The sequence below is a fragment of the Camellia sinensis genome, chromosome 2 (genome assembly GCF_055761805.1).
Source record: "Camellia sinensis isolate YWXY chromosome 2, ASM5576180v1, whole genome shotgun sequence".
NCBI classification, from domain to species: Eukaryota; Viridiplantae; Streptophyta; class Magnoliopsida; order Ericales; family Theaceae; genus Camellia; species Camellia sinensis.
In genome coordinates, this window is record NC_138962.1 from 108162501 (window position 1) to 108306679 (window position 144179).

General features: G+C 35.8%; 4 protein-coding genes, 3 non-coding genes and 1 pseudogene across 11 annotated transcripts; 5 read left to right on the plus strand and 3 right to left on the minus strand.

Moving 5' to 3' along the window:
• Positions 1-6895: 6895 nt before the first annotated feature.
• Positions 6896-13219, minus strand: LOC145820271 (aldehyde oxidase GLOX pseudogene; annotated as a pseudogene). 3 transcript variants are annotated; one of them, XR_014361517.1, is made up of 3 exons: positions 12899-13219; positions 11192-11321; positions 6896-10191 (listed from the first exon to the last, which is right to left on the minus strand). The product of XR_014361517.1 is annotated as an aldehyde oxidase GLOX pseudogene, transcript variant X1 (transcript). The 3 variants fall into 3 exon arrangements; XR_014361518.1 differs by having other exon boundaries at positions 11192-12701; positions 12899-13180; XR_014361519.1 differs by having other exon boundaries at positions 11263-11321; positions 12899-13179.
• Positions 13220-29784: 16565 nt separating this feature from the next.
• LOC145820756 (U1 spliceosomal RNA) lies at positions 29785-29944 on the plus strand. The gene has a single exon (XR_014362824.1). It is a non-coding gene; the product is annotated as a U1 spliceosomal RNA (small nuclear RNA).
• A 940-nt stretch (positions 29945-30884) lies between these two features.
• LOC114261928 (U1 spliceosomal RNA) lies at positions 30885-31045 on the plus strand. The gene has a single exon (XR_003629174.2). It is a non-coding gene; the product is annotated as a U1 spliceosomal RNA (small nuclear RNA).
• A 4849-nt stretch (positions 31046-35894) lies between these two features.
• On the plus strand, positions 35895-36056 carry LOC114312810 (U1 spliceosomal RNA). The gene has a single exon (XR_003646958.2). It is a non-coding gene; the product is annotated as a U1 spliceosomal RNA (small nuclear RNA).
• Positions 36057-37116: 1060 nt separating this feature from the next.
• Positions 37117-47096, minus strand: LOC114312771 (cysteine synthase-like). The gene is made up of 11 exons (XM_082915411.1): positions 47013-47096; positions 43065-43126; positions 42850-42959; positions 42666-42723; positions 42297-42560; positions 42057-42194; positions 41878-41929; positions 38531-38610; positions 37855-37914; positions 37613-37693; positions 37117-37424 (listed from the first exon to the last, which is right to left on the minus strand). The coding sequence occupies exons 1-11, from the start codon at positions 47059-47061 to the stop codon at positions 37320-37322; spliced, it is 1059 nt and encodes a 352-aa protein (XP_082771537.1). The 5' UTR covers positions 47062-47096; the 3' UTR covers positions 37117-37319.
• Positions 47097-59641: 12545 nt separating this feature from the next.
• On the plus strand, positions 59642-85199 carry XRN4 (exoribonuclease 4). Of its 2 annotated transcripts, none has more exons than XM_082915412.1 (22): positions 59642-60125; positions 66255-66357; positions 66428-66507; positions 66584-66775; positions 66940-67059; positions 67225-67287; positions 67385-67534; positions 67645-67809; positions 67988-68065; positions 69756-69842; positions 72424-72504; positions 77751-77846; positions 79823-79893; positions 80336-80464; positions 80559-80635; positions 80739-80779; positions 80924-80998; positions 81953-82104; positions 82197-82301; positions 82456-82531; positions 82889-82971; positions 84022-85199. In XM_082915412.1, the coding sequence occupies exons 1-22, from the start codon at positions 59919-59921 to the stop codon at positions 84635-84637; spliced, it is 2847 nt and encodes a 948-aa protein (XP_082771538.1). In that variant the 5' UTR covers positions 59642-59918; the 3' UTR covers positions 84638-85199. The 2 variants fall into 2 exon arrangements, with proteins under 2 accessions (XP_082771538.1, XP_082771539.1); XM_082915413.1 differs by having other exon boundaries at positions 82058-82104.
• A 2517-nt stretch (positions 85200-87716) lies between these two features.
• Positions 87717-88304, minus strand: LOC114312775 (Rubredoxin-like superfamily protein). Its single transcript, XM_028259070.2, has one exon. The coding sequence runs from the start codon at positions 88302-88304 to the stop codon at positions 87717-87719; it is 588 nt and encodes a 195-aa protein (XP_028114871.2).
• A 47956-nt stretch (positions 88305-136260) lies between these two features.
• On the plus strand, positions 136261-137844 carry LOC114312776 (putative transcription factor At5g28040). Its single transcript, XM_028259071.2, has one exon. The coding sequence runs from the start codon at positions 136489-136491 to the stop codon at positions 137590-137592; it is 1104 nt and encodes a 367-aa protein (XP_028114872.2). The 5' UTR covers positions 136261-136488; the 3' UTR covers positions 137593-137844.
• The last annotated feature ends 6335 nt before the right edge of the window (positions 137845-144179 follow it).

Genomic DNA, 144179 nt, shown 5'->3' on the forward strand with positions numbered 1-144179 from the left:
AATTTTGGGAAAAATTCTCTACAAACAAAATTTCAAGAGTAATCAAACCAAACAAATTTTTCCAAAAAAAATCTCAAAATTTTGTTTAGTTACCTACTTTCCAAAATCACTCTCTCTCTCTCATACACATCAAATCAATCACTTTTTTTAAAACTATCTCCCTAAAACAATTTTCCAAAACCATTTCTGAAAAAAGGCAAACAAAAAAAGTTTTCGTATTTTTTTATCTCAAAAACTACTCTACAAACACAAACCAAACACACCCATAATGTTTGGCAAAAGACATGCAAATGCATTCACCTTACGACTTCGTTAAGTTTCATACTTAATGTTAAAGTATCTCTACTGGACTTTAGCTCACCCTATGTAGAAAATAACTCTTAGGTGTTGATGATATGCTTTCACCAAGGACTTAGTTTGGTAGGATTGTGGAGTTGAAGGCTCATTTTTGTTTCTTTTGTTGCAATTATCTTTTGTACATGACTCGGGCTTTTTTAATTGTTTTGGACTTGATCCATTTGTTGTAACCAAGCAATGTCATGGAAAGATATAGCCATTAGGGCATAAACTTATCTGTATTACCTTTTATCTTGATTCTGTCCTATATGGCATATCCTATAAATTCAGGATCTAGGATTTATGAATGTATATTCGCATATGTTATCTTTTGTATAGTAAAGTATATGAATAAAAGGCTAATATTTCGCGTGTTATATCTTCTATTGGATGTCGTGGTATGAGATGTCATTATTATTTCGGGGTGTTATAGTGCATATCGATATTTGATTTATAAGTCAGAACACTCAGAAATGAATGTAAATACTATTATTGAATCTAGGAATGCATCGTTCTTTGAACATGTGTTTCCTAATAAAACTGGACAAGAGACTAGCACTAACAAAAGATCTTATGATGCTATTGCTAGTTATGATGAAGAACAAGACCAAGTATAAGGGCCAGAGAAAGATCAAAATAAAGAAGAGGAACCTAGGCGTAGAAAATGTGCTAGAACCTCAAAATCTTTTGGTCCAGATTTTTTGACATTTTTGTTAGAAAATGAGCCTTCAACTTTTAAAGAAGCTATGTCCAGTCCTGAGGGCTTTTTATGAAAAAAAGGCTATAAATAGAGAAATTGAATCTACTTGCAACATCACACATAGAAATTGGTAGATTTGCCACCAGGTTGTAGACCTCTTGGATACAAGTGGATTTTCAAGAGGAAAATGAAAGTGGATGGATCAATTGGCCAATATAAGGCAAAACTTGTGGTCAAAGGATATAGACAAAAAGAATGTCTTAATTACTTTGACACATATTCACTAGTTACTAGAATAACATCTATTAGAATGCTAATTGTCATTGCATCTTTGTACAATCTAGAAATTCATCAAATTGATGTGAAAATAGCTTTCTTAGATGGTGAGTTAAATGAAGAAATTTACATGGAACAACCAGAAGGATTTTTTGTTCTAGGAAAAGAAAAGAAAGTGTGTAAATTGGTTAAATCATTATATGGTTTATAACAAGAGCCAAACCAATGGCATGAGAAATTTGACAATGCGATGATGTCAAATGGATTTAAAATTAATGAATGCGACAAATGTGTTTATGTTAAGAATAAGGACAAAGGTTATGTTATAGTATGTCTTTATGTTGATGATATACTCATCATAAGTAGTAATAACGACATGATTAAAACTACCAAGAAAATCTTGAATAAACATTTTGACATGAAGGACATAGGGATTGCTGATGTAATTCTTGGTATAAAAGTTACCAAAACATCAGAAGGATATACTTTGTCACAGTCATATTACATTGAGAAAACACTTGACAAATTTAGCAAAGATAATACTCATCTTGCTAGAACACCTATGGATGTTAATCTCTTTCTCTCTAAGAATGTACAGGAATGTATTTCTTAATTAGAGTATGCCCAAATTATTGGAAGCTTAATGTACTTGATGAACTGCACTCGCCCAGATATAGCCCATGCAGTAAGTAAATTAAGTAGATATTCAAGTAATCCAAGAGTAGAACACTGGAAAACTATTATAAGGATTCTAAGATATCTCAGATTTACTTGTAACATTGGGCTATACTATACTAGATATCTAGTGGTACATGAAGGATACTATGATAAAAATTGGATATCGGATACTAGAGACTCAAAATCCACTAGTAGGTATGTCTTTACTCTTGGTGATGCGGCTGTATCTTGGAAATCTTCCAAATAGACTTGTATTGCTAGGTCTAGTATGGAATCAGAGTTTAGAAAAAGCTAGGGAAAAAGCAGAATGGCTTCATCAGTTCCTTAAAGATATTCCAACGTGGCCAAAACCTGTGCCTACTACATGTATACATTGTGATAATCAATCGACAATAGGTAGAGCACAGAGTCATATGTATAATGGTAAGTCACGACACATTCGTCATCGACATAACACCATGAGACAACTACTTTCTAATAGAATTATTTTCATTGAATATGTGAAATCTAAAGACAACATAACGGATCCACTAACCAAAGGGTTAGTAAGAGAGTTAGTTGAGAATTCATCGAGGGGAATGGAACTTAAGCCTATTAAATAAGAGTTACCACAACGACAACCCAACTTAGTTGACTGGAGATCCCAAGATCTGGGTTCAAAGGGACAACCGAGTTGTGTATGATTCATAAGGATCACTAGGGAGTCAAACTTCTACCCATTTCTATGATGAAACAGTAATGTTTGCAGCGTGTTAGGATAAGCAATGCTTTTATTGATTCTCATATCTAGGAATACCTAGTGGAGTATGGCAAGATGCTCTTCATAAAAATCACCTATATGAGTGTGAACTGGATCGGTTCTATGAGATTTTGAGGGCTATAATTCTCTAGAGCACTCATGAAGGACTAGGTTGTTTAGGGCCAAAACACAATCGTGACAACCAAACTGTGTCTGGAAATATGCTGTGTGAGTTCTATTGTCTTGATTTACACAAATGGTTGAATAGTTCAAAACATCATATTCAATGATTAGCTAGTAAATCCGATAGTGTCTCACAAGAGAAAGTTCAAAGCCAAAAGCTACATATTCTTTGCAGAATATCTCCGATTTCTGTACTCTGTTTAGAAATATCATGTTATTGCATTTTCTCTCCGTCAATTCCATTCATGTGGGGGATTGTTAGAAAATTTAGTTTTATAGGCTTATTTTAGGCCAACTTTGAGCCCAAATTTAAGTGGTGCCTACACGTCTTTTGAGGTGGGTCCAAGTGGTGACGTGTTCCTTATCATATGGTAAGTCACACAGTGAAGACGATTCATCAAAACTATTTATGGATGAATGAGAAGTTGATATCGTTTTCAGTTTCATTAAATAGAAAGTTGAAGAGACAAATATGGGTTACCTTGTTTTGGTTGTCCCACACAGAAACAATAAAGAGTTTGTATGAGTATATAAGTTCTAAGCTGACATACTTGGGATGGGCCTCAAGGGGCACCCCAAGTTTTGTAAGGAGGGGAGTTATGGACAAAGTGGGTTTGACCCAAATCCACCACACACGCGCGCCCGCCGCCGCCACCGTTTGGTCGAGCAACACACGTGTGGGTTGTGGATCGGGTCCTAACTTTAATTTTTTGGACAAATTCTTGTTGGAAAATTTAAATTCCTAACGAATTAATTCAAACTTTTGGCCAAAATTCGAATTCGAATTTTTGCTTTCTGGAACAGTGCCTCTCCGGTCACCTCTCTTCATTTTCTAATAGTTCAAGATTTCACACTTGTTCGAAGGGTTTTCTTCCCTTCCGAACAGACACCTCTTTGCCTATAAATACAGGATCCTCTAGTAGATTCAATTCATCAATTTCCTTCTATTTTTTCTTTCTTTCAAGCATCTGTTCTTCATATTAGTTTATAGAAATTTAGAGAGTGTAGAACTTAGGTTATGGTTCGCAAGACAGATTGTTTGTAGTGCTACTACAATCTGTGATATTGATCATTGTATCTTGAGAGATAGACGCCAATAATCCGTGAACACATGTGCAGTGACGAATCTGTCTTAAGAATAGAGTGTCAAACACTCGACTTGATCGTGTTTTGTTGTTTTAACTTTTTGATACAAGAACTTCCTGTAAGTAATTTATTTTCTTTATTTGAGTTTTATTTTATACACAGAAGATTGTTCCAGTAGATATAAATTACTTTGATGGAAAAATTCATCAACTTAGTTGTCAAGTTTATCAAGTTGATCGAGAAATTCAACATTGGAGTAAAAAATTATAGAATCTTAAAAAACACAAATTTTATGAGTTGCTAAAAGGCATTTCCAAGAAAAAATTTCTATCCACAAAAGCCATGGCCAAAGAAAAATTAAGTTCTGAAAATGGCATACCTAGGGGGCAATTTTTCAAGCCGTTAATTGAAGAAGAAGACCAACTTCTTTTGCCAAAGGATATTGAGCATTTTAATGTTAATAATCCAATTGGAATGTATGGTTTTAAGTCAAATATGACAAAAAATGTTGAACAACCATCACAAAATAATGGTGAAAATTCAATTGGAAGGCATGGTTTTAAGCCAAACATCGCTAAATTTGATGAACAACCATCACAAAATGATGATGAAAATCCAATTGGAGGGCATGATTTAAGCCAAATATGACTAAATTTTATGAACGACCATCACAAAATGATGGTAAAATCCAATTAGGGGGTATGATTTTAAGCTAAACATGGCCAAAAATTTTGAAAAATCCACATTTGATGAATTTAAATTTTTTGATATTGTTAATTTTGTCAAAAAAATTAATTTTCTAAAGTCAATTGACATTATGATTTCTGTCATCCAACAACCACAATGGCTTTGTGGGTCACATCAAAAATTAATTTGATGAAGTGGTTTACATAAATAAATTCTGAATTTTATTTCTATTTTTTATATAACAATAATAGAGGAGTATTTCGATGTGGCCACAATAAATAAAAAAATTATATATATATGGCCAATCGATTATAATTTTCATAGTTTCTATTATGTATTTATGTTCATACATCTCTTGAAGAAATCGAGTGCTCTTATTCTTAAAGAGTTGGTGGGGCATTGTTTGCATCATAAATAAATTTTTTGTCGATTATGACTAGGTTTAAATTTTCTGTTACTTCTTCTTCTTCTTCTTCTTCTTCTTCTTCTTATTATTATTATTATTATGTAGGAAAATCTTGGAGGTTAAAGAGAAATTAAGACAAGTTTTGAAAATTCAAGGGATGGAAGACACGTGGCATTGTAAGAAAGAAAATTGAAGATTTAAGAAGTTAGAAGTAGTTATTTAGGTGGTGGTTAATGAAAGTTTTTTCCTTCATTTTTTTTTATAAATTGCCATTAATGGCTCTATTGTAAGACACCAACAAATCAATACATGACTTGATTTCTATTTCTTTTCTATCCTAGGAGTAGATTTAATCTACATAGGAGCAGTTTAAACTTAGACAGGAGTAGACTTAATATACTTGTATTTGATTGTTCATTCAATCATTTATATCATCATCTTCTTCTTCTCTCTTTCTCTTTTTCTTGTTTGTATTGCCATTATTTTTATTCCAAAGAAGTCCTTGAACTTTCAACTCATAGGACCTCAACACAATTATTTGATCATTATGTTGTTTAGTGAAATTTTAGTTAAGGCTTTATCAATTTAAGCCAAACAAAAATTTTACCAACAGTAGCGGCTGATGTATGCACTTTAAGTAAGCTAAAACAATAAATAAATAAAAAAATAACAAATGCATATTATGTGTTACTCAGGTGGTACAAATTTTCTTTTACCACACCAAAAGTGTTTCGAGTCTTGTCCACCCCTAGCATAGCGAGAAACAAGACTTTAGGCCACTAAGTTTAGTCTTCACATATGTAATACTACAATAATCTTCTACCATTTGATCAAAAAATAAAAATATATATGGTCAAATCACACTGATAGTCCTTATGTCATTTTGATTATTATAATTTCAATTGACTTGATTTCAATCATGAATCTATGATTTTGTCTTAATTTAATCCAATTGCTTACAATTGTTAACATTTTTTAATAAAAAATATCCACATAAGTGACATTATGTCATATTTTTAAGGCAAAATTATAAACTTGTTTAATTCAGTGATAGTGAGTTAACCAATTTAGTGATAATTTTTTATCAGAAACACTAACTGTGTTATCAATTGGATCAAATTAACACAAAATTTAAAATTAAGAGTCAAAATTGAACTAATTGAAAATATAGTGACCAAAATAACACGAGGTAAAATGTAAGGACTAATAATTTTTCCCTATATTTATCTGACTCTTTTTCTTTTCTTTTTGTGTGGATGAGGAAGACTTAAAGACTTAAACCCAAGTCAAAGGATCACAAATGAAGTAGAAAAACAAATTTCTGGTAAAGTATTGAACTCTTTGTATTTGTTGTTTGTGCGATATTGTATGTTCTACTGTTATGGAACCATAGTTCAACTGAATTTGATGAACACATATATAAACTGAATTTTATGGAACTATAGTTCAACTGAATTTTACGGAAGCTTTCAACCATATGTCTGGTAACATTGACAAAATATACAAACTTCTTGCTAAGAAAACAACCATATTTCTGTGATATGGAATTGTTGTTGTTGACACACGAATTGGCGCCTGTTCGTCCCACGTTGACTAAACAATGAATAATTCAATTTGTTCGTAGCCAATTTGCAATGACCCCACCACCCGTTGCCTTTCTCCTCTCTCCCCTATCTCCCCCCGTCCCTCCACCATTGGCCCTTCCCCTTGCCGCCACCGTTGACACTCGGCAAACTCTCCTCATCCCCTCAATCCCCTCTTCCCCCAACTCCCCCTTACAAGTTACGATTGGACTATCCATGCGAGTTATATTTTTTTCATGTAAGCCCACATAATTATTAAACAAAATGCCAAGCAAACATAAATTTTATCAAAAAATCTATAAAACACAATAACTTTACTAAAATTCTTACTGAATGCACATTTTGCCAAGCATGATTGGATGTTCAAAAAATGAGCTCATAACACCAATATTTGAGAAACTAATCATGGTCAGCAACATGTCCTTTTGTAAGATTTTAGTAAAATTATGGGTCTGTAGACTATATTCTACACAAGTTCCATACGAGACTGACATGGTACTAACATTTTTAAAATTATAAATCCCTGTCATGAATCTGTTTACTTTAAATTAATGAATAAAAATGAACCATATCATCATTCTATAAAAAAGTAAACAAAATATGCTTTTATACCATTACTCAGTTCTCTACAATATTATTCCAATTCTTAGAATGCAAATCAAACCAATCCTTATCGTTCCAGTAAATCAATCATAACCCCTCGCATTCACATTTCCTTGTAATATACTACTACTGAAATCTATATTATTATAGCAAAAAAATTACATATTAGCTACACACAAACAACCCATCACTGAATCTTCACCCACATACCAGAACTTGGTATACCAGCATGCACAACAAACAACAGATAGTAACCTGGTGGTGCAATCTCAGCTGTTGAAGGCCCTATTGCAGTAACCCTATACTCCTCTGACCCAACACAGTATAGTTCACTCGTCTTCAGCACCACCATTCTTTGGTTCATACCAAACGAATGCGTTGTAAACGACGGTGCAACGATTCTCACCGATACAACACTCAGTTTCAGGAACCTCAGCACCGTGAAAGTAATCCAAAATGACTGCATATACCTGAAACTCCCATTGATATTCATAATTCTGGGGCGTATTGGGTCGTACTCGGGTCTCAAGTAGGGCGGTGAATAGGCTTCCAAGCTCAAGTCTGTCGGGTATTGTACCCCAGTGAAGTTGTAGTATGGATGTGGGTTGCTTCCTCCAACTAAAACACGACCATCAGTCAGTAAAACAGCACTCGAATGGTACATTCTTGGCCTTGTCGCAGGGGACATGACTGAAAACCGGATGTCCTCAACCCCGTGGGGCTTGTAAATCACCGGTCGGGTAACCGGGTTTTGCCCAATTTCCCAACCCGCAGTACCTGATCCGGCACCATTGATGATGACCACGTCACCAGTGGGAAGAAGTATCATGTCACTCATCACACGAGGCATCGGCATGTCCTCCATGGCCCAACTGGGATTTTCATCCGTGACCTTTATGCGTCCGCATGAGCGACTTGCAGTATCAAAGATCCCTTGTTTAGCCCTGGAGAACGCACCACGGGGTGCACCGCCGCATACCATAACCTCAGCCTCAATGGGCTCGTTTTCATCTATGGGGAGCAACACGGATGAACCTGAGCTAGGGTAGTTTCGAGGATCATCGACGGTTATTGAAGGGAACTCTCTAACAACACGATTTTGCTTGTAATCTAGAGATATAGCTCTTGTGTTGGCAAAAATAAACAAGTTCCCGTCTGGCAATAGGTGTACAAATGGGTACAAGTTGTTCTCATCATCATCTCTAGTCTCTCTGAGAAATTCAAGCCAGAAAGAAGATGACGATTCAGAGTTTCTAGGGTAGAACTCGTAGTTAAACTGTCTCCTTCCACCGATGATGATAATCCGACCATCTGGTAGTCTTTGATTTGTTGCATACCATCTACGCTCTGATAGATAACCGGGAAACTCAACCCAATCACAGGACTCATCATTGCACGGGGCTAAGGTGCGCACTACATGATCACCGTCATTGTAGCCTCCAGTCTGGACTAGCGTTCCATCGGGGAGGACAGAACCAGAGGAGCACCACGTATCAGTCTCTACCATTAGTGGCCAAAAAGTGTTAGTGCCTGTGTCATAGAGTAGAGAGTGAGCAGTGCAGTCATTTTTTAGGACATTATCGGAAGGGTCATACCGGCAGCGGCCGTAGGGGAGAGAGAGATTAGAGGGGCCAAAATCAGTCCTATCAAACATGACAACCTTGTTGTTATGTAGTAGTTGCATGTGCATAGCAGATATGCCAATGCTTGCGTGCAAGAGACACCATTCGCCTTCACGGCCAATTTGACACATGGCCGGAAATGGATTGAGGAGGAGGAGGAGGATAAATAACAATGCTAGTAGAAAGAAGGTGACCATTTTGGTGAGAGAAAGCAGTGTGTATGTGGGTAGGGAGAGGGAAAATAGGGTTTTGGAATTCTGTTGTTGAGTTCTTGGTTAGAGATGAGTAGGGTTGATGGTGGGAATGGGTATTGATATGAGTTTCTATGTGTATATTATATACTTAATAATTGTTATATTTAATTAAACTAATAAATAATAAGGGTTATAACAAGTAGAAGTTTTCAAGTAAAGATTTAAGAACACTTGGGGGATGAGCATCAGACAAGGGAGGCATTCAAGAATTGCATCAGAGGTCAAAAGAAGTGAACCCAAAATTGAGGGTCACTTCCTTTCGGAGTGTAGAAAATATAGGGAAGTGAAGCTTGGAGTGCTACTCTTAAGCTTTTGGACTCATGGAATTTGTGTGAAAATCATGTAGGCCCCTCTCGAAACAATAGTTAAATTCCATGAATATATATATATATATAACTTTTTAATATTGATGATTACACCTACACCCCAACATTTTCCCAATATTTCTATAAACAATTTTGTTTCTATTTCATTCAATTTCCACTCTTTTTCTTTTTTTTCCACAAATTTAAGATCTAAACACAACCTTAAGGGGTCAACTGAGGAACTCCAAGGACTCTAGACATTAACTGCTCCAACACTCTCAACTATACACACACACATATATATATTCAAGCCAAATACGATGAATGGACATTGAGTAGAAAGCATACATATAGAAAGCAAACTTTTTCATGTATGATGCTTTAGCACCTATATATGAGAGGAAACCAGTCTCCACTCTCCAGTTACACCACCAGCACAACTTCCTTGGCATGGCATCAAAAGCAAGGGACAAAATTTGCCACACTAATAACTCTATAAAAATGACATATTAACACAAATAAAGGGGAAAAAAGTATAGGATAAAAAAGAGGAAATTAAAAAGTAAAAATAAACAGGGATCGTAAATCTTGAGGGTTCAACCTATAGTTCCTTCTACCTCTGCTCTGCCCCTAGAGGCAACTACTGTCCTTCCATCTTCTACATTCGATTGGAACTCCGAAGCGTCGACTTCTAAATCATTGTCCCCTATGCTTTCATCATCGTTACCCATCACTGACAGCATGGTGCATAATGAGGAAGCAAACGAAAAAATATAAAAGCACAAAAGAAGTATAATATACAACAATAGTGATATCTTCCATCCAACAAGCATGTTGAGCAAATTTCAACTAGAAAATTTTCATCATGGTGACTGATAATATTATAAGAAGATGACATAAATCTAGGCTTGTAGCTACTACAAATTCTTAAAATGGTGTTTCTTCCTTAAAATAAGGTATTACAGAGAAATGATTCTCCCATACTGCAGAAGAGTCTTTTCACCACCAAGCTTAGCAAAAAGTTTCTACCAGCTTTTTGCATTTAACATGATTCATGTTGTTACATGAAACATAACTAAATTCTACTAGAAATGCTAGGTACCATGAAAAGTTACCCCCAAACGAGTTGTATGGTGTAGATTTAAAGTGGGTGGAATGTGAGTCACACCTAGAATGATTGTGATATTCATAGATGTATTTGTCCAGGTAATTTTCTGATATTTTTTTATGAGTTTGTGGTATTGTTGAATTTCTTCATGCAAGCAACTACTACATAATATATGTTGCTATATATTGTAGTGCAAAAACCTTTTGAGTATGACAGGGTACATAATGACATTTGAATGAAATCTTTTATCCTACCTTCTTTTCCTTTATTCATTCATAATTTATTATCCTTATATATGACATACAAAAAATATATTTAATTTATATAGTTTGTACGTGTCCCTCACATGCCGTGTCTACATTTTTTGAAAATTTCCATATTAGCATGTCTGTGTAGTGTCCATGCCCGTGCCCATGCTTCTTAGCTACTAAAAGGTACTATCAAATGATGCCAATCTACAATAATTGTTCCACTATGTTTATTTCATTTGGAAATATTTCATCATTCCCTTATCCAAATAAACAGAACAAACATGAAAAACAGCTCAAACAGCTCAGCAGAAATAGTGAATTACACTCATTTATTGGGTATAAAACATTTTCAGTCAAGGAAACACTATAATTACCTGTCAGATATGAGGAATAGCACCTGTCAGAGGATTCATTTCCTTTAGTATTTGAATTGACTTATAGTTACCTTCCAAAACACTCTTCATGCATAATCATTCATTTCTCTGCTATCTTTTAGAAAGAACTCTGCCAAACACCCAATTAGCAAAGGTCGCAAAACTGAAAACAAATGCATATAATTTGCAAAGGATACAAATTGGGAATGAAAGATATAAATGAGCAAGAAATATATTGGTGGGGGGTTTGAAATCAATTGGCTAACAAATACGTGAAGCCATTACTACTTGTTAACATCATAATAGAATGAATGTGGAAAATATAATTTTCCTCTGTTCATTAATGGTATACACAGCTTAACCACTTTTTCATCAATTATATGATTATCATCTATAAAAGGTTAAGCCAATACATACTTGGAGTACATTGAGTTCAATACTATAAGAAATCTGGATGACAGAAATTTTGATCTTTGACCCATTTGAACTACATTTCTTGTATTATTATTTTTATGACCAATAAACAAAAATAATGAAGGAGGAAACAGGAACAATTACACTAATATACTTAAGACCACTCGACCTGCAACCAGTGGCATAGCTAGAATCTTAGTTCACCAGGGTCATATTTAACAAGTATCATCAATATCATTATGTTGGATTTAAGTTCTACACAATCTATATCAAAATCAATTTTCATATAATCCATTGTAATTTTATATATTTTTAATCACATCAACAAAGGTAATTTAAATTTGTCAAATTACATATTAAACTTAAAGTTGGGACATTAATACTATTGCTTCAACAAAAATTAAGCAAAGATCTACACTAATACAATTGTTCACAATGAGTTTTATTTTTTGAAATCATTATATGATAACCTTATTGCATATGCTATCAAACACATATTTTCAATCTATATAGTCAAATAATCATTCATTCAACCATCACTCTGAATCCAAAAAAAAAAAGAACCATCACTCATTCGGTTACATATTTGATTTAAATTGCATCGCAACTAAAGATCTTTTCACAGTTGTAGTTGTTACTGGTGGAATCAATGACAATTGTACTTGTTATTTTCACTGCACATTTAAAATAAAATAATAAAAAAAAATCAAAATTTGTATTCTAATATGCATTGTGTAATTGTACAAAATAAAAACAAATTATAGAGCATATTGATAATGCAACAGAATAAGAATAACAATTTTTTTATTTCTCTAATCTCACTGGGTTCAATTTGTAAAATCTCAAATATTTTTGATAAATTTTTACCTTTGTTTTAAGAAAATTTGAAAATTGAGTGGTGACGCCACTTATTGTCAGGAGCCGCATGAAAAAGCCAACAACTCCAAACATAGCTAAATAAAAGCAACATTCAGATTTCCCTAGCAACCTGGATGAGGAGATAATTCACCAACTCTCATGCCCCTTGTACATGCAACACCAATCAATCATGTGCTCTATGGGTTGTCGATCCTCTCAACAATACCTCAATTTTGTTCTTAAGAATGATTACCACCAACCAACATTGAAAAAATAATTAAAACTGATACCCAAAAATGTCAATGAGACAAAGCCAAAGAGTTAATTGAATTACTATGACTAGCTTTTGAGGGGTACTTCTAACGCATTGAATTAAAAAGAAAAAGAAAAAGAAAAACCCATCAAACATTTTAGCTGAAACAATCAAAAAAATACCTTGGGATTGGCTGAGGGAAGAGTCAGGGCCACCACAATAGTTCTCGAAGGCCATCTGAAGGGCAGTCCACGCTGAGAGAAGCAAACCGATGCCTTGATGAAGATGAGCAGCGTTCTCTGTTGAAAGTTGGGTCACCTTTTACGGGATGATGATCCATTGGAAACTCTCTCTCTCTCTCTCTCTCTCTCTCTCTCCAAAATTGTAGCCTTTTAGTTTTCAGGCAGTTGCATAGGATAAGCTGAGGAATTTGGGTCAGGGTGTCCTGGAGACCTGAAAATCCGGAAAAATAAATCAACCAACAAAAGTAGGATTAATTACCCGTAAGTCAGGAATTGTACTCCATTTAATCTCATAATTTTTTATTTTATGTAGATCCAAAATTTTAATTTTTTTTTTTCCTTTCTCTTTCTCGTTTTTTATATATATTTGTCGGCGACCATCATCGATTGTGTTCACCGATAATCACTAACGGTTTACTTTACTCTCGTTGACAGCAAAAGAGATGAATTTCTGATAATATTTTTAACGTAGATCTACTTAAATTTGGCCAAGATTACAAGACAAGACTTACATAACGTTTAGATTTAAAGCAGTCTGAGTAAATCTACATTACATCCGGCCAGACTTAAACCAAAAATTGTTGTCGTAATACAATCCTCTCATTTTGTCTCTCTTTCAATCTCTCAATTTTTCTTTTTTTTTTCTTTTTTTTCTGCTACACACTTCTCTTTTCTTATTTTAATAGAGAAAATTTTCAAATTCTAAATAAATATTTTGAGTTTTAGTTACAAGTAATAAAAACTAAAAAAATTTACAATTCCGAAGATACATTTATGCTGTTCTATATGATTTTAGCCTTTTTTTTCACTTTATTAAAACAACAACAAAAATTTAGCAAATATTAACAAACAGAAAAGTTACAAACTCTTAGAAACTATTGATTTGAGATCACTATCGCGCGACGTCAAATTGTGTTTTAATAAATTGCAAATGAGCAAATTGACAATTTTTGCAGTTTTAAAACTGCAAATTTATTCAGTTTGATGAGAAATAAATTCAAACTCTAAATTTTTACAATTTTGTAAACTGAAAATTATGTGCTCTGTATGATAGATAATTTTTTTCGTGTTTTTTAGTGTTGAGAAAGATGTGGTTAAATTTGTAAACTTAAATTTCAGAACATAAACCTTACACTTTGGATCGTTTACCATGTGTATTATCAAGAAATCAAGACAAAATGACATACCTGAATCCATTGATGAACGGTTAAACGGAAGCGTGATTATCAATGAACTCTTTGTTATTGATTATGTTATTGCCTTCTAATCCTTTCCCCTTTGGTGCCTTATGTTTCTCCTTGAGAGGATTTAGAAAAAACAATGGCAGTGTTCTTATTTTCCACCTGGGAAGGAATAGGGACCATAACCTTTTAAAGGTTGTAATTGGTTTTCAAAACTGAAAGGTTGTGGAAGTTCAAAAGGAATGAAAACCAACTTTAACCAATATGTTTTAATTTCTATTTCTGCCCCTCATAGAAATAGAAATTATACAACTAGTATCTACACATTAGGTCTATAACACATATACCCTTAAGCCTATTAACTAAATTAAATCACTTCAATTGTAGGCTTCTTATAAATGATAACACCACATTTAATTATGTGGTCCCATTGAGACATTATCTAACAATCTCCCACTGGACAACATATGCATCCTGAAAAATGTACTTAACTTTAGTGAGCTCAGAAATTTGTTATCATAACTTGAGGGTATCCAAACAATATTGTCCATTAACTATATTAATATAGGATCAAAGCGGTCTTCGTTACATCAATCGTAACTCGACCCACCAATGGTCACGTATACTAATACAGCTAAATGACATAGATCAATCATGGATGCGTAGCATGGAAATTACATGTGATGTGATCCATACATGCCTATTTCCAACTGCTACTTAACTTTATTGAGATCAATACTTCACAATACGTAACAGAGCGTAATAAACTGAATATTTCATTTCTGCAGAATTAATCTAATTACATAGATAAAACTCAAGGCTGACATAAAGCGGTAATATAAATACAAACTCCCACTAAACCAGAATGTTCTCAAATAGAACAACACCCATCTGAGCAGTGTGCTCATGAAAGACCTTGGGTGGTAGTCCCTTCGTAAGTGGATCCGCTATCATGGAGTTTGTCCCATTGTGCTCTATGGAAATCTGTCCACTCTGCACTCTTTTTTTTACAACTAGGAACTTGATATCAATATGCTTTGATTTTGTCAAGCTCCTGTTGTTATTGGAATATAAAACTGCAGACTTATTGTCACAATATAACTTAAGTGGTCTTGCAGTGCCTTCCAAAATACGCAACCCAGTGACAAAATTCCGCAGCCATATCCCTTGGTTTGATGCCTCATAACATGCTACAAATTCTGGATTTCCTACTATCTTGGCATCCAGCAAAATCGGAGTCGGAATATCCAATGACCTCTAACTTATCCGATCTCACACTTATGCTCACATTAAGTTACCAAACAGATAATCTCTAAATAAATTAATTTAATGACAACATCTCAAGATACCTAGCACAACATTAATACCAAGCCTTTGGGTAGTGATATTAACTGTAAGTGGTATTCTTGTTGTAATAATCAAACATTGACAATAAGTTATGTCAAATAACAAATCTATCTTTTGATGGATTTATTATTCACATTAGGTTTTCTTGACAATTGGCACATGTTTATCACCACAAAATGTGTGTGTAATTCTGCCAAGTCTTAATCATGTCTTTGGACCGATAAATACCCGCATGAGATACACAGACATGAACTTCAAAACATTCTATATAAAATAATCTAGACAAGAGAGATCACTTTTGTGACATCTTGTTTGAATTGACATGTATTGAGAATGTTAGAAAATTAAATTTCTGTATACGTTGTATGAAATTACATTAAATTTAAAGATTTCTAAATTTGTGACCCCGTATATGTTATATAATCTGCAGCAATTCCAATTATATATACATATATAAATAGAATTGACGGGTCCAAAAAACAAATAGTTTTTTTTTTATGATGTTCAAAATTAAACCGATCAAATCGCAAGACATATCTATATATATATAAATACATGATGTTCATCCATTTGAGAGAAAAAAAAAAAACTGCCCACCGAATCATTTTACAATTCCAGAAAACAGATTGCCATTTTCACAGAACAAAACAGGAAAAAAACAGAATTTACTATCCATAAGAAAATTCAAAATCTGATTCTAGGAAACTAAATAGAATAAATGAAGCATATCAATTCTGATAAGACACATGATATGCTGGCTCTGATACCAATTGTAAACATAAATTTCAGAACATAAACCTTACACTTTGGATCGTTTACCATGTGTATTATCAAGAAATCAAGACAAAATGACATACCTGAATCCATTGATGAACGGTTAAACGGAAGCGTGATTATCAATGAACTCTTTGTTATTGATTATGTTATTGCCTTCTAATCCTTTCCCCTTTGGTGCCTTATGTTTCTCCTTGAGAGGATTTAGAAAAAACAATGGCAGTGTTCTTATTTTCCACCTGGGAAGGAATAGGGACCATAACCTTTTAAAGGTTGTAATTGGTTTTCAAAACTGAAAGGTTGTGAAAGTTCAAAAGGAATGAAAACCAACTTTAACCAATATGTTTTAATTTCTATTTCTGCCCCTCATAGAAATAGAAATTATATAACTAGTATCTACACATTAGGTCTATAACACATATACCCTTAAGCCTATTAACTAAATTGAATCACTTAAATTGTAGCCTTCTTATAAATGATAACACCACATTTAATTATGTGGTCCCATTGAGACATTATCTAACAAAATTTTATTATGTTTTCGCTTTAATTTTTCCTTTCTTTTTTTTTTTCCTTCCAGCGATGTTCTGGACTATTCGACGTATAGCGACCCCGGTCTTTTCTCTTTAAATTATTGTATCCGGACTTAGGATCCGTGGATCCTGTCATTACTTATTGGTTGTTGTTGTCCTTTAATCTCTTTGGATTTGAAGTATAGGTTGTGTTGGGCGGGTCTGTTACAGGTTGGTTGATTTTAGATGCCAATAGGTGATGCCCAGATTTTGGCCTTCACGCTCGAGCGGAAGTTTTAACGCTCGAGCGGTCCCTTCGTTGTTGCTTCTCCGCTCGAGCGGGAATTTTGACGCTCGAGCGTGATTTTCCATCTCCCAGTATTTTGCTCTGCAGTTCTTCCGCTCGAGCGGTAGTTTTTACGCTCGAGCGTGATCCCTTGTTTTTGCTCCTCCGCTCGAGCGGGGAGTTTGACGCTCGAGCGGGTACCAGCGCCTGCAAAACTTCTGGAAGGGTGCAATCGACGCTCGAGCTGCTTTCTTCACGCTCGAGCATGATTCTGTGTCTTACGCTCGAGCGGGGATTTCTACGCTCGAGCGTAGAGTCGATTATATCAGTCCGTGATTTCACTTTTTTGATCACTTTTTGACCTACTTTTCCTTCATAACTTTTTAAAAACCGCCCCTGGAGTGTTTTTATCTCTCTCTCTCCCTCTACACACCTTCTCTCTTTCGATTGATCTACTTAGAGCGAGTTTCTACCTTAGATCCTTTATTAAAAAGTTAGAGTGAGTTGAGGGCTTCGTTTTAATCTGAGAAACTTGGGATTTGGAGCACGTTGGTCTTTGGTCTTCATCTCCATCTTCTCCATACGGGTTATTTTCTTCGAGGTAGGGATTTTCCTACTCCATTTTATATGCTTTGTTCTAAGTTTGGTATTTTGATAGGTTGGGGACACTTTGAAAATTTTGGGAAAAAAACCCTAGTTGAATTGCTAAATTGATTTGAGTAATTAATTCAAGGAAATTGGGGAATTTGGTTAAATCCATGAAATTGGGGAATTTATTGATTAAATGGTGTAGTTGGTATATTTATTTTTCGAGTCTAGAAATAACTGTTTTGGGCTATCGGTGGAAGATAGTCGTGCTTGTTGTAGACATTGCATGCGGATTAGGGAAAATTGAAACTAATCAATTTGTTAAGTCATAAATTTAGACTATTGAATTAATACAGAAATTACATGTATTGATTGAGCATTGCATATACATATTGTTTGGGAGGAGATAGGGGATGTACTCCACGGTTTAGGGGAAGATAGGGGATGGACCTCTAAACCGGATTTTTGTTTGGGAGGAGATAGGGGATGGACTCCATTAGCACCATTTTTATGTGTGCTTATTATATTGAAGTGTTTTTACATGATTATTGATACAACACTAAAATGTGTATCAAATGGGAAGTATGAAGTGTTTTGATATGAGCATGAGTCTCATTTGTTTTGTTGATATTGGAAGTAATGTGAATATGATATATAATTCACTGTTGTAAGTTTGGCCAGGTTCTGAGCCATGTTGATAATAATGGAAAGTGAAATGTGTCTTAGACATTAGTGTCATGAGACTGTTTAATGATAAAATTGATTATCTTGGTTAACCATCTATTGAATGCTATAGCTTTATTCAATGCTTATATTTGGTTTAGTATTTTTCTACTGGGCTGTGGCTCACCCTTTATGGGAACATCATTTTCAGGTTCAGGTGATAAGCTACCTCCACGGACTTAGTCTGGAAGGATTTGATGTTTGGGATTTTGAAGACTTGTGTTTAGTTATATGTTTTATTTTGCTATTTTGAGATTTCATGTAAACATTCAAGCCTAGGGCTTAACTTGTAAATGAGTTAGTACTCATCCTTTTTGTGTCCAAGTGTTAGCTTGGAAAGATGTAAGCCCTTAGGGCATTTATTTTGATGTTGCAGGATGTTACATGTGATGTCTTTCAATAAGAATACTCTGATGAATAACTCAAATGATTCGTTTTCTTTTATAAATGCATGTTAATGTTATGGTTATTATGGGTTTATTTTGAGGGCGTTACAACTTGGTATCAGAGCGTACCGGGTTCGAATACTTTGGGTACGTGGGAAGTGATTAGTATCACAATGGGTTCGTCTCGCTTGATAGAGACTTAGATGTACTATTATGTGCTTATATGATAGCATGTTTATGTGATTATGTGGGTATGGAACGTAGTTTCTAGGATGCTAATTGGACCCTTGAGTTTCTAGTAGTCTTGTTGGAAAGGCACTTGATCAATGCTGTTTCCAACCGGAACTATAGTAACACTTCGGGACTATTATTATCCAGGAATGAAATTCGTAGGTGCTTATGTGATTATGTGCTTACGTGGAATGAATTATTTTTGTCCAATGCATTAGGACGCGAGTGTTTAGTTTCGGCACATTTATTAATGTGCTAACGTCTTTGTTTGTTTCCTTTATTAGGATGTCAGGACGAGGACGAGGACGCGGTAGGCGTGGTAGGCCGGGTAGGCAAGAGGTACCGGTGCCAGAGGAGATTCCGGCAGTTCATGAGGGAATTGGCCAGGCCAATGTGGCCGAGCCAGTAGGCCAGCAGGCTATGGGCGTTTTAGCCCGAGAGATAGCAGGGGCATTCAGGGAGTCAGTAGGCATTCTTAGGGCTGAGAATCAAGCCCAGGTTGTTGTTGCGGATGCAGGACCTTCCTTTCTGAAGAGGGAGTTCTTCCGGTCTAATCCGGATGAATTTGTGGGTGATCCTAAAGAGCCGCTTAAGGCAGATGAATGGCTCGAACAGACAACGAAGACGTTTGAGATGCTTGATATCGAAGACGAGGGGTTGAAGGTGACCTTGGCATCATTCCAGTTGAAGGGGGATGCGGGTCAGTGGTGGAAGTTCACTAAGGGGCGTATAGGAGGTACATGGGAGGCTTTTGTGAATGCTTTCCAGGAGAAGTTCTTATCCCCAGCAGTTAGGGAGAAGCTGAGAGACCAGTTCTGCCAGCTTAAGCAGTCGAGTTCTTCAGTGGCCGAGTTTGAGGCTGCATTTACTAGTTTGTCCAGGTTTGCACCTGAATTGGTGGCGTCTGAGGAACGCCGTTGTATTGAGTTTGAGAGGAAGTTGAGGCGTGGCCTCAAGCTGAGAGTTGGGGGAACTATGATTCGGGATTATGGGCGTTTGGTTGATGCTGCAGCCCACATGGAAATCATGATGCAGGAGGAGGAGGAAGGACAGAAGGGCTCCAAGAGAAGTCAGGATGGTCAGAGTGATGGTAGGAGACAGAAGGGTTTTAATCCCCAACAGTCTCAGAGTAGCTTTTCTAGATCGACTTTTCCTGTGCCGAGTGCTAGTTCGGGGAAAGGCAGTCAAGGAGACATTACCTGCTTCAAGTGTGGTCAGTTGGGCCACAAGTCTCCAGTTTGTCCTCAGAGGGGAGGAGTGCAGAGAGCAGCATCATCTTCGGCTCGATCTCAGAGCCAGAGTCAGGGTAGAGGCCAGCCACTCTCGTGTTATCAGTGTGGTCAGCCAGGGCATATGAAGAGGTATTGCCCGCAGTTGGGTGGCACACCTGGTGCATCTGGTTTGAGGCAGATTCAGGGTCAACAGCCAGCTCAGTCGGGTCAGGCCTCGAGGGCCAATCAGGGGGCTTCATCGTCTCAGTCGGTGCAGCAATCTTATGCTCCTAGGGGTGAGCAGGTTGATCAGAGGTCATCTGGGCGCGTGTATGCTGTTACCACGCAGGATTGTGTACCGGCTCCATCTGTTGTGAGAGGTACTTTCTTGTTTTGCAACTCGGTTGCTAATGTTTTGATTGATACGGGTGCATCTCATTCCTTTGTGTCTGCTGCATTTGCATCTGTTTTGGAGTTGGAGTTAGCACAGTTAGCATCCCCTATTTGTGTAGTGTCGCCTCTTGGGGGTGAATTGATTTTGAAACACGGTGTTAGGGGTTGTGATATAGAGGTTGATTACCATAGAATCCCATTTTCCTTTGTAGTTATGCCTATGAGAGGTTTCGATGTTATTTTGGGTATGGACTGGTTATCGTCATACCGGGCAGTTATTGATTGCTACCGCCAGAGAGTCACTTGTTGTACCGTGAATGGTGAGTGTTTTCATTTTCTGGGGGACCGTGTTGGTAGTGTTTTGCCACCGGGGTATGTTTCGCGAGGACGGAGTGAGCTTAGTGGTCTACTTGCTAACCTTTCGATTAGTAAGGACGGTGAGACTCAGATTGTGTTGCCAAGGGTGGTGTGTGAGTACTCGGACGTTTTTCCCGAGGATCTTGTTGGTTTGCCACCGCATCGAGAGATTGAATTCTCTATTGACTTAGTGCCCGGCACGGCGCCGATTTCTATGGCACCATATCGTTTTGCCCCAGCTGAGTTAGTTGAGCTGAAGATCCAACTCCAGGAGTTGCTAGATAAAGGCTTTATACGTCCTAGTGTTTCGCCTTGGGGAGCACCGGCCCTCTTTGTTAAAAAGAAAGGTGGTGCTTTGAGACTTTGTATAGATTACCGGAAATTGAATCGGGCTACGGTTAAGAATAAGTACCCTATGCCCCGTATAGATGATCTGTTCGATCAGTTGAAAGGTTCCCGTTGTTTCTCGAAGATAGACTTGAGATCAGGTTATCATCAGTTGAGAGTCAGGGAGGAGGATATTCCAAAGACGGCATTCCGTACGCGGTATGGCCACTATGAGTTTTTGGTGATGCCATTTGGGCTTACCAATGCACCGGCAGTATTTATGGATTTGATGAACCGGATATTCCGGGAATTTCTAGATCCTTTTGTAGTCGTCTTCGTGGACGACATCCTTATCTATTCACCTTCAGAGGAAGAGCACGAGGAACGCTTGAGGGTGGTGCTTGATTTACTTAGAGCCCATCAGCTTTATGCTAAGTTTGGGAAGTGTGAGTTCTGGCTAGAGGAGGTGAAGTTCTTAGGCCATGTAGTTTCTAGAGAAGGGGTGTCTGTTGATACATCCAAGACGGAGGCAGTGCAAGATTGGGTACATCCTAAGAGTGTGTTTGAGATCCGCAGTTTTCTGGGATTAGCTGGGTATTATCGCCGGTTTGTAAGGGATTTCTCCAGATTAGCTTCGCCTTTGACTAGATTGACTCGGAAGGGAGTCAAATTTGTTTGGAGTGAGACTTGTGAAAAGTCGTTCCAGGAGTTGAAAGTTAGACTGACCACTGCTCCAGTCTTGATTATTCCGGAGAGAGGGTTGGGTTATGCAGTCTATTGTGACGCCTCACGAGAGGGTCTTGGTTGTGTGTTGATGCAAGAGGGGAAAGTGGTTGCCTATGGCTCACGTCAGTTAAAAGTTCACGAGAAGAATTACCCTACGCATGATTTAGAGTTAGCAGCTGTGATATTTGCCTTGAAGATTTGGAGACATTATCTTTACGGTGAGAGGTTCGAGGTATTCTCGGATCATAAGAGTCTGAAATATCTGTTCACACAGAAAGACTTGAACTTGAGGCAGAGGAGGTGGATGGAATTTATTGAGGATTATGACTTTGAATTGCATTATCATCCGGGAAAGGCCAATGTGGTGGCCGACGCCCTTAGCAGGAAACCTGTTGGTGACATAGCTAGTATAGCCATCCGAGAGTGGGAGATGTTAGGTGCACTTAGAGAGTTTGATTTGCTTCTGGGCGAATCCGTTGAGGCTGCGGCCTTGTTTTCTGTTGTTGCGCAACCTACACTTGTGACTCGAGTGTTAGAGGCTCAGAGGGGCGACCTTGAGGTAGAATCCCTCCGTGAGAAGATTTCTGGTGGGAAGGTTAAGAAAGGTTTGACGGTGTATCCCGACCTGAGTGTGAGATATCGAGACCGTCTGTTTGTGCCGGAGTCTCATCGAGAGGAGGTACTCCGAGAGTTTCATCATTCACGCCTTGCAGTGCATCCGGGAGGTACTAAGATGTATCGGGATTTGGGTCGCCAGTTTTGGTGGCGGGGTATGAAGAGAGATGTGGCAGCTTTCGTGTCTAAGTGCCTTACTTGTCAGCAAGTGAAGGCCGAACATCAGAGTCCAGCGGGTTTGTTGCAACCCTTGCCTATTGCCGAGTGGAAGTGGGAGCATGTCACTATGGACTTCGTTGTAGGTCTTCCGAGGACTCAGCGGGGCAGTGATGCTATTTGGGTGGTTGTAGACCGGTTGACTAAGTCGGCGCACTTCATTCCTATGCGCGTTAGAGATTCAGTAGATCATCTTGCCGACTTGTATATTCGGGACATAGTGAGGTTGCACGGGGTTCCAGTGACGATCGTCTCCGATAGGGACCCTCGTTTTACTGCCAGATTATGGCAGAGCTTGCAGAGCGCCTTAGGTACTAAGTTGACCTTTAGCACAGCTTATCATCCTCAGACTGATGGGCAGTCCGAGCGTACTATTCAGATCCTTGAAGATATGCTTCGGGGTTGTGTTCTTGACTTTAGCGGGTCATGGGAGAGGCACTTGCCATTAGTGGAGTTTGCCTACAACAATAGCTTCCAGTCTAGTATCGGTATGGCACCGTTTGAGGCCTTATATGGCCGACCGTGTAGGTCTCCTGTTTGTTGGGCCGAGGTGGGTGATACACCTCTGTTGGGTCCGGAGTTAGTGAGGGAAACGACGGAGAAGGTTGAGCTTATCCGTAAGAGGCTTGTTACAGCCCAGAGTCGTCAGAAATCTTATGCCGACCGTAGGAGGAGACCTTTGGTGTTTGAGGTGAGCGATCATGTCTTTTTGAAGATATCACCAAGACGGGGATTGATGAGGTTTGGGAAGAGCGGGAAGTTGTCCCCTCGATTCATTGGTCCTTTTGAGATCCTTGAGAAGATTGGCGAAACTGCTTATCGTTTAGCTTTGCCGCCGCAGTTGTCCGGAGTACATGACGTGTTTCATGTGAGTATGCTTCGGAAGTATGAGCCGGATCCATCACATGTATTGGATTGGACCGATTTAGTAGTTGATGAGGATGTCTCGTATGAGGAGAGACCGGTTAGGGTCTTGGATAAGCGGGATCAAGTCTTGCGAGGCAAGACCATTCCTTTGGTGAAAGTTTTGTGGAAACATCACGGGGTGGAGGAAGCCACATGGGAACGTGAGTTGGAAGTCCGCGAGAAATATCCGGACATGTTTATTGATTTGTAATCTTGTAGTTAGATTTTGTAATATTGTCGAACTTTAAAGCTTTTTATATATGTCTTAAGCTGTAAAACATTTAGAATGTTTTGGTTAATGGAAATATTTTGGAACTTGCCTCGAAATGGAAGTTTAAGGGAACATTGTATATATTGAATATATTGAAAATTGTTGAAATTGAAAGAAAATTGCATAGTGTTAATGCAGGTTGAAATATATGGTTGTTTTTCATATTGTGGCATGCCTCTTTGTTAAGAGATGGAATGGCCGGTGTTGGGTCAAGTTGGTTATTAGTGAATTATCATATTGTTGGAATTTGAGAAAAACTTGTTTTCGAAACCTTGTGCTTAATTTCGGGGACGAAATTCTTTTAAGGAGGGGAGGTTATAGCGACCCCGGTCTTTTCTCTTTAAATTATTGTATCCGGACTTAGGATCCGTGGATCCTGTCATTACTTATTGGTTGTTGTTGTCCTTTAATCTCTTTGGATTTGAAGTATAGGTTGTGTTGGGCGGGTCTGTTACAGGTTGGTTGATTTTAGATGCCAATAGGTGATGCCCAGATTTTGGCCTTCACGCTCGAGCGGAAGTTTTAACGCTCGAGCGGTCCCTTCGTTGTTGCTTCTCCGCTCGAGCGGGAATTTTGACGCTCGAGCGTGATTTTCCATCTCCCAGTATTTTGCTCTGCAGTTCTTCCGCTCGAGCGGTAGTTTTTACGCTCGAGCGTGATCCCTTGTTTTTGCTCCTCCGCTCGAGCGGGGAGTTTGACGCTCGAGCGGGTACCAGCGCCTGCAAAACTTCTGGAAGGGTGCAATCGACGCTCGAGCTGCTTTCTTCACGCTCGAGCATGATTCTGTGTCTTACGCTCGAGCGGGGATTTCTACGCTCGAGCGTAGAGTCGATTATATCAGTCCGTGATTTCACTTTTTTGATCACTTTTTGACCTACTTTTCCTTCATAACTTTTTAAAAACCGCCCCTGGAGTGTTTTTATCTCTCTCTCTCCCTCTACACACCTTCTCTCTTTCGATTGATCTACTTAGAGCGAGTTTCTACCTTAGATCCTTTATTAAAAAGTTAGAGTGAGTTGAGGGCTTCGTTTTAATCTGAGAAACTTGGGATTTGGAGCACGTTGGTCTTTGGTCTTCATCTCCATCTTCTCCATACGGGTTATTTTCTTCGAGGTAGGGATTTTCCTACTCCATTTTATATGCTTTGTTCTAAGTTTGGTATTTTGATAGGTTGGGGACACTTTGAAAATTTTGGGAAAAAAACCCTAGTTGAATTGCTAAATTGATTTGAGTAATTAATTCAAGGAAATTGGGGAATTTGGTTAAATCCATGAAATTGGGGAATTTATTGATTAAATGGTGTAGTTGGTATATTTATTTTTCGAGTCTAGAAATAACTGTTTTGGGCTATCGGTGGAAGATAGTCGTGCTTGTTGTAGACATTGCATGCGGATTAGGGAAAATTGAAACTAATCAATTTGTTAAGTCATAAATTTAGACTATTGAATTAATACAGAAATTACATGTATTGATTGAGCATTGCATATACATATTGTTTGGGAGGAGATAGGGGATGTACTCCACGGTTTAGGGGAAGATAGGGGATGGACCTCTAAACCGGATTTTTGTTTGGGAGGAGATAGGGGATGGACTCCATTAGCACCATTTTTATGTGTGCTTATTATATTGAAGTGTTTTTACATGATTATTGATACAACACTAAAATGTGTATCAAATGGGAAGTATGAAGTGTTTTGATATGAGCATGAGTCTCATTTGTTTTGTTGATATTGGAAGTAATGTGAATATGATATATAATTCACTGTTGTAAGTTTGGCCAGGTTCTGAGCCATGTTGATAATAATGGAAAGTGAAATGTGTCTTAGACATTAGTGTCATGAGACTGTTTAATGATAAAATTGATTATCTTGGTTAACCATCTATTGAATGCTATAGCTTTATTCAATGCTTATATTTGGTTTAGTATTTTTCTACTGGGCTGTGGCTCACCCTTTATGGGAACATCATTTTCAGGTTCAGGTGATAAGCTACCTCCACGGACTTAGTCTGGAAGGATTTGATGTTTGGGATTTTGAAGACTTGTGTTTAGTTATATGTTTTATTTTGCTATTTTGAGATTTCATGTAAACATTCAAGCCTAGGGCTTAACTTGTAAATGAGTTAGTACTCATCCTTTTTGTGTCCAAGTGTTAGCTTGGAAAGATGTAAGCCCTTAGGGCATTTATTTTGATGTTGCAGGATGTTACATGTGATGTCTTTCAATAAGAATACTCTGATGAATAACTCAAATGATTCGTTTTCTTTTATAAATGCATGTTAATGTTATGGTTATTATGGGTTTATTTTGAGGGCGTTACACGACGAATTTTTGGTGATGTTGAACATTCTAGTAAGACTCCGGTGTCGTAACATGTGCAGCGTCCTAAAATTTTAACCAAAAATAAAATAACCAAAAATGAAATTAAATTAAAAAGACTTTTTTGTAACAGTTAAAAATATGCAGGATTAACTAGTGCAAATATTTTGTTTTGAAACCAAATGAGTTTTGAACTATGCAAAGAGGACCTACAAGTTAGTGCCCCATAAAATTATATTCAAATTTGGGTCTAAGAAATTACCAACTCTACAGCCTTTTATTTGCATATTACACATTAAATCTCAAGTTTGATCATGGTAACAAAATAATTTTTAATTTTATCTATTTAAACTCTAAATTTTTTATTTGTTTTCAACTAAACCATTTGCTTATTTCTGTTAATTAAAATTGACGAAAAAATAGTATAAATTGAAAAATTAAAAAATTATTTTATTACAATGATCAAACCTTGAAATTCTTTTTGCAATTTTCCCGATAATATTTGTAGTGTGCAAGTGAAAAGAATTACTCATCACCTTCTTTTTCCCCATCTCTTTTCAAGGTAATCATTGAGTAGTTTTAAAATATCATATACATTTACAATATTTCAAACCAATCAGTTAAAAAAAAATTTAATGGACATACTTTTATTTGGTAGTTGAAAAATAAATTATAACGAACTTAGTATGCTATAGTTTCTTATTAAACAAAATACCATCAAATGTAAACGGAGTCACTTTTCCTCCTTTCACTCTCAACTTTCTTTTCTCCGTCTCTTTTCAAGGTAAATTATTAAGTAGTTCTAGAACACTATATTACCCACATGATACTCTAAACCAATTATACAATTAAAATTTTTATGGATGGACATGTTAGCTCACTTTTGTTTGATAGTTAAAAAACAATTAATGACTAACTTAGTATGTTATAGTTTCTCATTATCCAAAACACCATGTAAACAATGTCACTCACCTACTCTCACTTCCTTATTCCCTTTTCAAATCACCCAAGTACCCACACCACCGCAAATTAGTCCGCTGCCAACACTACCACTACTATCTTATTTGGTGTAGTCTATTTGTACTAATAACTTTTTTTTAATTGAAAAGTTTTGTGTCAAACTATTTGATGCAATAAAAGCGGCTCAAGCCTATTTGAAGCCCAAGGAAAAAAATCGTAAGTGTTGTGATCATTATTGTGATCAGTGATAATAGTTATGGTAATGATTGGTGTCATTGTGTGGAAAGTTAGTGAAAGCATTCTCTATATTTGAACAGTGAAATTTCATTATATAGAGACATTTTTATTTTTATATAACCAATAGATTTTGATTTTTTTTCAATCTGCTTCATATGCATTTTAAAAATATATTTAGGAACCTTCATAATTAATTTTATGATTTTTGGAATGCATCGATTTTTTCTTTTCTTTTCCTTTCTTTTTTTGTCAATTTTGGATGTTGTTGGTTTGCTTTTTGTATTTAAAATCATAACAAAATTAAAAATTAGAAGTGCTATGATTATTGTGATCAGAAATGATACACCCCACTAAAAACAGTGCTCTAAACACTTGGCAATGGAAAAAAAAAAAAAAAAGACAAAAAAGACAAAAACATCACTATCACTGTATAACCCACACAATTAGAACTCTCAAACATTTTTATTATTGTGATGGTTAATAATGATTGTGAGGGATATATTGTATTCAAGGTTACAAAAAACATATTTATATTTGAATAGTGACATTTTAAACTCTAACTCACTGTTTAGAGACTTTATTTTTATTTTAATCTAATTGATGAAATTGAAGTTTGAAAACTATTTAGTTTTTATATTTAAAATCATTAAAAAATTGACATTAAAAAAAAATTTGTGATGATTGTGTTAGTTGATGATAGTGGTGGTAGAATTTCACTAAGTTAACATTAATATTGGAAATTTTACTGTATTAACTTTAGTTTTTTTTTTTTTTTTGAATTAGACAAAAAGGATGCTCTGAAACCGGTTATTTTATTTTATTTTTTAAATTTCTTAGACAACTCAGACCTTATTGGATATATCTCAATGAGATGCTTATAGAAGGAATAAGCTCTTCCCTGTAACTCATCGTTCCACTCATCTCCATACCTTTCTTGCGAATCTTAATCTGAGCTCACATAGATGATCTAAATTTTCTATCTGATAGGTCTCACAATAAAGATTATTCACAAGAAAAAAATCAACTTCGTCGGACAACTATAACCACATGAACAAATCACATTTTGTTTAGTAAATGAGAAATGCTTTTCGCACATAAGATGTGTTTGTCTTTGGTGAGGCAAAGTTTGTAATTATCCTATTCACAATAAAATTATTAGGTAAGGCTGGCCAAATGACCATTTAAAATAAGCATAAAAAAATAAATAAATTTATCTCTAATCATTTTTAAGTATGTGCCCTATTATTTCAGGGAAGGGAAAAATAATTTTAAGCAGTCATTCCTTGCAAGAAACATAAAATGAAATTGTTACATTTTGTTTGCACAACCCTCATATCAAATTTTTTATCTTTTCATGTGACTTTTATCTCATGTGATATGGTTTTTTTCTAAATATAATGGGTGTTATACATATATAGATATATATATATATATATATGATATCTACAAAGTTGTTATATATTACTGAAATAATTCACCTTAACATTTCACCTCCTATGCGACTCCCGTGTTATTGCTCTGCACTTGTGTTATGTTATGCCTACAACAACCAATGCCTTTTGTTCAATTTCTTATGTTCTTTTCATAGTCTCTGCCCCCATAAAAACCCTCTTCATCATAAATGATCCGTTTGCCCCGAAATGACCTGGACCAATAGGGAAATCCCAATTCATTGGGCCTTTAATCAAATAGAAAGCCCCAAGGGCGCCATATTCTAGGAGCCCAAACTATGTGATTGAATAAATCCTCCTCTATCTGTTGCGGGTCAAGGGCTCCTTCCCCTTCTTCAAACTCCGATTTGTATTTTTAATGGAGAAATCTCTGATCAAGGATAGAATAAGATCCGTTTTGCATCATATCTAAGGGATTCCTTGGTTCGGGTCGACGAAGCAATATCACTCGATCATTATCAAACTGACTGCAATCTTTTTCTGTCCGTGAGGATCCCACCAGAGCGCTTTTTTAGCATGGAATTTACTTCCATTATAAAATGCGATCACACATATCATTGATGTTAACAGGCATTAATTGAATGGGAATACCATATCATTGATATCCAACATTATTGTACTTCCTTTAATGACACATACATCTCCAAATACATAGATACAATAAGCACACAGTAGGGGTGGTGTTATTTAATATTTGCAGGTCATGTGTATATAGGAAGTCCTTTTGTGTTAACTTACCACATTGAAAGCAAACAAAAGATGGGAAGCAAGAATAGGTGCTCATAAGAGGAGTATTGAGCTTTGTTTCAACACACTTACCCAGACGGGTCAATGGGTGATGAAGAAAGCCCATGGCCTACGTTAGTAACCTTGATTGCACTTTGTAAGGGTGCTTGCCTAAGGTCTACCCAAGTTTCCCAAGCTTACGTCATAATTTGTGATAGTAGGGGCATGTGTTTGTGCTGCCCTTGTCCTATTCTAAATCCCAACTCATTTGTGTTGTTAGTCTTGCTGCTTTTTTACTTAAAAATTTTGTTTTTGAAACTAGAAATACAGCCCCAACAAAACCAAAAAGTTTATGCAAAGCCATCTAGGATAGAGGATAACAATTTTGGAAGGAATGGAAGCAAACTTTTCTGAATTTTTCAAAAATTTTAAAAATCTAATACTTGACCATTATGCAATATGTGAAGCCAAATTCAGTGGTTGGGATTGGGATCCTAATGCTTAAACTAAATGGATGAAGAATTGAAAATTAATACAATTATGTGAAGTGAATAAGTTGAGGAATAGGTCTCATTTCTCGAAGTGATTTGAAAAACAGGACCATGAACTACCTTCTTTTTTTTTTTCTTTTTTTTTTTTTTTTGCAATTAAAATTTCTAAGTGAAGCACATTTTGCTAAAAAAATCAATTTATTTATTTTTTTGATATACCATGAGATCACATTGCATAGGAAAACATCTTCAAAATTGAAATGTCAAAATATAATATGCCATCTTTTTTTTTTTTTTTTTTGTGTGCGCGCGCACTCGCGCGCTTGCTTTGGCCTGTTTTGCACTGTCTCAATTCTCAAACTTGAATAGTTGATGCAAACAAATGCCCACCCCCTTTTTATGTGTTCCACAGCTTCCCAAACAAAGTAACTAATATAACAAAAGAAATAAATAAATATAGAAATGAAGGTATCCAACTCAAAATCAGCAAAACATCTCTCTCATATTTGCATATTAAATTCCCACATACCAAGTGCTTATTTTAAAACCTTGAAACAAACATATCATTGTCTGTTTGGATGTTTTTACTTAGCAGAAATTAGTTGAGATTTGCATGAAATCCCACATCGAACAAACACGAGAGAGAAGAGGCTCGCATGAGTGTATAGATGAGGAGCAGGTAGCAACATAAAACATACTTACCTGGATGGGGTCAATGGGTGATCAACAAGACCCATGGCCTAGGTTAGTGACCTCCATTGCACTTTGGAGGGGTGCTCGCCTAAGGTCTACCCAAGTGGTGGAGCCTACGTCATAATTTGTGGTAGTGGGGGCCTGTGTTCGCGCGGCCCCTAACCTGAAAATTGCTCCAAATTTTTGTTGTGGTTGATTTCTAGCATAACCGGGGGTTAATCTCTTATGCCCTTTGTAGTCTTGATGGTGAGAAAGTTTTGTATTTTGCCTCCTAAAATAATAATTCTAATTTTATTTCTAAACCTGTAGGCAAATTAAAAAGCCACGGGCATACGTTTTATTCTCAATAGAATGATATGTATTAGAGAGATATATAACCACACACATCATTAGACGGAATGATATCTCTATCTCTGATGAGATGGGGTTGTTGGGTTTCTTTTCTCATCATCTAAATAAGGTGAATCATTCAAATTTTATGGATCTCCTCGTGAGTCATGCTACTATTGACTCCCAACCTAGGTCTAAACCCAACCCAATTTCCAACAACAAAAATGTTTGAGACCTCTAAATGAGGAGTTCTATAGGTGGGCCTCACCTTATGTTTTGATGTTTTAGTTTGTGATGTTGCATTTTTTTATTTTTTTTATTTTTTTAATGTATTGTCACATCATTAGAGTTGGTATTAGAGTTTCAACTCTAGTGCTCTCTATCATCACTCTTCTAACAAAACCATTTAAAGTGACAAGAATTATTTGCAAATTTTGGCCAGTTTTCAATATCAAAAGGCCTTATTTCATCAAAGCAGTTCCACCTTTTCTTGTTTCATCAGTTCTATTGTTATGAACCACTATTTTCATTAACAACTCTACTGGGCAGTAGTATGAATAAAAGAGAGAGTTGTTTTGTTATCTAATAATTTTATTTGAACGCCTAAACTAATGGGTGTTTTGAAAAGTTGGTAAAAAGCTAGCTTGTTGGCTTTTTTGGTGGCTTTTTTGTGGCTTTTTTGGGAGAAGTTGGTAAAAAACCAAAAAGCCAACTTTTTACCAACTTTTCAAATTACCCCTTAATCATCTATCCAGCATTTCGACCGAAGATTGGAGAGAGGTAACTGGGGCGCAGAATCCTCAGTTGAAAATTCCTATGTTACTCTCTGTTTCAACTATGAGAACCCATATTTAATTATTTTTAGGATATGAATAATAAATTAATTTTATCTAAAACCTATTTAATAAATGTATTAATGTATAAATTAATTAGAAACTATCCCAATTTAGTCGCTAACAAAAATATTCTTAAGAATAATAATTTTGTAGGTATTCAATGATTTTCGTTTTGTAACTATTTTTGTAACTCAATAATTACCCTTATGGTGTGTTTGGTTGGGAAATTTGGAAAGAGAAATAGAAAAGATGTGTGAAATTAGTGAATTTTAGATATATTTTATTCACATTTCACCTACCTTTTTCATTTCTCTTTCCAAATCTCTCCTCAAATCCTTCAACCAAACAGAGCATAACTAAATATCTTAGTTGAAAACTTCATCTAATTGATTTTTAAGGAACTAAAACACATACACATTTATACAAATTTATTATTACAAAAATAATAATAATTGCATTAGGTGCCTTTGCATGCCAAGCCTATAGGATAGGTTATGCTCTTGATTTTTGAGAGACTTGATATCAATCACAATTATGAGAAGAGCAAAGGGTTAGATATGTTTTATGAGTCTATTTATGCAGATTCTAATTCTTAACTAATCGGAGAGAGTGAAAGCTAAGATTTAAAAGAAAAAAATTCGGAGCTTTAGGGAAAAAAAAATTTCTTTTGATAGCAAAGTTAAGAGTTGGGAGAGAAGAAGATGAGAAGGAGAATGGTTAGAATCTTCCTACTATTTCACGACCCCATTTTGACTTCATTGCTAAGTAAGAAAACCCTCAAAACCTTCTCATTCTTTTTCTTCAATTTCAGAATATATTCAAATACTAATAAGCCTTAAAAAAAATCTTGATAGAGCTTTGTTTGTAATTACATGTGAATTTGTGAAATATATATTAGATGTTTGAAAATTATTATATATTGCTAAATTTAAAATCATGATATAATCTTGAATTTAGGCTTGCTTGTGTAATTTGTGATATTTAATAGATGATTTAAGATTTTATTTGATTTGATCATATGATTCTTAAATCTGCCAAAAGTTTGTACGAATATATAGACAATTTTATACTCAAAATTTCAATATGGTTTCTTCTACAAAGTTGGTAAGAATGATGTCTAGATCATCCAATTATTCTATTTTGGTACGAATTTAAATGGAATTTTAATTCAATATGGATTTTTAGACAGATTATGCTTCATGTTTGAAAAATTACTAAAAATTCTATATTAGACCAAATCTAGTATTTTCTGAGTAAAAAATTAAATTTGAGAAGTATAGTTTCATCCTCAATTTTTATATTATGGATTTGATTTTTGAATTTCAGTGTGGAATTATTTTAAGAAAATGTGACGAATTTGTGTTATGTAGCTTTTTGTAATTTTATAGAATTATTTATAATTCATTTTCAGGAAATTATTTTTGAAAAATGACATAATATGTTTGCTGAACATTCCTGAAAATTATATGAATTTTAGAATTGTCTAAATAATTTATTTGTAATTTTAACTACGAAATTTAAGTTCTAAAAATTTTGGGCAGAATATTAAAATAATCACGATTACCATTTCAATTATTTATTAGAATTAAAAATAATTTTTGTTCTAATTTACTTAATTGAATCTTGTAAATTAGTAATGCATGTGTAATGTTGTGATTTATTTTTGTATTTAAAATTATTATTTCACTTGATGGCTTGATTTACCTGTTTATAATAATATGTACATTGATTGATTATTGTAGAACATAATTGTAAATATTTTCTCTTGAAAATTGTAGTAAAATGGTATAACATTGATGGTGACCTAAATTTGTAATTATTAGTAATTATTATGAAAATTAACTAAAATGATCAACGGGGTGTACGAAATTAAAGGTTGATAGTTAATATCGGTTGTTCAGGATGAGTCCTGATTTTATGTAATTCTTGTCCAAAACCCTAAGATGGCACGAGACATATTTGAACCCTTATCAGTATTCGGTTTTAGAATAAGGGTGAATGTGTGGGTGGCACATAGGGAGGATACGTACCCCTGATAAACTGTTCTCTTGGGGCAAATCACGAAAACCACTACTTGGGTATGTAACTCTGGGCATGACCGTCCTTGGTAGTCACAGTTTGTAACACTTAATTATTTAACCAATGGGAGTTTTAAATTAACCATGAGCCATAGCTTAGTGGTTGGTAAGTTAATATCTTTGGTGAGATTTTGAGTGTCACCTAATTTATTAAACTTGTTGAAATTATTTTAATATTTGTAAGTTATATGTTTGCAATTATATTGTTATATCATGCTTATAATCTCATTATTTTTCTCGTAAAAATAAAAGTAGGTTTGTTGTGTTTTCTTTCTGTGCTGAAAAACTCACATATATTTTTGTTACCCTTGCATTTTATGCCAAATTTTGACCCAAAAAAAAAAGGAATGGAAGTTGAAAATGGGGTTGATGGTAACGTAGAACTTTGGCCGACTTGAAACCATGACTAGAGTCAAATAAATTTTATAATCTTATATATTAACAATTAAAGACTTTGTGATTTCATTTAATGTTGTATTTGAACATTTTAAGTTTTTTTTTTATTTATTTATTTAGTGTTGTTTGAACCTTTGGTCATGTATGAGAGTTACAATTTCTAAATAAAATGTTAAGTTTTTAATTTAATAAGTTATTTTATTTATTTAATTTCTCTTGATATTTCAAAATTTTGAGACATTACATCAACATAGTGTTTAATTATACCTTAAGCATTATGTCTGAATATTCTTATATGATCTATTGATTATGACTTATATATAATTTGAGACGAGGAGAGAAAAGATCCATAACCAAAAATTGGTATTTAAATTGGCTCTTTGTGCTTAGGCTTGACAATCATTACTTCATTGGTATACATTGGGATTGAAAAAGGATCGCACAATGTATGTCACACTACACCATGTATGTCGCACTACACGACAAGTTTTGAGGGAGTTTTTCAAGGAAAAAAAAAAGAAAAAAACTTCTTATTTGATCATCAATAGCCTCCCAGGGAAAGCCTACTAACTGTCATGCAAGACATTATTCTATATGGGGTTTCTATGTTTTGCTATTTTAATTATCAATGGACAAAATATAATGAAAACAGCATTAATAATAAAGTAAAGTTTTTCACAACAGTAGGCTTCGTTCACTTATCACACTTGTCAAGAGTTTTGATGGCAGTATTTTCACAAAAAAGATATACGATAAGAAAACTTAATTTCTTATATGTATTTGTTCATTGGAAGATGAATTTTGCCAAAAAGATATTGTAAAATTTAGTTGTTCAGTTTTTCAGTGTATGTGTGTGAAAACATATATTTTGTGGTTAAAAGTAACGTATGTTGAGATCCCTGTGACAATATCCTCAATTTTTTGTGAGATATATACATTTTGAATAAAAACTTATTTTAGTAAGAAAATTAAAAATGTGAGTTTCATAAGTTTCTCACTAATGCAACAGTTATATGATTTTTTTATTTCTTTTATTTTCTTATACTTTTCCAATCAACCGAACAGGGTCGTAGTCACCCAAAGGAGCCATGTTGTTGGAAGGCTTATTTTGCTTCAACTATTGCTCCCAACCACAGGCATAGTTAGTAGAGGGAATTTTGCAAATTTGCAAATAAAACTATCTACTAGATGGAATTGGAATCTGTTTGATGATTAATCATCTCAAAAGCTGTAAAACCAACATTTCACTGCATGTTGTTTAGAAGTTTGCAAGGCACAACCTCCATGTCAAGACGTTGCCGTCATTCCAACATTGAGCAAACATGAAGCAGGAGAGGCAATTGTGAGGCAATAGATAAGGATCACTAAAACATATTTACCTGGACGGGGTCAAATGGGTGATTAATGAGGCCCATGGCCAAGGTTAGTGACCTCCATTGCACTTAGGAGGGGCGCTTGCCTAAGGTCTATCCAAGTGGCAGAGCCTACGTCATCATTTGTGGCAGTGGGGGCCCGTGTTCACGCAGCCCCTATCCAAACTTAGTTCTATATTTATGAGTTGTGCTCGAATGGATTTGCATAAATGTTGAATATTCTTACATGTCAATCTCCCGAAGAGGGGAAAAAAAGGCAGCAAATCTAAGAAAGTCGAAAACTCTTCAGCAGAGCTGTGTGAGCATGAGTTATTTCTCATACTGACCTGAAATTATTTATTGTTTCACTTTGTTCTAATTTTCACAATTTAAAATTTTCAAAATTTTCAATTCCATCCCTAACAAATTATGTTCTCATTTTGGTCATTAAAAGTTTTCCCATTTTGGTCATTAAACATATTAAGTTTTCCCATTTTGGTCCATAAAACCAAACCCAACATAATCTCAAAACCATCCCCACCCCAAAATCCAACTAATCTCGAAAATCAACTTCATATAGGTGCACGAAAATGAAAACAGGTATGCATCATTCAAGTAAAGAGGCTGCAAGTTGAAGTATTGAGGCTAGTGGAAGAGATCAGGTAGTAGGTCAGGAGGGGCAGGTGGTCAGTTGTGGATTGGGGTGATAAGGTGCATAGAGGAGGGAAGAGAATAGGAGAGTAAAGGAAAGTGAAAGTTCTTATGGCACCATTTTTAGAATTTGAACTAAAAATGGAGAAAATTTGACAATTTAGAGATCAAAGTAAAAGAATCTTTTATCAAGGGCCAAAGTGAGAAAAGAATCATACTCTATGGGGAGAAAGTGTAATTTATCCTATGTATATTTCCATTTTTCTTTCCCTTAATAATAAATTCACGATCCAATCCAAACATAAACATAGCTCCTCTCCGGAGCTTTTGGCAATTTTGTGCAAAATATCAGTTCTCTTAATGCGAAGGCACAATTAGGGAGCAAGTAGTGCTAAATTCAGAAAATGAAGGGAATGCCTCTCTATCTTTGATTGCACTACCAGTTGTCAAGCTAAATTTCCTTTTATCAAATTAGCATTGACCATTTCAATATACTTTATGCCCAAGCAAATAATAATATACTAGCAATTCAACTATCATTTCTTACTAACTAAATATATTGGGGAAAAGAAGTTATTCTGAGCATATTCTAAGCATCAAACTTTTGTTTTATTTCAAATTATAGAGGTGAGACCAAAACCCAGCCAACATACCCTCTTGCAGACACAAACATCAACTAAACTAGTAATATTCACAAGATTTATTTAAAAAGCATGAAGAACCAAAGCAAAAGCGCCCAGATCAAAACTGCATTGCAACCTTACAAACTTGACATATTATCACCTTTCTGAAGCTAGGAAAAATCGCAGGGCTCAAAAGTCATATTCTCTGCCTCACGCTTCAAGGAGTCAAACAGCACAGATGACAGATAACGCTCTCCAAAGCTGGGGAACACCACCTGTCAAAAACAAACAATAGAATATTTGTAGGTGGTTAAAATTCTGAGATTTGTCCAATGTTGTGTTCAGCCAAATTACTATGCAATATCTTCTAGTACATTAAAACTTGCCCAATTGAGAACAAAATATACACAAATGCCAGAACAAAACAGCAAAGCTGAACTTGTATGCAGAAAATCAAACTTACAACAATGAGTTTTCCAGCCTTTTCTGGCCTCTTAGCTATCTTAATTGCAGCAGCCGCAGCAGCACCAGATGATATTCCTACCTACAATACATGTTACCATAAGCACCATCAAACTTGTGAACTAAAAATATAAAAAAAACCTAAGACATGAACTTAAGAGTTCAGTAATTTTTAGAGAGGACAGTGATATAAAAATGCCTATAAGACCCACAGTTGAATAATATGAAAAATTATGTTCTTACCAGCAAGCCTTCTTTCAATGCAAGAAGCTTGGCAGTTTCAATAGCTTCCTCACTTGATATCTGCAAAGTTCAAACATAAATAACTCAGCAATAATTATCAAAGATCGGCCTTTGAATATGAAAAGCAGCAATAAATGATGGAAGAGTAATAACAATTACATAAGCTGTCTCATACAAAGTAAACATGCTCCGTTAAAACACGTGTTATTATCACTATTACACTGGCAAATTAACTACTTCAGCAAATCATAGCACATGTCAAAAGGTAGACTCTTTTTTTTAAAAAAAATTATGAATTCACCTTTGTTCCATGCACTTTGACTGAACAAACCAGGAGTATTTCGCTTAGCCAATTTCAAGAATCTTTTTTTTCCGATGAATAAACCTATTTCAAGAATCCTACAGCTTGTTCTAGGCTATTTATTCCGTATGCCAGCCAAGCTTTAACAGGGTTACCCTGACACCCTGATTTGTGATGGTTTATACACTTTCAGGACTATATAAATGCCAAGCTGCAGATAAAATGAAGCACATAACCGGCAATCAATTCTCTTCATCTTTATTTTTTTGCTTTACTTTTCTTCATGATACACAAAGCGTGATGCATGACTAGATTCATCCACATGTTTACTGAAAATGAATGAGACTGCCTTGTTAGAAAGATTTTGAGGCTTACTTGAACAACTTCATCAACTAAAGCGACATCCAATACCCCAGGGATGAAACCAGCACCAATTCCTTGAATTTTATGAGGGCCTAAAACATTACAACATGTAATATGTCAAGTTCAAATAAACAAAGATATTGCTCTTCTTGAAAGCTCCAAGATTAACAAAAATTTGCAATTACAGAAATTCTAAGTATTAGGTGATGCCGTGATGGCCACCAGAAAAGTAGATAAATGGCTATTGCACATGCAATAAGTTGGTTAGATTTTCTCATAAATGGCTTCAAATGTTGATGTCAACAAAAAATAAAATTAAAATTAAAATTGCAGCTCAAATTATTAAAGTGAATACAGATATATCAACAATGAATTTGATGTCATCAACAAAGTACGGATTTTCTTTTTCATGTTGGAAAATTTTACTCAACAGTATTTCCAAACTCATAACCAAGCACAAGAATATGAAACTGTAATGAGTATACTTATTACTACCAACATTGAATTTTCAACAATGCATTTCAAATTGCATGCAAGAAAACCCATATTTAAGGTTTTCTTAGTCCCTGTTAACAACCACAAACAGTATATTGGCAAAATGACATCACATATTGTACATGAAATCCAAACATAAAACCATAATAAGGAAGCAAATTCTCCGAAACCTCTGACTGTACTGCTTTTGGCATAATATTCTCATAGCTGAATCACTTTTAGGCATTGTTTGTATCATTGTTGCAAGCACAATTCTTAAGAACTTGTGTTTAAAGCCATGCAGGTGTAGCACGTAGAGAGCAGTAAAAAGGAAAGGGCAAATACTTTACCCCTGTGGTTTGGGCTATGTGCAGTTTACCCCCCCTAACGTTTCGAAATAACCACATAACCTCCACGTGGTTTGTGGACTAAAGTGTACTGTTAAACATTCCATCCAACTTAACAGCAAGTGTGAAACACTTGGCAAATATAAGGGGATCATATGCTCATTCTCAAATTTCAAGGGAGTAAATCGCACATGGAATAAAACATAGGGGTTAAAGTGCGCTTTGCCTTCTAAACAAATGACGACAATATATAGGGGTATTTTAGTCTTTTTTATTAAATAGTCAACGGGCCTAATGGTGCACTTCAGTCCACAAACCACAAGAGGGTTATGCGGTCATTTCCAAATGTTAAGGGAGTAAACTGCACATGGAATAAAGCATAGGGGGTTAAAATGCAATTTACCTTCCAAACAAATGACGAAAATATAGTGATATTTTTGTCTTTTTCATTAAATCGTTAACGGACCTAATGGTGCACTTCAATCTACAAACCACAAGGTAGTTATGTGGTCATTTCTAAATGTTAGGGGGCAAACAGCACATGGCCCAAACCACAGGGAGGGTAAATTAAAGTTTGCCAAGGAAAGATGTGCTGAGTGATTAATCCAGGGTGTACAGAGGGGTGGACTAGGAATAGATCCTGCCCCAGCCTTTTGATAAAGCACTACACTTACATACAAGAAAATCAACAATAGAAGACTAGAATGATTAGCAGCCAATCTTTGCTTTTATCCAACAAATGAGAAAATTCAATCTTTTACAGAACATGTTGAAGAAAAAATATTCATCCCAGGTCATTCGTGACACTCAGCATACAATTTTTTTGTATAAAAAATGGTCATAGGATATTCACATGACATTGACCAATGGCTAGTTACAAAGCATGTTGATCAATGGTTTTGATAAAAGTCTAACATACAAAACATTCCCAACAATATTAAAACTAGAAAATTAGTCCCTTTTCTACATTCAAAGATGAGCACTAAACAGGAGGAGAATCTGTGTGTGTGCGTGCGTGTGTGTGTGTGTGTGTGTGTGTGTGTGTGAGAGAGAGAGAGAGAGAGAGAGATTTTGGCATGAAAATTTATTAGAGTTTGCTAATGAAAAAGCCAATAAAGCTTGATAGTATCAAAAGTGCTGTTGAACATTTAGAAAAAGAAAATTGTGAAAATCTTATCATGCTAGAAAATACCAGACAAACATTTTATGGTTTACATATCATTGACATCACTGATCATTATATACATTATAGACATGTCGAGATGCTACAGACAATCTGAAACTAGGTCAAACCTAAGGAACATGTCGTAAGTTTAGTATTTAACAAGAGAGCCTAAAGATTGTGTCACAAGGTTACTATCAGCACTGAACAAGCTACACCAAGCATGTTTTGTCATCTGCCACACAAAGCAAATCATTAGGCAACTTGAACTTTAAAAAAGTATGACATTATTTTTGAAGCAGTAATGATCCTCAACACAAGTATTGAAAAGTCTTCATTATATATAGGAGCACGAACAAAATTCAAACACAAAATAACCACTGCTTACCACTCTCTCAAGTAATGAATAATGACATTTGTTTGTAAGACAAGCCATTTGAAGTAGTTTGATATCTATTCACTCCTTTCTTTCAATTAATTGGCCAATTTATTACGATCATCACAGAAGAATCATGAAAGTTTGGTCAATCAATAATTGGTAAGCCCTTGATCTATGGGAACTGACATACACTAACCAATGAAAAAACCTCAAAACATATAAACAACGATAAATCATTTTAAGCAAAAAATATATATATATATTACATTGTAATTCCAAGTTCGTTCCCTTGATAATTTGTTACATCTGATTATTCTAATTCTTCAAATTTGAGTCGGTCAAATGTCGAAGTTTAAGGTTCACACCTAATTAGGTGAATGCTTCTAATTTAAAATGTATATTATGATGAAGCTTTAAACATTATTCAACATTACTAATGTTTGCATTGACATATTCCATAGCATATCATATGACTACTTCTGACAACAGTTTAATTACCCAAAACCCACGCAATAGAAGTGGGGGAAAAGCCCCCAACAGACAAGTACTCTCTGCTGAAACAATTAGACTGCTTAGGTGAACTTGTCCACCTATCTAGCAGAGCAGCAGAGTACACCAGGTCTTTGTTGCCTCATCAATTTGTCAATCCTGTTACATAGTAATATCTTTGTTTTCCATCATTCTTCTGTGTACAGAAACAAAGTCACAAACAAATAAGTTCATCATAGTAAATCCATAACCAAATACACAGTTGTGTCTACGTGCCCAGATGTAAGAAATTATCATGTCCAAAATCCTAGCCTGTTTCCCAAAATCACATGTAACAACCATGCCTAATGATGATTGCCAAACACAAGTTCATTCCAAATCATATATTCCAACTTGCCAAAGCCAACAAAATATCTAAAAGAAGAAAGAATGCACCAGAAATACAAGAATATTATCGACACCAAGCCAGGATAGAAAATGGGGAGACATGTTGGAATGCACAACTCACCAGGTTTTCCTCCATTTAAAACTGCACTTTCAACTGGTTCTACACCATATAGCTGTATATGAATAAAGAAGGGCACCAACAGCAACACAGGAAAAAGAACACAGATTAACAAGAGAGAGAGAGAGGAGTTCATTAAACTTTACTTTTCCAATAAAATCAGAGAATGAAAAAGATCTAACCTTAATCTCAGGGTTTTGCTCTTTAAGGTACCTCCCAACACCTGTAATTGTACCACCTGTGCCTATCCCAGAAACGAAGGCATCAACTTTCCCACCGGAGCCTTTCCAGATCTCTGGTCCTGTGGTCTCATAATGGACCTAAACAGATGATATCGATCAAATAATTAATCTATCCAATCAGCTACCAACATATGTTGATCAGTGATAATACAGAAGCTCAAAGTACTGGTGCCATAATACCTTTGGGTTGGCAGGGTTTTCAAATTGCTGAAGAATGTAGGCATTGGGGGTCTTTTCCTTTATTTCTTCCGCCTTTTGAACAGCCCCTTTCATGCCCCTGGCAGGATCTGTAAGAACCAACTCAGCTCCAAAAGCTAGGAGAATAATTCTCCTTTCCAGACTCATAGAAGCAGGCATGGTAATGATTAGTTTATAACCCTTAGCTGCAGCCATAAAAGCTAAGCCAATACCAGTATTACCACTGGTAGGCTCAATGAGGACACTCTTCAGCAATCATCATTTGGGCAGACAATAACAAAGGAAAGTTTGTCAGGCTCACATGAAGATGATACATGTCTATATGATAGAAGATGATACATTTGGACTAACCTCACCGGGCCTAATGACGCCTTTCTCCTCTGCATCTTGTATCATACTGTACCCAATCCTGCATGTCAGGCATGATTTACCATATCAAAATCTATAAGCAAAGTCCCATAATACATATAATTCTAAAATTATGATGGAGATTGAGATTACTAAAAAAAAAAAAAGAACAAAAATATCCAGCTACCTGTCTTTGACGCTAGAGCAGGGTTCCATCATCTCTAGTTTGGCAGCAATACGAGCAACACAACCATCGGCGATATTGTTGAGATACACCAATGGTGTTTTACCTATCAACTGTACATGTCAAAACAACAAGATGAGTATGATAAACAGTGTCCCTTAATCTTAGGCTCCAGAAAAAATAAATAAATAAATAAATTCGGGATGAACACAGCTTACTTCAGTAACATCTTTTGCAATGGCACACTTCTCTGCCATTTTGGTCAGATCACTCAGAACACCTAAAAGAGTCAAAGAGATCATAAATAAAAATCAGAATAATGTTCAACGAACTACAGAAAAGAAGAACTAATATTTTGAAATCTTAGTGTTGGTGCATAATGTATGCACTGTACATTTCACTATTAAAATTATTTTCTATATTCATCACTTTGATATGTATACACCCATGAATTATGTAATGTGAATTGTGTATCTTCAATATATGTAAATGACAGCTAGAATAAGTAATAGCATTGTCGAATTAAGTCAAACAGTAACTGACAAAACAATAAATGAAACAGTGTTATATAGTCAAAGATGAATAGTAAATATTAAATGTTATAATAGTGTTTAATTCAATAAGTGCTGAAGCAAGTGAAAAAGAAAATGAATGTTGACTGATGTGTAATAGATACATGGTGTAAAGTAGTGTTTTGAGGAAAATGTCTTCAGTGGAGTTTCCCATTGTATTACAAAGTCAAAGGAAAAGGCTGTGTGTGTGATCAAAAGGAGTCTCTCATATGGCTCTATTTTTATTTCTACATTATGTATTGTGTTTTTACAAAAAGATTTCATACGACATGTAAGGGTGTTTCCATGGTGGTGCTTTGGGCTCAACCTAATGTGCAAAGATAGTCTAAGTCAACACAACTACTAGTCGGGTTGTTATATCCTAGGTTTGACAAGCTGGATTTAGAGCCTCTATGAAGATTTCTCTCTCCAGATCGTATAGAAGTTTTCACCAAAGGGCGCCACCTCATGAATGAAGTGATCTTGTGGCTGGATAGAAGCCACATTCCACAAGTGTTTTCAGTCAAGAGCTCACGAACAGCAAACTTCTGTGTGTGTGTGTGTGTTTTTTTTTTTTTTTTTCAATTATCAAATGTGCACCCAAATCACACTCCCTCCCTCCAAAGAATCCCCCTCTTCCTCTTCTTCTTATCTCTCCCTCTCTATATATATATCACTCTCTATATTCACATCTATATCTATATTAGCTTGATTCATGCACTAGAAGCTCTTAACATATTTACCATTCCCCTCAAGTTTCCATTTTCGCTGATCAATGTTTTATGGTTATGCATGGGAATGTGTATGCGTGGGAATCAACTGAAAACATGTGATCGCAAATGTCATGAGATCCTAAAATTGCAGAGGCAACAGCAAGACCAAGGCTTGTTGCTAGTCCAATCAAAGTTCTATCACTAGAAGTACTTGGCTGGATATTTGTTTCTTTCTAGGATACTAGTTGGCAGGTTCACAGCTGCTTAGAACGTAACCATGGCAATAAATGTGGCCACTACTAATACATTACATGCATCACTTGGTGAATCTCTTGATGCTTCAAACTTGAAAATATTCAAGCCAATCCTTTGAGGATTCTTCTGATTGAAGCCTAGTCAAGATAATTTTTGCATCTTGCTAAAGAGAGGATGCTAAAGGGATGACACAAACATCCTGAGCCCCAAGAGCATCAGCACATCAAAGAATTTCTCAAAGTCTCACATCCATGGGACTTTCAATCACCATATCCAATATTGGACATCCATTGCTTTTAAATCCTTGCATTTGTAGCTTTAACTTCCACCGTCCCACTAATGGCATTGCTTTTACCAAGCATTAATTCTTTGCACTAATGGTCTGCGACCACCTCACTACTTTTACAGAGGTCTTCCATTTGTGAGCTTCTAACCGAAAAGGGCATCATTTCATTAAATGACTTCCTTGTGAGGACGTAGCTCCTTTCTCTAGCCACAAAGATCACCTCATTTGTGAGGTGGTGCCCTCTGGTGAAAACCACCACATGATTTGGAGACAGAAATCTCCATGAAGTATCCAAATCTAGACAAGCCATATGACAAGGTCTGCTACATCGGGTGGCTATGAAGGTTTTACCAACCATAGAGGGATTACCATGCCTCAATTCACTTTGAATAAATCAATTTATTTGGATATATTTTGTGTAAACCACACAATTATTTTTAGTGATAGTGAATGATGTATAAACACATTGTTTAATATAGTGGGCAAAGACGAAGATCCGTGGATGTAGGCTGAGTTAACCAAATCAAGTTAAATTTGGTGTCTTCTCATGGTGATAGTTTTCTAGCTCAACTGGTATAGAGGTGTCGGACACAAGAACACAGCGGGGACATGTATGGGACACGCCATATGATATATCCCTTTATTTAATTAATTTGTTTTCAGGGGACAAGCGAGGGACACTTCAAGGACACTATGGGGACACTCCAACTAGTTTTCTTCCCCTTTTTCTTTAGGGCTTTTGATGGATGTTGGATGTTTTTTGTTTTTTGCTTATATTTAAATACTTAATAGATCATCCATAAAAATAAAATAAAATATATATATAATGATAAGTGTTAATTTAAAAGTAATATATTTTTTTAAAATATTGAATTAGTGTTAGTTTTTATTAATTTTGATTGTTTGTGAATGTAATATTAATCTACATAACAAATACAAATATATAAAAAAAAAATATTTTATTGCAGTGTCCTTGCCGTGTTTTTGTCTCTATTGTTTTGAAATCACTATATCTCATGTCTACATCCATCTCTGTATCTGTGCTTCTTAGCTATAGACACCGATCCGAATACTTGATCTACTTCAAATGTGTGTATCTAATTGTTAGGGACCAAAACATAAACAAAAAATTATGTTATGTTCTTCTGAATCTCCTTAGCAACCAACATAGGCTAGGAACTTTCGATGACTAGCTAAGAGACAAAACTATATAGTAAACAAATCTAAGACTCAAAAGTAGATATTCATCAGAAAAAATATTGCATTAATAGACAAAACCCGAGACTACACAGATAAGAAGGAAATGATTACAACAGAACGCATGACCAAATATTAAAAAAAACCTTGGCTTTATTTCAAGAATATTGAGTTGGTCTCAAAACTAAAGTGCAAACACTGACATGTTTAGAATGATAGACTATATGTTTCAAATAATTTAATCCATATCTATTCTATTATCTATACAATTATATAAAGCACACAGCTTTTCAAAGGGGAGCTTCTATTAGCAGACCACAAAAATTCTTAGTTCAGACCATTTTGTCTTTCAAATTTCAACTTCCGAACGTAAACTCTGTTCGGTAGTTAATATCCGGACAATTGATTTTTGTTTAAAATCCCAACAACAAAAATGGTGTGAGCTCACACAAAGAATTATGTGCAAATAGAAACTCCCTTTCTGAAGCTTTGCCACAATTTTTTGTATAACTAAAATATCTTTAATCAAATAAATATTCCCTTCTTTTCTTTTAAAACATCGTAAATCCTAAATGTTTCAAATTTAAGTAATTGTCATGATTGTTTTAAGTGACACTAGTGTGCCCACACCTCTAGTATAGGTATGTATAAGCACTAGAATCTAAATTAATTATGACAAATATTTTAAGTATTAAGATCTAAGAATCATAGCCATTAGGAGTATTTAAGTATACAAAAATCATAACAAAGCTTCTGTGTGTGGTTTATATGATCATGTTGATAATATATATAAATTGTGCAGATTAATAATTCTAACAGATCTAAAAGGGAAGAACAAGACCCGCAAAACTGAATGATCCCAGAAACATACGATATAAATCATAGCAAATTCCAATGCACAACGCAACTCAACTAAGTCACACGACCTGTTCTGTTTTCTCAGATTGGAACTCTGGACTATACTTGAAAATCAATTCATCTTATTTATATCCTTTTTTTTTTTCGTTTTCTCAGCAGCCAAACATAGTGCAAAACAACTATCAAGTTCCGAACACAACTCTTTACGCAATGCAGATTTTTCGAAGCAAAATCAAAGAGATCAACATGTCGATATATTCATAAACAAGGGAGAAAATGAACGAAAAACCGAAATGGAAAATTCACCTTGTTGTATATGTGGGTCTCTCACCCAGGAAACGTTATCGCTGTACATAGGAAAATTGCATTTCGCCGGCAGCTAAATTGAAAAAAAGAAAAGTGGTAAATTCCTCTTTACCCCAGATTTTGACTCAAAATTAAGGGGCTCGTTTGGTTTGATTTTCTGAAAAAATTTTGAGAAATTTTCTCTACAAATAAGTTTTCAAAAATAATCAAACCAAACAAATTTTTTCAAAAAAATTTCTCAAAACTTGTAAACCAAACAAGTTTTCCAAACAAATCTCTCTCTCACACATATCAAATCAATCACTTTTTCCAAAACTCTATCTCAAAATAATTTTCCAAAACATCTTTTAAAAAAAACCAAACCAAACATGTTTTCGTACTTTTTATCTCTAAAACACATCTCTCAAACACAAACCAAACATACCCAAGGAATCTCCAAATATAAATTTTGCTAAAAGTCTCCCAACCTAGTTTTTTTTATGGAGTTATTTACACATATATCTCTTAAATTATTGAAAAGTATTATTTTGATTTCTTAAAGCAAAAATTAATCTAAGATCCCTCTCTCATTTTTAATAATGGAAGAGATCCACAATATTATTTTATGATATTTAAAGTCCCTCAACCCCACACCCATATATCACAGAGAAATTTGAGAAAAACCAAAGGGCTTCAAAAACTATCTTCAAGAGATCTAAGCTTTTGTCTCTCTCTTCTCTTTCTCTGTTACATCAATGGCATCTATGTTGGTATCCAACGGCAATTTCTCCACCGCAAAGTCTCCGGCGTCGTCAACCACCCGTGTTTCTTCTGTTTACAATGAGGTTCAAGGTCGTCCACGGCCTCCCTAGCTCTGTCACCGGCGACCCCGACTTTTCTGTCCGCCCCGTCTGCATTACCGTCACTGCTTCTATCTCCTCTCACCTCACCAAACCTCTCTTTACTTTCATCATCAAACCCTTTGTTGAATCTCTCGTTACTGAACATAATCACAATTCTCAGATCGAAGCCGCGTTGTGCCTTGCGACGGCGATCGATTCTACTCTAGATTCGGATGCTATATATTTGAAGAAATTGTTGCCGAAACTCAAGAAGTTGTTGAAGTGTGATAGCTTTAAGGCGAAACCTGCGCTATTAACGCTGATCGAAAGTGTGATCGGATCTGGAGCAGCTTCGAGTCACCAAATTGTGAAGAATTTACTGTCATGTTTGGTTGAGTTTATTGGATGCGATGATTGAGCGACGAGAAAGATTGCGACGGAGGCACTGGTGAAGTTGGCATTGGTGAAAAGAGATTTGTTGATGAAGTTTAAGGTGTCGTGTTTGAAGATAGTTGAGGTTAGAAATTTTGATAAGGTTTGAATCGATTTTGAGTTTTTAGATTATGGATTTGGTTATTTGAAATTGTGGATTGAAATTGTGTGTGTGATTTGATCGCAGGGGGAGTATGTGACTTGGCAAAAGAAAATCAACAAATTTCTCTGGTCATCACACAAAAAAAATTAACAGACACAATTTTCTCTAGTTTGGTTAAAATATAGAGAAAATTATGAGCAAATCAAAGAAAATTATTCAAATATACAGAGAAAATTGTGAACAAATCACAAATATATTTGTGAGAAAATTAGAGAAAATTCAACCCCAGAGAAATTTCAAAATACAGAAAATCAAAAAAAATGAGCAAACAAGAGAAATTTGAAATTTCTCTAGATGGAAATTTCTCTGGGTCGATTGTGGCGGAGGCGCTGGTGAAGTTGGCATTGGTGGAGAGAGATTTGTTGATGGAGTTTAAGGTGTCATGTTTGAAGACAGTTGAAGTTAGAAATTTTGATAAGATTTGAATCGATTTTGAGTTTTTAGATTATAGATTTGGTTACTTGAAATTGTGGATTGCAATTGAGCGTGTTAGGCAGAGAGAATCAACAAATTTCTCTAGCTATCACACAGAGAAAATTAACGGACACAATTTTCTCTAGTTTGGTTAAAACACAAAGAAAATTATGAGTAAATTAGAGAAAATTAATCAAATACGCAGAGAAAATTGTAAACAAATCACAGAGATATTTGTGAGCAAATTAGAGAAAATTCAACCCCAGGGAAATTTCAAAATATAGAAAATCAAAAAAATTGAGCAAACTTGAAATTTCTCTGGATGGAAATTTCTCTGAGTCGAAATTTCTCTGGATCAATTTGAAGGACCTTAGACATTATGAAAATATTGGATGTCTTTTATGCTATAAAATCTTAATATCATGGACCTTAAAAAAAAATCCCCCTTCTTAAATTATAAAAATATATAAATAGATCTCTTAAACTATTGATATTTTCACTTTGACCACTTTTGTCACCGTGAGTTAAACCAAACTTTTAAATACTTTTTAGACAAAAATACCCATCAGTACTCTATATATTTACGATTTCATTATTATTGTTTTTTTATTTTTTTAAAATATAAGCATTCATCTATAATTATTGTTTATTATTATTTTTAAAAAATTTGTAAATATACTTTTTGTAGAAATAGTTTTTTTTAAACAATAATAAAATAGAAAATTTGAGAAGAAGTGTTATTGGGTGTGTTATATAGAGTATTGAATTGTATTTTTATCTAAAAAATGTCAATATAATAACAAAGCCAGCCAAAGTGAAACACGCCAATAGTTTAAGGCCATGTTTGTTTGAGTGGACATGAGCTTGGGATTGGACTGATAGTCCAATAAAATTATTAATCCAATGTTTGGTTAAACAATTGAAGTACGGATTAATTATTTTAAACTTGACTATTAGTTAAAATAAGATACATAATCCAACGGATTCATAGCCTTAGGACTATTAGTCATGGGAATGCTAATCCAGTCCGCCCAAACAAACATGGCCTAAGAGTCTATTTGTATGCTTTTATAATTTATGGAGTCAAAATGATACTTTTCAATAGTTTAGGAGATCTCTATGAAAATAACCCCCTTTTTTTAGTGATTAAAAGACAATAAAATATTATATTTATTTGTTTTTTCGTTTATTCATAATATTGTTTTATTTGTAGTTAGTCTATTTCTACAAGTGGGTGGCATTAGGTCCAATAATTTAAATCTTTTTTTGAAGATAATAACATGATTAATAAAATTGTTTGATCAAAATGATAGATTATTATTTTGAATTTTTTTTCATTACCCTATTGTTGCTAGATCACCATCAATTGGGGTTTTTTGAGATAAAGACAAGACAAATTGATCTTTTTCAGAGATAAGGATACGATTTTTTTGAAAAAAATAAAAATAAATTATCCTGCTATTATTAGATCATTGATACTTGAAAAATCACCCAAAAAAAATTATTAAAAAGTTGTTGACGGAGGCAACAACGACCACTAGTGGTGATATAGACAGATAGACAGATAAGTGATATATAAACAAATAAAGAAATGACATATTAACAGATAAGTAAACAAATAGATGACACTTATGTATATAGGTGGACAGAAAGGTGATGTAAATTATAGCTGTAACAACTCCGACCCATGATTAACGTTAATCCATGCTTAATTATGTCGAATAAGTAATTAAAGTGAAATTTTGTATCATATGTTGCCTTATGTGTGTTTATATCTATTTAACGTAGAAAGATCTATTCAAGTTTTCGATGCGGTTTGTGAATTAAAGGCCTTATTGGTATCCGATTCAAAAATTGACTTGATTTATGTGACAATTAAAATTTTTAGAATTTTATGGTAGGTTTAATTGAAATCCGATTCGGAACAAATTAATTAGATTAATTAATGCCTACTATATTAGTTTTAATTAGTTACCACTAAGTAAGTTTATATAAGACTCTCTATCTGCTCCACTTATCCTTTTTGTTGATATCAATACATCCTTGAGCCTATACACACAAAACAAACGTGAACAAGAGAGAGAAAAGAGAACTTTGAGCTCAACTAAGGGGGATTGCTAGGAGAAATGGGAGAATTGGACTTAGAGACTTAAGAAATAAGCCTCTAACTCTCACTTTGGAAAGTCTAGGTAAGAATTCAACCTTTGAGTTCTTTGATTGGGCATTAAGAACATGAATTCAAAAGATTAAGTATGTGAACTTGAGATTTAAACTAGAAAGGAAGAAATTTGACTCATACCTCGCATGCATGCATAATTCCTAACATTTTGAAATTATTTTCCAAGAATTTCCTCATGCATATTGCTAATTCACTTTACCTTTAAGAATGCATCAAGTTTCAAGTCATTTTGTAGTATTAGATCATGTTTTGGAAGTTTTGAAGTCAAGACAATTCATGCATGTCATGTTTACATCACATTCTCAAGTTTTAAGTTGAGTTTTGCACAATTGGAATGCTTTTGGGCTTTGGTTTTGCGAAATGGTTTTGAATTCTTCATGTTTTCCACGTTCACATGTGATTCCTCAAGTTTTTGGCCCAAGAAGCCATAATTTGCAGCTTTGGGGTTGAATTTGAAGCTTGGAAGCAATTCTGGAAATTCCAGAATTCTGCTCATACGCTCGAGCGAAGGAATATACGCTCGAGCGACCACTTTGAGTGCGTGCACTTCCACTCGAGTGACCTAAAGTTTGCTCGAGCGTGAAATGCATGCTCCCAAAAGTTCTTATGTTTTACAGGCCGCTCAAGCAATAAAAGTTGCACTCGAGCAAGGGCATGTCTCTCACACTCGAGCGAGCGTCGAGCAAGCATTGAGCGGAAAAATCAAGCAACCAGAACTTTTGCAAAAGTTTACAGATTGCTCGAACGACCACTCACATTTTGCATGTCTGCTCGAGTGTAGGCAGTTGCGCTCAAGCGAGCATTGTATTTTTAGCAAGTTTTGTTAAGTGTTTTTAAGTGCATTTTTGCATCCTCATTCCATCCTATGCATTCATAGACCAAGTTTAAGACATCATAATGAGGATAGAGGAGTAGGAACACGCCAAGACAAGAAATAACTAAGTTAATGTTTCTGAGTGTGTAATTCAGTACGTATTCATTCTGCATCTGTGTTGGTCACATGCCACAAAATCTCTAAATTGCCTACTCTGTCTGTTTACTTTGAGCTATCTGTTATTTGTGAGTAATAACTTAGTAAAGCTATGTTCAAGTTAACTTATTTTTTTTATATGAAGTAAGATCTATTTTATGAAATGTTATGTTATGTATTATGAATGATTGTCCAATTTTTGATAAAGTATTTGTGACACAAGTATGTTATCTATTCCCGGTCCGAAGGTTTCTTTACGGAACTGACAAGTTATCTGTTCCCAGTCCGGAGGTTCTTTTAAGGAACTGACAAGCTATCCGTACTCGATTGGAGGTTCCTCTATGGAACTAACAAGTATGATCTATGATGCTCCGTATATGATCTATTAGCCCTAAAGAATAAACCATGTATGATCGAGCATAAATTCTGATTTCTGTCAATGACTCAAACAATAGTACGATTATGAATTTATTCTATGTACGTACTTAGTTATGAGACATCATTCATTTAACCCTTTACTCTGTTATTATTTACTAGGCTCCCGCTCACTATTTATATTACGTATGTAGGTGATCAGGCACATGACCAGACTCAAAGTTGAGTACCTGGCGTCCAAGTTTTTGTCAGCCAGCCTTTGTGCCTCCCGAGGAGGTTCCAAATTAAGTCAAGTTTAGTGGTTTTTTTTATGAATGTATTAAGCTTTGTTTCCTTTGATTTTCGGACAAGATTTCTATTAGTATGTACATGGAATGATGTGTAAATATTGCATCTTTTGACATTGCTCGTAAGTTTATAAAAGTTTAAAATCATCTGTTTCATGTATGTTTTCACAGCTCAATGGACTATGTATATTTTATATATTTGTTTCCGCAGCCCCTAATTATATGTTATTCTGTTAAAAGGCCTTTGGTAATCCAATGATTACTGACCATTTACGACCCTAAACCTATAGGGGCGGGTTTGGGTCGTGACAATAGCGATTCCGATTTTGACCTGACCTTTATTGTATTATGAACTCAGGTTTCGTGGATTAGTGTTGTTGTTCATCTCTTTTTCCCTTATTTTCCTTTAAGTTTGTCTTTTGGATTATTGTGGTTGTGCTTGGGATAGATTGGTTACTTGATTTCTAAACTCTTGTTGCCCAGATTTTTGTTCCTCCGCTCGAGCGACACTTTTTGTGCTCGAGTGGGCTTTGCAAACTTTCAGTACTTTTGCAGGCTGCAAAACTACTAGAAGAGTGTATTTTATGATCAAGCAGTTGGTCTGTTGTTTGCAAAACTACTGGATGCATGCGTCATTTCTTGCGCTCGAGCGGTGAGCGTCTTTTTCATTGTGTCTTGGTGCTCGAACATCACTTATAGTGCTCGAGCGGAACAACTTATTGTGTCTAACGCTCGAGGGTCACTTCTTGCGCTCAAACGGACTGTACGTATATCAGTTCGTAACAACACTTTTTTACATCACTTTTTCACATATTTTTCCACCAAAACCCTAGATCAGAACCCTCTATCTCTAAAACACTCTCTCCCTCCCTACATTTTCACCTAGTTATAGTGATATCTCTACCCACTTGCCTTTGTTAAAAAGTTAGAGCATCTTAAGGGCTACATTCTAATCTGATTAAAGCTTGGTTTTGGCGTCCTTGAAGTTTCTCCATATCTCTCTTTGGTCTTCTAAGCTTAAGGTAGGGATTTTCTATACATTCTTATGGTTTTTAACTTATTTATTAGTTGTTGTCACGACCCAAACCTGCCCCTATGGGTTTAGCACCGTAACCAGCCAGTAATCCGTGATTACCGAAGGCCTGCTTAACAGTAAAGACAGTAATACAGAGTACAAGGGCTGGCGGAAGCCAAAATAGTAATAAAAAGATGTCCAATGAGCTGTGACAGTCTGGTTGCAAAAAGACTTTTATAACATATTCACAATCATAAGCAAAACATATATACGTCATTCAGGTTAGGGACCTAATCCCTAATTAGAACAGTACAGTACAAGTCTATACAGTGATATAGAACAGAAGCAGAATGGTGGACTAAGACACTCCAAAAGCAGCCTTGGCTTGGTCAGACTCGGAACCTCAAAGCGAGGCACAACGGTTGGCTTGACAAAAGGGAGCTAACCCAACGCTCCTAACTTCGATCCGGTGCCTGAACACATACATATAAATATAAACAGCGAGCTAAAGCCCAGTGAATAACATATGTGTAAAGAGGTTAAGAATGAATGCCCTTTTCAGTATTTAAAACAGTCATTTACATCAATATATCAGTTATTCAGTCATAGCAGTTATATGTGGTACATCACATAGCAGAACAGTATAGTAAACAGTAGGTCTTAAAAGACCGAACAGTCAATTGATAGCCATCATAACAGTAAACAGAAGTTCCAAGAATAGGAACTTCAGAATACAGTAACAGTAACAGTAATTGCTATGGATGCCACAGATACAGTGTAGAATAGAGGACAAACATTCATTCAGTAAGCAGCATCATTTCAGAAGACAGTACAGTCAATCATTCAGAAAATAGTCATAATTGAACGTATCTTTACAACATTGTTACTCACAGAGTGTTGGGCTATAGATAGCTAACGAGCGTCCTCAGATGCCAACCCTACAGTTACAAAACGAATACACACTAAGTTATACACTTGGGTTTAATAACTTAACCCCTAACTTGACTTGGTGTGGTTCTACATCAATATCCTCATTAAGATGTCTTAAACTAGGCCTAGGAATGCTTAGGATGAAATGAGGATGCAAAGATGTATTTTAAAATACTTTTCAAAATTTGCTGAAAACAGGGGTCTCGCTCGAGCGTGGCTTTCTTCGCTCGAGCGAGCTTGCCACAACAGAGGGGTCGCTCGAGCGATCTGTAAAAATGCAAAAGTACTGGTTGTTGAAAATCCTCGCTCGATGCTCGCTCGAGCGTAGGTCTCGTCGCTCGAGCGTGCGTCTACGTGCACCAAAAACCTGAGAGCTTGCAATTTTCGCTCGAGCTAGCATTCCGTTGCTCGAGCAAGGCTTAGAACAAAACGATGGTCACTCGAGCGTGGAATCCTTCGCTCGAGCGAATAAGCCAAATTCTGGAATTTTCAGATTTGCCTTCAAAGCTCAAACCAAGTATTTAACACCTCAAAACTTAACCCCTTTGGGCCTATTTTCTGGAAAACACTTTTAAACTCATAGTATATCATGTTTTGAAGATTAATTTGTAAAATCAAAGCCCAAAGGTAAGTCAATTGAACATAATTTCAACAAAACTTTCATGAACATGATGTATATATGACATGCATGTGTTCTAATGAATTTAAAGCTTCTAATAAATGCTCCAAGAAGCCAATTCCCCCCAAAACATGGTGAACTCATGGACTATAACACAAATATGAACATGCATGTAGAAATTTCATGAAAAACAACCTCAAAATTCCATAATTTGGACATGCATGCATGCATGGCTTAAGCTCCAATTCAACAATTTAGACCAATTATTGACTCTAATCTTCAATATATCATGAACCATGCAAGAATCTACTGAAATTCATGATCAATAAGGGAAATTTTCTACCTTAAGTCTTCAATTTCAACTGTGGGAGCCTAATATGCACTCACTCCTTCAATTCCTTCAAATTCCAAGCTAAATTCTTCTTAAGGAACTCAATTTCTCTCACTCTCCCTTCCTCACTCGGTTGGGCTCTCAAAATGGCTGAAGGAAACAATATGAAAGCTCCTAATCAAGTCCTAAACAATGATGTAGAGAAAGGCCACTCAATGGCATTTAGGTAAATAACCATCTAATGTGTTTTAACATTATTTAATCCAATTTAATCATACCAAATCAAATTTTAATTAAATTTACCATAAAATCACATAAATTCCAACTAGCATAAAACACCAATCAATTTCGGATTCCACCGCCGATAAGGCCTTCAATTTGCAATTTAAACATAAAACACGAACAGATCATTCGGTAACCAAACAGCTAGAAATGCATTTAATGCCACATACTCATGTAATCAGTTCAGAATTTCAGTTCAGTCAGTTAATTATCATGCTTAATCATACTCAGTCACATTTTAGCATTAATCAGTGGTGAGTGTTGTCACAGTTGTTATGTAACAATAATGGGTTTTGGAAATATTTTTGACAAACATAGGGTTTGGGATGTAAAATCAAAAGAGATGTTTCTAGTGAATGTGATATAAATGGTCATGGGGTTTGAAAATGAGGTTATATTGTGTAAAAATTGTTGAATTTGGCATTTGGGTTGACATTTGAGAAAGAGGAAAGTTAACCTAAAATGGTTCAAATATTTATTTTGTATAAATAAATGAAATTGGTATTATAAATATGAAATTAGATGAATGTTGATGCAAATAATGGAGTTGGATATGCGTTACCTCACATTTTTGAAAATTTGAATAAATTATCTGTTTTGAAATTGAACATCTATTTAAAAATATATGTATTGGGCTATCGGTGGATGATAGCTATGATTTTTGTATAAATTACATGAGGATTAGGTGAATTAAAACTAATTTCTTGTGGGTTGTCATTGAATATGATTATGTTTCAAATACATTGCATATGCATGATTGGTTGGGAGGAGAAATGGGGATGTACTCCATGTTTAGGAGGAGATAGGACATGGACTCCATTGAATTAAGTTGGCTTGTGTGCTTGTGTGTCCTGGGTAAAAGTCCTGAAACCGCGCGTATACATGGGTGCTGATCTCGCAGACGAAATTTCAGTAAAATGACGGATTGAAGTGTTTGTGTGATAATTGTGTTAATTTGGGAACCATTGAGTTGTAGTCTCAGATGGGTCGTTTGAAAGAATATGAAACTGGCTCATGAATTGAGATGAAATGAATTAACTTGAATCGACGATAAGGAAAAAGGGATTGAGATATGAATTTTGGCACTTTATGATTATATAGAAAATGAATGTTTTATCAGTAGCCTTGTAAATGCACATTTTATTTATACCTTCGTTAAAACTCATATATTGTGTTAAATTGTTTCTACTGGGTTTTGGCTTACCCTATCTAGGAAAAATCATTTTCAGGTGTTGCTAATATGCTTCCACCAAGGTAGTTGCTCGGAAGGAGTTTGGAGCACGAGCTTTACTTTTTGTACTTATTTGTATAACCAAGGGCTTAAATTGTATGGAGTTAGACTCTCTTTTGTTGTAACTAAGCAATGACTTGGAAAGATGTAAGCCTTTAGGGTATATAATTATCTGTTTAACTTTCATTCCTCTTTACTACTTGTAACATATACTGTAGATTCATGATGAAATATTTATGAATGTATATCACACGTGTCACTTTTGTATAATGATTCAGGTTAATGAAAATTTATTATTTTGATTACGTTGTCTTATATATATTGTGTTGGGTCGAAATTGTAATTATTTAAGGGCGTTACGTAGACAGATATTCAAGAGTAATATGGTCTTTCAAATTGTTTTGTCTTTTTGATCAAAAAATAATAGAATTTGGAATTATTGTCCAAAAATTTCGAAATTATACTTATAACCTGAGTGCCTTAAAATAATTTTTAAACGTAAAATTCTCTAAAATTAATTATTCATGCAGTGAGGATATATGTTATATTTTTGAGTAATGTTGCACTTCATGAAAAAAATACGAGGGAAAGTTTCATGAATATTATTCACTTTTCAATTAGTTTGTGGTATCTTATTGTATCTTATGCAATCACATACATTAAGTTACATTCTATCAATCATAGAGCACTATAAGAGAAAATTATGTTTATACTATTTGCAAACTAAAATTTCAAAATTAAAACATATTTAGATTAAAGTAAGGGGTTGTTTGAAATGTCCTAAATAAGTGTATTTTTTGTCTTTTTTGACTAAAAAATTGAGGAAAAAAATATGATTGTTTGGGTTAACTTTTTAACTTTTTTATGGAAAAATGTGTATTAAAAAATTATATAAATTAGTGTGTAGGAAAAAATTAGAATTGGGAGTTGTGCAGCCGTAATTTTTGACTTTTGGTGAATAGTGATAACTTTTTAACCTTTTGAGTAACTTTTTGACTTTTTGACAACTTCCCAAACTTGGCCTAAGCCTATTTTCTTGTTTTGCTACCTATCACACCAGGTTATTTCTAAAAGTTTTATAAATTTTTTCCCTTTTAAATTTTTTTTATTTATTTATGAAACCTAATACTGTTTTTTTAAGACAATTTTGTCATTTATATTGTGGCAAATTACATTTTACCCTTTCAATTATTGTCTTATATTACTTTACCTTTTTGAATTAAAAATTGCAACAAGTAACCAAAAAATTGTAACATGTAACCTGCTCAACTATTTTTTTTATTTTTTAAATTTTTTTTCAATTTGAATCTTAATGAGGGTATTAAATTACACTTAATCCCCTTAAACTATCAGTCAATATCATCACTCTCTCCCTTAACTAAAAACATTGTTTGATTTTTAAGCTTAAATAAAGTTTTTCATTTTTTTTTTGTATTTTAGTAATTTTTTTTTATATTTTAGTCAAAATTTTAAATTTTTAAATACACCTAAAAAATAAAAATTTGAAGAAAATTTTAAAAAAGATCATTAGAAAAAAAGAAAAAAATACTTGTATATTTTCATATTTTTTTTATCCTTAGTAAAAAAAAAAAAGATTTTTTCATGAATATTTTCACTTCGTTTGATTTTGTTTTCAAATTTTTTTATTTTTTTTCTATAAAATTAAAAATTAATTTAGTGAAAAAATGAAAAAAAAACTCATCGTTTTTATTTAGTTTAATCTTTTTAAAAGGAAGAAATAATATTTCAAAATTAAAAAATATGATTTTAGATTTATTTTTGTTATGTTATTTTCTATTAAAAAAAAATTAGAAAACAGTTTTTAAAATTCAAAGCAAACAGACTTTTTAAATATATCTAAATTAGATGTATTTAAAAAGTTAAAAAAAATTCACTAAATACAAATAAAACAATTGAAAAAAATATTTTAAAAACTAAAACAGATTGATAATTTAATTTTAAGCATTCTATTCAAAATTTAAGATGTAAGTCACATGTCAATTTTTCGTTAATTTAAGAGACAGATTGTTAACAAAATATTTTCCGGTTCATTCATCGATTTAAATTTGAAAATATTACTGACCAATTCTCACGGCCGTGCAATTTATATCTGCTAACTAAACAAACGAATATAAATTAATTTTTGACTAATGCTATATAAATAAAAAATTCATACATAATAATATATCCCGTTATATATAATTCATTTCAAAACAAAACAATATTAAAAATAAATTTATTTACAATAATAATAATATTATATCATTTTTATCAAATTTTTTATATAAGTTATATATATTTAGACTTCGTTTGGGGAGTAAATTGACTTTTTAATTTTTTTTTGACTTTTTTAACATGGGTTAAAAAATCTAATTTGAAAAGAACTTTTGATTTTTTTTAAATTTTTTTACAAGAAAAATAATGTAATAATTATAAATTAAATATAATATTTTACCTTATTAAACTAAAAATTTATTTTATTTTTTATAACTATTTTATTCAAAAAAATACTCAAACCCAACCTCCCAAACATAGGCTTATTATTTCCTTTAATTTTTCTCCACCTACCTAAGAAGGACCATGAATAAATGCCGCCGACCCAATTTGACTCACTATCACGCCTAATGCGTATGACATTACCCCAGAAATGACACGAGCCCTAGGGATTTAACACCTCCACCGAATCAACCATCAAAAAAAAAAAAAAACGAACTCCACCGAATCGCGACCGTTTCGATTCTCACCCAAAAAAAAAAAAACCCCAAAACCGAAAACCGAAAACCTTCCCTATCTTCCCTCTCCTCTGTGCAACAACAAAACAAAGCAAGTTGAGCAATTTGAAGATCGAACAGAAGCCATGGGAGTGCCGGCGTTCTACAAGTGGCTGGCGGATCGGTACCCTCAATCGATCTCCGACGTGGTCGAGGAAGAGCCCAGGGAGCTCGTCAACGGCGTCTTCTTCCCCGTCGATATCTCCAAACCTAACCCTAACGGCATGGAGTTTGATAACATGTACCTCGACATGAATGGAATTATCCACCCCTGTTTTCATCCCGAAGGCAAGGTACGTATCCTATTTCGCAACTCCAAAGTGTAGAGAGACTGTTTCACTCTTTTTCTTTTTTACTAGTGAATTTTGGAGGTGAAATCAATTCAATGAGTTGATCCAGAGAGAGAGAAAGTTGGGTTTTTAGGCTTGTCTAGGGTGTATTTAAATCAATTTCAAATTTAATTTGGTTTGACCAGTCAATATTAGTTTGTGGATACAAAAATTGTATTATTTGTGCTAAGATTGTCTATAGCTCGTGCTTGTTGTAAGCATAAACAAGTTTTCTGAATCGTTCAATCTGCTGTATCTCTCACTCCTATGTTCATGATACCAAATCGGAGATTACAGTCGTAGTGATGACTTCTTTCTGTTCCATGTTTCAATTTTCTTGTTTGTTTGGTATGCCCTGACAGTAGAACACTTGCTAAGATTTTTCTATTTTTTAGCGCTGAAAATATATTATTTACGGTTGGAAGTAGTACATTGGAAACATATACAACTATAAAGAAATAGCACAAAGATGTTAGAAACTTGGACATAGTTGATTGTTTCTTTATGCTAAGTAATGTATGATGGATAATTCATTAGAATTCTATAAATGACTTTTATCCTTTTAGACAAACTCAAGTCTTTGCTTATTAACTAGATCTTGTTATGATCCCACATCGATTAACAAAGGCAATGACCATGTGAAATGTGCATACAAGCCTCTTGGGCACCCTCCCCTTGCAAGCCAGTTTGCAAGGTTGAGTTATACTCAAAGATCGTAATAGAAGCCTAGAAATGTAACTAGACACAAAAAAGATTTTTGTAATGGAAACCATATGAAAATCTAAGTCTTAGGGTAATTTATCAAAAAAACAAAAAAGAAATCTAAGTCTTAGGGTGAATGTAATGACTCTAGTAAGGGGTAGAAGTTAAAAGTATTTTAGGAGAACCATGGTATCTCTTTGTTTGTGAAGTTTTTTAAATATTGAAACTCGCAAAGTGTAGAGAGATTGTTTTACTCTTTTTCTTTTTTACTAGTGAATTTTGGAGGTGAAATCAATTCAATGAGTTGATCCAGAGAGAGAGAGAGTTGGGTTTTTAGGCTTGTCTAGGGTGTATTTAAATCTATTGCAAATTTGAGTTGTGTTTGACCAGTCAATACTAGTTTGTGGATACAAAAATTGTATTATTTTTGCTAAGATTGTGCTTGTTGTAAGCATAAACAAGTTTTCTGAATCGTTCAATCTGCTGTATCTCTCACTCCTATCTTCATGATACCAAATCGGAGATTACAGTCGTAGTGATGACTTCTTTCTGTTCGGTGTTTCAATTTTCTTGTTGTTTGGTATGCCCTGCCAGTAGAACGCTTGCTAAGATTTTTCTATTTTTTAGCTCTGAAAATATATTATTTACGTTTGGAAGTAATACATTGGAAACATATTATTGAATCTAATACAATAATGTTGTTATGTTCCAACAACTGTAAAGAAATAGCACAAAAATGTTAGAAACTTGGACATAGTTGATTGTTTCTTTATGCTAAGTTATGTATGATGGATAATTCATTAGAATTCTATAAATGATTTTTATAAACTCAAGTCTTTGCATATTAACTAGATGTTGTTACGCTCCCACATCGATTAACAAAGACAATGACCATGTGAAATGTGCATATAAGCCTCTTGGGCACCCTCCCCTTGCAAGCCGGTTTGCAAGGGTGAGTTCTACTCAAAGATCGTAATAGAAGTCTAGAAATGTAACTAGACACAAAAGATTTTAGTAATGGAAACCATATGAAAATCTAAGTCTCAGGGTGAATGTAAGGATTCTAGTAAGGGGTAGAAGTTAAAAGTATTTTAGGAGAACCATGGTATCTCTTTGTTTGTGAAGTTTTTTAAATATTGAAACTCGCAAAGTTTTACGATTAATGGTAATCCCTTCAAGGCTCAGTAGATCATTGCAAAGGTGATATTATCTAACAAACCATTGCCCAATGGTATTGTATGTTAAGACAATGTATTAAATGAAAAAAAAAAAAACACTGTATGAATAAAGAAATGCAAATGAAGAAGAAAAATATTAAGGTAATTATTAGAATTGACAAAATTTATAAGCATTGGTGATTCAAAGAGCTTCAATTAGAGATAGCAATGGGTGTGGGGAAGGGGGCTCCCAATCCTCTGACCACCAAAGAGGACTTACACCCAGCCCTTGGCCTAACCTAGGAGGCAACATGGAAACAATTGTATTTGCAAACTTCACATTGTCTTTGTTTTTGAAAATATGAAAAACAAAAATGGAAACCAGAAACAAAAAAATATTGAAAATGAAACCTAATGGGCCCTAATCTATTTTATTTCAATCTCTTCTTTGTATTTTTAAGCTTCACTTATATATCATAAATTGATCAACAAACCCTAGGACTATCAATATCCACGAGAATTTATTTGCTAAAGGTTGAAAACAAAAAAATGATAATTAATGAATCTAGAACTCAAATTAAGTAGCATTGGAGAGCTCTTTTAGAGTGATTTCTAGCAAGAGATCATTACATGATGACTGATTCTGGCAGTGATGAGGTGAGCTACATAAAGTTGAACACAATGGTGTGAGAAAGAGGTATATCTTATGATTAAGAGCAAGTATGAGATTCACACAAATGGATGTTTCATATAGTTTACTAGGGAAATTTTAGATTTCTATTGTAGTGCATTTCTCAATGGCTGGCGCATTTTTCACAATTTACATGTATCATGTTTGGATTGGGGTTTATTTTTTTTGTAATTTGTTTTCTCGTTTGTATTGTTCATGTCATTTTCATAATGTGTATATTGCTTTTGTTGCTTCCTCCCCGCCTCACATTTCTCTTGGAATTTCAATATTTTTTTGAAATCTAAATGATAGGGAGGCTAATGACTTTAGCTTCTTTGTTGACTATATTCATGGTGTTTCTTTGCAGTGTGGTATTATTGATAGAATAGTGTGGATCATTTGAGGTTATTTTTTTTTATAATTTTTTCTTTCATAAGCTTATTGTTAATCCCTATGTTACTTGAAAAGCTGATCATTTTGGTACATATAACAGGAATGGGAAGGGGTACACTGTATGTTCTAAAATGGGGTATGTAGGCTACGTTACACGGGCTCTTTGGAATTTCAGAGGTACCCATGTTAACACGGCACGGCACGACACGACACAACACAACACGGGTACGAGTGTGGGATACGGCTCTTTACAAATGAATATGACTATATTTTGCCCTAAATACAGAAGAAATGAAAGAGGAGAGAGCAAGGAGAACCTGGTCGATGACTTCCCTCTGGTCGCCGACTTCGATCTTGTTTTCTTTGATCACTTCGATCTCGTTTTCTTCAATCTCGTCTTCTTTATGTCTTCTTCTCTGTCAATCTCCTTTTCTCTCTATTAGTTGATCCATCTCCTCTTTTCTCTCTCTCTCTCTCTCTCTCGCCGATCTATTCTCTCTCTCTATATATATATTGTCGATCTATTCTCTCTCTCTCTCTCTCTCCCCTTTTTAACATATAATAAATAAATCATATAATTTGTTATATAATAGTAAATCTAATTAAATCATATATAATAAAAAAAAAATCTAATAAAATCTATAAAAGAAATTATCTAATTTTTATTTATTATTTATTTTAACATAGTTTGTTATTCCTTATTCCTTATTTGTTATATTTTTTATTTATTTATTATATATATATGTCAATTAAAAGTAAAAAAATAAATTATATAGATACATTAAAAATATTATCAATAAAAATAATAAATACGATAAAAAATAATAAATATATTTAAAAAATAAATATTTAACTCATATTTATGTAGTAAATATATTTAAAAGTAAACATTTAACGTATGTATCCTCAATTTTAGTTTTGAAGCGTCTAACCCCTAGATATGCACTCTCACCCGATACTAACAACTGGGTCTGTGTAACGTAGATGATAGGAATAGACTTTGTAGATTACAGTATTAAATTTTAAGGTATGATGCATGGTAGCGGTATCCTTGTTCTTACCTTGTACACATCATTTACAAGGATTGGTAATTTTAAAATGGAATTTTGAAATTTAATTGGAAATCTGGGTGAATTGGTCACGTGCTTTTAGCAAAGTGGTGATGAAACAGGCAACCTTCTAAATGATAGATATGACATCTAAGGTGATTCATCATTTTTTATGGTGTGAATGGTTGTGAGTGTAGGATTTTGTGCCAAAAATGAAGATCTTAACACTACTAAAATTAGATTAATGCATGAATGCATTTATGGGAGGTTGAGTTGTTATTTCTTATGGACTGTATCAGAGAAAGCTGTATGGGACTGTTTGATCATTCGGATGACATCCAATCAATTTGTTCAACAAAATTAGTTGATGAAATTTGAAATTTGTTGAGATCTTCATTAAGTTGTCAAAATACCTGATGAAACTCACCCTGGTAACTTGATGAAACTCGGGAAGACTTGATGAAACTCACCCTGGTAACTTGTCACCAAACATATATTAAGTTATCAAAATACCCTGAAATCTACAGAATTACATATTTGTCTATGATTGTGAGCTTTTCTGGTTTTCTAGATGAAAGATATTGTAGTCATTGGCTTTATCCAAGTGCAATAGAAATTAGTTTCCAGTCATGTCAGATCATGGGACCCGTCAGTCCATTGTTGAGGCCCACATGGTTGTTTCTCTTCTTTTTCCTTTCTCCAAAAATAATCTTTGTGAAGTTGATACCCATCATATAGTTTTGAACACACTTGTGGATTTTTTTTTAATCTATATTTTTAAATAGTAGGAGAGAAGAATATTATTGAATAGGAGATGAGGATAGCTATGATTTTTTTTTGATAAATGAGTATTGATATGGAATACGGATGAGACATCTTTCAAAAAGAAATCTAAATGTATAAGCAAGAAAAAAAAGCCAGCTAATAAAATGCAACTTTACCATTACGGACATATGTTACATGGACTTGGGTACGAGTATTGGGTGCAGGGGTGGGTGCGTTTTGTTGTCCAAGTATCAAACCTGCCTAAACTAAAATCTTAAGATATTGGATATATATATATATATATCCAAAAGTTGGGTATGAGTATGGGAACATGTCCTGAACACCTACATATATTGCATATTGTATAATATTTTTAAACAGGATGATGTGAATTATTTTGAAATGTACTTGAAATTAAATGGAATTTTTTGAAAAATACAGAATTTCTATATCCCATCCATGTTAGAGAGGCAATAAATATTTCTCTACTAGTAAATGTGGGCCTTTTCTTCTTTCTTCAAACATCATATAAAATTAGAGGATCCAAGTTTCTAAATTGGGTATGGGTGTTGGACACAAGGGCCACATCCTTTCGCTTGTCATGTCTGGTGGACACGGGTACTATGGAGGAAATTTAAGAGTTCATTTAACACTGCTACGGACAAATGGAAGACCATGGGAAGTAGCCTGGGAGCATGGCATGGGCCATTGAGTACACGTAGTGCCATGCCGTTGTTTTCCTCTCCTCCCTCCTTGATATTTAAAAGAAATGGAAATGATTGACCCATAAATTTGATGCCTACATAGCACATTGAACACATTACAAAAAACATTTGCAGTTTTTTTTTTTTTCGTTCTTGTTTCTCTCCATGGCCAATTAGCTATAACTCCCTTCTTCTCTAAAAATAGAAAAAGAAAAATAAAACAAGATGCTAACCTTGTGAAGGCTGGAATATAACAATGTCTCTAATTCTACTAACTGGGGACTATTTTCTGTCGGGCACTTTTGAAATATTACTAATTGGTCCGTACATTTGGATTGATCAATTATGGGCTATGATAAGATTTATGCATCTTGTTTAAAAACCTGCTTAACGTCACTTTTGTGCTACTTGGTTATGTTGAGAGATCTATGTTGATTTATTTGGTACTTGGCTTATTTTTTGATCAATACTTTAGTTTGTGTTACCTGTAATGTTGTTGAGAGATTTGTTTTGGCCTGATTGGTACTTGGGTTATTATTTTGAAAAAAGGACTTTAGTTTGTCCTACCTCTCTTTCTCCATCTTTCTGTTATTTTGTCATGATTTTCATAGTCTACTAGTGTGATTCTGAAGAGACATTCTTTTCACATGCAGCCTGCACCTGCCACTTATGATGATGTATTTAAATCAATATTTGATTACATTGACCATCTATTCTCATTGGTTCGCCCAAGAAAGCTTCTTTATATGGCAATTGGTAAGATATATTTTCTCAGGTGTCTTATTATCTTCCTTCCTAGTTTCCACGTAATCTTTAATGTTTGTAGATGGGGTTGCTCCGAGAGCCAAAATGAATCAACAACGTTCCCGGCGCTTTAGAGCAGCAAAGGATGCTGCTGCAGCAGCTGTAAGTTTCTCCTACTCATGTCATGCTTAATAATAGAGAAAGTCGGTAAGTATCTATACTTTTGTTTCATCTTTAGGAAGCTGAGGAAGAAAGATTGAGAAAAGAGTTTGAAGCTGAGGGGAGAAATCTGACTCACAAAGAAAAGGCTGAAACATCTGACACAAATGTCATAACTCCTGGCACTCAATTTATGGCAGTGCTCTCAGTAGCACTTCAATATTATATACAGTCTAGGTTGAATCACAACCCTGGTTGGCGGAGTACAAAGGTTCGGTAGACTTATTCTTAGATTTTTCTTGTTCCCTTCAAGATCGGATAATTCCTTTCCTGTGGGGTAACCCCTTCTGGTTCTCTTTTCCGATATACTTCTGGCTTTCAGGATACTTTCTGTGTTAGTTTATTTATGGGGCTGCATTGGGTGATTATTTGAAGGTCATTCTTTCTGATGCAAATGTTCCTGGTGAGGGTGAACACAAAATCATGTCTTATATTCGCCTACAGCGTAACCTTCCTGGTTTCAATCCGAATACTCGGCATTGTTTATATGGCCTGGTGAGTGTGATTTCTTGTCCTTGTTTTTGTTAATGATCTCATTAATCCTCTTCTTTTCTTGCTTTCACTTGCTATGTGCTTAAAGAGGTTTGAGTGTTTTACATATCCACTATAAAATTGCAATTTATTAAGTTCTAAATTAATGATATAGTTAATCTCAAGCAGGATGCAGACCTTATTATGCTTTCTTTAGCGACTCATGAAGTTCACTTCTCAATATTAAGGGAGGTTGGTGGCTGCTCTTAAAACACTCCTGTATCCCTGACTTTTTGGTTAGTTATGATTGATGCCAGTTGCCTTTTATTTTTTTTTGGCAATTGTACAGGTTATCACTTTTCCTGGACAGCAAGAAAAATGTTTCCTTTGTGGTGAAGCTGGTCATCTGGCTGCTGAGTGTCGTGGTAGGCCGGGTGGCCAAGACACTGTTAATGGGAAGGTGGTGGACAACACACCGATTCACAAGAAGAAATATCAGGTTGGATATTGTCATTCTGCCTTCTGATGATTCAATTTTAAGTAATTTTCTTTTTGTTTGCCACATACTCTGTGTACTGTTATTTATGAGCTTATTTATGCCCTGGGCAGTTCCTCAACATCTGGGTGTTGCGAGAATATTTGCAATATGATTTGGAGATTCCCAACCCTCCTTTTGAGATTAACTTTGAGCGATTGGTGGATGACTTTGTGTTTCTGTGTTTCTTTGTTGGCAATGACTTTCTCCCACATATGCCGACATTGGAAATTCGTGAGGTATGTTTCTTTTAGATTTTAGCATAATAGAATTAGTTCTCTCTTTTCCAATGAACAAACTGATTACAACATTGTGGTAGAATCAAAATATGCTATAATGTTGATGTTTTCTTCCTTAGTATTGGAATTTCTCTCTTCATACTGCAATTTGCTAAGAAAAACACACTTCTTTTTTCAGGGTGCTATTAATCTATTGATGTCTGTCTATAGAAAGGAGTTTGCTGCTATAGGTGGTTATCTTACTGATGCGGGTGAGGTAATATTCTTCTTTAAATATTCTACAGTACACAATTCCTGTTCTGTATGTTGTATGTGTTAGTTGCAGATGCAGATGTTTTTACAAGCATAGTGCATAAGGAATGTACCTAGGATGATTACAAACTTGAAACCGGCCCCTCTACATTAACTCAAGGATCCAAGATTCAGAGATTGCTAATTGAGGGATCTTCTCTCCCTGCCACCTGGCTATTCTACAAATCCCAATATTCAATATTGTCAAAGGAATGACAATTCATCTTGTTGGAGAGCTCGATATAGATTGTTGGGCTCAGTTTCTAACAACTTCAGCTTTTGGGACTAGTGATGATCTAACATGGTCAATTCTAAGAGTGTCTGAAATCTGAACGGTGGGTTATGTAAAACCTAGCCTAGGCCTGGTTGATAGCACCGCACAAACTGAAACAATAAAAATACAGCTTTCTCATGTTGGTTTTGGTTGGTTTATATATATATATATATATTTCTGAAGGCTTTCATTGTTCAACCCAATAAGTGATAAATGGTGATTGAACTGCAGCATTTCTATTAAATTAATGGCATTGAATCAGCCAACTATCAAGGCTGTTCTTATGATTGGCTCCTTGCTGCCTAATAAAAAAAAAGTTTATAAAGCTTCTACTAGATTTACAGAAGCAGCATTGTGTTGAGTTAATTGTGGGCAAAATTGTATAACATGCATTCAACCTCAACTCAACAAGTCTTAGTCCAGTTACTTGGTGTTGGTATTTTGCATGAATTTGTTTTCTCACGTTGCTTTATAAAAACCAAATTTCTCCAATTGATTATATTAAAAAAACATATACTTGGTTAAATCCATGGGAATTGTGTGTTCTCTCACCACCTCAAATCATGTACCTCTTGAGGTTTCTTGTCTTTATGGCACATTCAACCTCTTATATCACTCCTCCTCACAGTGCATTAGTCGATCCACAGTGCACATGGATGAACAATCTCAAACTATTCTTCTTTATTTGATTTTCAACAGGCGTCTCTTCTAACTTCCACAGGATTTTTTTTTTCTTCTTGTTTTGTCTATTCTGGCAACACCACTTGTATAACCACTTGTCTATACAAAATTATCTACACCCATATCTTGAACATGTTTCTTTGTAGCCAACATTTTTGTGTCATACGATATAGTTGACCTTATAGAACTTGGCTGCAGTACAATATACATTTTACAATCATGTAACACTCCTGAAAGGCTGTAGACCTAACGTAGAACCTACAAAGGGTGTTGGTCGATTAAGACAGAAGGATGGTGTCTTGGAAGTCGAAATCCACTAAGGAGTGTGTCACAACTCACCTGCCAAATGGTAATCCAATAACTGAATGATGGTTATTTCAGTTGTCACTTCCCAGTTTAGCCTGAGCCCAGTTGGATCCACCTTGGATTGATAATGTCCACAGCAGACACACACAGTGAAGATAAAATCTGTGTTGTTAGGATTTGGATTCTAAAATTTTTGGACCGGTTATGTTGATAATGCAATCAAAATCATCTTCTTTCTTGGTGAACACTTGGAATTGCTTTTTGCAATTATTAATTCATGATAGTCATTTGGTAACTTGATTTTGCACTTATTATTAAGTTGAAACATCTGGTATTAGGTTGGAATATCTGCCTCTTACAAGCTTGTCCTGAAGTCTGTCATTTACTTATTCAGGTTTTACTGGACAGAGTGGAACATTTTATCCAGTCAGTTGCAGTCTTTGAGGACCAAATCTTTCAGAAGCGGTCTCGTATACAGCAGGTGCTTCCTTATCGTATATCTCTATTACTCTTTCTCATTCCTTGAAAACCTAGAATATTTAAGAAAACAGATGTAAGCATTTATTGTAAAAAGGAATGGCATTTCTTGAAAAACTAGGATGTTTAAGGAAAAATAAGATTACAGAGTATTGGTGCTCAAGCACTGGACCACAGTGCAGCCTATGAATTAGTTGTCTAGTTGGGTTACTAATTATTATTTGCAGCTTTATTTTGCTATACTGCAGCATGAGGTTATGGAATTATCATTTAATCCACAAATTTCTTGGAGTTTTGATGACTGGTCTACTACTTGTATCAAAACAACAGTAGAGTTCTTCTATTCCTTTATTTCCCCCCCTTTTTTGCTCTAAGTTTATAATGACAATATTTAAGTTAGATATTGAAAACTTAGTTATGCATACCAGGGCAAGGGCAAGGGCAGGGGAGCGATGTCATACAGAAGTATCTAAGGTTGGCAGTGGCTATGGGAGCATGTCTATATTTTATATTAAAAGAAAATATACATTCTAACAATTATTAATTTTTGCCTAGTTATAACATCTGTGTTGAAATATGAATAAATATTAGAGATTACTATCAACTACAAATTATCTTTGTTAAGTATAAATAAATATTATGTAAATAAAAAGTACTAGAAAAAGTTTGAGTTGTTTTTCTTTTGTTTCTTTGAGATTTGTATGGTTAAGAGGTTCTATCTCAATTAGGAGCGAGTTTCTTTCTTGATGAGAGTTGTTTCTAACAAGTTTCTTACTTAAAGAGTACATAATCTAGTTTCTGAGTAAGAAACATCACTCAAGTGTAAAACATGTGTAAAATTTAGCAAATATATTAGATCACATCTAAAAACTGAACAAAACTCATAAAAATCTATATTGAATCCCACTAAATATGATTTTGAAATAAACCATGCGTATCAATAATTATTTTCAAAGTTGTGAGAAGTGTAAAAACTTCATGACTCTAGTTTCCGCCGCCATGCTCCATTATACCCTACGATTGTGTCAGCGTCGTTACTATTATGACGGCTGCCGCCATTATGTGAAACCATGGTTTGGAGGGTACACATAAAAAGCCATCTTTTGCTTAAAAAGCCAAAAAGCCCCTAGGCTGTTGTCATCAGCTAAAAAACCTGAATGTCATTAACTTTTTGCACTGACAAAAAATTAGCTTTTTAGCAACATTTTACACACATTAGCTTTTTTAGATTTCTAATAAAAGCCAAAAGCCACGAAAAAACCAACCCCAAACCCACCCAACCTCTTGTCTTTCGTGGTTGTTTGACTGCTGAAGTTTAGTCTAAAGAAGTTGGAGTTGATTCTAATGGCAATGGTCAAGGTCACACGTGGAAATTTTAAAAAAAATGGGCACGACATGTGGGGGTACATGCAAATTATATAATGTAAAAATTAAAGGGGTATGTATATTTTTTGTTTACTAGATTTTTTTAACCAACAAAATGGCTTAAAATGATGGTCTAATCAATTATATACTGAGATCTAATTAATAGTTTAAAACTTTAGAAGAAAATGAAAAAATGACTTGTTAGACTTTTTTTTTTTTGTTTCATGGAATATGTCTTTCGCAATGCTTATGTGATAAATTATCTTCGCTCTATAACATCCTCTCCTCTCCCCCCCCCCCCCCCCCTCTCTCTTAAATGCACATACCTTGGCCCCCGTCTAGACAATTTCTAGGTCTGCCCCTGGAGATGGGGTAAGCAGTTAAGCATCATATTATGGATTGGGACACAATATGTTAGCCTACGAGAGCAAAGTGTTTGGGGATTAGGAAATTTTTATTGGTGTTTTGTTTGGTATGGAGATTTGTTTGTTATCTTTGAAGTTGGGTTATTATGTGAGTTGGGATGATTTTGAGCTACTGTTGCAACGTGATGGTAATAATATGTTTTAGGACATTCCATTGAGGAGAAATGTAGGATGGGGATGTGATGAGCTTCCACAATGCTTTTTGTTGGATTCCTTCATCTTGAGGTGTGTTTCGGGTGAAGTCCTTTTATGAAACATTATTAGTAGACGCGAGAGATTCTTTTTGGATAGGGGATTGGTTAGTTGGTGCCGCTTTGAAGGGGGCATTTTTTTGGCTTAGAATGTAGTTCACAAGAAGATCCTAATTGAAGATGAGGACATTTTACAGTCAATTGGTGTTGTACATGCAAGTGTGATAAGGTGAATGGGCCACATATTCATTATGGGGCGGTGAAGGAGTTGTGGGACATGTGCCTTGTGATGTTTGGGATTTCATGGGTTTTTATTAGAGGAATAGCAGACTTCTTGCATTTGTGGTGGGGTGGTAGAGCAGGAACCAAAGAAAGAAAGAATGACTTTTGATCTTCTTTAGGACATAAGACTCCATGTATAGACTGAAGAGCAATTTTATATGTTTATTTATTTGTGGCCAGGGATTTTTTTTAGTTGATGTGATGCATGGGTTCTGTTTATGCCGTCAGTGCATATCTTAATTAAAAAATCCATTTATTATTGGTGTTAATAAATTGTGGTTAATTTAATTGTTTTTTATATTATTTTTAAATATTATGTCAGGCTATGGAGAATAATGAAGAAATGAAGCTTAGAGCAAGAAAAGAGGTTTCTCAGGAGCCACCAGTACCAGTTGTGGACAAGGTTTGATTCCTCCTTGGTTTTATTGAAAGATCTTCCAAGTAACGAGCACCTAATTAAACTTTTTATGGTAAACTTTGATTGTGGACAGGGAGACTGATTTGATTGGGTTTTAATTGAACCAAAGTTGAAATTAATGATAGCTACATATTCATAAGCTTTTTCAAAACTAAGCTTAATCATTTCTCTTTTGGTTCCTCTCAGACTTTCTTTTGTCTAGCAATAAGAATGGCATTCATTATTTTACTTGATTTGATACATAATACTTAAGGAAGGGGAATTGATGTGGGAGAAAGTTTCTAATTTAGGAGATGGGTTTTTTATTTAATAAAAGATTATCCATTATACTGTAGGCTTGAAATATTTTGGTCATAGATCTTTTTGGAGCAACACCTATTGGAAAAAGAAATAAAAAGTATACTTCTCAAGGTTGGCAAAACTCAAATTGTTCCATTAATTAGTAAATAAAAAGAGTATAGTAAGAACTATGAATATTTTGTCGTGTCTCCATATCCTTGAATATGGGAGTTAGATTAATTGGACACTAGTTACACAGCTGCATTGGCTACTTGCATCCGTACCTAAGTAACATAACTGAAAAGCACCTTTCTCCCAGCACCAAACTGCACCATTATTTGCCATGTCCTTTCCTTTTCTTAGCCCTGGATTTTGCCGTTGATCCTTTCAGTTTTTTTGGGGGAAGTGCTTTCTTGATAGTCATTAAATGGACTAGTGAAGGTTGCAGTTGCTATGGAAATACTTGCCTGATTAAGGGTGTGTTTGGATCAAGCATTGTGGAAGAATTTGTGGAGGGAAAAGATAGGAAAAGAAAAAGGAATGGAAAAGTGAATGAAAGTACAAGCTAAGTTTTGTTAACATCTCAATTCCCTACTCAATTCTTGATCCAAAAATGGCCTAAAAGAGTTGAATGTTTGTGTATTTGCATCCCCCAACTCCTCCATTTTTCTCTTCTTCAGTTTAAGATCAGTGATCTTATTTCTTGGCTGCTTGATTAACTAATTCCAATTTTGGTTTTTCCATTAAATGAGGTGCATTGTCGTAGTCATTTGAATAAGCTATTGGATAGCTTGATAATCATTGTCGGTTCATTTCCTAACAACTTAAGCTTTGGAATCAGTAGTGGTTCAACATGGTATCATAGCTTTAGTTTTGAGGGGTTTTGGGTTCAAATCTCTTTATTTGCTTTTGTTTCTCATTCAAGTCTCTTCGTTTGCTCATGTTCCTTGTTTGCATTTACGCTTCTTTCTATGTATGTCTGCTTGCAACTTCACGTGCAAAATGAGGTTACATGAGGGAGGATGTTGGATGACTTGAGATACATTGTTGGCCCATTTCTGAACAGATTGAGCATGCTTTATCTACTTAGCTTTCCAATTAGCTTGGATTTTTGGAGCCTAGTTGTTTGTTTTTGTTTTTGTTTTTGTTTTTATTACTAACTTTTCTTGTCACTCATCTTTACTTTATGCTTTCCTATACCTTAGAAGGAGATTATTTATAAATTGTTGTTTCTGTATGGATTATGTTTTTTATTTAAGTACTTATCAAATAACACAAATTGTTATTGAGGTTGAGTTATGGTGGCCCACAAGGTGAAGGCAGTTAAAAATTTCAATGCTTTTTGCCCTCTTATTCCCTCACTCAAGGCAAGAAAAAAGAAAAAGAAATAGCACAGGCTATGAATGATTGGTTAATTTTGAGTTTGTTGTTTAATGTCATATGCGATGCAAGTGGCTCTATGGGTCTTAAAAGGTGACCTAGTAAGCATGGAAATACTTACCAGATGGTGCATCTGCTTCATACTGGGGTTGGACATGTCACTTGAACACATGCTAGACATGCATCCAAACATACCCTATTATTCTTTTCATTTTTATTTTGTTAAAACCAAACACGCTGCAAACAAGTGTGGACATGCACACCTGTTGTTTAGACTTGTGAATCAGATGTCAAGACCCAATGTAACTTCAAAGGAAATACAATGGGAATCTGATTGAAAGTAAAAAAAAAAGGAGGAATAGAAGGTTTAAAGTACAAACAAAAAGAAGAAAGATTTAAACCCTATTATCCAAAGTCCTATTTGTTTGAGAATACTCGGGGCTTTTAAAGTAGACAATTGAACCTTCTATTCCACACATATTAACACTGACATAATATGTTATTATTTTCATTTAATAGTTATAATTTATTGGTAATGCAAAAATGTATAATTTATTATACACATGTTAATATGTTTTTTAAGTTGATTGTAAATACTAAGTGTTTCTAAGTTAGACATTAAAGACTTTCAATTCACACTTATTCTCCAACATATAAATATAGAAAATAGTGTTAATTACATGGACCTCCCTTGTTTTTTGACAATTATAGGGAGCTTCGTTGTGGTTTATGAAATTACACTGTCCTCCCTTGTTGGATTTGTCGAGTGACGGAGATTAACAGTACGTGTTTGTGCAATTACCATTTTATCTCTTTACAAAACTGAATTTTCACCACCGTACTTATGACCAAACAAATACAAATTAAATTTTATATAACCAAAGACACCAATTTCATTTTTTTTTACAACACATCTCCACCGTCTGTCCCATCTAATCTCTCTGTCCTCACTTCTTTCTTCCTTCCCTACTTCTCTTGAAATCACCATCTCACAAGATCAGTGTTGCAAAAGGTGTGCCTAGGCGCAAGGCGCAGCGAGGTGCAGGTGCAGCACCTTAAGCCACTCAAGGTGAGGTGAGTTGAAGAAGGCACAGCGACTTGGCCAGGCGAAGAGAGGCACAAGTCGCGTGACTTTTGGGGCTTTATTTTTCTTGTTTTCTGATTGAAATCTAACGGTTCATATCAGTGTTTTTAAAGGCTCCAACTATATAGGATTACAACTCCGAGGGATATAGCTCAATACCTAGCCCCAAATACGACTGAAAATCCCTAATCGATTCATTAGAAGAAATCTTGCGAGGAAACCTTATGGTGTCTGAGTCTCTTCCCTTCGGCTTGTCTTGTCTTGTCTAGATCAGGTAGTTCTTCTTCTTCTTCTTCTTCTTCGATGCTTCTTCTTCTCCTTCTCTTCTTCTTCTTCGCTGCCTCAATTTTTTTTCCATCTGTCTCAATTTTTTTTTGGCTTCCTCGCTGCTCTCTGTTTTTTTTTTTCTTTCTTTTTTCTTTTGCTTATTCGATGTGCTGGGCTGGGTTATTCTTCTTCTTATAATCAAATAGAGACAATTGATTTTCTTTTTTAGTTGAGAATGTCATCAGGTGTGGCATCATCTTGCACTTGGAATTTTTAATTTGATGATATGACACCACTTTGTTTGCCAATATGGAAACATTGATTAGCTACATAATTTAGTTATAGTTTCCACTTACAAAAAGCTTCAAATGAACATCAACTTACAAAAAAAAAAAAAAAAAAAAAAAAAATCCTTTAAGCATTATTTTTTTTAGTATTAATTCATTTCCAATTTTTTTTTTTTTTTAGTTATAGTTTCAGTGTTTCACTTGCAAAAAGCTTCATATATATATATATATATATATTTTTTTTTTTTTGTTGAATGTGGATTATTTTACTTTTGAAAATTGGAATGCTATGTAATATGCTCTTTTATGGCTTTGAAAATTATTCTATAATTTGCTTTGGTTACTTTAAAAAAATAAAAATAAAATTTCCTTTCTTAGTACTTATATGCTATGTGAATCATTAGTCTATGTTAATTTATCTATTTTTAACTGAGACTGTGCGCTGTACTTCAATAAAGCCTGCGCCTCGCCTTGTGCTGAAGCCCCAAGAGACCTTTGACGCCTTGGTGCGCCTTGAGCCATTAAAAACACTGCACACAAGATTGTCTTTGTCTTTGTGCACAACTCTATCTTCTCCGCCTTTGATTAGTTAAGTCTCCTTGCGCAACTCCATTTTTGTCACCCTCAATCACCACCATCACCCAACACCATTGCGATCTATCACCACCATTAGCAATCAATCCCTCAATCACACTCTCTATGATCTTTGTCAGATATGTGTATAATTTTGCTCAATACAGATATACTCTTGAACATTCAAAAACCAGAAAGTAGAACGGAAGGGTGGTCTGTGTATGAGCAAAGGGAGGTTTGTGTATATTGTTCGCTAAGGTAAGGCAGATCAGTGTAGTTTCAGAAACCAGAATGGATGTCCGTTTATTTTTCTGAAACCTCGGGAGAGGTCCGTGTAATTAAGCCCTAGAAAGTGTTGAAATTTGTTATTATTTTCATGTAATAGGTTTAAATTTTTTTTTGTGTGTAAAAAATGAATAATTTGTTATCTTTCCATGTAATTGTGTAAATTTTTATATGCCTTCGTCATTGTATCTCAGTCATTTCCGTGTCTTTTATGTTTTTAAAATTTTCATGTCAGCATATTTGAATTGTGTCATATGCATGTTTTGTGATTGTATTAGTGTCTTTTTGAAGGCGGAGATAGTTGAGTTTACACTTAATACTCTCTTTTAGGCTTTTTAATTTTTAAACCCTACCAACACACAAGTTTTAATTTATTTGTGAGTACTAGGTGCTTCTAAAGTAGAAATTAGTACTTCCTATTTACACCTCTTTTCCAATATATATGCATAGAAAATGTATAATTTTTTATTATTTGTTTGTATCAGGTATAAATTTGTCATGTAAAGTTGATTTATTTGTTATTTTTGCCACATAAATGTTTAAATTATATATATGTTACTGATTTGTGAAATTTCTGTGTTGGCTTGTTTGCATGGCATCATACTTGTATGTGTATCAATGTTTATTAGAAGATAAAGGTAGTTGAGAAACTCTATGGTTTATTTTTGCCACATAAACCCCCACCCCCACCCCAAAGGAAGAAAGAAATTTCTATAATTGGTTCATTTTTAAGTTTTTAGATTATTCAATTAAGCCTTCTCTGTAATCTAAAAACAACCTATCCAATCTCATTAGAATTTCAAACACCTCAGTATTGATTCAATAAATTTGAAATTTCACTTCCAAATGTTGTGGAAATTGGAATTTATAAACAATTATTCTAGGTTTGTATATATGAATGCATCCTTTTTTCTTTTTCTCTTTTTGGGTGACAAATAGTGATCTCATCACTTCGGTTTCTTGATATCAAATCTTTGAATAGCCTGCATGTCTGCTTGTGCAATATGCACATGAAACACAATTGTATGGCTGGTTTTCTCTTGATTCAATATTAAGAAATTTGCTAATTTGCTCAGGTGAAATTAGGTGAGCCTGGATATAAAGAAAGGTATTATGCCGAGAAATTTGATGAATCAGACCCAGAAAAAATTGATGAAATTAGAAAGGATGCAGTAAGTTCTCTCTAGCTTTGCACAGTCTCAAAGAATGAACAAGTGCTAAAATTTTCATTTATATTAACATGTCTTCATCCTCTATATATGTTTTCCAGGTACCATGATGTATCAAAATAATGTAGGGGATGTCGAACTTCTTACTGTTTGTTGATGTTAATGTTTATTCTTTTGGCTGACTTGAATGTGCATTATGCATGCTGGTTTTTCCATGTTTCAATTATGTGATTATGCTTTTCAAAATTGTTCTGCTGAACCTTTGCTAGGAGAGTAGGTACAAGGTGTGCTTGTTCTGTGAAATTCTGCAAAGAATAATTGAAGAAATGTAGTCAAACTTGTAGGCATTTGGACAATTATCAGTTTATTTGGAGGATCTGTTTTCCCACATAACTTCTATGATTTTGTATTGGATTAGTTGATATATTTGAAAGAGTGGTAAGATCCTGGTGAAAGTATTTGAGATATGGTACTTTTTAAAATGTGAGTATGATGGTAATTTGTACTTGTATTTCTTCTTTTGAAGTTTGCTGGTACTCATTACAAAGCGAACTGGTCTTATTGATGAATTGTGATCTTGGTGGACTCCTGAACAATATTTTTTGTGCTTTGGGTTGTCTAAGGTGATCTAGAGTTTGGGAATTAGGATATCAAGGTTTAAGCTTAGAGAATAAGATGTAGGGATCGGAAAGAACAAATCTGGTTGGGCAATTAAAGTGCAGAAAATCCAACTAAGGAAAAAAGAGAAAATAGTTCTAGAAATCACTCCTAGAGGCTTTAGGCATCACACTTAGGGTTTAATTGCATCACACAATCTCAAAAACAGCATATTTGCTAGAAATAAATCTCTCAAAACTATTTTAAATTAAATTAGAAGCATTATATGACTTTATATAGACTTGGGAGATGTCCTTCACCAATTAGACTTGGCCGACTTCCTTCACCTAGAGGTATTGGGTCCATCTTGGTTCTTTTTCTGATTGCAATCTCTCTCTCTCTCTCTCTCGCTCTCTCTGTTGTGTAATGTAGGGCTGCAAACACCGAGCTTTGCATGGCTTGGCTTGTTAACATTAATCGAGCTTAGCTCGAAGCTCAATAATGATTTTTTTTTACAATTTTTAACATTATTTAAATATATAAATGTATTTATATATTATTTTAAAAATATATTATTTAACATATAAATCATATAATTATTCTATTATTTATACATATTTTTTATATTATTTAATATATAAAATATATTTATTTTATAATTTAAATAAAGACAAACAAGCCGAGCTTATTCGAGTTTGAGCTTAACTCGTTTACTAAATAAGCGTAAAAGTTAGGCTCGAGCTCGTTTATTTATTTAACGAATTGAGCTGAACTAAGACCTTAACGAGCCGAGGTCGAGAACAGCTCCATTCAAGAACAGCTCCATTCTTTTGCAGCCCTAGTGTAACGGTTGTGCCCCCTTGGCTCGTTCTCGAATAATTAAAAAAAAAAAAAAAAACTCTTAGCCAGCTAGGAAATACCTGCCAATATGAGACGTATTTACACACGGTGAAAGAGAGGGATTGTTAAGGGAAAAAAAAGAAAGAAAAAAAAAAAGACCATCGTTACTTTATAAGACAAATTTTGGGATGCAATGCATTATAAGGCTTACTTGCTTGAAATTTATCTTCTGGAAAGATTTCTGCTATTTACTTCCTGTTATTGGTGTGTTATCCCAACTACTTCATGTTACATATGATGATTCCTTTGTCACCATCTTGAAGGAGTAGCCAATTCGTTTCTTCCCTTACATTTGTGTTTTTTACTCAATTTTTTCCCCTAAAATGTTTTCCATGAATATCTTATTGTATGGCTAAGGATGCTCTCTTCCAAATTTAATTATTTTCTCACTTTATGGGTGGAGGTCTTGCCCTCCCCAAACCCTGCTTTATATGATTGCCACATCACGGGGTGCAATTAATGATCCGAAGTTATAATTGCAGGTTTTGAGATATGTAGAAGGTTTATGCTGGGTTTGCCAGTACTACTACCATGGTGTCTGCTCATGGCTATGGTCAGTTTTTGATTTATAATTCATTTTACTTGTGTATTCAGGAATACTAATATTCCGTTGTGTTTGTATATAAATATTAGTAGTAGTACATATGTCAATAATGAGTTTTTGTAAAGACATTATGGCCAAAGAAGAGGTTGTGCACCCATATTATGCAATATGTATTGTGTGGATTGGATGAGAAAACAGAGGGTTTTGGCTTTGTGTCTAAATGGAAGTCAACCAAAGCATGCTACAGATGTGCACTTTTATAGGATCTTATTTTTAAGATGACATTGGGACCAGGTAGATATGAGCAGATGCTTAATCCCCATCCCACCACACAGATGATATATACACCTGTTTAATTAAGGAGGCTAATGCTTGTTACTGTTTTATGTTGTGTAGATTGCTGCCCTTCAGTGTACTTGCATTTATACTAAATGTCCTGTTGTTGCTTCAGGTTTTATCCATATCATTATGCTCCATTTGCTTCCGATCTAAATGGTCTAACTGATTTAGAAATAACATTTTTCCCGGGAGAGCCTTTTAAGCCTTTCGACCAGCTAATGGGAACCTTGCCTGCTACAAGGTCCGTATTACTTTCTCACTCTGTCTCTCTCTCTCTCTCTCTCTCTGTGCTGCTGCATTTGGTACTGTATGAACTCATCTCTTTCATGTTACAGTTCTAGTGCTCTGCCTGAAGAGTACAGGAGATTGATGACTGATCCAGCATCACCGATCCAAGAATTCTACCCTTCTGGTTGTATTACTTGAGTTTTATAGTTTTCTAGTATTTCTTTTTGAACCTTTTTTTTTTTCCTTTTTGCTGCTCATTAATAGTTGCAATTTTCTTATTTGGATAGATTTTGAGATTGATATGAATGGCAAGCGCTTTGCATGGCAGGTATGGTGTTGTCTATTATCAGAAAATTTGTTGTTATGTTCCTATATGTTTATTACAAGTATGACCTGGACTACTATTGGTACAAGTTTTACAGATATTGTTGTTGGCTCATTCAAGCTATCTTGAATTTCTTGTGTGAATCAGGGCATTGCCAAATTGCCTTTCATCAATGAGAAGAAATTGGTTGCTGAAACAAAGAAACTGAAGGACACTCTGACGGTATGAATCATGGGATTCTTGCCTACCCTTTTTACTTTGCATTTATTAATTTTGTTGGGGTACATTATATGGGGAGTGGAATCGAACTCGTGACCTCGTAGTTACCTTGGGTTCTGGCCACTGGGCGAACCCCAATGGTTTTGTCTGCAATTTTTATTTGTTTTTTGATCGGCAAAACAGAAATTCATTGATAAAGTGAAAGCTGAATGAATACAAAGCAGCAATAGCTGAAATTAGCAAAAAGGACGGCATTCACACAATTCAATTTGCCCCATCAGCCGAAAGCAAAGTGTTGGCAAGGAACCAACACAACATCCCATCGTTTCATCAAAAAACCAAATCAAACACTACCAGCTACCCGAACAACCCCCTTACCCAATCACTTTTTTTCAGATTGAGATTCCTAACATTCTCAATATTGTTCATAAACTCTTGCACTGAAAAGCAGCCAGCTTCGACCTTAGATTTGACCCACATTGCAGTGTTAAGTTTGATTCTCTCGACCTGGGGTCTGACTCCATAATTAATTATTTATTTTTGGTTATTACACCAACAGAAGGTAGATCTGAAAGATCACAGGTTCTGTGGTTTTCTAAATTCGTTCAGATTCTCTGGGATCCTTCCTTTCTTCAAATGGAATTAGCAGAGATAGAATCAGAACCGGAATCAGACTGATTTCTGGTTTTTTTTATCCATGGGGGACTTAGTTTTGATGTATTGGGTGTATGATGTTTCTGTATTTGTAGAACGTTCAATTATCATGCTTGTCTTAATTCACGGTTGTTACTCTGTTCTTTTCAAACTTATCATTTGTGAATACATTTTGTTTTTATGCCTGAAGAACTATTCAACTCAAGTTAGATCATAATTCTATCTAATATCAGATAATTTATTTTATTTTTGTTCCTTTTGTTATATAATCAAATATGCTAATCAATGGTTTGATACATGTAGGAGCAAGAACAATTTCGGAATAGTGTGATGCATGATTTGCTATATGTGCATTATTCTCATCCTTTGGCTGCCCAAATTATGTCATACTACCATTTTTTTTGTCAGTTACCCCCAGATCAAAGATACCCTTGGCCAATTAACACAAATCTTAGGTTGGTTGAATTTCTTTGTTCAGTTTTGATAGCTGTGTTTAATGTAGGCATGGGCTGGTTTGCAACCTTCATATGTTGTGAATGTTTTGCAGTGGAGGAATGAATGGGCATCTTTGGTTATGTGGAAGGAGTGGGTGGAGGAATGTGGTTGTGTCCCCTGTCAGGGGATTGCAAGATATTGAGTATAACCAAATTTTGTAAGTTCCCTTTTGTTGTTTGGTTATTTTCTTTTTCCTTTTCTACTTCTTATTATTTGTGCTTCTGTTTATATATATATTTATTATCATTCACATTACTTTTTTTGTGTGAAAATTTAAAGATTACTTTCCTAAATGTGTGTCCATTTTGCAGAAATACTACCTATCTGAATCCTGCACACCATAAACACATCGCCGAACCTCCCGCAGGCATACACATGCCTGGAAAGGTGTGTGATACATGACATCTGGATACTTTCAAAGTCGCTTTTAGTAATCCTTTATTTTTTAGAGTGAATGCATAAGGACTCATTTATCAACTTAAAGATTGGAACGTAGTTCAAAAAAAAAAAAAGAAAAAAAAAACTTAAGAATGGAACCTGTTCCTCCTACATATGTTGGCAGATTTCTTCTCCTGATTTATCAATGTGGGGTACCATTTGCTGCTTTTCACTTGTGGAAACAAGTGGAAGGATCTTGAAATATTTCTCTTGTGAATATTTGTAATGAGCGTGCATTGCTGGTGCCGTTAGGTGGTTCCTTTTTAAACAATATAGTGTTTCTTTGACATATGTTTACCTCTGCAGATTTTAAGTCCTTTGGACATAAAACCCTTCCCTTTGTTATGGCATGAAGATAATGGTGGCCGGCGCCAGCAAAACAGAGATAGGTAAGAATGCATTTTGATTATTTTGGGATTGTGAATCTGCTCAATCTTTGCAGTATTTTATATTTTTTAATTTTTTTTGCATTCTATGTTAGGGAACCCATCTGGAGCCCAAAACGTGACTACTCTTGTAGTAATTTGAACTGGCATGGCCAAAAACTGATGTTTCATTGGGATAAAAAAGAAGTTAAATACATTTTTCATTCTCACATGGGTGGATCCTATGATGTGGGGAGGGGTTTTAAGAACCGTTGATTTTGTGATTATAGCATTCTCCAAATATTTTGAAAAAAGAGTTAGTTCATGGCATTTTAATGAATTCGAAAGAATTTGAATTGGGAAGTCGTATTCTATATGGAAGTTTGTATGTTTCTATTTGTGTCAAAGTTCCTAGATATTTAACTGCCCAAGCTGTCTGACTGCTTTTAAACTAGTTTTTTTAAGTCCTTTCTACGGTTGCAATCATGTTAAGATATTTAGTGTTTGTGTCATGTTAAGATGTGGATAGAAGAGATTTGCCAGCCAAACTGATCTATTTAAGAACCAGGCAAATATTCTAGAGACAAGATGGTCCAGGATTTACTTGGCGTTATCTATATTTTCATTTGCAAAACCATCCCAACTTAAAGGCTTAAATGGCCTGGTCACATTTCTGTTGTAAAGGGGTGGACATTAACGGCTAGTGAATCAGACAGACCAGTATTGCCTGCTAACTGGGATACGGCCTGTTTAACAATTAGGTTAATTATTTCAACACTGTATTGACTCAAACATGATTAGATCCAACTGGAACTCTTAATCAGATCAAGTCAAGATTTTTCACCCCTTGTCTTTATTACTTCCACTCATATTGAAGCGCACTTTCTTCACTCCCAATTTGCATTCTATCAGAAGTCCATAATTCATGATTCACCTTATGCATTGACACCGACATTAGTAATTTTGATTTCAACCGTTTTTATGATCAGAAATTGTTGATATTATGCTTTTTTGCCACTAACGACAACAAATCTTGACATACTTGTGATTTGCTTTTGATGGCTTTCTATTCAGGCCACCCATACTGGGGTCAATATCTGGTCCTCGGTTGGGAGAAGCAGCGCATCGTTTGCTTAAGAACACTCTGAATCTGAAACCCAATCACAACAATTATTCTGAATCATTTCAACAAACTCCATATAGGAATTCCCAAAGCAACCATGTAATAATTAATAGACCAAGAGCAGCTGGACCCTCTGGGTATGGAAGGGGATTCATTGACAATTCAAGTCCCTACTATGGAAATTATAATAATCCCCGAGCCATAACAGGTCCTCCTAGATCTGCGCCTTCTCAGTATGAATTCCAAGGCAACAGACAGAATATCAAGGCACAAGATAGATACTCAAGGGCTGGGATGTCTGCTTTGACAATTGATGAAGTCAGAACCAGGCCACAAGCAATGATGTCTCTGATGACGCCAAATTCAGGACAATTGCCAAATAATGGGAACCAGTTTGTGCAAAACATGGCTTCACTTCCATCACCACCTCCCAAGTGGATCAATAGACCGCCTAGTAGTTCTGGAATGTACTATGACCAACAACAGAAGTCAACAGCTTCAACATATGAAGCTCAAGTGAAGAAAGTTTATCAAGTGAAGGGTCTGGCGCCCCCAGAATCCGTCTGATTGAAGTGGTGTGATAGTATCATGTTTATTTTCAGTTCATGGGTACCCTCGATGTAATCTCTTCCGTTTGAGCAAGTTTATCAAAATCTCAGGTATCCTGCACTCTTTATGCCTAATTCAAGAATTTGACATCGACAGATCCAGTGAAGACGTATCATCTTCTAGTGCAACAGAAAAAGAACTGCCTGAGCAAATCAACAATTGTATACAAGAGCAGGAGTGTCGGTTTGAAGATCAAATTTTCCAAAATGTTGTTCACCCAATTTTTTTTATTCCTTTCCAAGATGTGACATGGATTAAGTAGTGTTCCCATAGAATCAGGAGGAAAAAGTGGGAAATTGCACAGGTTGTACTGTTGTACCATATCTGACAATATAACAACCCCAGCCTCTTCTAACTTTCCCTTATTTGCTATGTTGTTGAAGAGGAATGTAAAGAAATGTACACTCTGGGCTTTAGATTTATTCTGTTATAATTTTAATGGCAGGTTCTTGTCAGGAAAATTGAGTAATGTTCACATTTTCAATTTATGGGAAAGAATTTGATCGATACAATTTGTTAATTTTTGCGTTTGGACTGTTTGTACTGTGGGAGGGAATTCTGCTCTCTTTGCTTGTTCAGAAGGAAGGTCTTGAATTTGCAATTGAACTGTAAAAACGACAAAAGCTGACCTGTTTTTGGTCAGTTACAATCTCCTTAATATGTTCCATGACCACAACAGTACTTGAAATGTTTCCAAATTCCTCTCAGTACTTACTTTCAGTGGTGTTTCATAGGATATGTTACTTTCTAATTTCAGATTTAATCCCGGATGTTTAACTAGATAATTAGGGCTAAATGAACTCAGTTGAGCCAATCAGCAAGTTATTCGAGTTTGATTTGAAAACGTAACGAGTTTAAAATTTGTCCAATTTTGATTTGTTTACCTTTTGAATTGATCTTAAACCAGGGGCAACTGTAGTGCTAGGCAAGCTATGTAGCTGCCCAAGAAATGTTCCATATTGAGTAAAGCCCCCAAACTTTAGTAGCAGGAAATTCCTATGGGCCCTCTCTGCCCTGCCTCCGCTCCCACATCTGCCCCTCGCTTCCGCTTTGTGCAACTATACTTTCAATTAAAGAAGGTTTCATATTGAGGAAGACCCATACAAGCATGAACATTTTTTCACAATAGCCAATTTGTTGGTCGTCTTGTGGATCTAATAGGAGTACGAAAACGTATACAAAGTCATTGTAGTATGCATATTACATATATACTCTATTCTTTTTATTTTCCTATGCCCTAGTCCCCTTCAACTACGTTCCACCATTTTCCTTTTATACTTTTATGTAGAGAATGCAGTTTTGAAAGGTTGCCATATAAACTGGTAGAGCAAGGGCGGGCTATTCAGGGACTCATTTCGACCAAAATGGAATGTTGTGTTTACATTTAACACTTGTAAATCGACAAAGGTTTCAAGCTACTTGACTTCAGCTCATTTCATGCTAAAAACTTTCTACATTGACGGAGAACAAGGGTGAAATACGCAGAAGAAATGAAGTATATGTTTCAATCTATCATCACTATCTATTGGTATAGACTTGCACTTGGATGGGTCATTGCTACAAAAGTTTACTTTGTTACGAGGCAAATAGTCTTGCTGATACTTGATTTGTGTTTTTTAAATTCAGTCTACATTTACGGTTGCAACCCAACCAAGTTCAAACAATCTCAGGTGCAGAGTAAATGCAGCAGAGATGAGTGCTCCAAAGACCAGATGAAATTATACAGAGAAATTCGCATGATTCTGAAAATCCATTTACATCTAAGAATGCAATTGAATAGCTTAAAGACATCAGCTTTTTTTGTGGGTACTTCTCAGAAACCCAAAAAGAAGAAGAAGAAAAGAATAGTTGTAGATTAAATATATAAAACCATTACTAAATAAACAGGAAGCTATTGAATGCCTCGTGGATACAAGAGAACAGTGGATATGAATAATATAAAAAAATAAAGACTCCGGTTTGTGTACAGATCACTGGTAACATCAAAGATTACAATGACAAGGGAAGATCATTCTTCCAGTCATACCTACATGCCGATATCAACATCAGTAGGGTCATCTTTTGGCCTTCTAGAAGGAACAAAAATTTTATTTTTTTTGTTTTTTTAAGGTGCAGGTTAAGGGCACAATACAATCATGAGAAGAACTATGATGATATATAATGCTTTCTTCAATTGAATCAACTTCTCCGAGTCTATAGCTACTAGCTCAAAAAGATCAGCTGTGTAATAAGAGGTAGGATTTGTCCACGAGGTTATCATAATGCCCTCCAAAGTCAGTCTCTTGCTGGCCTCTTACTAATTGGCCCCATTAATGTATGTCAAATAGTGGGATACCTTTGAAGGGCTTATGGGTCGACTTAGACTCAAAATATCTTATACTTCAACCCATCTAATGAAACATTCCTCTAAGGCAAGCCTAAAATACATTTCTAGGCCATAGCTAGCTGCATTAGACTTTCTCTAGACAAAAGAAAATTTCTAAACAAGCAAAAGATAGAGACTCAAAGCATATCACCAATGGTTTATAGCCAAATTGGCTAAAGCCAAAACCATTATTTGACAAGCTACAAGGCCATTTTCCAATGGTGCCAAAGCGTTTTTTATTTTTAATTTTGTAACACAATTACCATTCTCTATTTTCAACTGTCAAATGATCTCACTATAATCACAGTTGTTGATCACCATATAATGCTGATGTGGTAGATTTGGCTTTGTCAAACCTTATGCCGCCAAATTTGGCACAAAATTTAACAAAACCATAACTTGACTAAGAATTAAACAGATCATTAAAGCCTAACTTTTGGGAACTCTAGCCAAAAATGGAATTTGGCTTATTATTGGAAAGGTTTGGCAAGACACTCCGGAATTTTAAGCTACTCAAACAAAATATGCCATTCTTTTATCTCACAAACCAGTAATACATTTTCAATGTGCATAAACAAAATGTCACAAAACACAAAAAACTACAAAAGAAAAAGAAAAGAAAAGAAAAAGAAAAACCCTATACCCATTTCATATATAACAAGTAGCCCTCAATTATTGAAGAAAATAACCAGATAAGAACAACACAAAGCCTAAGAACAAGCCACCATATATGAGCACAGCCTTTTGGCCAGCGGTGAGAGCATTACCACCCAATCCAAACTGCTGGTTCTGAGCAAACCCAGCAATCTCCACACTCTTGCTCTCGAAGAAACTCTGCGCCGCCCCGCACGTCGGGCACCGCCAGTCCTCCGGCAACTTGTTGAACGGCAGCCCCGGTGGCACCGGATACGATGGGTCTCCGGCAGCCTCATCGTACCGGTACCCGCAGGACCTGCACTCGTATATGCCAGTGTTTAGTACGGCAAACTTTTCTTCTAGCCGCCTTTTGTCGAACACTTCGGTCTCTGGTGGTGGAGGCTCAGGATCAGAGGTGGGTGTTGGTGAATTGGGGAGTTCTGAAATGGGTTTGTCTTCTTTTGAGACATTAATGGACTTTGAAGTGAATTTGAGGGTTGGTTGGTGTTTGTTGAGAAGAGGTGGGAAAGTGAGGTGGGAGGGTTTTGGTTTTGGAGATGATGGTTGAGTGAGAGAGGTTGAGAGGTGGAAACTGAAGGTGGGTCTACTTGTTGCAGAAGCCATTAGTAGAGTCTCACACTCTCTCTCCAAATATGGTGGTGAGTTATTGGTAAGTTGTGTTGGTGGTATGAGTGTGAGTGTGGGTGGAGGAGAAATCAAAGGCATCCATGGAAGAGCATATGCTCTTTTTGGAAGTAGACTCTGGATAAGGTGGGGAAGTGAGTTGAAAGATCCAAGGCCCTTGATGAGTGATCCTAGGGGCTGTGTGTGGTCAAGCACATATATGGATCAACAATGTTACTAACTCAAAAATTTTAGTTAGAAAAATATTTCGAATAATTATTATGTGATTGATATTATACAATAATTAAATTTAAATTACATATCATAATTTAGCATAAATTTTTCCACATTTTTTTTTTAAATACTGGATTTTCTGTCTTTTCTATATATGAATTTTAAATGCAGTATTACTTGTGTGCAATTCCTTTCTATTGCCATCGGGCTTTTTTGACATTTTACCACTTTTTCTATTTCAAATTTGATCAGAGGTCATTTTTGTCATTGGTGAAATTTGATAAAATTAAAAATAGAATGTTAAATTTTTTAAGTTGATAAATTATTTGATAAAAATTTGAGTGTTTAATTAAAATAAATTATTTTATATATGTAAAATAAAATTTTAAATTTATTTATTTATTTTAATTTTTTGTGATGGTGGTGAAGCTAGTAATGATGGAGGTTGTTATAGTGTCAATGATGATGATGTTGGAGATGGAGGACAAAGGGATAATGGCAGCAATAGGGGTGTAGTGATTGTGGTGGTCTTGGTAGAGGTAGTGATGGTGGGAGAGGTGAAGGGTTGTCTCTATAGGTTTAGCATTGTAATCGGCTAGTAATTCTTGGATTACCAAAGACGTTTTATCCGAATAACATATAGTTAGGGGCTGCAGAAGCAATTATACAAAATAATAGTTGCCCAATGAGCTGTGAAGACATACATGGGACAGATAACGTAAAACCTTTATAAGCTTGCGAGTGACGTCAAAAGATACAGTATATACACATCACTCCTAGAACAAATTACCAGAAATCTTGCCCAAAAATTCATAAGAAACAAACTTTAGTGCATTTACAAAACAACCACTAAACTCGACTTAATTCAGAACCTCCTCGGGAGGCACAAAGGTTGGCTGACAAAAACTTCAGGCACTAACTCAAGCCTGGTCACGCGCCTGCTCACCTACATACATAATAGATAAATAGTGAGTGGGGGCCCAGTAGAGTAAATGGGTAGATGAATGATGTCCCATAAGGAAACAGAATCTTATATATAGTCAAATGCCAAGACAGAAACAAATTCATATTCGTAGTTGTATTCATATTTGAAGTTTGTATGTTGCATATCATAGTATGTGGCACATCCATTAGCGTCAACAAATCCGATGACCCAAATCTGGGACTACCATAAACTTATTCTGATGACCCATAAAGGGACGGCCATAAGGCATTCCGATGACCCATAAAAGGGACTACCATAAACTTATTCCGATGACACATAAAGGGACTACCTTAAACTTATTTCGATGACCCATAAAAGGACGGCCATAAGGCATTCCGATGACCCATAAAGTGACACATATCATAAGATGCTAAGGATGCCACGAATACATTTCAGAAATTTGGACAATCATTCATTTATCCATAAAAAACATCGTGTTTCGAAAAACTAATCATTTCATATCATCAGAAAATAATTAAAGTTAAATATAACTTTACAGAGTTATTACTCACAGATAACAGGTGGCTCCAAATAGTCAGGCAAAGTGGGCAATTCATTTAACTTGAGGCGCGTGACCTACATAACACGGCAGATTCATACATTGAAACACACGCTCGGATTGTACATAACTTATTTCATTTGTTCTTAGTGCATTTCTAGCCTTTAACCTCATTATGGAGTTTTAATCTTGGCCTCAGAATGCCTATGATGGAACGAGGACGCAAAAATATACTTGAAAATATTCTTCAAAACTTGTCGAAAATAGGGTCCACGCTCAAGCGTGGCTTTCCTTGCTTACGCGGACATGCAAAATGTGAAGGTCCGCTTGAGCACAATTTTCTTCGTTCGAGCGATCTGCAAACTTTTGACGAAAGTACTGGTTGCTTAATTTTCACGCTCGACGGACGCTCGATTCCCACTCGAGCGTGAGACTCAGACCTTCGCTCGAGCGTGAATTTTGTCGCTCGAGCGATTTACAAAACATATGAACTTCTGGGTTTATGCATTTCACGCTCGAGCGGGCTTCAGGTCGCTCAAGCAGAAGTGTACACACTCAGAGTGGTGCCTCGAGCGTGAACTCCTATGCTCGAGCGTAGATGCAAATTCTGAAATTTTCAAATTTGATCTCCAAGCTTCAAATTCGAACTAAACACTTCAAAGCTCAACATTTTGGGCCAAAAACTTGAGGAGTCACATGTGAACTTGGAAAACATTGAGAATTAAAGATCATTTCATGAAATCAAGGCCCACAAGCTTGACAATTGAGCAAATTCAAACTGGAATTGTGAAACATGACATGAATTTGACATGCATGGAGTGATTGAGTTTCAAATTTCCAAATCATGAGTAAATAAGATGTTTGGGTCAAAAACATGTTGAGCTCCTTGAACAAAACCCAAGTATAGACATGCATGTGGAGATTCTTGAAAATTAACTTACCAAATTATGAAAATTATGCATGCATGCATGATACACTCTCAAGGCCAACTATCTAAGCTTAGTTCTTGCTTCCCAATAGGATTTTCTTTGAATTCATGAGTTGGTTAACTTAATTATACTATCAAAAGCTTGAGTTCTCACCTAAACTTCTCAATTGAGCTTCAAGTAGACCAATTATTGAGTGATCAAGCTAATCCTTCTTAGTTCTCTTCAATTTTCTAGCAAGTCCCTTTTGGTTGAACTCAAGTTTACCTCCCTCTTACTCTTTCTCACGTTGGTGTGTGTGAGTGAGCTCAAAATGTGATGAAATGAAGAAAAAGCAAGAGTGAAGGCACATAAAAATCCTTATATAGGCTTACATAATGATAAGCAACTAAGGCTAAGTAAGTGGGCATCAAATTAATCTATTTTTAATTGTTCCGAATCGAATTTTCATTAAACATACCATAAAATTCTAAAAATTCCAACTAGCACATAAGTCAAGTCAATTTTTGATTCGGATACCGATAAGGCCTTCAATTTATAAACCGAAACGAAAACATGAACAGATCTTTCTACGTTACTAGATATACACAAACATATAATGCAATGTATGATGCAAAAATTCACTCTAATTTCTTTTTAAGTATAATTAAGCAAGGATTAACGTTAACTATGGGTTGGGGTTGTTACATTGTGGTAATAGTGGTAATAGTGACAGTAGTGGTGGTGATCGTGGTGGTGGTGGGGCGATGGTAGAAATAATGATGATACTTATGTGTAAGCGTAATCGGCTCCCGGGACATGTAAGCATGATGACCTTATAATTTTCATATTCTCATCATCTCATCATCTCACGAGATTGTTAAAGATTCAGTCAAATAGTCATTTTATCAAAACCCATTAAGATCTACATAGTCTCTATGGATCTTTTATCATTTTCTCGCATAGGCTAATTGATCAAATAGACAACAATCAAAACTCGGAGCCACCACTTGGTTTTAAAGACCAAGAACCATAAAATGACTCCATAAAATCAACTGATTAATCATTACCGGAGGAACTAGATCCAGGGACTTAGGTATGAGGTTAGAATGTTTAACATACCCATCTCACCTGACACAAGATCGGTCGGCCTATACTCAGGTAGCAATAAATAAAGTATGGGAGAGTCAGAAGTAGGGGACAGATATAAGGGTAAAAAATAAGAATAACATAGAATGTGATAGATAAAAATAGGGAACATGCATAATGGAATAAATAAAATAAACATCATGAATGGCTAACCTATATACAACTAAGACAACAGTGGCATGATCGAATATGGATTATATACTCAACATGATTGAAAATAAAGAGAAAAAAGAAAAGAAAAGAAGAGCTAATCTATATGTAATCAAGCCAATGGTGACTTAATCACATATGGGTCATAATCCCAACATGACTAAAGAAATTAAGCAAGAAAATGAAAGACAATAATGAAAAAGAGAGAATACATTTTGAAGAGCATAACTACAATAGGGAATGTCTTACTATTCTCAGGTTTTCTCCTTACTTAGAAAAACTCTCGACTTGCCTCCAGATGAACTCACCAAAGACTAGGCTTGAAAACTTTGAACTAGGGTAAGTCAATGTACAATGGTGCTAGACAACCAATATTTCACTAAAACTCTAATAATCTTTTGGGTAAATTACCTTTGGCTCCCAATAGTTGGATTTAATTTTCATTAAGTCATATCAATTCGTCGTTGAAAGTTGGTCCTAGCATAGTCGTTGCTAAAAGACTTTTTATGACAATTTTTTGAATGTGTCATTAAAAATTGACAATTGATGACATTTTTTGTGATGATTTTTTTAAAATATCACTAAAAACTGACAATTAGTGACTTTTTGTGACAAATTTTTAAACTGTTGTTGAAATTAAAAATTAGCAACATTTTTTAAACAATGTTTGATAATAAAAAAAGGCTACTAATTATCACATGACTTATTGGACAATAAATTTATCTATTGAGACTTGCACGTAAATCCCCCTAATCTTTTAAATCTAGAAAATGACTTCTTGAACTCAAATCTTGAACGGAAATTTATGAAGGTGAAAGGAGGTATTTATAAGACCATAGGGAAGTGATTTGGAGGCTGAAAATTGATGTGGGATTGTACAAAATTGGATATCGACAAGTTCAATTACGCAGGCAAAGGACAAAAGAGTCAAAAATTGAATTTGCGGTTGGAGCAAGTTCAGCCATTATCTGGCCTGAAAAATGTATCACATGGCTAGTTTGGCCATGTGGGGTTGCGCAAGCTTTTTTTGTATTTTTTTTGCTAGTCTTATGTGGGAAAAATGTGTTTGAAAATCGATTTTGGGCTTGGCCACGTATTTTTCTGAAAATAGTCCAATTTAAATAATAAAATAGGTCCAAAATAATAATAATAAAAAAGGTCTGGTCCTAGTTTGGTTTGTAACTTTTTGTGAAATGACCCTTTTATCCTCTCTCATCAAAAATCGATAAGCGATTGAAAAATATCTACTAAAATTTCGTTTGAAATCATATTCCCAAAATTTTCACATAAAATGATACACAAAAAATAGTACCTATTTCTGAACTTGTGCAAGGTCATGAGAGAATTGAAAGGAGTTGAGTTATAGGGACGCAATAAGGCTTAAATTGGTTATAATTGAATTTTTAGGGATGTTAGGGTGAAACATGAATAATCTTAGTGCATTCAAATCTAGGGTAAAGATAACAAATCGGGAGTTTATGATTGTTTTGAATACATCATAGGGTGGCATTCCTTAAGTAAGGCCAAGCATTATAGTCAATAAAATGGGCTGTTTACAACATGGAAACAATGGTAACGGTGGTGGTGGTCGTGACAGTGGTGACAGTGACGGTGATGGTGATGGTAACGATAGTGAAATTATAATGGAGCATATTGAAGTACACGCATAAGTAATTATAAATTCATACAAAATTAAGTTTCTTACTGCTTATAAGTATATATTTTAAGAGTCACTAATTGTGATTATCAAACAAGCTTGATTGATTTTCACATAATACATTCAATTTTAAGTGTTAAATTGAGTAATCAAATACCAATTTAGTTCACATCAAAAATTTTTTTTTTAATCATAATTTTTTCCCCCAAACAAATTACAATTAAGGACAAAGAAACTCATCTTCATTCTTAAATTCATCGCCAACCGCCATATTCGTTGCTACAAAATTTGAGTCACTCGCATTACCACTACCTATCAACCCCCAGCCATTGTTGTGACCCTTTCCCTTTCCCTAGCCCCATCCTTACTCTCATGCCAACTTCCCCCACTCCGCAACATCTTGAAACCCTAGATTTAGAAAGAAGAAAAAGAAAGGGTTGGTGAGAGGAGAGGATGACAATGAAGGAAGGTAGCTAGGGAGGAAGTGGCAGTATTAGAGTTTGGTAGTGGTTGATAGGTTAGGGTTAGGGTTAGGATTCAGTTATAAGATTGAGAATGAGTGTATTATGAGTATTAAGTGGTGTGAATATAATAAAAATAAAAAAATAATATGAAAAGTGTAAACATCCCTTAACATTATCACTAGTGTTGAATAAGTGTGTAGAAAATGTATTGAAATGTGTAAAATATTGGAATATGTCAAAAATGTATTGGGATTATAAATATTTTGATGTTTAGTGGTGCTTATTAGAAGTCGTAAGGGCTATTATTAATAAGACCCAATTAATAATATATATATATATATATGTGTGTGTGTGTGTGTGTGTGTGAATTAAGTAATATTTTGAACTTAGAAATATTGTCGTGTGCTAATAAAAGTTTTCCAAATTAACAAGGGGTGCACACTTTAGACACTCCATTTTTGACCGCCCGCAAGGCTTGAGCGTTTTGCTCGATACACTTAATGATGAAAGTGGTGTTGTGCGTGGTTCGAGGTCTCAATGAAGAGACTATGTTTAAGCTCCGAAACAATCCCAAACCTTCCATATTTCCACTGATCATACCCCAGAAATCCATTTTTACACATTGTACCACTCGGTGCTAAGTTTGAAGCAGGGAAACAGGGGATCCCTTTGAGGCCCGACCGTGGTTATTGATGGCCAGTCATGCCTTAGTAGCGAGAAACACTGTTTTGGGCGGGAGCCCGCAAATTGTCCATTTTTGAAGATATTTATGTCCCCTCTTGCTCAAAATTTATAAAAATGAAGTTGTATCTCTGTTTTGAGGATTGAAGAATTTCTAAAAAGCTTATACACCTTCTTGAGAGCTCCTTCTTCTTGTGCAAGCAACCTGTGAGCAAGCTTACTACCTTGAACCTATACCCATACACCATATACATCTTCACACCTTAGCCTAGGAATCTTGGTTGAGCCTTGAACACCACAATTCAAGCTTGAGAGTGTGTTTGAACTTAGTTTGATTCACAAACAGAAGCTCACTTCTTTGAGAGGTATAAGCTGGTCATCCTCTCTTTTACTTCTTGTTCTATCTATTGCTATCTAGTTCTTGTAGTTTTGTGTTGTTTTTGATCTCTCTTCAAGTGTTTAAGCTTGGGTTTGGAGAGCTACCAAAGTGTAGAGAGAGTTAACACTCTCTCTTACACCTTCACCTTTAGCTCAAACCCTTGCTTTTACACCTTTTCTTTTGCTTTCTAAATTGATTTTTAGAGTTTAAAGAGTTTAAAAATCATGCTTTGAGGTTTCAAAAGTGGAGGGGTTAGCCGCTCCTCCTTGTTCTTGATTACTAGCCTTATTTCCTTTCTTTGTTGTTTAGCTTTTTAGGCTCTTTTCATGCACTTTGAGCCACTGTTATTAGAGGCTGTTTCAAGGCTGTCCTAGGTTGTTTAATTAATTCATGCTTTGATTAGTTTGCTTGTTGTCTCACATGTCCTTATACATAGCTTGTTGCATATTGTTCTTGGCCTTTCCTTGTCTAATTTCCATGTTTCAGAGCTTCATTTTAATAATCAACTTTCCATTCATTTCTTTCATTTGAGAGTTGTTTCAATTGGTTGACGGTTATTCAAAACATGAACTAAAGATCTATATTTAATGGCTTAATCTCTACGGAGGTTCATTGTCAACGGCATAATTTCTTTTTCATGTTGAGAATCACTTCCCATTTGACAAGTTTCTCACTTAGTGGACGTAACAATCATCTTGGACAAATGGGTTAAAGAATAGCAAAGACTAATGAATTTGGCTTAAAATGGACTAACCAACATAAAGAAAATAAGTCATATTGCTTTGGGTTCGGCCGGACGTTATGTTAAGTCCATCGTGTCAAGGGTCGTTATACATCAATTCATGATGTTTTGATGAACCTTGAAGCGTCTTTACCTCCCTCTTTGAGTTTACTCTATGATAGGACGGATGGGTGGTTGTTGTTCATTGCATTCATTGAATTTTGTCCAAATTGTGGCCGAAATCATCAAGCAAACAAATTGCTCATTGATGGTTTTGGAAACGATTCCAACCTTCTCTTGAGGCTTTCCCATGACAGAGAAGTGTGAGAAGGACAAACAGAGTTCAGAATAACTCTGTCTGCATTGTTTTCCCTTCAGAGTACAAAACAGGATTTTGCATTAAATTGAGGCACGACTAGCCCTTTTTGGACCCAATCGGGCCTCATTGTAGCACAGCCAGCCATCAATGTTTGGTCAGTAGTATGTTTTGCAAAAAACAAAGGGTAGTGGCTAAAGGTGAAACACAGCAGGCCTAGGCAGACAAAGCTATTCTTGGACACTGTGCATGCAACCCTTGTGCATCCTTGCTTACATCGATGTTGTAAATTAATGCTCCAAGTATTGTTGTAATTAATTTATTATTATTGTTACAATTAGTCTTGTTGTAATTATTATTGTTATTGTTTGTTTGTAATTGTTATAGCTAGTTAACTTAGATTGTTAGTTTATTTCTTATTACTATCCTTGTTGTAATAGAGTAGCTAGTTAGTTAATTTTCTGCTTATTTATTCATTCGGTTTTGTAATAATTGATTTAATTCGGACTCTCGGACTTTGATTCGCACCCTCTTGCATGAGGGCAAATGTGTAATAAGTTGTATGTCTTCTAACCCTGCGTCTTTCTCCCTTTTACTTACTTACTTACGATGGTTAGTATAGAACTTCATTTTTCAAATTAGGATCCTTATGCTTTGCATCCATCGTCTTGCTTGCATCAAGGTTCGGCTCGTCATACTAACCTAATATCCATGTTCAAATTCATTGCTTGAATACGTGCTTTATCGCATGTCTTGAATGGAATCATTTGTCATGTTTATAGCCGAGCCTATTAAAATTACATAATGTGTGCATTGCATTTAGCCATATTGCATTAGTTAGGAGCATGCATATTTTCTAATTATTTCGCTTTGCTTTGGTTCGGTGTACTAGGTGAGCAATTTTGAGCTTTAGCATCTTGCATCGAATGTTTGTGTTGCCATGCCAAACATATTTCCATGAGGCTAATTACTTAAATGATATACTTGTTTGAATGCCGATGGGTGAAGGCTAATTGCCAAAATTAGGCCAATTTGATTAATGTACATGCAAACTCACCTTTTTCAAGTGACGTGTATCAAAAAATGATTCTCAAACAAAACATGAAATCAAAGTGTTCCAATCTTTGCAAATTAGTCTATACTTATGTGCGTCACATAGTAAAAATAGATAATAATCAGAACAAGAGCATATAAAGTAAATAAAAATCACATCATGATTAGTAGAGGCTGATTTTTGATCAGGGAGTGGGGTGCTCAATCCATGACTTTCCCCTCTTGTACCTATGTTCCTGAGCCGAGACACTTTGGTGATAATGGACTAATGGCCTTTGACATGAGTCTCGGGTTTCCTAAATTTCTCAAAAATATTTAGGTGACGACTCTGTAATCTGGCAAAACAGTCTATTTTTAGCATTTGATTCAAACAACGATTTTCTAAAAGAAATTACCGAATTTGGACTCTTTTCGTGTTTTCACTGTTTCACATTGCACTTGTGAAATCAGATTAAGAACTATGGAAATTCGAACTGTAGGGCTAATCGTATTCGAAAGAAGCACGAAAAGCAAGCTATAGTTTCTGGCGACTCTGTTGGGGAGTTAGAGAACTTGACTTGAAACTCATGATGTGAAGTTTTATTTACACTTATATGTTCTTTGCATTGTATTTGTATGTTTACTTTAAGTCACTGTATTTTTCATTTGCTATACCTGGATGGTTTGCCAGAGGCTTGCCAAAAGGCTAACCGGTCATGGGCTTTGCCATGTTGGAAACACAACCCTTGGATCTGGATTACCACTGTACCGTTTGATCCTCCTTTCACTTCTCGGTGTTAGGTATGAGAGGTATATTAGGTAATCTTGCTGAGGTACCCTTTCGGCCATTTGACCTAATTGCATATAGTAAAGCTATAGTGACTATTCCAACTTAGGACAAGATGCCACCTATTTGCAGGATGTTGTGAAACGTATTGTTTGAAATAGTACAACCTAGATCATTTCAAAAATCTAGGACAGGGTAACCCTACCCCTCTCGTAGGGGTGTTCTGGTTCTTTTACTTGGTATGTGTTTTTACAGTGAGACTGTACATGATGGTTTATATCAGTATGAGTTTGAGAACAGAGTTTAGTGGAAATTACAGTTTAGCTGTGTGTTATGACTGTAGTGAATTGGGGCCGAAGTGCTGTTCGATTTTGATTATGTTTATCTTTCTTTCTTTTTGCTAAGTAGTTTTACCATCATAGTTTCAGAAAGACCCGATATTCCCCAAGTTATGTGGATTCGCTTTGGCAGGCTTTGCAAAGCTCAAGACCTTGTTAGTGGCCAGCCTGTATTGGTCTCACTCCCACCAGTTACTTGATGAAGAAGGAACGGACAGTCAGCAGCACTAGTACAAAGCACTTTGTAAACACTTATCCGTTCTCACTCAATCAGTTCACCAGCATCTAGTTCACCCAAACTAGCAATGGCACAAAATACAACATAGAATGCGGAGGAATTTGCTGCCATGATGGCGGTTTTTCAGAGAACTATGGATACTGTAAACCAAAAGATGGCTGCACAAGATGAGATTATCGCCGATCTACGATGTACTTCTGGGGCATCTGCATCAACCATACATCCAGTCCCAGCTGCCCAGCCAAATCCTGATCCACTCCCACCGGTTGAAAATCTACAAATCCCAGATCCTCAGGACATGTTTTCCCCAGCTCTAGTTTATCGGCCTCCAGTTCAATCCTTCACAGGAATTTTTCTTTTTGATATCAATGAAATTGACCCAGCTTTGATCAAGATTGCTAGATTAGAGAAAGCATTGAAGAAATCCCAGGGCTTCAACTCCATTCTGGATATCGAAGACAGGTACACTAAGGCTTTAGTCAGATTACCGGAGCAATTTAAGATGCCCCACATCGACAGATTTGATGGGAGTGGGGATCTGATTGTGCATGTCCGGTTGTTTTTAGATGTATTGAGGCCCATGGGTTTGTCTAGGTCACAAAAGCTTTCCTTATTTGGGAGAACCTTGTTTGATGTGGCGGCTATTTGGTATGCTAAATTGGAAGACTCAAAAAAGTGAAATTGAGAGGAGCCATTTGAGGAATTTGTTAACCAGTATTCATATAACACCCAGATAGAGGTAACCATTAGTGAGTTGGAGGCTACTACCCAGAATCCTAAAGAATCATTCATCGATTTTGCCGCCCGGTAGAGAACCAAGGCAGCTCGGATGACAAATAGACCTGCTAAAAGAGAACAAGTCCAACAAGTGTCCAAAATCTTGAACCAGATATGCTGCAGAGAATGATAGTGGCATTGTTGTCCACATTTGCTTCCTTATATGAGTTGGGGGTCCAGATTGAGAATGCATTCAATAAGGGTATTATCCATAGAACAAGTAAAACCGCAAGAAGGCCTTTCTCTTGGAATACCAATGCTAGCAATAACACTATTCCACGGCCTGCGGATGTCAGTACTGTTGTTTCAACGGCCAAGATGGCTGATTCCTTTGCTACTGCCACAACCTCATAACGTTCACAAAATACCGGTCCACCTCGGAATCGAAGAGTTTTTACTCCCCTCCATATGAGCCCAGCCCGCACCCTCAAACTATTAATGGAAAATGGGCATCTCAAGCCTCTCGATCCTCGTCCACTTCCGGACCCATAGCCGCCCAAACATGACATTACCTAGTATTGTACTTTCTACCAACAACATGGCCATCCCCCGAACATGTGCTACCGTCTACGTCATGAGATCCAGGATTTCATTGACAACAAAGTCATCGCCCCACCTTCCAAATCAAACGTAACAACCAACCCACTTCCCGCGCATAACCAAATTTCCCTGCCCAGAAACATTAACCATATCCATACACTACCGCCCACCTTCAACCCTAGTACATACATTACTTCATCCCACTTACCAAAATCGGAGGTAGTTATTCCAGAAGGCACAGACATGTGCATGATGGATCTAACACCACAAAACCAGTCTAGTCCCGTAGCAATAGAAATAGAGAAAGAAGAGAATGCAATCAAGACAGGGTCGTCCGATACTTGTGTTATAGAGAAGGGGGTCTCGCTCGCGAAGGAGTACGATTCCAGTTTATACATTGTGGCCATCGATCAGCCGAAGCCAGTAGTCATATTACCGGACTTTCTCAGTATTAATGCTATCGGGGAAGGCCAGTTAGGGCAACATCAGAACGATCGGCCTGAACAAGGCCTAAATGACTTGGCTTACTTAGAAGAGGATTTGGCTGATCTGGAGGAGGATCTAGAGGATTTGTACTTCTTCGAAGAGGAGGATACAAGCAGTGTTCAGGTGGGATGGTGGGACCCGAGCCAGTGGGAAACAAGCAATGGATGGTTAAGTGAGGAAGAGTCAAATATGGAGGAACAGATAGAAGAGACTAGAATGGAAGAAGAAATTACTGTTAGTGGTAAGGCTGAGGCTGCACTTCTGATTGAGAGAGAACAAGCAATGGAACAATTTAAAAAATAAAGGATAGAAGAGATCCAAATGAAGATAGCTCTAGAGCAGAGACAGCGGTGGATGATGTCCAAACTACAAAAAAGATCGAATAGGAACCCAGCAACCGAAAAAGGATGTTATGAAAACTCTGAAAACATTGGGTTCAGAATCCAAGACTGTGGTAGAAGAATAATGGTATAATGATGGGGTGCGTGATGTTAACATGCTCCAGATAGGACTTGATGCTAGCCCGGCCATGACTACAGGAGAGTGGTGAGAAGACAGTGACCTAAGTCATGCGTACACTGACGAAGGGTGGAAAGTTGATACCCTAGATGACACCTGGTATACTGATGAGATCAATCATATGACTCGAAGTGGTCGGTACTTCAAACCAGCCAAAGACCTCTGGAAAGGAGGTTGAGAGATCAAAAGCAATGTTTTAAAAACCAGGCCGGTGAGCGAACTAGAAAAGGGATCGGGTAGACGGGTCACCGGTCAACAGTCGGGTTGAACCAGAATTGAACCGTGACGTAATAAATATATTAAAATTATATTTAAATAAAAATATAAGTAATAAAATTATAAATTATAAATATTAAATTATCTTAAATATTTGTCCTAATATTTTTTTTACTGAAAAATATAATAATATATTTTAAAATATTATTAATTTCAATTTTGGAAGATGAAATTAAATATTTAATATTCCCTCCATATGATTTTAATTCAAATAATTTGATTGAAAGGAGAGCAAAAATTTTGGAGGGCTATCAAAATTTCAATATTCCGTCCAATGCATTTGATTGAATCCCACATGGATTTCTTGAGTCTTTTTGAAAGAATTTTTTTCTTATAAATAGGTGAAGACTTTCACAATAATTTCATCAAGCTCTTAATGGGATTCCTCATAAGAGGAGACCCTTGAAAAAGAGTTTCAAATTAGAATTTTCTTGTATTCTTATGTTATATATATATATATATATAAACTAAGAAAGAAAGAAAGAAAAGGAAGAAAGAAAATAGAAACTAAAAAAAAAATTCGAGCCGGACAACCCGGCGAACCGGCTCTGGGTCAACCGGTCCGCCAGTTCAACCGTCGGTTTTCCCGATTCTCACTAAATATATCAGTTTTTAGCTTTGCTCGGTTCAGAGGGTATGTCTGGACCGGAATCCTGACCGGTCGACGGTTCAACCGGTCAAATCGGACTGTCCGGTCCGGTTTCCAAAACCTTGATCAAAAGAGAAGGATGTTGAAGAAAACCTGGTCTTAAAACAACTCAATAAGATTCAGGCTGACATATCAATCTAGGGGCTGATAATGGCATCTCGGGAGCATAGGCAAACATTGCTGGAGGTAATGAACCAGACCAAACTACCTATCAATACCATTGCGGACCAATTAGTATTGTTGGTTACATCTGGGGACGTTACACTGGTGATATCTTTTACAGATAAGGAGTTACCACCTGAGGGTGCCAACTGCAACCGACCCTTATATGCAACCCTAGAAAGTCAAAAAAAGTGGATTCTGGTGGTGTTAGTAGATTCCAGATCGGTGATCAATGTATGTCTAGTGGGAACCTACGACCCAAGCCGTCCGGGCTTATGACAATACAAGCTGGGATGTTATGGGAAAGTTCAAAAACCATATGCTAGTCGGCCCATCTGAACATGAGGTGGAATTTCATGTCATGGACGGTCTGGCCACTTTTAATTTGCTATTGGAAAGACTCTGACTGTATCAGATAAGGGCTGTATCATCAGCAGTCCATCACTTAGTGAAGTACCCCTTCAAAGGGAGGATTGCCACTATGTACGGTAATTCTACGATCTATCCTCCCCAGGGAACCACTGCGCCATTATTGGAAATCATAATGGGGAGGGGGACATGTTTCTTTCTGGCTTCTCTCTGGTAGAGGCTCGGTTAGTCCAAACCATCATGGTAGAGGACAATGGGAATTGTGTGAGCGCTCAGTCCATTTACATGATGAATAAACAGGGGCATATGCTCGGGTTAGGAGTAGGCCAAAGTGGTAGGTAGGGGGGCACTATTGCCAAGGAGATCAGTTACAACCCCCACACTTTCGGGTTGGGATACAAACCTACCACTGCAGATTGGCAAAGAAAAGGACATGAGTTAAGAGAAAGGTTGAAAGCAAAGAGTACTGGGAGGCAGTACGAGTTAGTCCACAAACCAGTACAGGGGACCTTGAACGGACGTTTTGTCCACCAAGGGGAAGACTTCCCCCTTTGTGGATTCCCAGAGCCCTAGTTTGACGAGGAAACAAAAACAAGGTATCCAGGGTTCAAGATTTTCTTTGGACACCAGTTACTAGAAGAAGAGGATGAACAAGCAGACCTGAGCCCTAGCGTGGGTCACGACGAGTCTGTAAGCCTAGACATTGAAGAGGAAGAGCTGTTGGGAAAAGCATTGGCTGACTTACTGACAAGTTTTACTGCTGGAATTGAAACCACCAACTTGGGGGATAGTTTTACTATCTCACTGATTGGGGATAACCCAACAGCGGATTTCTTCAATCTTACCGTGGATGCATCCGAGGCTCCATGCCTGGTCTGGAAATTTGAGCAAGGCATCATCAATAGTTATGGATTGGATAGTGAGTCCAGATTTGATTCCACTAAGTTTGTGGAGTTGGAGTCAGATTAGAGTTCCTCTGAGTTTGGTACTTCTAGGAGTGGTAACCCAGATACCAAAGTCTTGTTCAGGTTGTCTTTTAGCTTTTCTTTCGAGTCTACTATAACCGAAGATCCAGACTTTTTGAATTTGAATGATGTGGACTTTAATACTTCTCTATGCCTTTGGTTTGTTGTACTGATCTTAATTTTGAAAATTTTGACTTAAACGAAGAGGAAGAAATTCCTCGGGTTTTGAAAAATTTGGCTGATCATGAGGAGAAAAGGTGTGTTAAGCCCTGTACAGATGAAATCATATCAATTAACGTGGGTACTGAGAAAGATCTTTACTTGGTCCCGATCGGGTCCACGCTGTCTTCGGAGGAATATAAGCGTTTAATCGCTTTATTAAAAAATTTCAAAGATGTTTTCGCGTGGTCCTACGAAGACATGCCTGGAATCGATCCTAAGATTGTATAGCACCAGATCCCTCTTGATCTTAAGGCCTGACCAGTTAAGCAAAAATTGCGCAGAGTTCACTCAAATTGGGCTTTGAAGATCAATGAAGAAGTTAGCAAACAGATTAAGGCAGGGTTCTTGCTTGTATCTGAGTATCCAATGTGGTTGGCCAATATTGTTCCAGTCCCAAAGGAGGATGGCTGAATCAGAGTTTGTGTGACTTCAGGGATTTGGATAAGGCTAGTCCAAAGGATGATTTTCTACTGCTGCATATTAACGAGTTGGTAGACTTCACCGCGGGCCATGCATTGCTCTCGTTCATGGATGGGTTTTCTGGGTATAACCAGATTCTGATGGCACCAGAGGATAGGGACAAGATCGCTTTCACTACTCCGTGGGGCACCTATTGCTACCATGTTATGTCGTTTGGATTGAAGAATGCTGAAACTACTTACCAAAGGGCTGCAACCACTATTCTGCACGACGTGATCCACAAAGAGGTTGAGGTGTATGTGGACAATATGATTGTCAAATCCAAAGATCGAGAGGGCCACCGTACCGCCTTGGAGAAATTCTTTCAGCGGATTAGAGAATATAGATTGAGATTAAACCCGCAAGAATGCACCTTCGGCGTAACAACAGGAAAAATGCTGGGATTTCTAAGCACACAAAGAGAAATTGAGGTAGATCCTTCCAAAATCAAGGCCATCTTAGAAATGCCACCACCAAGGACTAAAAAGGAGGTGTGCGGCTTTCTAGGTAAAGTGCAATTCATAAGACAGTTTATTTCCAAATTAACCTCGACTTGTAAACCACTATTTGGTCTTTTGAAGAAAGGGAAGAAATTCCAATGAGATGATCGCTGTCAGTTTGCTTTTGAATAGGTTAAGCAGTACCTGCAGAATCTGCCTATGTTATCACCGCCAGAACCAGGAAAACTATTGATTTTGTACATATCAGTCACAAATTCAACCATGGGGTACATGTTGGCTTAGGAGTCAGAGGCTAATGTAGAGAAAGCCATTTACTACTTGAGCAAGAAAATGATGGACTACGAGACCCGTTACACTCCCCTCGAGAAAGCTTACCTAGCCTTAGTATGGGCTACCCGGAAGTTGAGGCACTGCCTGTTAGCTCACTCGGTAATTCTGGTTTCGAGATTAGATCCCATCAAATATCTCTTCTAGAAACCAGCGCTTAAGGGTAGGCTAGCCTGTTGGTTACTTATTCTCCTGAATTTGATCTCAAATATGTTACACGTAAGTCGGTTAAAGGGAGAGCTATAGCGGAATTCCTGGCATATCACCCCGTAGAGGGGGAATGAAGTGGTGGAGTAATTTTTCCCAGATGAAGATATTCTACAAATAGAGGAAAAACGTGGACGATGTACTTTGATGGAGTAGCCAATCAATACGGTTATGGGATCAGTGTGTTACTAATAGCACCTGATGACTCCCATATACCCTTAGCCTTCAAACTCCGGTTCAAAGTATCCAACAACGAAGTAGAGTATGAGGCGTGTATTGCTGGTTTAGAAGCCGCTTGGAACTAAGGGCAAAAAGGTTGGATGTTATCAGGGATTTGAACTTGGTTGTGTCTCAAGCCAATGAAGATTGGCAGGTTAAAGAAGAGAAAATGAAGGTTTACTATCAGGTCTTGGATATGCTAATTCCAAGGTTTGAAAAGCTAACGTTTACCCATTTGCTAAGGGAGAACAATCGATTTGCTGATGCACTAGCAACTCTATCTTCTCTTGTAGACATTCCGTTGGGAGTCAGAATGCGTCCGATCATTGTCAAACAGAAGTACAAGCCGGCCTATGAAACCATTGCCGTGATAAATAAGGCTTCAGACAAGAACCCTAAGTACTACGATATTTGGAATTTCCTGGAAAAAGAGGTAAATCCACCAGGAGCAACTACTAAGGACAAAAAGGGAATACGACGTCTGGCCGTTCAATTTATCATCTGCAGAGGCAAGTTGTACAAAAGAGGCCATCTGAGAATGAATAAACTATGTGTTGAGGAAGAGGAATCAAAGCACCTTATGGAAGCCATTCACGGAGGAGAGTGCGGAGCCCACATGAACGGTGTGATGCTTGCCCGAAAAATCCTTAGAGAAAGTTACTATTGGTTAACCATGGAAGAGGATTGTATTGTTTTGGTTCGGCGATACCTCAAGTGTCAAATTCATGCCAATCGCATGAACATTCTGCCGTCGAAGCTCTACAACATGACTTCACCATGGCCATTCGCTGTTTGGGAGATAGATGTTATCGGCGTAGTTATGCCAAAGGGGTCAAACGAACATGAATTCATCTTGGTAGCAATCGACTACTTCACCAAATAAGTGGAGGCCCAGTCCTACTATGTGCCAAAAGCGTCGCATGTAGCTAAGTTCATCAAGAATAATATCATCTGTAGGTATGGGGTTCCGAATGAGATTATCTCTGATAATGGGTCGCGTTTCAAGAAATAGGTGATGGACTTGCTTGAGAAATATAACGTGGCTTTCCATAAGTCATCAACCTACAAGCCATAGACCAATGGAGCCGTTAGGTTGCCAACAAAATTATCAGGAGAATTCTGCAGAAGATGGCGGAAACCTATAGGGACTGGCCGGAGAAACTGCCGTTTGCACTTTGGGGCTGCAGAACCTCAATCCGAACATCTATAGGGGCAACCCCTTATTCCCTCATCTATGGGATAGAGGCTGTTTTGCCAATCAAAATTGAAGTACCGTCACTGTGAGTTATGGTTGAGTGCTAGATAGTGGAGGCAGACTGGCAACAAAATAAATTTGAGGAGTTAATGTTGTTTGATGAGAGAAGACTAAGGGCATTATATCATGTCCAAGGCTACCAATGCCGAGTTGCTAGGGCTTTTAACAAGAAAGTTATGTCCAAAAATCTTAAAGAAGGGGACATGGTACTGAAAGACAACCGAGCTCCTATCCATGACCCTAGAGGCAAGTTTAGACCCAATTGGATTGGTCCTTACATCATCAAATCAATCTGGCCAAGAGGGACAATTATTCTTATGGACTTGGATGGCCTGAAGTTCTCACAACCGATCAATATGGACAAGTTGAAGAAATACTACCCTTGAGAGGCTCGCTAGGCTGAAAACCCGAATAGGCGACCTAGGCAAAAATTAGAGCATGAAAAATTAGAAATAAAGAAAAATTGAGCTCATAAGGCTGAAAACTCTAAAGGGCGACTTTGGCAAAAGTTAGAGTGCAAAAGGAGAGAGTTAATACTCGAGTGAACCTTAGCTGAACTACGTAAGGCCTGATTCCCATTTTTGGGATACGTAGGCAACTTCATCCTGAAGTTCAGCCGTTACTATCTCCAACTCAACTGTCTTGTCCGTTTTCCCAATCAGGTCATCTTGTTCATTGTCTATTAGTTTGGTTATGATCTTCATTTTGGGAAAAAAAAAGCTGGTTACAATACAAAGCAACAGTGATATACAATCAGGGGTAGTTATGATCTTTTGATTCAGGATTATACATCTTGAGAATCGATTTATTCATGTCAAGTGGTGATCCTTTCCGAAAATTATTTTGAAAAGTTTTAATAAAAGTTGATTTTGTTCAAAATTTTACCCTTTTACAACTTGGACCATTTTGGAACTGAAAGGAAACTTTTCAGTACTCGCAACTTTAATTTTATTTATTTCAACACAAGTACATTCTCCCTCTTTGATTTAGATCAAAGTCGCTTTTACATCTTAGAACTTGAAAAGAAAAGATCAAAGCAATAAAACTAGTGGCACAACTAAGTCAGGTGGCTCCATGCCAAAGACAGCCCAACCTCTGCCTCTTCTTCGAGCCAAGCCAAACACTCCTCAGACAGGGTGTAATTGAAACTAATGGCAGGGGCCAGAATCTTTCTCATCCTCCAGGCTGTGAGATATCGCGGCAGGTGTGAGGCATGAACCGGAAATGAAGCCAGGTATTCTACCCCTTTCTCTGGGCAGGCCTGATCATGCCCAAACTAGTGTCTGAACCGGAAAGGGAAATAGAACACGCAATGTGTGAGGCCAATTAACTCTACACCTGATTGTCGGGACATGTTATAGCTCATCTCAGTCAAAGTAAGCCAAGGGCAACGCCAAGTTATGTCAACTGCAGATCTGCTGCATATCCAGTCACACCACAACCCTTCTGAAGGGAAATCCACTAGCTGTTGGTGAAAGAAATAAGCTCGAGTTGAGTACTCGGGGCAAGGGTCCACTACTTGTAGTTTATCTATCAACCATATTTGGGGAGGGATGAAAAATAAGAGAGATTAAAGAATAGAGAGGTATACGATGAGAGAAAAATAAGGAAGAGGTTATGAGAGAAAAATAGAGATTGAGTGTTGAGTGATGGGAGGATCATAAATTAGAAGGGTGGAAAATAATACATGGAGAAGTAACGGACTCCCTGAAAATCAGGTAGTTTCTCATCGATAAAAGGCATCCAAACCCATCAAGGTTTTAGCTAGGGCTAGGCCCATGCAACTTTTACCCTCTTTCAAACATTGGACCACTTCGATCAACCGGATGCTAGCTTCGCCAAAACTAGGGGCAATGAGGAATTGTGCAAGTAGACATAAACAGAGAACGTGTTGCCGGTGGCCTCGCCAAAGAAGGTCACTCTTGTCTCCGATGGCGAAAAATCGATGAACTAAGCCAAGAATGTCTAGCTCCCCATCATGTGCCAAGAATTGAGCCTCGTGTAATGTTAGCCCACACATCCGTCCCAAAGCTTGGGCATGGCTAAAATGGGGCTGAGGTATGGTTTCTTCGTCATGCCGAGACTCCATCAAAGCTTAAAATTCCTCGAGTGTCGGATACACCTCTTGTGATTCGAATTGAAATACATGTGTGATTGGATTCTAACATCGAACTGCGGCCTGAAGAAAGGGAAAGCAAAGAGAAGTGCGGCTTAGAGGAAAAAGGGCGTTTAGGCCAAAACTGCAAAAGTTCACCTTTTCTGAGCTGTCCAAAGTAGCTATCCAGTCTTAGAGCCTATTGTTAGGCAATGCCTCCATTTTCAAAGCAAAATACCAAGCACTTGTTATTTTGCCTGAAAAACAGCATAGGAGCACCATTTATAGACTTTGAGAAAGAGTAGTGCCCGACAGCTAGACAGCACTGACCGACCGTATATTTAGGCCCAGCTGTGCCTCAGTGAAGCTCGGTCGTGCCTATTTAGGCCCTGCTAGGTCTAAATGGTAGCTCAGATCAGTGTAGTTGTAGAAAAAGATGGCCTTTGCCCTGGCGTACCACGGTTGTATTTTGAGTCTTATTTTGATTGTACCAAATGCTTTTTTTTAGAATTTTTGAGTTGTTCTCATTTTGTTTTCCTGTTATTGAGTTGTATTTTATGTTTTGACCGGTTGTAAGTTATTACCTAATTTATGAATCAATTCAAGAACAAGCATTCACAGTTCTGAAGATTATCACGCAGGTGCCATCTATTCACCTTATGCAAATATGCAAAAGGAAATATACAAGAGAAATCATCCAAAATGTTCTTTTTATAAAATAATTGGTCCAACCTCGATCATTGTTTTACAAAGTAGCAAAATAAAAGAAAATCCTTCAAAAACAAAAGGGTCTATCTGAAACTAGTCTTTAAACTACAAAGCAAAACAGAAACAGAAACAGAAAATCATCATCAGCAACCCATCATCGCTCTCTTCCTCCTCGGTTGCAGAGGAGGTCCATCACTGTCATCACTAGGATTGCTAGACTGTATGTCAACCACCTTCCCTTCCTCCTCGGAGGTCATGTACTCCTCGAAAGACTCATTGAGAGGTGAGCGCTGCCTCACTCTGCCTTTCTCTGGGTCAGCTCCTCCTCTACCCCTCACTAGGCCCTGTCTCCGTCTCCTAGCTGGAGGAGGTCCTGTAGGTGCACTAGTGCTAGCTCAAGCTGAAAAGAGAGAGAGAGAGAGTACAGATATCAGAAGAGACCAATAAAGTTATGAGCAAGACTATAATGATTACAAACTAGGGGCAAAGCATACCTCAATCCCATGAGTGGCTAGAGCGGTCTGTCTCTTTTGCACCATCAGAAGCAGTCGATCAATCATCCGGAGGAGGTCATCAGTATATGTCCTGGGTACCTGCAAAAGGAAGTAGAGGACAGTGCAAACATAAAGAAACACAATGGGCAGAAATAGGAAGAAGTGTGTACCTGCTCAGTGGTGGGAGCAAGCACCAATCTGTGATCCCTTTCCTTAATATGCTCAAGGGGGATCTACTCAATCACCCCGTTTGACTGCATATATACGACCTCAGTTAGAATCACAGGAAACTCGGGAGTAGGAGCGGTAGCCGGAGCGCCTCTAGTAGTAGCAGCAGCAACAGCAGCAACAACCTCTGGAATAGCACAGGCCACGCCATGGGTAAGAGGTGCCATTAACCGAGTCTGCAAGAAAGTGGTGAAGTCGCCGGGCTCATGATGTCGGTCACCATCCTCTCCCAGCATTAGGAGGTCGATCTGAGGACCGTCATGAAGCTCATCGACTACTCTCATGCCTGGAGGAGGAAGATGTGGAATGTCAGGGTCAGCAATGCCTTGTGTCTAGCAGATGAACCTCTTTTCCAAGTAATATGCCCTACTGAAGGGGCTCTTAAACAGAATCCGCATGGTAGAGGCATACCATGTAGCAACATAGGTCGTCCTCACTGCCTGAGGGATACCCGCCCAGGAATGCCAGTCAACCTGTGAAAGTGGATGTCAGATGTCAAAGATCTAAGCAATATAAGAAGCAACAGTATGAGACTGACAGTACAGTATGAAATAGTACAGTATGAGAAGAGTAGTGCAGAGTAGTATGAGAATAATAGCAGTATGGAAACAGTAGTATGGAAATGTAAAGACTAGTATTTTTGTTACCTGATTCGTGGTGATGGTGTCAAAGAAATGGCAAAAATAAGGGAAGTCTTGATTTGCGTGACGACGTCACTCAAATCGAGAGTTGTAGTACCAGGAGCGGGGTACTGACAACTCAATCGGCCTCACCGAGACCGGAGCTAGAGAGGTGAAATATATGTAAACCCAAAGCTGCAAGCAGAAAAAAATGGATGAAGTAAATGAGCAGAATAAACTGGAAATGCAAAGCAAAGATGAGCAGGAAATGCAGAATTGAACAGAATGCATAGAAAAAGCAAGTGTGAGGCATACCTCTCAAACCCTCCAGTAGCCACCCAGTGAATCTGTCTTGCAGCGGGATACATAGCTCATATAGCAGTACAAGGTGGCCAGGACGGTGCCATCCCAGTCATTCTCTGTCACCTGTGGTAGGTGCACCAGTGCCCCCAGAAGATATAACCCCGCGATATTTTCACTGTTCGTAAACAGGGTAATACCGAGGAGATACAGAAGGAAGCCGCGGGTGTACTGGGCAACCTCATTTGGAGTAGCGGACTGAGAATCAGAGAAGTGATCAAAGAACCAACTACACCTCACCATCCCATGATTGGTGATGTCGAGGATCTCCCCGAGAAGCTGACGACATGTGGCTCTCCACTGCGTCATATCAGGATCCTATGGATCGGGCCACCAACCCCGACCCGTAAACCAGTGAGCATCGAGAAATCGTATGGGGTCGGAGTTAGCTCCCCGATCGATGAGAAGTGGAACGAGTCTGTAGTGTCCCACTAAGGGTGTAATTTTGGCTTGGCCCGGCCCGGCCCATTCGGGTCTTGCGGGCTCCCGCAAAAAAATCGGGCCAGGCCGGGCCGGCCCACGGGCAAAAAAACTAGGCCCAGGCCCAGGGATATTCGGGCTATAGGCGGGCTAGTGGGCCGGGCCCTCGGGCTTGGGCTCCTCGGGCTTTGGGCTGGCTTAAACAATTTTTTTTTTATTTTTTTAAATTTTTTCTACCAAAATTTTATTATTTTCCATTAAAAATAACACTGGGCCTTGGGTGGGCCAGGCTTTTGGGCGGGCCTTGAGTGGGCCCATGGGTGGGCCACCGGTCGGGCTTCAAAAAGATGGCCCAGGCCCTGGCCCAAGGCCTCGGGTTGGGCTTAGGTTCGGGCCTAATCGGGTCGGGCCCACCTTGGGCTGCGGGCCAAAATTACACCCATATGTCCTACCATATCTCTACTAGGGCCCTGTATAGTAATTACTCAGCTCTCATCTGTATGAGCCTGGAACAGAATGACCCGAAGCTGGTAGTATCAAGTAATATACGGACCTCTGTGGGAAATCTCTCATACCAGCGCTTGGGACTGGATATGGATCCATAGCCACTAATCCTCCTAGCTATCACCTGTAAATTGGGATTATCAATACGTGAATAGCACTGATGAGTGGTTTGTTTATGAGATTCAGCATATGTAGAAAACAAAGGAAAGATTGCTTACCGTGAAGGCATTGACGAATAAGTGCTCTGCGGGCTCTTGCAGTAGGATGTCCTCATCTATCCCGGGGATGAGGCCCTCAAATCTCAAAATACTGCCTGGGAATGGAGCGTGTGTATGTGGTCGGTAGGTGGCCGCATCAAATGGCCTATCGGCAAGGAGAGGCAACGCGTGAGCATCCTTGGCCTCTATATCTACGCCTAAGATGACCCCAATACCAATGACAGGGTTCGGGATAGGAACCTTGTCACTTGCCATAGAGAAAAGTAAAGAAAAAGTGAAGAAAAATGAAGAAAAATTGAAGAGATGAGTGAAAGTGAGTAAAAAATCCAAAAATCCAAACCCTAGGAGAGAGAAAGTAAAGAGGGGTAGAAAATCAAAGGGGGAAAGAAGGAAAATGTGGGCAAATGTGGGGGAAACCAAAGAGAAACCTCAAAACTCCACGAAATCAAGTTTTGTTTGGTTCAAAGTATAGAAGAGGGAAAAGGTTTCAAAGGAAAAATTGCAAGGATTGTTGGGTAACTCAAGGGGAGGGGAAATGTAGAGAGGAGAAGCCTAGAGAGAGAGGGAGAAGAGTTTCGACCTTGGTTGTGTGTAAAAATGAGGTTTGAGTTTGTTTTAAACAAACTTGTCGCGCGGCTTTCTCGATTTTTCCCTTGTCGCTATCGAAGCCCGGCTGTGCTTCATCGAGGCCCGACCGACTCTTACTGTGAACTCAATTTTTTTTGTTTGTTTTTACTTTACTATTCTTTTTTTGTATTATGGAGCTTTAATTTGAAAAAATAAAGAGCAAACAGAAAGAAAAGAATGAAAAAATGTAAAAGAGAGAAAATAAAGAGGAAAAAAAAAAAAAAGGAATAAAGGAAAATGAGAGAAGAAAAAGGTGACTGAAAAAATATAAAAGGAGAAGAAAAGGAAAAGAGAGGAATTTTGTTCATTATTTTGTTGTTGTTTTATTGTGTGAATGTATAATTTGATTTATTTGATTCTTGATTTAATTTGTTTAAACTTATTTGATTAACTCATGGTTTAAACTCATAATATGATTTGTTTTGTTTAAAACTTTTAATTTGTTTAAACCGTTCCATTAGTTTATAAATTGTTTCGCCTGAATCGTAATCTGTTCTGTTATGTCGTAAACTAACGATATCGTTTGTACGGTTCATTCAGAGGAGTTCTAGATAAAATCATTCGTGCCACAGTAAAATCATCATCAATTTTACAATCAAATTAGAACGCGGCGTGTTGTGTTCAAATTAAAGCCCATTGTTTTAACACATTGGCAAATTGGCTTTTACTTTACTACATTTGTTAGGTTTTATTCTTGGCAACCCCGTTTGACAAAACTCCTTTCAGTTGTATTTGTTTTCACATTTTTATTTCAGTGAGGCTATGAGTGTTTAGATGCGAATCCAACCCGAATCGTGCCTTTGTCAATTTCCATGGATCAAAACCGAGGTTGTAAGAGGATCAAGTTTTCCAGATTTTCCAATTTTGGTCGTCCTGCTCGAGCGGGGAAAGTGACACTTGAGCGGGGATTGCAAGCTCACAGCATCTCTGTTTCGCCTTAAAAAGTACTGGATGGTGTGATTCGCCGCTCGAGCGTGGAAACTTCCGCTCGAGCGTGAAGCCTATTTGAATCACAACTTTGAAGCCTTCACTCGAGCGGATATTCCCACGCTTGAGCGGACCGCGCGAACACAGATTTTATAAATTCGCGTGTTGGGTTAAATCCAGAATTACTTTAGATTTCTCTAAGGAATTGGTTTTCTTCAAATCCAGGATTACTTTGGATTTCTATAAAGAATTGGTTTTCTTCAAATCCAGGATTACTTTTGATTTTTATAAAGAATTGGTTTTCTTCCAAAACTAGGATTACTATGGTTTTCTATAAGTAGTTGGGTTTCTCCCAAAACTTGGACAACTTCTCCAGATCTTCTTTTTGGATTCTAAGGTTTATATCTGGGGATATTTTGCTAGTTTTCTTTGATGTTTTCATTGAGTATTCAACTCATGGTTTAAGAAGCATACATCAAAGGTTTGTTTGTTTATTCTACACAAAAGAAAGATTTGTTCTTTGGTGGATTCTGAAGAATTCGAGCCAGAAGCTTTGGTAGATTTCGGAGTGGCTCATCATCAAGACAATTCCGAGGTGAAGACGGGGTTGGAAGAGACACATAGAGGTTGGTTTAATTCGAGCGTGGATTCGCTATGTAATTGAGAGTATACCTGTGTAATTCCTTTATATCTTCTTAGTGGATTGTTTTGTGGCTGGTGCCCGTGGTTTTTTTATCACAATTGGAGGTGTCCAATTGTGGTTTTTCCACGTAAAATTGTTGTGTCGATTTGTCTTGGTTGGTTGATTGGGATTGTTATATATTGCTTAAAATTGATACATAATCACAAATCAACATCTAGGGGATTTCTAGATTTTTTAACATTACGTTGATTGTTTTGATCTTATGCATCTCTGTGTAGAATCCGTGTTTACTTCTAATTCACATTTATGCGTTGTGTCTTGATTTGAATTATCTCCATGGACTGCATTTTCTGAGGCCTTCCTAAGGGGAAGATAGTTTCACTTTATCAAATTTTAAAAATTTGTTTGTTCTTTTATCGATCCACCTTTCCTCCTCTCACGTGCGATGCGTGAGGATTGTTTATTTGGGTTAAAAACATTGGGCATGTCCTGGTGTTCTCACCACCTCTCCTCCTATCGCGTGCGACGCATTAGGATTGTTTCCATTTGGTTAAAAACATTGGGTGTGTCCCGGTGTTCACACCACCTTTCCTCCTCTCGTGTGCAACTCCTGAGAATTGTTTACCTCGGTTAAAAACATTGGGCGTGTCCCAGTGTTCACACCACTTTTCCTCCTCTTGCGTGTGACGTGTGAGGATTAAAAACATTTTGTGTGTCCCGGTGTTCACACCACATTTCCTTCTCTCGTGTGCAACATGTGAGGATTGTTTACCTTGGTTAAAAACAACGGGCGTGTCTCGGTGTTCACACCACCTCTCCTCCTATCGTGTGCGACGCATGAGGATTGTTTACCTCGGTTAAAAATAACAGGCGTATCTCGGTGTTCACACCACCTCTCCTCCTATTGCGTGTGATGTGTGAGGATTGTTTACCTCGGTTAAAAACATTGGGTGTGTCTCGGTGTTCACACCATCTTTTCTTCTCTTGCGTGCGACACGTGAGGATTGTTTACCTTGGTTAAAAACAACGAGGATGTCCTGGTGTTCATATCACCTTTCCTCCTCTCGCGTGTGACGTATGGGGATTGTTTACCTCGGTTAAAAACATCAGGCGTGTCCCGATGTTCACACCACCTTTCCTCCTCTTGCGTATGACGCGTGAGGATTGTTTACCTTGGTTAAAAACATTAGGCGTGTCCCGATGTTCACACCACATTTCCTCCTCTCACGTGCAACGCGTTAGGATTGTCCAAATCGGTTAAAAATGGTAGGTGCGCTTGTACGTTCACACCAATCTTTCCTCCTCTCGTGTGCGACGCATTAGGATTGTATGCTCGGTTAAAAACTACGAGTGCGCTTGTTTGTTCACACCAATCTTTTCCCTTCTCACGTGTAAGGGCGCTTTTTTCGATCGAGTGCGCTCGATCGCCCTTCCTATGTGAGGCATAGTTAGGTTTGCATTTCTTACATCCTTTCTGTGTGAGATGTAGTTTGGTTTGTGCTTTCTTTGTCCTTTCCACGTGAGACGTGTTTATTTATTCACTTATTTCCATGTGAGGCACGGTGGGGTTTATTTTGCTTTGATTTATGCTTTCATTCAACGTTGCATTCTTATTTAGATTGTAGCGTTGTTTCATTGCTTCATTTCATGCAATTGTTTCATTGCATGATCATAAGTTATTTGCTGCATGTTATTCTGCATTTTGCCCTTGATTTCAACCTTTGCATTTATGTCTTGATTTCTTGCCTAAGCCTTACGGCCTCGTCAAATGGGTCGTCTCTGGGCTTTGACATTTACATAAGTCACTTTATGACTTCGAGCTCTGTCAAAGATGTGCAACTGTAGACACTCGATTTTTGACTGCTCGCAAAGCTCGAGCGCTTTGCCTGGTACACTCGATGATAAAAGTGGTGTTGTGCATGGTTTGAGGTCTCAACGAAGAGGCTATGTTTAAGCTCTGAAACAGTCCCAAACCTTTCATATTTCCACCGATCATACCACAGAATTCCATTTTTACACATTGTACCACCCTGTGCTGAGTCTGAAGTAGGGAAATAGGGGATCCCTTTGAGGCCCTGACTGGCTATTGATGGCCGGCCGTGCCTTAGTAGTAGGAAACACTGTTCTGGGTGAGTTCCATTTTTGAAGATATTTATGACCCCTCTTGCTTAAAATCTATAAAAACAAAATTGTATCTCTGTTTTGAGGGTTGAAGAATTTCTAAAAAGCTTATACACCTTCTTGAGAGCTCCTTCTCCTTGTGCAAGCAACCTTTGAGCAAGCTTACCACCTTGAACCTATACCCATACACCATATACACCTTTACACCTTAGCCTAGGAACCTTGGTTGAGCCTTGAACACCACAATTCAAGCTTGAGAGTGTGTTTGGACTTAGTTTGATTCACAAACAAAAGCTCACTTCTTTGAGAGGTATAAGCTTGTCATCTTCTCTTTTACTTCTTGTTCTATCTATTGCTATCTAGTTCTTGTAGTTTTGTGTTGTTTTGATCTCCCTTCAAGTGTCTAAGCTTGGGTTTGGAGAGCTACCAAAGGGTAGAGAGAGTTAAAACTCTTTCTTACACCTTCACCTATAGCTCAAACCCTTGCTTTTACACCTTTTCTTTTGCTATCTAAATTGATTTTCAGAGTTTAAAAAAGGCTAAAAATCATGCTTTGAGGTTTCAAAAGTGGAGGGGTTAGCCACCCCTCCTTGTTCTTACTTACTAGCCTTATTTCCTTTATTTGCTGTTTAGCTTTTTAGGCTCTTTTCATGCACTTTGAGCCACTATTTTTCACCTATTAGAGGCTGTTTCAGGGCTGTCCTAGGTTGTTTAATTAATTCACGTTTTGATTAGTTTGCTTGTTGTCTCACATATCCTTATCCATAGGTTGCTGCATATTGTTCTTGGCCTTTCCTTGTCTAATTTCCATGTTTAAGAGCTTCATTTTAATAATCAAATTTCCATTCATTTCTTTCATTTGAGAGTTGTTTCAATCGGTTGACGGTTATTCAAAACATGAACTAGAGATCTATGCTTAATGGCTTAATCTCTACAGAGGTTCATTGTCAATGGCATAATCTCTTTTTCATGTTGAGAATCACTTCCCATTTGACATGTTTCTCACTTAGTGGACGTAATCTTTAGTAGACATAACAATAATCTTGGACAAATGGGTTAAAGAATGGTAAAGGCTAATGAATTTGGCTTAAAATGGACCAACCAACATAAAGAAAATAAGTCATATTGCTTGGGGTTTGGCCGGACGTTATGCTAAGTCCATCGTGTCAAGGGTCGTCATACATCAATTCATGAGGTTTTGATGAACCTTGAAGCGTCTCTACCTCCCTCTTTGAGTTTACTTTATGATAGGAGGGTGGGGTGGTTGTTGTTCATTGTATTCATTGAATTTTGTCCGAATTGTGGCCGAAATCATCAAGCAAACAAATTGTTCATTGATGGTTTTGGAAATGATTCCAACATTCCCTTGAGGCTATCCCATGATAGAGAAGTGTGAGAGGGACAAACAGAGTTCAGAATAACTCTATCTGCACTGTTTTCACTTAGAACACAAAACAGAATTTTGCATAAAATTGAGGCACTGTTGGCCATCAACGTTTGGTTAGTAGTATGTTTTGCAAAAAATAGAAGGCAGTGGCTGAAGGTGAAACAGAACAGGCCTAGGCAGACAAAACTGTTCTTGGACACTGTCCATGTAACCCTTGTGCATCCTTGCTTACATCAATGTTGTAAATTAATGCTCCGAGTATTGTTGTAATTAATTTATTATTATTGTTACAATTAGTCTTGTTGTAATTATTGTTGTAATTATTATTGTTATTTTTTATTTGTAATTGTTATAGCTAGTTAATTTAGATAGTTTATTTCTCATTACTATCCTTATTGTAATAGAGTAGCTAGTTAGTTAATTCTTTTCTTATTTATTCATTCGGTTTTGTAATAATTAGTTTAATTCAGACTCTCGGACTTTGATTTGCACCCTTTTGCACGAGGGCAAATGTGTAATAAGTTGTATGTCTTCCAACCCTACGTCTTTCTCCTTTTGACTTACTTGCTTACGATGCTTAGTATAGAACATCATTTTTCAAATTAGCATCCTTATGCTTTGCATCCATCTTCTTGCATGCATCAAGGTTCGGCTCATCATACTAACCTAATATCCATGTTCAAATTCATTGCTTGAATACGTGCTTTATCGCATGTTTTGAATGGAATCATATGCCATGCTCATAGCCGAGCCTATTAAAATTACATGATGTGTGCATTGCATTTAGTTATATTGCATTAGTTAAGAGCATGCATATTTTCTAATTATTTCGCTTTGTTTTGGCTCGGAGTACTAGGTGAGCAATTTTGAGCTTTAGCGTCTAGCATCGAATGTTTGTGTTGCCATGCCAAACATATTTCCATGAGGCTAATTGCCTAAATGATATATTTGTTTGAATGCCGGTGGATGAAGGCTAATTGCCAAAATTGGGCCAATTTGATTAATGTACATGCAAACTCGCCTTTTTCAAGTGACGAGTATCAAAAAAAAAATTTTCAAACAAAACATGAAATCAAAGTGTTTCAATCTTTGCAAATTAGTCTATATTTATGTGCGTCACATAGTAAAAATAGATAATAATCAGAACAAGAGCATATAATATAAATAAAAATTACATCATGATTAGTAGAGGCCGATCTTTGATCGGGCGAGTGGGGTGCTCAATCCATGACCTTTCCCTCTTGTACCTAAGTTCCCGAGCCATGACACTTTGGTGATGACGGACTAATGGCCTTTGGCATGAGTCTCGAGTTTCTTAAATTTCTCCAAAATATTTAGGTGGTGACTCTGTAATCTGGCAAAGCAGTCTATTTTTGGCATTTGATTCAAACAACGATTTTCCAAAAGAAATTGCTAGATTTGGACTCCTTTTGTGTTTTTACTATTTCACATTACACTTGTGAAATCAGATTCAGAACTACGAGAGTCTGAACTATAGGGCTAATCGTATCCGAAAGGAGCACGAAAAGCAAGCCACAGACAACCTTCTTTTTCAAACATTAGATGAAAAAATTTCTAATAAAAGACGTTGGCACACTGATGTTGCTTCCATTGACACCACACCACCACCATTGCTATTCCACCATCACAACCTATTGAAAATAAACAAATGGGTTGATCAGGTTCATTTGTTCAACTTGTATCTAATTCAACCTATCTTGTTTAAATGCATTTATGAAATAGACGGGATTGAGTTGGATTGTTTTAAATATATAATTCGTTTTAACTTGCCAATTTACCATCTTCAATTTTGAATTTTAATTTTTTTTTTTAGATTCAGTTTGGATTGACTATTTAGACCTAATGTTGAGTTGAGTCAGACTTTAAATAACATAACTGAAAGTTGAAATAACACTTTTTGATAAATAAATCTGTGACTAGACATGAATTAGAATATTCGGACTTATCATTTTAGTTTCGGAACCTTGAATGCCGTGTGATGTGTTACTGCTTGTGAATCAAACTGTGTCTAGCCCTTCTTAGTGTTCTACTAGCTAGAAAATTTTCAATTTTTAGGCGTAAGGATGAAAAACAAAAACGGAATCACCTTGGAAAGGCCTAGGCTTGAGCAAGTGCTGTCGCAGTTGAGGCTAGTAGGCCTGTATGTGCTGTAACGCCTAGGGAAATTGCCTTCATAAATCATGTTCACTTCGGCTACCCAATATAGAAATGTGTGAGAAAGGAGTAAATCCATAATAATAATAAATGAAATTCCATGACCACCTTTCCCCCATTGAACTATTCTAGTGATTACACCATTGTTTGTTTACATCTATCGACAAAATAAAAATAGTTCAAAAGACATGAGGTAATATACAGAAAGAGACAAAAAGACAAACATCTTCTCAAGGAGTGTCCTTGAATACACAAAAATGGAATTCTAGATTTCCATACAAAAATAGCTCGAGGCTTAAATGTAAAACATCAAAAGAGAGCTTCCTTGCCCCCATCCAAAATCTTTTCCCAAGCCAATTATTAAGGCGGCGCATCAACATCATTTCCTAAAAGGTGGTTCGTTTTGGGGTGAGCTAATGCCCAGTAGAAAATGCATTTAACAAGTTATAAACGTAACCGAGACGCATATGATCATGCCATGCACTTATTAGGATAAAATTCATATCTTCTCTTCTAACGCCAAGTGTTCAATGCATGATTTCCATTCAAAATCTCGTCTACAAGCATGGAGTGGTAAATACGCTATGACGTCCCAAGCGAGAGCCACAAAACCATAAATACATATATAGATTTATATACAGAAAATATTCTTACATTTGTCGACTCTAAAAACGGCGGGGCGATGGGCACCTAAAACCTTTCCCTCTCCACTTTTGCTGACTCTTGAAATGGTGGACTTGTGGACACCCAAAATAAAGTTTTCCACATTCGACAACTTTATAAACTGCAGGCTCGTGGACACCCAAAAACCTTTCCCACATTTATCCGGCGACAGGCACAAGATAAGGTAATTAGGTACCTTGACTCCCCGCGCGGGGTATAAAATACAACACACAACCGATTACCAAAACCTAACTCAACTACCTGGACTCATATGCTATTTACCCTCTTGCATCACAAGAGAAATTATGATACACATGATTCATGATTTTTCAAATAATTTTTTCCTAAGGTTTGTTCAATCCACAACAACATTAATAATAATGTTTGCCACATAATAAATTCTTCAATTTTATAATTTCATCATCTCCAAATCTCAAGGATTTATTTCCACAAGTTATTAAAAGTACATATCTCAATGCCAAAGTAAACTCAATGCATTCAATTTTACCATTTAAAAGTCAATTGAACAAAATCTCCTTTATCAATTCAATTAGAAAACTAGGTGTAGACACCCAATTTTGATCGCCCTTAAGGCATAGTAACCTCACTCTGAGCACTTGATAATGGAATGTTACGTTGTGCAATCATTCAATTTCTTCAGCAAAAGGCTTTGGTTTCAAGATTTAAAACCTAAACCTTGTACCCTCTTTGGACCAAAAACTATTTTTTTCTAGTCTAACTACTCAGAGAAGAGTTGGCTAAAAGTAGCCAGCAAGCCATTTTTAATTGGCCGGCCGTACCTTTTCATGGTCAGCCGGCCATGTTTTGCGTAGCAGATATTTTGACAGCTGCCAGTTGTCTCCATGCCTATGCTTTGCACCAGCTGTCTCTTTACAGTTATTTCCAACGTGAGATGGTATTTTTCTATAAATACAACACCCCTTTCATGGTTTGGGGTTAGAAAATTTTACCAAGAATTAAAACTTGTCCAACACACTTCTCTCCTCTCTTGCAATATACATACACCATACATACACCTTACAAGCTGGAACTTGAAGCTTTTGTTGAGATTTGTGAATATAATTTCAACCTCTTTAGAGTGCTCAACTTGTGGTTTCTGAACTAGGAAGCCCTTCTTCTCTTTAAATGGGTAATTTTTGAGCTTTTGTATCATCTTTTCTTTCTCTTTTTTTTTTTTTGTGTTTACTTGTTGATTTCAAAGTGTTTTAAGGCTTGAAATATGTGATCGAAAGTCACACAAAAAAAGGAGGGGTTAGCCACCCTTCTTTAGGCTTATTGGTTGCTTGAAACCCTTGGTTTTATTCCATTTTTGCTCACTTTTTCCACCTCTAAAACATAATTTTCAGTACTATTTTTGTGTTGTTTCAGTGCTTTTTAGTGTGTTAATTTATGCTTTGAATACTATAGATATGATGTTATAAGTCCTCATGGATGTAGCTTCCAATCCATTTGAGTTGATAGTCTTTTCTTTTACTTTTTTATAGCTTTCATACATATTCATGTCATTGTAATCACCCACCTTTCATTAACACTCTGCAATCTGCCTCATTTCTTTGTTTATTTTTATTAAGAGTTGTATCAAACAAAAGATTATAGCTTAAGGCATAAGAAAGAGACCTCTCATGCTAAATGGTTTAATCTCCTCGAAAGTTCATTACCATGGCATTACATCTCTCTTAGGCTAAGTACAATCTCTTGTTTGATACCTTTTTTTTTTTTCACACTGGTGCATTTACTTTTAAGGGACTAATTTGCTAGTTAGACCCTTGAAAACCATAAAGGAAAGAGTCATTATAGTCCATTATCGAGTTTGGATTTGGAGTCATTATCGCTCATTTTGGGTTTGACTAGTCCTTATCACCCTTTTTGGGTTTGACTAGTCATTTTTTGTTTGACTCCAAATTCATTATCGCTTGTAAATGGGTTTGATTCTTTCTTTGTAGTTTCCCTTGTAGAAAAGGGCTTGAAAAGCTCATTTCTCTAGTCAAGTCATGCTTGCTATTCTTTATTGCTTTGGACTTAGTGGACGTAATCATCACATTTGGACAAAAAAGAAGACAAGATAAGAAATAGAAAGATAAAATAAAAAAGGCTAATAAAATTGGAGTAAAAGAGGTTAAAAGAGGTAATAAAATTTGGTTAGGTTTAGTCGGACGTTATACTGAAGCTATTGCGTCTTGAACTATTGCATACATTTTAGTGATGTTTGGTGATTCATGAGGCAAGTCCACCCTTTACCTTGAGGTAATTCCATGACAAGGAGGAGGTGTTGTTTGGTTTTTTTATTTCATTTTACTAAGCTCTTGTCCTATCGATTCTAAAGTCATCACGCAACAAACTTGTGATAATTGATGATTTGAGAATTGAACCTACTCCTCCTTTGATCATCTTCATGGTAAAGAAGGGCAGCGAGGATAAATATCTCCTGGAAACACTCTATGTTTGCTTTGTTGTAGCAACATATTTTCCAGAAATAGTGGTCGGCCGACCATCATTTTGTACAGACGACCACTTCTCAAGGCCAGTCGGCCACATTTGTTTGCACAGGCAGTGGCATTTTTACAGTAGAAAAGAGCAGAATCTGAGGCCAAAACAGAATAATTTTTTGACTGCAAATAGAGCAGATTCTGCCAGCAAACAGAGAGGTTTTCGGAGAGTGTTCTCAATTATGAGCATACGGTTCCTCGCCTCCCGTTCAAGTCCATTAAATTAGTGCTTTAACATTAGTATGTGTAATTAATTAGTTGGTTTCATTCGAATTTGTAATAGCTAGTCAACTTAGTTAATTTATTTTGGTGTTGTAATAATTAGTTAATTAGGACATTCATTTGGACCCTCTTATGCGAGGGCAAATTTGTAATATTTGTATGTCTTCCAACCCCCATTTCTTTCTCTATTTTACTTACCCGTTTATCGTGGTGGCATCATGTTTTTGTTTCATATCATTGCCATGCGTTGTATCCATGTTTGCATGCATTAAAGTTCGGTTCATCATTCTAATATCATTATCATTTCCTACTTGCTTGAATACGTGCGTTGTGCGTGCTTTCAGTGGATCCACATGAAATGTTAGAAAACTGAACTTAGTAGTTATATTTTGTATGTGTTGCATTAGTCACTTTGCATATTAGAAACATGCATTTTTCTAATTATTTTCTTTTCTTTGGCTTGTCTTGGTTGAGTACTAGGTGATCATTTTTTTTTAGCATATTACATGTGTGTTTGTGTTGTCATGTCAAGAATACTACCATAAGGCTACGAGCTTACTTGAAATATCTCTTTGAATGCCTGTGGATGAAGGCTAGTTCGCTTAAGTTGGAACAACTTTGATAAATGTACATATGAGCTTCCTTTGCAAGTAGCACATATTCATAACTCTTTTAAAACAAACATGAAATCAAAGCATTCCGAAGTAAGTGACGTAGTCTATACTTGTGTGCCTCACATAGTAATGCTAGTGTAATAATCAGAACATGAGTATATATTGTCCATAAAAATCACATCATGATTAGTAGAGGCCAATCTTTGATCGGATGAGTGAGGTGCTCAATTCATGACCTTTCCCTCTCATACCTAAGTTCTCGAGCCAAGACACTTTGGTTATGATGGACAAGTGGCTTTTGGCACGAGTCACAGGTTTCCTAAATTTTTCAAAAATATTTAGATGGCAACTCTGAAATTTGGCAGTGCAGTCCATTTTTGGCATCTCTGATGACAAGTGGATTTTCTAAAGATTTTTTGTATTTGTACTCTCATTTGTGTTTTTTTTTTTTTTTTGTTTCACATTGCACTTGTGACACCAGTTTCAGAACCATGGGAGTCTGAATTGTATGACTATTGTATCCGATGAGACTAAACCCCTCCGAGGAGTGCGAAAAGCCAGCCACACTAGGGTTTCATAAAATTTGGGGCTTTCCTCTCATTTGCATATAGAAAATCAATATTCATTATCAACATCAAAATCCATAAGAACATTTACAATCTTTCTCAAAATCATTAGGCACAAGCCCCTCCATTAGTTTAACAAACCCACTTTATTTAACAAATTATTTAATACATTATTATAACTAAGAAATTACCACATATAGATCTCAAATCAAGAATATAACAAGTTAAAAGTACCCTTACTTCGAAATGGTAGCTAATAGTTGAAGACCCAACAAGAAATTTTAAAAAAAACACGATCCAATCGGTGAATATATTGAATTAAACTTGCTCTTCACTTTTCCTGAAGGAATTAAGGTGAATCTTTAGTAAAACTTGAGGAAATCAAGTGTTTTTAGGGTTAGGGTTTAGAAATGGTTGATAGAGAGAGAATAGAGTTGAAAAAAAATGAGAGAGAAAAGTATTTAATTGACTTTTAAGTGTATTGTCTTGAGTAGATCACTCAAGTGAACATTCCATCACTCAAGCGGTAAACGCAAGGCTCCAGAAGTTTTGCAGAGCTACAGTGAAAAATATTGAGAGCCTAGATTCTACGCTTGAGTGAGCACTTCAGCGGTCGAGCGGTCTCGCCTGCAAACATGCAAGATACTGAAAGCTTTGTTTCTACGCTCGAACGATTGAATGATAACTCGAGCGGTCCCCTAAAACAAACTATTATATATACAGACTGGTGCAGGGGAAGATTTGGTTTATGGGCTTAGGGTCGCACATGTGGCAAAGTGGAGCAGTAATGGTTTTTTTTTTTTTTTTTTCACTAAGGGAAACTGCACGTGTAACCTAATGCCACTGCACGTGTGGCCTAATTCCACCTCATGCACGGAGGGGCCACCACATGTGTGGCTAGAGGCTTCGTGCGTATGGCCAGATGCGTTTTTGTCTCGATTTTCATGCCTAGATTCTCATATCTTATACTTCCTCTCTCTTTCTCTCATTTCTCCTTGCTTTCTCTTTAACTCTCTTTTCTCTCTCCCTTCTCATATATTAATATTTTGATTCTCATATATTAATATTTTGATATTAGTTTTTTAGACCAAAACGACGAGTGTCTTGAGGGCTACGTTTTGACTGGTGTAGATCAATTTTTGGTGAATTTGAATTTTAGAGTTTTTATTCTTGGTTCTCCTTTTCTCTTCAAGAGGTAAGGAGTCTTTTAATTCTTAATGTAATGATTATAGATGGATATTTGGTATTTTATTGAATAAAATCTAGGAAATGTGTAAATATTTTTAAAGCATTTAATGTAAAACATAGGGTTTTGGATGTGTTGGTTATTCCTCTTCAATTTGCTTGTAGAATAGAGATTTGAAAGATTAGTTGAGTATGTGGGGTTTAAAATTGAAGAAACCTAATGTAGTGAAAAGCCCTAAAATTGCACGAACCTTGTGAAATTGAGAAAATTGGGAAAATTAATGTATTGTATATGAGTTTGGTGAAAAATGTTATTAATTGAAACCCTTGACAATGTGGGAATTGGCAATCATTGTGTTAATGTAATCGAACCTCTAATTCTTTTAACATTATGTGAATTGGAGAAATTAGAAACGTTGACCACTTTTGACAAATTGAAATTAAAATTATTAATTAAAGAAAATGGTAAGAATTAAGAACATGTGCTTTAAGCAATTTGATTGAGATTATTGATGAATTAAAATTGTCACATTATATATATTGTCGAATTCATTGAGAATGATTATGTACATTGTTATTAGCTGTGCACAAATTTTGCCTAATTGAAATATTGGGTAAGGATAATTGTTATTGCCAATTATGAATAATGTTGTTGTCGTGGAGTATGTATTAACTTAGGGTGAATTGAAATAATTTCTTATTAAATAATGAAATGGAGAATTAATGTGATAATTGTAACACCCTGGCAACGGACCTCCTTGATCCCGTCCATTTGGACATTCCCAATGTATACAATCAACAACATGAACGAGTCCAAATAGTAATGAAATAACACTAACAACATTCCTTGCCCCTTTGAACTATTTCCAAGTCTTACAACATTGTCTCATTACATTCATAAATAAAATACAATAGTTCAACAAGTAAGGAATGATACAACAAAATCAATTATATGTTTAACTTTCCCTCAACATTTGTTCCTTCTTACACCAAAGATACAAATCGACAAATAGTCACCAAAACTGCCTTAGGCACACATAACATGATTTCAAACAAAAGCTTTCACATCCCAAAATTTTTTTTTCTTCTTAAAGCATCACTTAGTAGGTGCTTATTCTTTTTTCCTGAAAATGGTTAGCTTTGAAGTGAGCAAAAGCTCAGTAGGTAATGCATTTAACAGGTTATACTGTGTGACGCCCCAAAAATCGGAAACATTAGATAATATATTAACCATTAAATGCAGGGTTTATCTAAGGTTACAAGAGTAGGAAACGTCACTAATGAGTCCTTTGGCTAATAACCAAGCAAGATCCCAAGAAGGTCGGAGTAGTCAAAATAGCCTCCCTTCTAAGTCCAACCACCTTAGATAGCAAAGCTACCTTTTTGACAGATCTTGACAAGGTATTAACACAAGGCCTACAAGAGTTGACGGAGTATAAGGATATGTTACAAATATTATATATATACAAATTACAAAATCATGTCTTAAATACAACATGGGATCTATCACTTATAATCTCAAAACACGTTTAACATAACTAGTTCCTAACTCTCATAGGATAGCCATACGTCCTCAAATACTTTAGCTTTGCCTTTGACCAACCTAATAGTCTTCAATACCTGGCATGAAACGCCGTGAGCTTTGAACGCCCAATAAATGCACACACACCCCGTCCTTTTTTTCCAATCCAATACACCATCACATTTATAGCAAGCAAGTAGTGAAGCATGATATTCAAGTTAATAACAACAATTTCAATAATAGAGGAAAGGAACATGTCATTCAAATAGATAACAAGGGTTATAATGTTAGTGGTTAGTATTCTAGAAATGCCCCAAAGAGATTTCATCCTCCCAACCACAAGAATTGGACACCGGACTATTTGGAACTCCCCTTTTTGCTGCTTTGTTGCAGAAGTAACCTCGGATGCCTACCAACGGTTATATACCGTGTAGCGCCAACCGCAGGGCCTTAAAAGGGATAGCGAAATGAAAAAGATTTTATCTCCTGAATCCAACCTTATCCTTCCAAAAATTTTTATCCTCCTGAATGTCCCATCCGGACCCAACCTTATCTCACCAATCAAACCATCGCAAAGAGTCCGAATACGTCCGTTCCATTCTAAGGTTTATGCGACAACCACTTGCGCAAGACTTAACCTTCAATTAGGGAGCACGTCCCATCAATCCATACATAACAGATTATCATTTCTTCAATATTCAAGTGATCGAAAATCCAATACCACCCCAATTAAGTTTTCCATTGAGTTAAATGTTTTAAGTCAAGTTAGAACAAACTTAACAAGATAGTAATATCCACATAAGCGTGAGCATCATTAGAATGAAGAACATAAGGAACATAACCATAACACATTCAATATCATACCAAGACATGACCATAAACTAATAAGCATATTCATGAACACAAGAGCATAAAACACCCATGCAAAATTAAATTTCCAGATTCAGTACCATTTGAAGATTAAAATCAAAAAGGCTATTTCAGATTTTAACCGAACTCGGCCTTCCTATAGTTCGTATAGAATTTAATCTAGTTTTCAAAACATGTTTCGGAAATGTGATAGCTTTTCTATATTTTTAGTTATTTAAGAAATGTTCCAGCGCTGTCCAGATTCGTCGACCGTTATGAAAATTGGAGTTTCTCACAAATTGCTCACTCGTTTTCAATGAAACCAATTTTAGTTGAAAGATAACTCCTTAAGGAAGATTTTTACATAAAATGGAGGTCCAAAATATTTTTCTACATTTTTCTAAAAATTTTGAAAGTTTGCTGTAAAAAAGATTTTTCATGCACAACACTGAAAATAAGAAGATTGGTGAGAAAAGAGGCCAACTAAGGGAAATTTTTCAACTTATCATGTGATGAAAACTTGCTAAATAATATGTATTAAACTCAAAAATTTAGGGTGAAGGTGTGCCTTTGGAAATTTTGAGAGTTTGATATAGAAAAAGGTAGTCTTATACCGATTAAGAGAAATACAAGAAGGCTCGAATGAAGGCTCAACTCCTTTCATTTTTAACATGAGAATACTATCAAAACACATATGACATGAATGTTTAAAACTTCTAAGAGCATGTATTTGAAAAAGGAAAATAAAAGAGAGAGCTGTGTTGTGGCTTACATAAATGCTTATGGAACTAGTTTTACAAGACTTGGTCTCTTTCTCTTCTTTCTCCATCCCACAAGCTCACTCTCCACTCCTCTCCCTCTCTCTATGACATATGGGTGTATGGGTGTGGTGTTTGATGTTCATATAGATGGAGGATGGTGGTGTATTTATAGGAAAAATGGTGTGAATTGTCTAAAATGTCCTTTGGTTGAAATGTAATGGAATTAAGTTGTATTTAGTTCAAATGAAATGGAATAGTGGATAATTAGGACCTTAATTATGTATTTAATTATGATCTAGTTAGGATTAAGTCTAATTTAATCCATTTTAGTTACAAGTACATTAGATATATACATGTATATATATAGAATTGGTACCAAGGTCATAATTATTTCCATGATTCAAGGGATTTGTCTCTAAAGTACAATGATTATAGCCTAGGAGGTATGATGGCTAGCCATGTGCTCAAGATTTGGGAGATTTTTGTTGATTTTATCTATAGATATGAAGATATTTGTATATAAAATTATTTATTTTGTGTACAAATTCCATAGATAGTGTATAAAAAGATTTGATGAATAAGAGGTACAAAGATATATATATACAATGGTACTAACTTGGGGTCAATTTGTGATTTAAGTAAACTATGAGGGCTAAGGCCTTAATTTATGAATTAGAACATTTATTTTAGAGTAAAATTTAATTAAGTTAGGGTTAGAGAATCTAATTCGGTTTGAATTTCTTGTTTCGAATAAAAAGGTTATCAACCGACGAGCGTGATAAAAATAAAAAAAACCTAAGATTTTCAAGTGGTAATTCTACGCTTATGGAGTCAATTAATTAGTATTAGGGTATTAGAATGATTTCTAAGTTATCAAAATCGATCAGGGTTTGCGAGTTTTCAGTTGGTGCATGTATTTTGATCTTAGGGTTAAAATTGCAATTAATTAAGAAATTGAGCTATTTCAAAGAAATAATTTAAAAGTAAAGGACTAATAGGGTTTACAAAAGTTAGGGGTCTCACATACTATCAATTGAAAAATACATGGTCATGCAATGCAACATTTTATAAATTGTATTATGTATGCTTATAAATACCTTTATGCATGAGTATGAAATGAGCAATGTAAAAGTTAAGTTAGCATTCCCTGAGTTCAGGGCGGTAAATATACTATGACATTCCAAGTAAGAGCCGAAATTCAAAATATATACATAGATATAGATTTTGTATACTTAAAATAGTCCCACATTTGCCGACTCTAAAAATGGTGGGATCGTGGACACCTAAAAACATTTTTCCACATTCGTTTGGCAGTATGCGCAGATAGGGCAATTGGGTACCTTGACTCCCTGCACGGGTACCAAATATAATACACAACTCAAAACCACCCGACTCACTACTCGGACTCATAGACTATTTACCCCCTTTCAACCTTTCACTGTTCGCATCATCATTGTATCATAAAAGAAATTTAATAATGCATATGATGTATGAATTTGTAAATTCTCATTTTCCCCTAAAATGATTCCAATTCACAACAATTCACTATTACACTCTTCAACAATAAGGGTTTCTTATTCAACAAAAGTCACTAACACAAGGTGTATATAAAAAAAAAACATTTCAAATCATACGTTTCAACCTCAAAGTTAAATAAATGCCTTCAATTTCATGATTTTGAAATCAATTAACAAAACTCCTTTTTTATTGAACAATTTCCAAAACTAGGGTATTATATAAAATTTAAGGATTTCCTCCCTTTCATGAAATTCAAGCTAATGTTCATTACAAACATAATAATCATCAATAATCAACACAATCCTTCCATAATCATGAAAACATTGCTCACTTTAGTTCAATCCTTTCACTAACACAAAACAATCTCTACATATATCCACCTATAGATATATACCTATACATATACATATATATATATATGATGAGTATATAATGAAATTACCACATATGAGTTTCAAATTAAAGCTATAACAAGTTAAAGACACCCCTACCTCAAAAATAGAAGCTAAGGTGGAGAATCCATGCAAAACCTCAACCAAATCGCGAAACAATCGGTAAATAGCTTGAACTTGACTTGCTCTTCAATTATCTTGAAAGATCTTGGGTGAATTTAGAACAAAATGTTGAGAAATCAAGTGTTTTGGGGGTTAGGGTTTCCAAATGGGTGATAAAGAGAGGGTGTGTTTGTGAAAAGTAAGAAAGAAATGAGTTAGATTGACTCTTTAAATCAGCTACCCCGATAGACCACTCGAGCGAACTTTTCTTCACTCGAGCAACTAACAAAATTTCAAAGAGACAGCTCGAGCGATACTTTCACTGCTCGAGCGATAAATGCGAGGTCCCAGAAGTTTTGCAGAGCTACACTAAAAATACTAGGAGCATGAAATCTATGCTCAAATGACCGCTTCATCGCTCAAGCGGTCTTGCCTGCAAAATGATCTTCTCTCAAGTGACCAAATGACTACTCGAGCGGTCTACCAAATTCAACTGTTACAATAATAGTGATATTCAATTCAGAAACCATGTAATTGAATGATTGTATGAGAAAGAACGAAAATGATATTTGGTTCGGGAAGTTATGTTTTATATTATCTGGAAATGATTGTTGGTAGTGCTTGGTTTAAGTGTATCCAACCTTATGTGTTATGTACCATTGTGGGATTATTTGAGAATTTGGAAATGTTTGATTGATGTTGATTATCCGTAATGAAAGTGCTATATAGAGGTTTCGTTTCCTTCTGGCTAGCAACCAGTAAAGTGTGGCGTGTTAAAATAGGTTCCAGTTTCCTTCCGGTTAGCGCCTGGTAAACTATGTGTATTGTTGAGCTATATGGAGGTTTTGTTTCCTTCCAGCTAGCAACCGGTAAAGCATAGCACATCGAGATCGGTTTTAGTTTCCTTCTGATTAGCACCCAGTAAACTATATTGTGATGGCTTGATGAAGCCCAGAATTGATGTGTGTGATTATGATATTTTAATTTATTTTATTTCGTATAAGTGTAATTATGTTGAGATATGGAAACGTGGTGGAAATGTAATAGCTATATTTACTAGTCCTTTTAGGCTTATAGTCAGGAATAATGTGGAATTGATGTTAGTCTTATTTATGGATTAGTAAATAGCTCATTGAGATTATCTTCAGATTATATAATTCACTGTAGATAGTCGAATTATTAAATAGTTTTTTGAGATTTCTTTTCGATTTCTTTATCTTTGTGGACCATTAAATGTTACACTTGGAACTTGTTTTGGTTATATAGAGCTCTTGAAACCCTTCAAGTAGCAAAGGTGAATTGAAATGTTAATGAATGGAGTTTTGAGAAAAGAATAAAGATTGGTAGCTCGATTTGAGCTTGCCCGAATGGCCCGAATGACCCGAATTTGTACTTGTCGGTAGACTGCTCGGACGACCACTTGAACGGCTGGTGAAATATTTGTATACTACGGTTGTTACCTTGTTGCCGGATGACTGGCCGAACGATCGATCGGATGACTGATTGGTCGACCAGGAAGCCAAAATTCGAGCTATTCGGGCAAGATCAAATTTGAGCTAACTCTTCGAGAAAAATGTATACTTATGTATATATTTTGGATAATAAAAGAGAACACTATTTATGTACGTATTCTATGGAACATCATGATCATATACATGTATAGGATTATATTGAGTTGAATTATTGGAATTCCTATTAGATTATATGTTTATCTCATATTGTTAAACATTTTTCAAGTACAAGCTTTGAAAGTCATGCTTGAGTTGGAGAAACTCTCTTTTCTTGTTTCGGTCATAGGGTCTTTTTCTTGTAAATTAAATGTCATGATTCCTTTTGTAAGAAGAGTTATACTCATTTTATTCACGTTTTTGTAAGGTCAAGTTTGGCATCCTCCAAAAAATTCAAAAAGTCAAAAAGTCACTATCCTATTTAAGTCACATCATCTTATTTAAGTCACATCACCTCTCTAATATATCACTTCAAACCCAATCCATATTTCATAAAAAATCAAAAAGTGCACTTATTTAAGACATTTGTTAATGTGTTGTAACTATTGAATTATCATGAATATCCGAGAGAACTTTCATTATTGTTCATATTAAAGAGATAGCTTTCACACTTTTATTTATGAAAATAGATAACGGTAATGGATTTGGTAATATAAATCGGGGTTCTACAATATAGTGTGACAAAATCCAATTTGTAGGACCTACTCATAATTGTCTTTAAACTTTTTGTTATTTTCATTTTTTTAAATGAAAAAAAAATTACAATCAATTATTTTTTTATAGAATTTATTTTAACAAGTAACTTATTTTTTAATACAATCTAAATCAATCTACTAGTTTTTATTTAAAAATATACATATAAAAATTTTTCCCTCTTATTAACATAGCCTCCGTTTGGGAAGTGGGTTGGCTTTTTGGCTTTTTGGCTTTTTTGGCTATTTTAGCCCGGGCTAAAAAGCTTGGTTTGGGAAGGGCTTTTTGGCTTTTTGGCTTTTTTTTTATGAGAGAAGAGTGTAATGATTATGGGTTGGATGTGATGTTTTGTTTGTTGTGGCTAAAATAGCCTATTTTATCTTTTGTGGCTATTTTAGCCCCAACCCACTTGTCAAACATAGCCATAGTCAGTTATTATCTTATTTTCCTTCATACATGTAACTTTCTCATATAATATTTTTTTTTCACTTTATTTTCTTTCCTTTCACCTCTCTCTCACTTCTCATTATATATTTTTTTATTCGAACTTAGACTATATAAAGAGTATACATCGATCAAGTTGAAGTGGATCGTGTAATTTATCACTTTAAAATATATATATATATATATATACATATATATTAAATATAATTTAACTTTCTCCCATCATATTTTAATACAAACTAACATATATGAATTAAAAATTAATTAAAACTCATAAAAAAAAGTCAAAATGTCCTAACCATTTAGCACTTTAGAATTGGTATTATTACTAGTATCAAATAATTATTTCATAGACACAAAACACATCTAAATTTTAAAAAATTTCCCATTATTAAAACAAAGAGAAAATATGTATATATATATATATATAAAAAAAAAATTGCTCATGACTTATAAGTAAATATTTTCAATCAATAGAACCTACTAATAATTATCCCTAAACTTTAAAAATAATCATCATTTTTATATCTTTTTTATTTTATGCAAATATATTTTTTGAAAATTAAAAAAAAGAGAGGTTATTTTCATAATTTTTTTAAAAACATCTTATCAAAGAATTTTTTAATACTTTTAGACAAGTAAATAAGTCATAAAATGGGAGTTTGATAAAAAATAAAAAAAAATTAGCCCAACTTTACACCTTATTCCTATTAAATTATTAATGTTTTTACTAACTAGGCATATAAAAGTGTATCCCACATTTATGTAAGACTAGACTCATGTATGTAATTGGTAGAAAATTGATAATTCAATAAAAAATCTCCATCATTTTTGTTATTAAGAGTATCTCCAATCGTTTATTAAATTTAAATTTGATAAAAAAAAATTTAAAATAAGATCTAATGTATTTATAAAATTTATATTATATCAAGTTTTTACTAAAAATTTCATCAAATGAAGGATGAATAAAATCTTTTCACTTATATTTGATGAAATTGTTAAAATATAAAGTATTGAAAATCAATTTTTTTCACTAAAATTGGTTTAAGAAGATTATTGAAATAGCATATAATTCTCACCATTAAAATAAGTTATTTTGATCTAAATTGTTAAATAAATTTTATTATTTTTTTAAAATTGTTTTTAAAGATTTTCTAAGAGCTAATAACTAAAGGGACAATTTTACTTACACCACTATTTTATGTTATTACACTAAATTTCTCATTATACCAAAATCAATTTTGCTTTTCTCTCCTTACACTTAACATAATACTGAACTTACCCTCACCTTTACCCCACATTTTCAAACCCTAATTCTACTTTACCCTCTTCACTTCCGACGCTGACAACTCTGACCTTCAAACCGCAACCCCTTTCCTACCAGCAAACCCCTATCCCCAATCTCTCTCCTTCTTGCGACCTCCTTTATCACCACAACCCCTTTCTGACTGCCATAACCAACCACCACCACCACTTTTCCCCAAGAACCAGTTACACTCCTCACCATCTCTAACCACCCTCTATCCATGCATCTGATTCCCATTCTAATAACTTTTCCCGGCTATGAATCCCTTTATATTGTTCTCTTTTTTCTAGATCTGAAAACCCTAGGGTTTCTGTCTCATATCTCTCTCTTTCTCTCTCTCTCTCTCAGTGGATAAAGCGAGAGATTGGGTGGTGATGAAAGTGAAACACGATGGCATGGATGGTTGCAACGACGGAGATCTGCAAAGATAGTGATAGACGCGGTAGTGAGCGACAAAAGAAGTGGTTGTTACTACAGTGAAAAGTTGTGAAAGTGGTAGTAGGAGTCGCTGTTAAGAGAGTGGTTACTACGATGATGAGAAGGGGAGTCGTTGGTAGCAGTGGCAATAGTGGTGGATGGTAGAGATGGTGGTGAAATAGGAATTGAGTTGAGAAATTAGGAGTTAGGATTTTAGGAGTTTTTTTGTAATTTTGAAAAATGGCAAAAGTGTAATATATATATATATATATATATTGAGAAATTTGAGTGTAATGAGGTGTTTTTTTTTACAAAAATGCTTTAGACCACTAATTAGTGGTGGCTCTAATGATGTGGCAGTGGGTCCCACTCACTGCCACATGTGTTTTGTGCCTTGTTTTTTTTTTTTTCTTTTTTTTTTAATTGCCACCTCACTAGTGATGGAGTTAGTGATGATAAATTAGTGGTCTATAGCATTGCTCTTTTTTTTATTGTTGTATAGGACTTGTTTGGGTTGTATAAGTCTTGTTTGGGCAGATGGTTAAAACTAATTTAATTCATTAAAAGATAAAATAAATTAAAAAATTAATAAAATAAAATGTAATACTTAAATTATAATTATTTTATTTTTATTTTTACAAATTATAAAGAAAATCAAAAGTTTATCTTAAGTAAATTTTTTTTAATCAAATTAAAATAATTAAAAAATAGAGCAAAAAGTGGTTACCAAACATTAGAAGTTGAATTTCTAAAGTTGGTATACATCACGTGTTATAGTGACCAATTCACCAAGTCTTGCACGCAAAACAGAAAAGAAAGAAAACTCGTGAACCCTTTTGACAAAACGCACCCTTCCGCCACGAGCCCTACCAGTCCGAGCCCTCTATCTCTCTCTAGAACCCCCAACCCACGTTGACCCAACCAGCCCCACTCTCTCCTCTCCTCTCCTCTCCTCTCCCGATGGCTTCTGATCAAGACCACACCACCGTCTACGGCGGAGAAGACCTCGACGAAGACGACGACGACGACACCGAAGAAGACGACCTCGCTCTCATTCCTTCCCAACACCACCACCTCCGCGACGACGTCGAAGAGGACGACCTCGACGACGATGACGACGACGATACTTCCTCCTCCGCCGCCTTAGTCACCGTCGCCCTCCCCTCCAACCCCCTCCCTCTCACCGTCGTCGCTGATGCCAACCGTCTCCCCATCAAGCACGTCACAATCGCCGCCGTAGCCGACGAGAAAAAGCCTCTGCCTGCGCTCGACGAGTCACGGCGGCTGTTTCAACGGTTATGGACCGACGAGGACGAGATCGAGCTGTTGCAAGGGTTCCTCAATTACACGGCGCAGCGAGGAGGGAACACTTCGCACCACCACGATACCACCGCTTTTTATGATCAGATCAAGTCTAAACTCCAGCTCGATTTCAACAAGAATCAGTTGGTTGAGAAGTTGAGGAGGCTCAAGAAGAAGTACCGAAACGTTTTGAATAAGATCGGGTCTGGTAAAGAGTACATCTTCAAGACCCCTCACGATCAAGCCACTTTCGAGATCTCTCGCAAGATCTGGAGCAGTATCGAAGAAGCTGGATTAGAGGAAGATATAGCAAACCCTAACCCTAACCCTAATCCTATTTCAATTGATCATAACGGTAATGGTGTTGATGTGAATTGTTCAGAGAAGAAGGGTTCGAGGCCGCCGCGGAAACGATCGAGGGTAAAAATTGATGAAAAACCGCAATTCGATCAACAACCTCACCAAATTGCGACACCAATTGCGGCTTCAGTTCCGAATTCGATTGAGGAGACAGTGAGGAGCTGTCTGTCTCCGTTGTTTAAGGAGTTACTTCACAATGCCATGAATGGGTTGTGTGGTTCGCGGGGGTTTGGAGGGGTTGCCACAGCGTTGAATCCGATGCCTTTGAGTTTCGGGGGTGGTGATATGATGGATGAGAAGTGGAGGAAGCAACAGATATTGGAATTGGAGGTATATTCGAAGCGGTTAGAGTTGGTGCAGGATCAGATTAAGTCTGCATTGGGGGAGCTAAGATCAATATGAAGTTGAAATGACAATTGCTGGGTAGCAAGTACTTGGAGTTTCTCCATTTTTAGTTCATAAATTTGTTGGTCATTTGATCAATGTCGAATACTGTTTATGATTTCATCTTTTTTATTTATTTAACTTTACAGATTGTTGGAATAATCATATCTATTTACCTGGTCTTGGATAGTTTGTTCAGGTTCCTCAACTCTGTGCATATAGAAACTGAATGAAATAGATGTTAAAAAGCATGACTTTTTGTCTCTACAAGCTTTATATGTTCTCAACTTTTGCTGTAATTGTCTTTTCACCCCTGTTATTTGTAAATTGTGACAGTTCTTTATTACTGAGTACTTATTTTATGATCAAATATTTCTGGGTTCTGATGGTGGGATTTTGGGTTTTGCTGTTTGTATGGGGTGAGAATTTTTATATCAACTGCTTGGAGGCATACTTTGATTTGATTTTTTTTTAATAGATTTGACCCAGAAATGAGGAAAGACTGTCCAGTGTTTGTCAAAATATTGAAGGTGTAATTTGGCATTTTTGTTGCCTTGACCCAGAAAACAAGATACTAATGATGCTCTTGAATTCATGCTCAAGTCTGTGATGGAATTAGCGCATTAAATTTGTCAAAATTTATTTATTTATTTGTGCGCAAAATCTTTTTCTAAAATTATATATATACATATATTGTAATTTGTATATAATGTGTGTACGAGAAGGGGTAAAATGGATTTTGCCCTTTATTTTTTTAGTTCATGCCTTCCAAGTTTGCCTGTAGTTAGCTTTGTTCTTAAGTTTGAGGGAATGGTGGAGGAATTTATGCAAAATTATCATGCTTGTTATCTTGGAAGGCATATGATTGTGAAGTGAAAGTTCATGTTTAACTATTATACTAGACTACTACTATTAGCTTAATGATGACATATAAAAAGAGGGAAGTGCGGCGTTAGAAGGCCACGAGGGTGAAGTGTTTGAAGGATATTTTCCCTAGAGCTGTTCCATTCTATGGCGACATATTTAGATCTGTTTAGCATTATTGCAAGTCAAGAGGAGATTGATAAAAATTTTCGTGGTTGCAATTCAGTTTAGGCTCATTGATAGTTGGGCATTGGAAGGTGTTCGAGCTTTACTCAGTCAAATATGAAGAGAAGGGGGTGATGCAACCATATTCAAAGACAGAAGTTTTGTACTTTTTAGCCCTTAATGAAGTTCATTCTTTTTGGCCTCCATAGGATGTAGGTTCTTAACTTGTTTTGATTCGTTTTGTTCTTGTTTAGCTGATGGCCAAAAACTACTCATAAGCGTGCGTTTTTTGTTCTGATGTTAAATAGAAATTGTATAATTCCATGTCCACGGTGGGACATTGAATCAATTGGTTGCCTACTGTGTGTTTTTTTTTTTTTGGTGCGAGTTACCCTGTTGATGCTCAGGTGTGCATTAGGTCGGTTGGTCATGGCTTGATGATGGCAGTTGTAGTAGTAGTGAACTCTAAAAGGTGGCGCCTTTTGGTCCAATCATTGCGTATCAGACTATGTGGTACACTGACTAAATTTAGAATTTAGAGTTCTTTTTTGAATAACATAAAAATGTTGAAGAATTTTAATTCAGCTGGGTTCCTTCCAGATCATGTGAGATCTTCCATTTCGAATTTGCAGACAAATTTGTTTTTTAAGGCTTTGTTAGTATGTTCACCTCCTATTTGCTTCTGCTATTTCCCTTTGAATAATACTAATTAGAGAAATAAAGTATAGATATATAAAATAAAAGTCGTGGGAAGTTATGCAAAAATACTGATTATTTTTTAAGAAAGAGAGAGAGAGGGGGGGATGCTTCAGGTGTTTTGGACATCTTTTACATTTGACATTGGTAATGTTTTTTTTATACTTAATGACCTTGTCTTTTTGCACAGAATTGTTATTTTCTACAGTAGAACTAAAAATAGTGGAGCAGGAGAAAATGTAGTTATCTATGATGGTTATATTGGGCTGGGAACTTCTGCTTATTATCTGTTCTATTCTGCTTACTAGGGTTGATGTATGGAAGTTTTTGATCGCTTGTGGATGGGATTTATCAATTTTAACCTTTATATATTAATTAGCAAATTTTGAAAGCATTGAATTCTATAATAACAAATGGTTTCAGGTTTGTTCTTTCCACTCTGTGGTGAACTTGACAATGACCTATCGTTTAATATTATTTATTTATTTGACAAAGAAAAGAAAAGAAAAGAAAAGGTGGTAGAAAAGGAAAAGTAGAACAACGAAAATAAGAGAAACATACCTCATGTGGATAAAACTATCATCCTAGAAATTACTCCTAAGAAACTAGCATAGATGAAAAGTGTCATCAACAAGAACAACAATTATTTGAACTTACCTTAGCATCCTTCGGCTACTAATGGATTGATCACTGATATGAAGTGACTAACGGAGAGTACGAACGACGTTGAGGGGCTTAGAGAAGATATGGAGCTCCCTCTTTTATTTTTTCCAAGTATAACTTTGGGGAGGCTGAGAAATCTCCAAAGCCTCATAGCTCTCGTACAATTCGCTTAATCTGTCAACAGAAAAGGATATAATCTTCGAAGAGCCAACTTCTGGAAAGCAGAATAGTTGGAGCAATGCTACAATCACCTATTTATACACCCAAACATATGCCCATAGAGATTGTGATATATGTATGTTAAAAAAGCTCAATCAAATTAGACCATTGCATTTTTCCAGTAATTTTTATCAGTTTTTCACCTCGGCATTGCCTTTTTGGTTAGGCTATTATTGCACAGCAAGTAGACTACTATTTGAGAAAACAAAAGCCAAGTTCCCTATCTATTATTCAATAATTCAATTTAATTAATTACTTTTTTATATAAAAAATAGATATGTAGATAAGTTATTTCACATATCACAAAGTTGAGATCACAGACTCATCTGCCAATTGCAATTTGCAATTCAGCATTGTATGGTTGTCTCAGCTGTCCTATTAAGTTTTCACTTTATATCCTATCGTGTCTTTGCATGTGTTTTTATATCCATCTAGTGACCAGAAGATGAAACAAATAAAAAAATAAAAATCACAGTTCATAGCTCTCCATCAAGCCCCCTATTTATTTGGTCCCAACGAAAATAACAACTAATAATTCTTGATAGCTCGAATTCGGCAAAGGCCAAATCCTTCGAATCCTAATTGGGGCGTACACATTAGACACCCTACTCCACCCGATCAAGACCAATCATCTTGTAATCTTATATATTACAATTTGACTTGAAAAGTTTGAAAAAAATTCAAAAAACACATAAATATTAAAAAAAAAATTATAATTGTGTAGAATTTAATAAGTAATAATTATATGCGTTTAATTATAGCACTAAGAGCTGAAATAAAAGGTAATTTAAGCTATATTTCTGAATTAAAAAGTGAGTTAAATAGATTAAATTCTCTTTTGACTATTGATTCAGAACAATCTATAATAAATTATAGTTAGAGAATTGCTAGCATTAAGGATAAAATTTCCTTCGAAAAGATTACCAACGAAAGTTTTTACAATAATTAATATTAAATTAGATTTGAAAACCTGCAATTAAAATTGGTATTACAGTCTGGTTTCTTGGCCTTGCCAATAGCATTTGCATGAATATTAAATATAGTAAAGAAATAGAATCTAATAACTTAAATAATAATACTTATTTACAAATAATAATAGAACAAAATAATATCTTAATTAGGCTATTAAAAGAAATTAATGAAAAATTTATAATTAATCAATTAGAAATAATAAACGAAATTAGACGTTTTATACAAATTTTAGAAATATAAGTAGCTATTTTTGAAGAAAAACATACAATAAGAAAAAAATATACTCTAAGTAATTTCTATCCCCTCTTGCTTTCCCTTAAGATCTTTATATAGGCATCTTATGGATTTCAACCTAATCTATAAATATAAAATATTTTACATATTATATTTTATTATTCTTAGAAGACAAACAAAAGACAAGCAAGCAGGTGGTGTGGTCATATGGTGATCACATATTATTTATGAACAAGAGAAACTTGGTGGTGTAGTCGCATGGAGGTGTAGTCTTCAGTCCATAGATTTGTCAATCCATTATATTTTTTTAGATTTCATACCCCCTCATCACCCATGACATTACTAAGATCATAATTTTCCTCATAAACTTCGAACATTTCATCTCATCTTTTTAGATCTTGCTCCATTAATTATTTTTCCAAAAATTTACATCCTCTAAATATGTTCCAGAATCTACCTGTTCTAAGCAATCGTATTCTAATTCATAAGGCAATCCTAAAAAAAAAAAAAAATCGTTAAGGATGGTGTTACTGTAAAGGTGGTCCTTCCATAATGAACTAATTCAAACCCAACCCTTGTTAATTTTCTAGTTTCGTGAGATATTATAAAAAAAAAATAAAAATAAAAAAACATCTTGCCCTTACTTCTGTTGGATCTATTATAAAATGTGCTTCCCAATCTTTGAACCAATCACATTTATAGGAGATCACGTCATTCTTATTTTTTATTTTTATCAAATCATGAGCTACATTTAGACGTCCATCATTTACCTCAATTTGTGCAGTTGTAAATGTGATGGGTGTCATGCTTGGATATTTTTTATAGACTTCATAAAGATCCTCCAGTTCAAATGGAAATTGAGAATAATTAATACATTCAACATTTCACCCTATCCATAGAGTACCATGTTCTCTCAGCTCACCAGATTCCAACAAAAGTTATGAAGTCTATAAAGAATATCTAAGCATGGCACCCACCACATTTACAACTGCACAAACGGAGGTAAATTGTAACACCCCAAAAATGATAATTATAATTATTTGAATAATCTATGTGTTAATTGCAAATTATATGATTTAATTTGTGTATATCTGTCCAAATTGAGAAATTATTTGTTGAGAATGCAACTTTGGAATTGAAATTGACGACCTTATTGGGTTCAAAAATCGAAATTGAGTACACGGATATGTTAATTGGAATTTTTAGAATCATCTGAAAAGTTTAATTAAAAATTGATTTTTGTCTAATTCGTAAAGTTATGTTTGGCTCTCATTACTTGTATTGAGTTTAAAGATAGGAAATTAGAGCCTAATCCATCTTAGTATAATTTTATTTAGTGTAATTGAGATCATAATATGTTGAGGATCAATTTAATTTGAGTGAATTTGATTTACATTAAATTAGTGTGATTTATTATTAGCCTAAGTTAATCTTGAAAAATAAGAATTAAAAAAAAAAGAAGAAAAGAAAAGATGAATACAATAATGTGTACATGTGTCTTAGTCACCAACTAGGTGATTATGTAATGAGCCTTTGCTATTACACGTATAGAGAGAGAGAGAGAGAGAGAGAGAGAGAGAGTAAGAGTTTGAGAAATCAACATAGACCAAGAAGAGAAGAAGATAGGAAAGGTGAAGAACTTAGAAAGAAGATATAGACTTGTCTTGAATTCCCTCTAAATATCAAAGCAAGGTCAGCTTTTCCTTTTACTTTCATGGTATGGAGATTTGCACATGCAACATCTTTAAGATTAAGGCTGAAATTAAGAAGAATTGATGATCAAATGAAGGTTTTGCTCATATTGTTAAGGATTAATACATGCATGTATAGATATATATATATATATAAGGAAGAATTGAATGAATTAGCTTATAATCCTTGCATGCATGGCGTGATTTTCATGAAAATTATTTTCACACCTTTAAACTCTTGCATGGTTCTTCACTTGCTGGAAAATTGCCATGAATTATGATGCTTGAGGCTCACTTATATAGTTTTGATCTTGTGATAACCTTCAAGAAGTTGTATTGTTGTTCTACATGGATTTGAGCCTCAAGTTAGAACCATGAATTTTGTTTAATACTTGTTATGACTAAATGGATGTATTCTTGATAGTTTTAAGACTGTAATTATTGGCAAAAGAGGTTGAATTTGCTAAAAATTGCACTGCTCCAACAGAGCAGTTTTCGGCCAACATTTTTTACCCAGACCGCTCGAGCGGCCTGGGCCACCGCCCGAGCGGCCAACCTTGATTTGGCCAAAGTTGCACACTGCCTCACCACCATACATGCGGCCTTGACCACCACACGTGCGGCCAAACAGGGCAGATTTTCCAATTAATTTTATTTTTCATTTTCTAATTTATGCGCCTTCATTTACATGATTTTCACGTGTCATACACATCCATATGCATATTATAAGCATGAAAGAAATTAAAGAAAGAATAGAAACGACTGAACGAACAAGTAACGGATAAACCGAAGAAGGTTAAGAATTGACTAATTAACTCGAATGTATATTGAGAAATTGTGCTATGAATATTTGTGTTTGTAGGCCAAGACTCGAAGACCGAACATCGGATATTGGAAGACCACTGTGAGTAACATTTCTGTAAAAATATGTTGATATAAATTATGTTTTAATTGTTATAGATAAGCTATGGTTTCTTGAAATGCTATTTTGATCATGTGAACGAATGTCCTATTTGCAAATATATTATGGCATCCACAGATAGTCCCAAGTCATGGGGGAAGGCATGTAAATGCGGGTCCATGACACATGATTGTTTTCGA

Coding starts and splice junctions, on each gene's coding strand:
- LOC114312775 (XM_028259070.2), bottom strand. CDS start 88,304: ATGGCTTCTGCAACAAGTAGACCCACCTTCAGTTTCCACCTCTCAACC.
- XRN4 (XM_082915412.1), top strand. CDS start 59,919: ATGGGAGTGCCGGCGTTCTACAAGTGGCTGGCGGATCGGTACCCTCAA. Junction 77,847..79,822: donor ATGAAATTAGAAAGGATGCA/GTAAGTTCTCTC, acceptor TTATAATTGCAG/GTTTTGAGATATGTAGAAGG. Junction 80,999..81,952: donor AACTGAAGGACACTCTGACG/GTATGAATCATG, acceptor TGATACATGTAG/GAGCAAGAACAATTTCGGAA.
- LOC114312776 (XM_028259071.2), top strand. CDS start 136,489: ATGGCTTCTGATCAAGACCACACCACCGTCTACGGCGGAGAAGACCTC.
- LOC114312771 (XM_082915411.1), bottom strand. CDS start 47,061: ATGTACAGCGATAACGTTTCCTGGGTGAGAGACCCACATATACAACAA. Junction 38,611..41,877: donor TTTAAATGGAGGAAAACCTG/GTGAGTTGTGCA, acceptor GTAATGTTTTAG/GCCCTCATAAAATTCAAGGA. Junction 37,694..37,854: donor CATTGAAAGAAGGCTTGCTG/GTAAGAACATAA, acceptor CATGTATTGTAG/GTAGGAATATCATCTGGTGC.